This window comes from Mesocricetus auratus, unplaced genomic scaffold (genome assembly GCF_017639785.1).
Source record: "Mesocricetus auratus isolate SY011 unplaced genomic scaffold, BCM_Maur_2.0 Super-Scaffold_100004, whole genome shotgun sequence".
NCBI classification, from domain to species: Eukaryota; Metazoa; Chordata; class Mammalia; order Rodentia; family Cricetidae; genus Mesocricetus; species Mesocricetus auratus.
In genome coordinates this window covers 100,462,948-100,607,126 of record NW_024429189.1, presented here as the reverse complement: position 1 = coordinate 100,607,126, position 144,179 = coordinate 100,462,948, and positions in this window count along the sequence as shown.

Here is a 144,179-nt window from a genome sequence, read left to right as displayed (position 1 = left end):
ACCTCTTATTTTTTTCATGCAACCTAAGGTGTCTTGACTCATGTCACTGCACTTAAGTACTATTTACTTTTATCATAGTATTTAGGGTCTGTAATATCAAAAGTAAACACTGGTAAGAGTGAATATTCTGTCAAAGACTTCATCTCTTTTTCTGAGGAAGGTGTCAGCTCATTCTCAGTTGTGTGTAGTAGAGTTGTTTCATCTTTGGTGTGATTTAGAAGATGTATATGGACACAGAAGGTGAGGAGAAGTGAATATGTGATAGTTAACTATGTACAGCAACTTCTCTGGGTCATAGGATTCCCAGGTATTAGGGTGGGTGCATTATTATGCATGGTATGTCTATTTTGCCAGATTTCAAACCTACATGAAAACAATAACTTTTAAGCTACTGATTCCAGCAACCATCGCCTCGGTCACTACACAAGTGTTACAAATCTCTTTATGCACATGCAACTCCACCTGCTGCTTGATGTATTGATATAGTTAATTGATCATACCTGAACACTGGTTATTGCATATGTTTTAGAGATCAGCTGCTTATCACATTTCAAACATCACTGAATTGAAGTTGGATAGAGGTGAATTCTTTCCTTGGGATTTTGTAGAAAAAGTAATAATGTACTTGTATTTGAGAAGTGATTTGGAATTTCCTTCTGAAATTTAAATTTTCAGTCTACACACACACACACACACATACACAAACACAAGTGTACTTGTACACATAAATGCCAGTTTTCTGCACATGGGTAAGTCCAGTCACACACACACACACACACACACACAGAGAGAGAGAGAGAGAGAGAGAGAGAGAGAGAGAGAGAGAGAGAGAGAGAGAGAGAGAGAGGAAAGAAATTCTTTTTTTTTTTTGGTTTTTTTAAAAAGGGTTTCTCTGTGGCTTTGGAGGCTGTCCTGAAACTAGCTCTTATAGACCAGGCTGGTCTCAAACTCGCAGAGATCTGCCTGCATATGCCTCCTGAGTACTGAGATTAAAGTTGTATACTGCTGCCACCACCACCCAGCTCTATAAGAAAGAAATTCTACCCCAAGAATGGTATCCCTGCATTTGTTAATCATTACAAAAGCTCAATTCCCCCTTTAGGCTAAAACTTCTATTCACCAAAGCAGGTTAGTCTGGACCCTGCTCCAGAGAGTATATGGGCTATACAAATTGGACTTGTGTTTTGGGGTTCTTTGTCTTTCTTTGTTTCTTTGTTTGTTTGTTTCTTTTATTGTTTATTTATTTATTTGGGGGGGCGCACAACTTGGGGGCAGACCTAGGAGGACTGGAAAGCGATTGTGATAGAGATGCATTATGTGAAATTCCTACGTAATCACTAAAAATATTACGTTGGGAAAATTTTCTCATATGGAAATACCTGGAATAGTTTCTGTTGCCTGATAGATTGATATTGTCAGTATATATAGTGCATAACATTTCTATCTGAGTAGCTCTATTACAGTGTAGCATGTGCACATGTATATGTATACAGCAAGTAAGAAGCAAAATCCAGATGTGATCCCAGCAGTTCATCCCCTGACTATTAAAATACCTTGTCTACTATCTAGTGGTCAAATTTATAGCTGACTGACTAAAAAGGAAATTTGACCATCAAATTGGTCTCCTGCACTGTGTTATGCTTCATACATAGTAGGTTTGGGATTATCACACACACACATATTACATGAAAAATATAGGGGTGTGATTTACTTGCATCTCAATTTTATTTTTTTATCGTAGGAAAATCAGGACTAAATAAAGCCATTTGATTAAAGCCAATTGTTTTAAAATAACTATTTAAACTTTGCTTACTAAAGTTTTTGCTGTATACCAGAAGTCGTTTTAGATATTGATCAGTTGTGTGAAAAGGAAACCCAAAGATCTTGACTCTTAATAGACACACAACAGATATATAAATGAATATATGAGACTAGATAGAAATAATGCATGTAAAGAATAAAATGCCAAGTAGCATGAGGGTGATTATAGCATGTAAAGTACATTTAGACTACTATTTTTTGCAAAAGGAAGAAAACAATTCTCACTAAATAATGGCTGACATCTAATTTTGACAATAACCATTTCATAAATTAGTATTTTCATTATGTATACTTCTTAATGTGAATGTTAGCACACAAGTGTGTGTGCATAACAACATATATAAGTTAATCAAATGGTTAAGTTCAATATATGTACACATCCTTTACAATTTTGAACTGCTTTAGCAATTCAAGTACTTGTGAACTATAAGTGGGGGGGGGCAGGGGGGACTTCTATGTATTTTTCCTGGCAATACCTGAATACACCACCAGATGGTGATGTTTCTCCTAAAAGCATTACACTTTCTGTCTTTAAAAAAATTAATTCACACTCTATGACTGAGGGAAGATCACAGAAGAGGGAGTACAAAGAATGTGAGAGCCAGAGGACAGGGAGGAGTGCTGTGAGCCACTGTCTTTGGATATGACATGGCAGCTGCACTCATGAATAGCTGCACTCACAGCATCTGTGATTACCTGCACAAGACCTGCACGAGATTGGGCCTGTCAGCACTCCCTCATGCACAGGGAAGGGCCTCACGAGGCCTCACCCCTCCTTGAGGGATTAGGGGCAATTCATGGTCGCTGAGAAGGAAGGGCCATGTCTTCTGTGATATAGCCACTGAGTTTGATCACACTTCAGGAAATAATCCTGTAACCATGCTCATGTGGACAACCATAATTACACTCAGTGGGTCACTAACAATAATATCAATAGCAATAAGTAAACTAGGGAAAAGAAGACTAAGAAGAAGACATTTAAGTATGAGGAGGGATTTCTGTGATAAAGTTTTTAGTGGGAGAGAGAGGATGAGCTAGAGCAATGGGGTGTGAAAATAGCCAAATTTCATTATATACATAGATGATATTCTCAAATAAAAAACAACTTTATAATTCACTCATTCAAAATTCAATGTTGCAGTGGTCTGCAACTTGTAATATTTATGACAATTCATGCTGCTTTAGAATGCCAGGTCTGTTTCCTTCTGATAAGCTGAATTGTTAACCTTGCACGCTTATGCTTGTCCTCACTGAGTATCAGACCTGTGGGCTGCTTCTTTGGGGTGTTTTCTAAACTTCGGTGTCTGTGTATTGTTGGAAGTTTTCTTAAAGTTATCCAAATGGAAACATCTCATTCTCCCTAAAGGCTAATTCTATGATTTGTTAGACAGGGTTTAAACATGTTCAGCCTGAGCAAATTATCCTGCTGCAGAACCAAGATCTCTCCAGGTAGCCTATACAATGCTCCATGCATAATGAAGTTCTACTGTCTGACTGGTAGGAACAGGTCTACTTTCCAGAGTCTTATGACACCAGTAAGATAGAACAGTGCCCAGTTCTTCCAGGTTGTTCTTTCTTCAAACTCAAGTGGTTTCCTAACACACACAGTTGATCAGGCCCAAATAGGAACTCTCCACTGATCTCTGTGGTATTTTTCTTTCTTTCTTTCCACTGGTCTTTACCTCTAACTACATTGTTTTCCACAAACTCTCAGGTCTGTCTCCACAAAGAAGCAGGTAGCCTCTTTCCAGGAACCCATCTACACACTGTGCTGTGCTGTGATCTAGAAATTAAGTCAATATATTCATCTGGGGTACTTAAAAGGCTATACTCATTTATTTTCCGTCACATTAGGATCACTGCCCTCTGGTGCCTCAAGTCTAAGATGTTTCAAACTGTTGCTTCATATATTTTATGTTTCAGTGGTTTCATCCATAGAACAGAGAGATAGTTCTTTAACTTCAACCAAATAGTTTTTATATATTCTTGTCTTGAATTTTTCCTGATGCTCACTCATTTAGAATTTATTTATCAATTGTCAGTAAATATAATAAAAGTATTTAGACCAGGCCTTTAATCCCAGAAATCAGGAGGTAGGGGAAGGCAGATTTCTATGAGTTCAGGCCAGCCTGGTTTACCAAGCAAGTTCTAGGACAGCCTCCAAAACAATACAGAGAAGCCCTGTCTCGAAAACAAAAACAAAAAAAAGTATTTAGGTATACAAATGTGAAGGTAGATTTCCTCCTTGTCTGTATTTGTTTTATTTTATTGATTAGTCCACATGACTATAAAAAATAAATGTGTTGATAGAAGTAATGGTCAGACTGAGATGAAGGCTTCTCTAGAAGGACCATGCTATATGAGTGGGATAGAATAACATGCAAACCATGCTTGAAGAAGCCTAATTAAAGGCCAGAGATGCTACATTTGTGTAAGCCCACAGGGATGCAGACGCTAAGTGTTATATACAGTTTAGTGAGTAGGAGTTGTCTGTGGACCCTGATGCAATGGCGAGATGTTATGTAAGTCTCAAAGGCTGCAATAATGGAGGATTGCTCCCCAAGATGGAGATGTTAATAAGTGGTGGAATCTTTAAGATGTGACACCTACAGGTGGAAAGTGGTTCAGTCATGGTGGATATTGCCCTTTGAAGGAATTAATACAGATCTTGTGAGACAGACCGTAGTTTACTCCCACAAGAGTTGTTCATAAGTATGGCCTCTGGTCTTGCAGTCTTGCTTTGTGACCTCTTCCACGTGCAGCAGTGGTCCTTTTCAGTCCTCTGGTTTATCATGGTACAGTCGAAGTAGCTCTCACCAGACATCAAACTGAAGTGGCCATGCAACGATAGATGTTCAGACTCTGTAAATGAGTTAAAATAGCCCATTTTCTATAAAAACTCACCTACACGCTTTGTTATAACAATGTAAAACAACTAACAATCCTAAATTAAAAAGTCAGAAAATTTTTGGAAAGAAATCAATTATAATGGACACTAAGCATGTTGCTACAGTTGGGAACTATGAGTCTATAGAACAGTGAGCTGTTAAATGGGGTTCATATATTACATGCCATAAGCTCTATCTATGCACTTCAGGAGCCTGGCATACAGAAAATGTTGAATAATTTCTGTTGTGATCAAATGAATAGAACATTAGCATATCAAAATCTCCCTGGAGAACTTTAAATATCTCCTGATTACTTACTTTTTGGCTAGTCTTATAAAAATCATAAAAGCATGTTCTCATTAGCACCAAATTTTTATCCAAATAAATGTATACATGACTATATGAAGAGCTTTTACGGACCATTTAGGATTTTCAAACTTTTTGGTTCTTGGTTTTTATACACTGGCACAATTAACAGAAATCTCAAGTTCTTTCACTAAATCACAGTAAGTTTGCAGTTGTTGTCTACTGAGTCAATGATTTCTTCATCTTCTACTATTCAACACTTTTTTTTACATAAAGGCTGAACTACAACTACAATAAATGAACTGACTATCGGAAGTTGTGGCACATACATGAGTACACATGTGCACCTGTGTGTGCACACACACAATTCCTCAGAGAAATTATAGGAGCAAGACTTAGGAAAAAATATACCCACCCCACATTCCCTCCTCCTCATTTCTTTGCTCTTCTCTTCCCCTCTTCTCTGCTACACAGAGATGCTTCAATTGGTCTCTTTAACATCTTTTGAAAGGTGAAGTCAACAGAGAGCCACGAAGGCTTATTTGCCTTGGAATCTATGATGTAAGTCTGTGTAACTCCCTTTGGGGATGGCTGATGTGCAACTCAGAACATCTGTTTCTAAATGCCTGTTTGAGCAGTGGATAGCACCACAAAAGGTGTCAAAGTTAACGTGACTCTTCCTTGTCATACTACAGTGGAGGGCTTACAATTTAATCCAGGTGACTTTAACACAGCGTTTCATGTTCATCAAAGAACTGGTGATTCATAGTCTCTCAAAATGAGACCTAGGAACAGAAAAGCAGTCTCTCTCCCCTCTCTTTCTCCCTCTCTCCCTCTTCCTTTTCTTCCCTGTCTCCCTTTCCCAATATCCCCTCATTCTTCCCTTATATGACTAATGATTGACTACAGGCTGTAAAAATAGAGGTGCTGACCCATAGTATTTTCAATAATGAGCTTGGAAAACACTATAACAGTGGATCTCAACCTTCCTAATATTGCAACCCTTTAACACAGTTCCTCATGTTGTGGTGAACCCCAACCATAAAATTATTTTTGGTTGCTACTTCATAATTGTAATTTTGCTACTGTTATGCAACCCCCAAAGGGGTCACAACCTCTAGGTTGATAAGCACTGCATTAGTCTATGCCACAGATGTGCTTGTGGAGATTCAGTACATTTTAATGAGTACCACCGAAGACAGATGAGTACTGAGAATAAATAGCTTGTGGTTTCTAACACTGAGGGAAACTCAGGAAAACATCTCTGTGTAGAGAAGAGAAGAATGGCTCCATAACTTTTTTCACCACACCAAAGTTTCAAAAACTATTTCTGCTACCCTCTGATGAGATTGTAAAAGACAAATGCATGCACATGAGTATACCCAATGCACCAGAGTAAGCACCCACACAAATTTTCAGAACAAATATGGAGGAAGAGACCTAGAAAAAGAAAGTTTCTCTCGCTCCTTTCTTTGTTCCTCTCTTCCCTTCTCTGCTACACAGAGACTCTTGTATTGATAATCTCTTTAACATCTTCTGAAAGGTGAGGTCTATCCTAGAACCATAAAGTCTCTCCTTGAACCACTCGTTCATCTCCCCACTTTTTTTTATTAAAATATCATTATGATTCCAGTTTGCTTACTTGAGAGATTCTCAGTTTGCCATATTGATTCACTTTTTCTTGCTAGCCATGAATCAGGTCATCAACTATCTCTTAGTATTTAACTAGAGCCATTAAAAATTAATAGGCAAGTGAGGCTAGTGTAGCTGGTTGTGACGTATTCTAAAATGGAGAGGCCACAGGCACAGCTAGTGCTCTGGGCATGTCACCATGCAGACCTGTTTTACTCAGAAATTCTTCAAGGCCACTAAGAAACAGACTTCCTAAGGTTTCAGGAGACTTTGACTAAAGAAAACCAAAAGGCATATGGCAGCATACAATTGTGTGCTCCCTGTTCAAAAGCAGAGAACAACGTGTCCTGGGGCAGCTTACCAGCTCTGCATATGTTTTCAGGGACTAAACTGAGTCTTAACAGCATGAGTCCTATCTATTTCAGTCAGAGTTGTGGAGTTTAAACTTGTCTCCAAACTCAGCTTTTTGCTGTTGAGAAGTCAAATCATGCTTGGTATTACCAGTCTCTGGAATTAGGTTATTGCCCAATTTTCATTGTGTTCTTGGTCATTCTGATCCTCTGGATTTTCTTACTCATGTAACTCAAGTAGGAAGATATCTTTTTATCTCCTGGTAAACTAGAGGTTCTTTGAAGACAATGTATTACTCATCTCCATCCTACTAAGAGCAATGATCTTCAAATCCTATCATGCAGAAGAGCAATATAAGCTTACATGAAGGGCTTGTTAGATCACAGATCACAGGAATGTCATCTCAGAGCCTGTCATTCCATTGGCCTGGGTGAAGTATGAAAATCTGTATATATCTATGCAGATCTTGGCTGAAAATTCAGAAACTATAAGGAGGTAACCATGCCCTAGGCCACTGGCCCATTGTTCTATATGATCCAAAGGCTCCCATTTAACTTGTTATTTTTACAATACAGCCTATATGATGGTATGAATAATATAAACTATCCATAGGCCTACTTTAAGTCACTTTACTGTTCTAATAAAACTGTGAAAAAGCACTGTAAAATAAATTTAAAGCAATGACTAGCAGAACAGTATTAAAATGTGTAGATGATTGAGATAATGTTCCTGGGAAATAGAAATTTTTCATCTGTGTGGTGACCTTGACTGTCACAAATGTAGCTGTGTCATAAGGCCACTCAATTGTAAATTTGGTATTCTGTTTATGCAATAATGACTGGTTCTTGACAAAGTGCCAAATAAAGCAAAAGACACATTTCCTCAAAGTGTGTAAAAGCTGCCACTAGTATAAACAGTCATTGGTGTTTTTGATTTTAGTCATTCTCATCAATGTAAGATGGAATCTCAGAGTGGTTTTGATTTGCATTTCCCTGATGACTAAGGATGCTGAGCACTTTCTTAAGTGTCTTTCAGCCATTCTAGATTCCTCTATTGAGAATTCTCTATTTAGTTCTATTTCCCACTTTTTAATTGGGTTATTTGGTGTTTTGGTGACAAGCTTCTTGAGTTCTTTGTATATTTTGGAAATCAGCCCTCTGTCAGATGTGGGGTTGGTAAAGATCTTTTCCCATTCTGTTGGCCGCCATTTTGTCTTGTTGACTGTGTCCTTTGCCTTATTAATTGTCGATCCCAGTGTCTGTGCTACTGGTTTTACGTTCAGGAAGTAGTCCCCTGTATCAATTCATTCAAAGGTACCTCCCACTTTCTCTTCTAAGAGGTTCAGTGTGGCTAGATTTATGTTGAGGTCTTTGATCCATTTGTATTTAGGTTTTGTGCATGGCAATAGATATGGATCTATGCTACAGAGGATGTGGAGGAAAAGGAATACTCCATTGCTGGTGGGAGTGCAAACTTACAGTCACTTTGAAAATCAGTATGGTGGTTTCTCATGAAAATGGAAATCAGTCTACTTCAAGATCCAGCAATTCTACTCTTAGGCATATACCCAAAGGATACACATTCATACAACAAGGACATCTGTTCAGCTATGTTCAAAGCAGCATTATTTGTAATAGCCAGAACCTGGAAGCAACCTAGATGCCCCTCAAAGGAAGAATGGATAAAGAAAATGTGATATATTTACACAATGGAGTACTAATCAGTGGAAAAAACAATGAAATTTTGAAGTAGAATGAGAAGGGGAAAGTTCTCAAGGAGGAGAACTTGAGGGATCAGGAAGATTGAATTGGAGAAGAATAGAGCAGGCAAATGGTTGGAACTCAAAGAAACCATCCTGAGTGAGGTAACCCAGTCACAGAAAGACAATAATGGTATGTACTAACTCATATATGGAATTGGACATAGAGCAAAGATTACCTGCCTACTATTCACACCTCCAGAAACTAGGAAACAAGGAGGACACTAAGAGAGACATACATGGTACCCCAGAGAAGGGGAAAGGGACAAGATCATCTGAGTAAATTGGGAGCATGGAGGGATGGGGTATGGAGGTAGGAGAAAGAGAAGGGGAGAAGAGGAGGAGGAAGGAGAAATTGAGGGATCAGGAAGATTGAGTTAGGGAAGAATAGAGGAGAGCAAGAAAAGATATACCTTTATAGAGGGAGACATCATAGGTTTAAAGAGAAATCTGGCACTAGGGAAAAGTCCAGAGATCCACAAGAAAGACCCCAACTAAGAATCTAAGCAATAGTGGAGAGGCTACTTTAAATGTCCTTCCCTTATAATGAGATTGATGACTACCTTAAATGCCTTCCTAGAGCCTTTACCCAGTAGCTGATGGCAGCAGAAGCAGAGATCCTCAGCTAAGCACTGAGCTTAACTCCTGGAATCCAGTTGTAGAGAAGGAGGAATGATGAGCAAACGAGTCAAGACCATGCTGGGGAAACCCACAGAAACAGCTGATATGAGCAAGTGAAAGCTCATGGACTCCAGTCTGATTGCTGGGGAGCCAGCATAAGAACAAACCAGGGCCCCTGAACGTGGGTGCATGTTAGGTGGCCTGGGCAGTCTATGGGGCCTCTGACAGTAGTAGAACCAGTATTTATCTCTAGTATAAGAATGGACTTTGGGAGCCCATTCCCCATGGTGGGATAGGATAAGGATACTCTTTCTGCCTAGATACATGGGGGAGGGCCTAGGTCCTGCCCCAAATGAGGTGACAGACTTTGATGTTCCCCATGGAAGGTATTCCCCTCCCTGGGGAGTAAATGGGGAAGGGAATGGTGATTGGTGGGGCGCATGGGAGGATGGGAGGGAGAGTGAACTGAGATTGATATGTAAGATTGTTTCTAATTTAAATAAAAATTATATAAAAAGCTCCCACTAGTTAGTATAAGAAATTATTTTGTGCTTGTTTGTAAAATAGAGTTAACTTTTAGGCTTAGACAGCTGGAAGGTTATTTCTTACTGTCTATTGGTTTTATGGGTAACATCTACCTTACTATGTAGCCTAAATTGGCCTTGCCTAAACTGCTGTTAATTTGAGAAGTCCCTGCCTTACCTACCCCAGTGTTAGGATTTCAACTTACATCATAATACACAACTAAGCCTTGGCATGTATAAAGAGATTTTTTTCACATATATAAATGCCCAGTGAGACCTGAGACATTTCCTCATATGAGACCAGTAAGTGCACAAGTCTAGATCCTTGCCCACTGTGTACCTAGATTAGACCCATTGCACCAATCAAAATGGTCTCCAACTTCTTCTAATCTTTTTCTATTTTTTAATTTTATAGGCATTTTTCAGAATATATGTCTGCACATCACATGTATTCCTAGTGTCCACTGAGCCAGAAGGTGTGAGGCCCCTGGAACTGGTGTTACAGATGGCTGTGAGCCACCATTCTGGTTCCGGGGACTGAACCACAGCCCTGTGAAAGAGCAACTAGTGCGTTTAATCACAGAGCCACCTAGCCAGCCCTACTTTGGCTTCTAAGGGAACTCTAGATAGAGAGTCCAACACAATGCCTTGAAGAGAATCAGGAAATTGTTTTTGTTTTGCTTTTAATTGAGGAGAAACATTCTAAGTCGACATTGGTTGACGGAGGTGTTCTTCTATATAGAAGTTTCTCTTATTGGTTGATGACTAAATACTGATTGGCCAGTAGCCAGGCAGGAAGTATAGGCGAGGTTACCAGACAAGGGGAATTCTGGGGTGAGGAAAGAGAGAAGCCACCATGCAGTAACTGAGGGAATAACATGCTGCAGCCTTCTCCGGTAAGATAAGGCCATGTAGAAATGCATAAATTAGTAGTTATAGGTTAATAATTAAGAGGAGCCTAAGCTATCAGTCAAGCAGTTTATGTTAATATGTGTCAGTGTGTTTAATTGGGGCTAGATGACTGTGGGACCAGGCCTGAGAGAAACTTGCCATTTTTTTCTTTAAGATATAGAATCGAGTTATTGTTTCTTAAAGAAGAGTGATGGGCAAAGCAATGAAAACCAGGCTGGCGAAACCCACAGAGGCAGTTGACCTAAACAAGGGAACCCCAGACTGATACCTGAGAGGCCAGCATGGGGCTGATCCATACCACCCCCCATTACACCCCCCCAAACCTGGGTGTCAAAGAAGAGACCTCAGCAATCTATGGGACCTTGGAGAGTAGATCAGTATTTATTCCTGCCTTACAAATGGACAGTGGGAGCCCATTCCACATGGAGGGATGCTATCTCAGCCTGGACACATGGGGGAGGACCTAGTCCCTGCCTGGGATGATATGACAGACTCTGAAAATCCCTCATTGAAGCCCTTACCCTCCTTGAGGAGCAGAGGGGGATGGGGTGGGGTGGGAGTTGGGAGGTTTGGGGGAGTCGGGGGAGTCGGGGAGGGAGAGGGAACTGAGAGTAACATGTAGAATGTTATTTAAAAAAATAAAAAACTCATGCATGATTATCTACCCCCTTTTCTCTGTGTTGCTTAATTTTACTTAAAATGCATTTGGCCATTTTCCTTTTTCAATTACATCATGATTTTAACTAGTCTGTAAATCACTCGAGAGTGAGGAGTGGCCTTGAGCTCATACTCAGCTGGGATAGGGAGATGGCATAAGTCCAAATGCATCCAGCTGTGGTGTACCTGGGTGACACGGTACCCTGGCTTGCCTTGAACTGCTCTGGTTTACACCTGTGGTTCTGATGTAATTATAAATGATTACATTCATTCTCAAAAGTGTCTCTATTTGGACGATAAATTATATTGTTACCATAGCTATGCCTCACTAATAAAACCAGATGCTGAACAGCCTTCTGCGTTTGTTCTTTGGATAACATATGAAACATTCCCAACTACAAACACTGTGGCAGGATTTTGTACAATAAAACAGGCCTAAGCCATCCTTGATTATCTGAGTTATTAATAAACTATATGAGACTAATCTGTGCTAAAACTGAGACTTTTCTTTGATAACTATCTTGGAGTATGAAACAAGCCCCTCTATTCTTCTTGCAGTCTTGTTACTTCTTACTCTTACTACTTTTTTCTTTCTAATTTTTATGGGAATTCTTTCTTTAATTTATTGTTTTCAGAATGTCATACATGAGTTCTATATTGACAACATTCCTATGCCTCCTTCTCCCTGCCCTAACTCCTCCCTTGTCTCATCCAACTCCTTCTCAAGTTCATGACCTCACCTTCTTTTATTATTATTTTCCCACATACACACAACCTACTGATTCCATTTAGTGTTGCTCATATGTACATGTGTTTAGGGCTTACCACTTGGTAGTAGATAACCCATCAGAGACCATATCCCATGTTCTGGAATGTCATGGCTAAGCTGAGAGTCACTGAGAGACATGGAGAGCTGTAGATTTCTTTTTGTTCGAAGCTATGAGAAGGTAGTCCAGAGACAATGCTAGATTACCAGAGTTGCATCTAATATATTGTCTCCAATGTGACTTTTGAAGGAAATTAGAATCTTTTCCTGAGCATTAGGCAATTTCAGTATCAAGCTTGCTGACTAAAACTTGTTTTTAGGCTAAGCCTGTAAACCATCGGTCTTTTCTGCATCTTACTCTATGGCTCGCAACTGAATTTGTGCTTTGTCTTCTAAACATCTTCCACTTGTCCCTGTATGTTGATATCTCAAGTACCCTTCACTTTCTTTTCTCCTTTTCTCTGAAACTTGGTCTTTACCCTTGTGTGTACATTAACTAACTGCTAGCAGAGAGACCTGTACTTTCATGCTGCATTATAATCTCAGTAATGACGGATAGTGGAAAAAATGAGCAACAGATAAAATGAAAAACAGGGAAAGCAACTACTTTATTCGAATATAGTCACTTAATGGTGATCTTGGGTCACCTGTTGCCTTCTATTAACTTCATTTATCTCAAAGTAGCCTACAATAGCTCTTACCCTCTTAGTGAAGATTAAAGTACTGCAACACGGATAAGAACCTAGCACAGAGTATATGTTCATTAGAAGTACCATCTTCTAGAATCAGTGAAGTTTTCTAGGTCCAAATATTTTGACATTCCACTTTCAGGGCTGGACCTGAAAGTTTCAGAACACAATTTTAAAAGAAATGTTTTCCCCACATAGTCACCCAGTATACTTTGCTCAGTGTTGCTTCAATAGCACAAAAAAACTAAGTTCCTGTACAACTGAACATTCTCCAGTGATTGGAATATTCCAAGTCTTTATAGTATGGTTGCCACTAACAACATGCATTTACTAATCTCTTGAAATGTGGAAAGAACCTGAATTTCTAGTTGTAAATACCTTAAATTTAATAGTCGTCTTTGACTGTGCCTCTAGTAGTGAACAATACAGCTCTGGAGAGATTATCTGGGAAAACTTAAGAACAGCATCCATGGTTTACTCCAATTTACTTAATCATCTTGCATATTGACTGTTAAAAACTGCAACCATCTCCTTGTTTTAGCACTTCAAAATGGCTGGATCATTTAAAAACAGATGTCTCTGATATAAATTTCTTGGAGTAAGTAGAGGCAGAAAATGAAACCTACTCCTGACACTTCACTGAGGCCTGAAACTGATCCTCTCTGGAGAAACAGCCCCAATAGATGACCAATTTGTTTCCATGAAGATGTTAGCAAAGAAGGATGGAAATTCTTTGTCCAGTGGCCTGCCACATGGTATTTGTGGCTTCCTTGATCCTGCAAACATACAAATGTCATGAGACGTTACCAGGACCCTTATTAAAGTAATAAGATTAAGAAATTGTCAGATGTTTTCGTAATGGAAAAATCTATGGCTCAGATATATATTTATGTTTCTTGAACCATCCAAATGACAAAGGACTAACTCAGCTTCATGAAGACACTCTTGCTAAACACTGAAAGTAAAACATTCTGTTGGAAAATATAGTGAGTAATGGATTCTAGCATCAACATTCTGAAAAATCTATCTTCTTAAAGGCCTCATGAGTGATAAGAAATACTTTTATAGACTGATAGGGAAATAAGCATTTAATGTATTTGATAAAATTGGAGAACGGTTTACTGTTTAAAAAACCACGATAGTAGTGCTGTGTTCTTGTGCCAGAAGGTATTCATTTGCTCACTAATTTAAACTAACTTCTAACAAATCTATCTAGTTATTTTCCTAGTTGTTTGTACATTGTCAAGTCTTTTACATGACTGCTGATATCACATGAATGTATGCATAATACCTATATTGGAAGAAGCTGCTGGCTCTTGAGGCTTAATTAATTTAATGGAAGATTTAGAGGAAAGAATAAAGACAGAAATTAGGTATTCTAAACAACAATAAAATTGTTTTTTATTCCTCACTAAAAATGTACAGTATGGGTAAATGCTGAATTTTTCATTGTTTCCTTCAAAGCAATCAAGAAGAATAAAATATCAAGACAATTCTTTGAAAAAGTTAGGTAACTGGGTAGGGTTTTATTACAGCATTTTACAACTATTTCAGCTCTTACATGAGTGTTAAGACAATCTGCGAATTGGTGTGCTTTATAACCTCTAGCTATTAACCCTCAGACAGCAGGTCTGGTGTTCTCAGTAAGACTGTTGCAATAGATTTCAGCCCTCATCAGCAAACTTGTGCTTCCCTCTTTAGTCAATCTCACTGGAAAGGCATACTGTCCCAATGCTAATGATTTCAAGTTCAACTAACTGTAAGCAATACAGAAAGCGAACAAACATGATGCTGTGTCTCTCTAGAGGTGAAGTGGCTACAAGCCTCAGCTGCCAGAATCAAGCTTGGCAAAGAGAACTGTACCCAGGTCACAAAATGAAACATACCAAGCTCTTGAGTGTAGGCCAGCTGTCCACATCCTACCTCCTATCCTCTGAGCAGGAGAATGTGTTCACTGCTGGATGTCATAGAAACCCTGGGGTCTTGTTCATTGTGGTAATGCACTGGGAGTGACTCACTTTCAAGTGCCTTTCTGTACTGTTTTCGTTGCTCCTAGGTCGGGACTGTTCACTTTCAGTGGACTCTTCAGAAATTGGAAAGTGGTGATTGGTGCTCTTACTGATCAGCTGAAACGACAGGCCAGAGTCTGCGGTTTCATTGTAGTGGGAGATATGTAGGAAAACAAATCCTCAGACTCACTGCAAACCACTGGGAACATGGCCTCTGCAGAGGATGCTCAGGATGGTCATGCTACCAAGGTCTATGGCTTCTTCTGTACCATAGTTCAGTGGGCACTATTTTCTAGGACTGGTGTGGTGCTGGAATGGGGGCCATTCTCTCTGGGAATGGCCTCTGAGAGTGGATCTCTCCCTGAGAAACAAGATAGCCTAGAACGTCAAGATTTCTGCCATACTAGAAGGTCAAGATTTCTGCCATACTAGAAGGTCAAGATTTCTGCCATACTGGAAGGTACTGCTCCCCCAAAGCTTGTCTCTGAAAATGTAAATTGACACTTTATGCCTTTGTTTAGGACTGGAGATGCCCCTGGCTAATTTGCAAGTCTATGCAAGGAAGATAGTAAGTTGAGCCTTCCCAGATGAAGAAAGGACCATCATGCTCACACAAAAGAAACCCAGATGTCTTAGTTTCCAATGGATTCTCTATGTCTAGAATATAAATGAAATGTGATTTGAGGTCCTCCTCTGTAGTCTTTGCCTGGGCATTGGAATGTAGAGAAGATAGGAATAAGAAAGAGTGTAAGGGAAGGGAAAGCCTTAGATGTATGTTCCTCAGACTTCATAAGTTTTCTTTTCCAGGCCTTTTCCAAAATAACTTTCCCTTTCTGTGGAAACAGAATGTGGCCCTGTGTGCCAGCTTCCTTAGGGACACAGAACACTCCCTTCTGCTCAATTCACATAGAGGTTGTAATTTCCCACATATGTTAAACTGTAGCACCTTGTGATTTCAGGGAGTTTTCTTATCAAACCCTTTAGCTTCAGTGGGTCCCATCAGATCAGACCGTAGGGTTTGTAACACCCCAAGCTATTTTGGGTAGAATCCATCTAAGAGTTTGCCCAGTGCTGTGATGCTCCGCACATGTGCAGGACCCACAGGAAGCCCAGGATCAAAGGGAAGCCTCACCAGAAGGCAGGAACATGGTGTAATTTACCCAAAGCATCTGCAAGTGACATAAATACCAGCAGCTCAGAACACCTGCAGCAGATGACTCAGCAGCTAGTGGGGAAGCCAGCATGGGGTTGAAATAAAGGAAAACAAAAACTTCAGTGACTGGAGCAAAACAAATCACATTTTGGCACCAGCTGCACTGGAAAAAAAAGTGGGGGGAGAGGGGGAAGAAAATGAGTTGGCAATTTTTAGCAAACTTCCAGTCAGAGGGATCTGGCAGCTGGGAGTATGAGTTTGTGTTGGGGAGGGCCAATCTAGAGGGATAAAACCAATCCAGACAAAACAAGAAAAACAGGTGAGAAATGAAAAGGCCAGAAACCTCTAACAATGCTCCCAGTGTCTCCAATTTATGAGATATGCAGTATCTGCTACTGAGTGTAAGGTAAAATGCGTTGATGATGACTTCCAAGGGACAGAAATGAGAGGCTCTCTTGAGAGAGAAGAGAATATGAACAAGAGTGGAGGCTGCCTCCACCACAGCAGAGTCCTGCTGGGCCACTTCCTCTCAGCTGTGAAGGTGCCTTGCCTGTGAGTGTGGATGGAACCCTTCACAATGTGACAGGAAGACAACCTGCAACCCCTGCTGCCAGCAAGATAGGGGGCCACTTACAAACTTGAACCTTACCCTCCAGCAGAGAAGGAAGCCTTGGTAGCCTGTGAGGTGTCCTGAAGCTGAAGCTAGCTTCTGGAATTCGGATTACTCTGGGATGCCTTCTGTTTATAGCAGTGGCCTTTAGCTTTTCTGAATGACAGGCAGGCATACCCCTTTCTGCATCGCCTACCAAAGGAACAGCTACAAATATTCTCTGTATGTTGATGTGGCCCAGATGGTCTCTCTGGTTGGATTCCTTGTCAAGTTTTCCTTTCTCATCTGAGAGATTTTCTATCCTGATCCCAACTAATTATATCACATTCCCTTCCCTTCCTTGAGAGTATTTACTCAGCAAAGGGTGACAAGATCTCAAACTTTTGAGATAGAAATTCTCAATTAACCTCTAACCTAGGTGTCCCTGGATTGGGTTATCCCTTACACCTAATCATGGGGCCATTAATAAGTTGTCAAAAAAGAAAACAAAATAGGAAAATTGTTTTGACCAGGCTGTAACTGCTGCTAAGTGGTGGTAACAATGGTTTTCTGATGCTGCAGTTAACTGGATCGTGTGGGCCACTCAGGTGGGTTACTAAATCCTGGTCAATAAGGTTTCTCTGTGACAATGGCCTCAGCATATCTCTTTAAGTGCCTTGCCCAGCATCTCCCTTGATCGGCTAGTAGTCACTTTTGAATTGCCTGAGCTGACAAAGTGGCACAAAGCCTGAAGGACAAGTCCCACAGAGGACTACCAACAGCCTCTCTTCCCTCCCGCTGGAGGCATAATTAGTTTATGTTGGCTGGCAAAGGTCAGAGGTTGCAGAAGGGTCGCCCAGGCTTTGTTTTTAGGCAAGATAGCGGAATAATTACTTGATGCTTAGACACACAGGTGCTGTAAGGGGCTCATTTGGGCTTGGCAGCCTGCAGGGAAAGCTATTTCCTCTGCAAAAGCACAGAACTGCTCCTGACAGGGTCTATTTGCTGTGACAGGGTGATGATCCATTCATGGCCTTTGTAAAATGCTGGCCACACTCAGTCTCAGGTTCCACCATCTTCACACTCTCCAGGTACACACATTGAGCCTCCTTCTCATTCCTTATGAGAACTAGGGAAGGGAGACATGTTCAGACAGGCCATCCCGGCTGATTTCACACAATAATGTCCAGAATGTAATGTGAAATGGAAGGAGTGAGAAAGAAGTGCATGCAATCTTTCATTCAATATGAAGGAGATACAAAACAACAGACAAAAGATACATGTTAGGTAAAAGGGTTAAATTCCTTCCTAAGCTTCAAGTGGACGAGAGAAGAATAAAAAGGGAGTCAGGTTCAAATTGAACTCCACCATTTTCTGTGCCTGTCACCTCCCTCTTATGTTTATCTATCTCAGGAGATAGTGACAGGCTACACTGAGATGCCTAATCCAACTGTCTTTCCAACACAAGGTCAATTCTCTGTTAATACTACAATGGACTCATTTTGACTGAGATAATATCCTTTTGCAGCTTGTGTGCAGGTGTTTCACATGTAGGACAAGTGATATTTACAGCTGTCTATTGAGGAAGCTAAGGAAGTGATTCTGAGGTGGATAGGTTAGACTTTTGCACTTGATAGTAGTAGAAACTTGGGAAAGACATTCTCCACTCATTTTTCCTTTGCTCTCTTTCCAATTGTACAATGAGGATACGAGTGTCTTATTGTGTTTGTTATCCAGTTGAGCTCAGGTTTAAATAGTGAGTGTTTTTCAGAGCTAGCCTTTTCAATCTGTGACCCACCCTATCTGAGATGAATCTAATGCTTTCAATAATTTTTCAAATAGCTGCTGATGGTGCTTAAGTCAAGGTTACTTTCATCGTTGAAAATCCAATTCCTTCAGGATCTTGCCAAACCCTTCACAGCAGAATGGATGGACTATATGTGATAATCAGCTTGACTTAGCCTTAAACACTTCATATAACAAAACCATTTTGCTTTCTATGCCTCTATGTTATTCCCCGGAACGTCTACACCATCCCCCAAAGTATTTTCTAGCCTGGCATGTGTTTGACCTTCTGCATAAATTACTGAGATCATGAGATCTGAATTAAGACATGCATATAAAAGCAATGAGATCAATACTGAAAGTAATACCTACCTGTCTCTTGAATAGTGTTGCAGTGCACTTGGCTGAGGTGGAACTCAGCAAAACAAGGAACACTGCTGTCTTTGATGTTTCAGGAAGCTGTGCCTTTAATATGCTTTGACACCTGATGCTAGGGGAATGCACAAGTAATGCCTGAAGAAATAATGGCTGGGGGGTAAGTCAGAAATCTAATTAACTGTGATGAAAAGGGTTTAGCCCATTTGCTCCCAACAAGTCAAATTCTTTATTTATAGAGAAAAGTTTAATGAAAGGATGAACCAAGATGGAGGTGGTGTGGGTTTATGACAAAGCACGTGCTCACCATGAGCAAAACCCTGATTTTAATATCTGTTACACAAGAAAAGAGAGGAAAGAATGGGGAGAGGGACTGTCCAAGGAAAGAAAGAAAGCAAAGCAGGAAGGAAAGGTGAATGCAGACAGAAGAACAGAAGAGGAAGACAAAGAGTCCTGATGGTGATTACGTAGCAATAACAAGAATAAGAGTGGTATACTAGACTCAATAAACTAACCATGTGAAATTTGAGTGAATGAATTGTTTTATACTGGTGAGTCAATGAACAGGGATTTAAACTGTATGTGTGAGTTCAACTTCTGCTTACTTCTGTTAGACTCTTGAGGGTCACAAAAGATGTCTCATTCCTTATCCCTCCTTGTCTGACCAAAAACTTGTGAAGCAACACAGAACAACGTAGAATTAAAAAAAAAGGAAATAATGTAACAGTCATAGGAAGGTAGAATGTAGAATCGGTGTAACAGAAAATCGTAGGGAAAGGGTGGGAAAGACCATGAGAGAGGAATGAAAGCGTGCAGTCATTGGTCATTGAGGCCCCGTTCTCCCTAATCTAGGACATGCAACAAGCATGTCCTTTGTGTACCTCCCCACTCTGGTCAGTGTTCTTGAATTATGGCTTTGGCATGATGTTCATGGGGTGAGACAATCACACCAGAAGTCAGTGAAAGTTCTCGAATGTGCTTTCTTTCTGATTTACTTTTGCTGACTTGTCATAAGACTATACATAAAGGATAAGACACAGATGACAGAGTGAGACCAGCACAGGTGAAAACATTCAAGAAGGGAAAGACAGAGACGGCAGAATGATGTCACTCAGGTTTTAGCACAGTTGCGAATATTTATAGAAGGTAGACACAGACAGCAGACTGCTTTAGTATTTGAGCACAGGTCCTCCTAGTCAAGCTGGCCACTGGCTATCCTAGCTTATACACAGCAGATCAAGGATACAGGACTGAATTTTCTCAAGGGGCAAAGAATCTCCCAGCCAACTGAAAACTAAACTGATCTTAAAGTTCTAACTTTAAAAGTAAGTAAATATGTCAATAACCTATTTTACAACGTGATTGTTAGATCGGGGTTTATCCTGGCAACATGAAAATGAGGAAGAGTGAAACTGACCTCAGCAGAAACAGCAGTTTTATTGCTATGATGGGCAAGCTTTCTACGGGAATAAAGATTTTGCCTCCTGGTTATGGGGAAACTAGGGTTTTCTAGGAGACAAGAGTTGTGATCTAGGTAAGGCACTGCTGTTTTCTTCCTGAGGATGAGTGGTAGGGTGGACACCTGGGGCTTTTCCAGAATAGAGGCTTGAGCTTGGGTGGGGCTTCTTTATCAGGATGGAGAGATGTTCTCAGATGACAGGAGATTCCATAGTCTAGAGACACACACATTCCTTCAATGATGATGCCCCAAGGTAGAACATTCGTGTGTCAAACACTGATGTGTATTTTACTTTGGACAACTCCTTCCCTGTTTATGTTGTTGATGCTTGAAAGCCTCTTTTTCAGGAATGAAGAAAATGACAATGCACAATATGCTACTTGTTAACAGTGAACAACAGTGAGAAAAATGTGCCATTAGTTCATCACAATCAGAACAGATGTGTTTGAAATGACTAGAAATTGCAACCAGATGTGGATCTCACAAATTTTCCTAAGAAAGTGCATCAAGTGTTGAATTTTATGACATTGGCAATAGTATTTCAAGGCTCTTCACTTAGTCTCAGCAGGCAGGGCTGCATGTCTTCAAGCTGAGGACTTGGTCTATCCTCACAATCCACACAGCAGAGGGAAAGAAAGAACTGACTCCTTATCATGGCATGTGTGTGCCTCCTAAAACAAATGTATAGTAGTACATAAATGAATATGTGTAAAACAATAGCATTTCAAATATTGAAACCCATTTTGTTTTCTTTTTTGTTGTGTTTTTGTTTTTGTTTTGTTTTTCGAGGCAGGGTTTCTCTATGGCTTTGGAGGCTGTCCTAGAACTAGCTCTTGTAGACCAGGTTGGTCTCGAACTCACAGAGATCTGCCTGCCTCAGCCTACCGAGTGCTGAGATTAAAGGCGTGTGCCACCAACGCCCGGTTTGAAACCTAATTTGAACCCTATATAATTTAACTTAAAAAGGATAATCTATATTTTTCTTTTAAAAATATTTTATTTGAAATATGTATCATTCACATCAACGTACATAGAAATGTATCACCCAATTATGGGAGGAAACAGGTTGTCAGTAACTTTAAAGACCACTCTCATTACCATCCTTAAAACATGATTTTGTCTTCCTATGCCTCTCCTCAGAGGTGACTACACACTGGAATTTCAATTTTTAACTTAACCTTCACTTTTTACTTATAAATGTGTGTATGTGGGCACATGGGGGCCATGGCCCACATGTGGAAGTCAGAGGACAAATCATGGGAGTTAGGGAAGTTTCACTCAGGTTATCAGGCTTAGAGACAAACACCTTCAGCCACAGAGTCTTCTGGCCACCCACTCCAAGTTGTTTTCTAAAGAACAAATCCTGAAATTAAAACTTTATCCTATTTGTGTAAGTCTGAATGCCATGACTCAAATACTTGGGACCAGCGATGATCCATTGATCACATCTACAATGCCCTGTTTCTAATCATACAGAACTTTATACATGCAAGCTTGACACTTAGTTTGCTGCTATCACCTTAGTAGTATCATTTCTAAAAACAGACAACACTGCCCATAATAGGCAGCTTCTTTTCCAGGATGTTCTAGGTCTTCCAGCATCCTGTCCTAACAGCCCAAGTGCTCATAAGGTTGGACAAGAGGAGAAACAGAGACAGTTGACATAAATCCTCCATCATTACAGAAGTACTTTGATTCAGTTATGGCCAATGGGTCAACAGCACCATGGAAGTGTAAAACTGATGTGTAAACACAAGAATTATAACTAACATCTATATTTTCATCCATTTCACTGAATAAGTTTTAAGTTTTTGCTTATTTACCTAACATTTTATAGTTTCTCTGAATGTCTGTATTCTTTACTTCAGAAGCATTATGTGGTGTGCTTACTAGTTTAGTGTCAACTTGACATAAGCTGAAGTCATTGTAGAGGAGCGAACCTCAATTGAGAAAATATCTCCAGAAAACAGGACAATAGGCAAGCCCAAAGGGTATTTTCTTAACTAGTAATGGATGTTGGAAGGTCTAGCCCATGTTGGTAGGGTCACTTCTTGGCTAGTAAATCTGGGTTCTATAAGAAAGCAGCCTGAACAAGATATAAGGAGCAAACCAGTAAACACCAATCAGCCATGGCCTCTTCATCTGCTTCTGCTTCCAGGTTCCTGCTTGGTCTGAGTTCCTGCCTTGGCTTTCCTGAATATTGTAACTCAGGACATGTAAGTCAAATAAACTTTCTACTCCCCAGATTGCTTTATCATGTGTTCCCTCACAACAATTAGTAACCTTAGCTAAGACATGTGATTTCTATGCATTTAAAACATAATAAAATTAGAAGTTATAATGTTTGCTTTATGGTAGAAAGTTCACATTTCAAAACTGTATTTAAAGGTCAGTGAGAAGTCTTGGCATATAAGGACTCTTGATGCATAAGTCTGACAACTTTAGTTCAATCCCTAGAGCTCACATAAATGTTGTAGGAAAGAACCAATTCCTCAAAGCTCCAGCCCCTATTATAATTCTCTCTCTCTCTCTCTCTCTCTCTCTCTCTCTCTCTCTCTCTCTCTCTCTCTCTCTCTCTCTCTCTCTCTCTCTCTCTCTCTCTCTCTCTCTCTCTCTCTCAGATTCTGGAGTTTAAAATGCTCCTAAGGAATGTTGACTTTTAACTATGAATCATCTCACTGTTTAGTTAACAGACAGCTGTATCTTTAATGCTTATGCAAGGCACTATGATTCAGAATTACAACTATCACCACAAGAGCCCTATAAGGGAGAGGAAAAGCTGGTGTATACAAAGTGGTGAAATATACTGAGAACAGAGTTTAGCCTGAGTGGATGACAATGAATTAAGACAGTCAGGGATACCATTTGGAAAAGTCTCATATATGTTTAATGGAAAACCTGCATCAACTTGTGGAGAGTATCAACAGTTCTTAGGGAGTGAAAGAGGATTCGATCTAAAAGTTTGCTTAGAATCACATTAGTAGTAGTATGTAGGTAATAATGCTGCCAATAGGGCACATCACAACTAAGTGATGTTCAGTGCACTTTCAACTCCTACATTCATGTGACTACTCATGTCTTCCTATTTGCTTGTCTTTTAAATATCTCAACTTTGACTGATACAAAAATTACTATAGTACTGTGCAAGTTATCACTGAACCTTTTAAATTCTCTTTTCCAGTTCTCTGTGATAAATTTAAAAGACAAAGAAATGAGACAGGGTCTTTCTACACAGTCATGGCTGTCTTGCAATGCTCTAAGTATCCCAGGCTTGCCTCTAGCTCACAGAGATCCAACTGCTGGGATTAACATGCTTGGATTAAAGCCATGTGCCACCTCATCTCTCCTCACATTTAGTATTTTAAAGTACATCATCCACTGTACTATTCTAGGTATTTAGATTCAGGCTTGTATGTGTCATAGAGTAGAGAAATTTTCATTCATGAGACTGAAAAATAAGTGATGTGACCGAGGATCTTAGCGGGCAGAGCTTATCCAGGTGCAACTTCTTCAGCGTTCACTCTCTTTTGTATCAGCTTAACTTGTGGAGGATTTTTTTTTACACAATAGTTTAAAACTTCTTCCATGATTTGACAGTTGTATGGTATAATAGTTTCAGGAGTGTCCCAGATTAGATTCAAATTATTCTACCATACCAACTAAGAAAGATCACATCTACTGAGATTTTTATGCTAATGAAAAGTAAAAAAATCATCATATTGGTATCAAATATTTAACTGTCATTTCTTTATTTGTAGTGTATTTTATGGCACTTTAAAGACAATAGCCTGAATAGAGAAGGATTATAATATAATCAATAATATAAAAATTGAAGACATTGGCTCCAAGTTTTAAGTGGGAGAAATGATATGCAAGAGAGTAACTGGAAAGTAAATTTAGGGAACATAGGTATTTTCCCAAGAGAGGGAAGAATCAGATTTCCAAATAAGTGTTTGGGCATAAACATAAGATAATACATTCAATAGTCTTCAAATTTAATTTTTGGTAAGCCTTCACAAAAATCATCATGACCCTTTGAATTTTGATCAGTGCTACAGACATAAAAAGGGATATTAATGTTTCTGTTGACGGCAAACACTAATCACAACATATGTTTAATCATCATAGATATTCCCACATTTCTAATATCTGAGAGAAGCCCAGCTGGTTAGTCACTGTTCTTGCTTCTAATATGGGCCACAACTTAATCAAGTCTTGATGAAAAGAAAAGAGTTGGATGAAACCATCAATAACTTTAAGTCTGCCTTCCCTCAATAGGTATAATAGCCTCTAGAATAAAAATGTTAGCAGTTTTGTATTGAAAATGAAATAGTCTTGGCTATGCTTGGTTTTTTGTTTTTCCATGTAAAATTGAGAATTGTTCTTTTCCTTTAAATTTTCAAATTTTGTGGAGTAAAGCTTTTCAAGATATGACCTGATGATTCTCTGGATTTCCTCACTGTCCTTTGTTATGTCACCCTTTTCATTTCTGATTTTGTTAATTTGCATGTTCATACTCTGCCATTTGGTAAGTTTTGGATAAAGGCTTGTCTATCTTGTTGATTTTCTCAAAGAACCAACTCCTTGTTACTTTGATTCTTTGTATCATTTTCCTAGTTTCTACTTTATAGATTTCAGCCCTCAAGTTAATCATTTTCAGACATCTGCTCCTCTGGGGTGAGTTTGCTTCCTGTTGTTCTAGAGCTTTCAGTTGTGTTGTTATTTCTCTAGTGTGACTATTCTCTAGTTTCTTCATGTGGGCACTTAGTGCTATGAACTTCCCCCGTAGCACTGCTTTCAAAGTGTCCCATACGTTTGGGTATGTTGTGTCTTCATTCTCATTGAATTCTAGGAAGTCTTTAATTTCTTTTTTTTTTTTATTTCTTCTTTGGCACAGGAGTGGTACAATAGTGAATTATTCAATTTCCATGAGCTTGCAGGGTTTCTGCGATGTGTGTTATTGTTGAATTCTAACTTTAAGGCATCATGGTCTGATAAGATACATGGAGTTATTCCAATTTTTTGTACCGGTTGAGGTTTGCTATATTGCCAAGTATATGGTCGATTTTTGAGAAGGTTCTGTGTGGAGCTGAGAAGAAGGTATATTCTTTTGTGTTTGGATGGATTGTTCTATAGTAGTCTGTTAAACCCAATTGGGTCATAACTTCTACTAGGTCCTTCATATCCTTGGTAAGTTTCTGTGTTGTGGTCCTGTCTAGTGGTGAGAGTGGGGTGTTGAAGTCTTCCACTACAAGTGTGTGAGATTTTATATGTGCTTTGAGTTTTAGTAATGTTTCTTTTAAGAACATTGATGGCTTTGTATTTGGGGCATAGATGTTCAGAATTGAGACTTCATCTTGATTGATTTCTCCTGTGATGAGTATGAAGTGACATCCTTCATCTCTTTTAATTGATTTTAGTTTAAAGTCTAATTTGTTAGATATTAGGATTGTTACCCACGCTTGTTTCTTTGGTCCATTTGATTGGAAAATCTTTTCCCAAACCTTACCTCTGAAATAATGTCCCCTGGCATGCACAAGACTTAAGTCTAAATGGATCAAAGACCTCAATATAAATCCAGCCATGCTGAACCTGATAGAAGAGAAAGTGAAAGGTACCCTTGAACGAATTGGTGCAGGAGACAGCTTCTTGAACATAACACCAGTAGCACAAACACTGAGATCGACAATTAATAAATGGGACCTCCTGAAACTGAGAAGCTTCTGTAAGGCAAAGGACACAGTCAACAAAACAAAAAGGCACCCCACAGATTGGGAAAAGATATTCACTAACCCACATCTGGCAGAGGGCTCAATCCCAAAATTTACAAAGAACTCAAGAAGCAAGTCTCCAAAACACCGAAGGATCCAATTAAAAAGTGGGTGACTTAACTAAACAGAGAATTCTCAATAGAGGAGTATAAAATGACTGACAGACACTTAAGAAAGTACTCAACATCCTTAGCCATTAGGGAAATGCAAATCAAAGCAACTCTGAGATACCATCTTACTCCTGATAATTCTATCTAAATTCAAAATACCAATGACAGTTCATGCTAGAGAGGATGTGAAGAAAGTTGCTGGTGGGACCGCAAACTTTTACAGAAACTTTGGAAATGAGTATGGAGATTCCGCAGGAAAATGGGACTCAATCTACCACAAGACCCAGCAATTCTACTCTTAGGCATATACCCAAAAGATGCCCATTCACACAATAAGGATATCTGTTACACTATGTTCATAGCAGCATTATATGTAATAGCTTGATCCTGGAAGCAACCTAGATGCCCCTCAACTGAAGAGTGGATAGAGAAAATGTGGTATATTTACATAATGGAGTACTACTCAGTGGTAAAAACAATGGAATCTTGAAATTTGCAGGCAAATGGATAGCACTAGAAGAAAGCATCCTGAGTGAGGTAACCCAGCCACAAAAAGACAAACATGGTATGTACTCTATCATATATGGATTTTAGATTTGGATCAGGGGAGTGTCAGCCTACAATCCCAGTGACAGTGAGTTTGGGAAACAAGGAGGTTTCCAAGAGACATGCATGATACCCCAGAGAAGTGGAATGAGGCAAGATCTCCTGATCAGATTCAGGACATCGTGGAAGGGGAGAGGGAACAAAGAAAAAGAGAGGGGGATAAGAGGAAGGGAGAAGAAGGCATGGGGGAGTAAGAAGTTTGAGTCCAGGCAAGGATAGAGGAATGGAGGATGAGAGATACCATTATAGGCCTGAGAAGAGAGCTGACACTAGTGAGATCTCCAGAGATCTACAAGGATAACACCAACTGGTAAACTAAGCAATAGTGGAGAGACTATTTTAATAGCCCCTCCTTGATGATAAGGTTAATGACTACCTTATATGCTATCCTATAACATTCATCCAGTGACTGATAGAAGTAGGGACATATACCCAGAGCTAAACACTGAACTGAACTCCTGGAACCCAGTGACAGAGATGGAGGAGTGATGAGCAAAGGGCTCAAGACCATGTTGGTGAAACCCACAAAGACAGCTGACTGGACAAGGGGGAGCTCGTGAACCCCAGACTGATGGCTGAGATGCCAACAGGGGACTGATCCAGACTCCATGAATATAGTGTCAAGGAGGAGGCCTCAGAAATCTCTGGGCCTTGGGTAGTAGATCAGTGTTTACCATGGCATACAAATGAATGTTGGGAGCCCATTCCAAATAGAGGGATGCTCTCTCAGCCTGGACACATGAGGAAGGGCCTAGGTCCTGCCCTGGATGAAATGACAGACTCTGGAGATCCCCCCAAGGAGGGCCTCACCCTCCCTGGGGAATGATATGGGGATCAAGTTGAGGGCTGGAGGGGAGGTGTTGGTGGAGGGACAAGGGAAGGAGGGTGGGAGTGGGAGCTGGGATTGACATGTGAAGCAAGCTTGTTTCTAATTTAAATAAAAACATATATTGAGGAAAAAGAATATACAATGAAATAGCATTGATGGGGAAATCCTGTGTATATGTCAATAAAACACTGTTGGCCAATAGGGAAGCAAGATAGGTGGGACTAGGAGTCCTGGAGGACTCTGGGTAGGAGAAACCCAGTGAGTCACAATGTAGCCCACCAGAGAAGTAAGATGTCCTTCCAGTAAGAGAGTCTGTCTAGTAAGAGAAATACTTAAGATTAACAATTATGGAGTAAATACTTAAGTCAGAGCTAGCCAGTAAGAAACAAGCAAGGCCAACAGCTTCATATGTAATACAGCTTCTTGTGTGTTATTTCGGGACTACAATACGGCAGAGCCCAGGTGACTGGTGGGGAAAAAAACCAAAGCAGATGGCAAGGAAAAGGCTTCACTCTACATAGTATGGACTTAAGCTTGGTTTGTCACATAGGAAAAGAAGCATCTGTCTAACATTCCCAATCCATTCCCACAGTGGGAACATGGGAATGCTGTCATTATTTTTGCCTCACAGGTGACCTGATGGGAGATGTCATTCTGAAATCTGTCTCTTATTGGCTATTGAATAAAGCACTGTTGGCCAATAGGGAAGCAAGATAGGTGGGACTAGGAGTCGAGGAGGAATCTGGGAAGGAGAAACACAGGGAGCCATGATTTAGGTGCCATAGGTGTAAGAAGTTCAGACCCTTTCTCCGGTAAGAGAAATACTTAGATTAACAATTATGTGGTAAATACTTAAGTCAGAAATAGCCAGTAAGAAACCAAGCAAACTGCCAACAGCTTCATAATTAATATAGCCTCAGTGTGTTCATTTGGGACTGATGCAGCTCTGGAACCAGGCTGGTGGGAAGACTTTAGTCTACATAATGGTATCAGCATGTGGGATTGAATTTCCACGTAGAATGACAAGAGCTTAAAAGGAATTGTAGAAACAAAAGAATGGAGAGAAGCATGGGTTCTTAGTAGCAGCATTTTTCTAAGGTGGGCTCTGTTTTGCTAGCAACAAGCAGAGACTCATGCTGCTCACTTAAGGGAGTCTTCCTGACTCAGCATAAAAAAACAAAAACAAAAAACAGCAAGGTTTTTTTTAAGAGGCTCTGATAATAATTGAAAGGTGTGTACGTACAACTGGAAGGGCAGTGACCATATCTCCAAGGCGGCAGCTTTTGCTGGATATCAGCATATGCTGAGACGATGAGCTGGAGTCAAACTTATGCCTGCCATCTTGGAAAAACTGCAGTTTAAACAACTAAGGTTTTAACAGATAAGACAAATAAAGATTTAAATTAAAGTCAGACTTGAATGAAGAAAAACCTCTAAAGGTTTACAGTGTGTTTAAAAAATTATGTAGGATTGAGAGAGAAAAAGAAACGACATAGTGGTAAATAAATAGAGAAGCCGGCTGTGTAGTGGCACACGCCGGTAGGATTTGCTCCAATGGCAGAGGTAGGCAGATTTCCAGAGAAACCCTGTCTTATTTAAATAAATAAATAAATAAATAAATAAATAAATAAATAAATAAATAATGCAAAAGAAATAGAGTAGTAATAATAGATAAATAAATAAGCCACATAAAGATGGAGAATACACAGAGAGTCTGGATACCGTATGCTATTGTGTTTTTCAATTTTTTGATTGCTAAGGAAGAAAAAACTGCTAAAGTACACTTGATTATAAATGCTGCTGAATTAATTCAACTTATATATTTTGAAAATGCCTTGACTTCAAAATTTAAGTAAAAGGATATGTTATTTTGGAAAAGATATTTTATTTGTGTTTCCACAGAAAATGGGAAGCTGTGGATTCCTTCCAGGCTTCTGTGGTTTGATGAACCAAGACCCCCAGAAGCAGTGGCCCAAGTGATTCAACATGAAAAACAGCTAAGATGATGCAGCCTTACAGACCCTGAAAATAAGGACTTATACAGGTTTCTGAGTTTTGTCATGATCACCATGGTATAAACAGTGCCCCCATTCAGCATGAAGCAGTTTGGAATGAGCGACATCCAAATTCCCATATTATTTATAAATATTTGTTTTCATTTGAATGGAGTTGTTTATAATTGGTTAATGATCACAACCAATCTCTTTTTAAAGGTAAAAGGGGAATTATGGTATGGAAATGAATACTTTGTATTGGTATGGTTTTTCATTTATTGATGCAAATTCAAGGTCAATTTTGTGATGTGTATATTTCTCCTCTTGTTTAAGTATTGTGATTATACTGATCTTTTAAAACGTAATGCATAATTGAATACAGACTATAGATAGTTACTTATAATAGTCAGAACTTATAGTTAGGTAAGTTAGATTTTCTAGATATACAGAAATATATTTGAGATAGATAGCCAGTCTTCAAACCTATCAAAGACCTTCAGAAAATGGCATTTAAAATGGTTTAGCATTTTTCTTGAAAATGAGAAATATCTGCTCCTGGCAGCATCAATTACGTCTGAGAGGAAGATGGGCATCAAAGAAACTCATTATGGAGTTTTCTTTCAACATGGCAAGATTAGACATTTGGGCAAGAAACTGCTCTTGCCTAGACTGCTTGACAATTGCTATATAAAATGGACATACAGGACCCACAGGAAAGTGACTGCTGAACTCAAACCGTCCTTCAGGGTTCCTGATTCATGGAAGAGTCTACGAGACTTTCTGCAGGACACAGAAAAATGACTGACAGACTGCCAGTGCAGATGGACAGTTTGAAATTTTCTGCTTTGCTGAGAAGTTTTCCAGACACACTGTGGCCTATGGGCTGAAGATGAATGCCCCAACGTTACAGAGGAACTTCAGGTAACTGTCTCTGTCAATTCCAGTATTTATATATTATCTTTCTGTGGTCATTGATGGAGTTGAAGACAGATAGATATAATCATAGTTTTCCTTAGTTATGATAAAAGATAAGTTACATATAAGACTTTAGACTCATAAAGATAGGATAGATTATACTTTCTTTAAATCTTGCTAAATGTTAATGGACAAATATTTTCACTATGTTCTTGGTAACTGTTCTGTTATATATAATTTCACTATGTTAAAGTTAAAACCTTTCTCTTATTTTATTCAGAAAAGAGGAGATGATGGGAGATGTCATTCTGAAATTTGTCTCTTATTGGTTATTGAATAAAGCACTGTTGGGCAGTAGGGAAGCAAGATAGGTGGGACTAGGAGTCGAGGAGAACTCTGGGAAGGAGAAACACCGGGAGCCATGATTTAGCCGCCATAGGGGTAAGAAATCTGGACTCTTTCTCTGGTAAGAGCAATACTTAGATTAACAATTATGGGGTAAATACTTAAGTCACAGATAGCCAGTAAGAAACCAAGCAAACTGCCAACAGCTTCATAATTAATATAGCCTCCTGTGTGTTCATTTGGGACTGATGTGGCTCTGGAACCAGGCTGGCAAGAAGGCTTTATTCTACAGTTACTAACTAAATCAATACAATATCTAAAGATTTTATTAGCAGAAGCTAAGCTACAACTAGAATTCCAGTACACTGACCTATATTTTTATATAGTTTCACAAATAAGATACATAATGAAATTGTACAAAAAAACAAAAACAAAGTATATAATGGCAAGGAAAAGTTTTGAATAACAATGAGTTAAGAAACCAGTGAGGTTCTGGCTATTACAAAAAAATGCGGCAAATGAACATAGTTGAACATGTGTTCTTGTAGTATGAATGTGCACTTTTTGGGTATATGCATTAGAGTGGAATTACTAGATCTTGAGGTAGACTGATTCCCATTTTCCTGAGGAACAGCCATAGTGATTTCCAAATTGCCTGTACAAGTTTGCATTCCCACCAGCAGTGGAGGAGTGTTCCCCTTTCTCCACATCCTCTCCAGCATAAACTGTAATTGGTGTTTTTGATTTTATCCATTCTGACAGGTGCAAGATAGTATCTCAGAGTTGTTTTGATTTTCATTTCCTGATGGTTAAGGATGCTGAGTACTTTCTTAAGTGTCTCTCAGTCATTTTATACTCCTCTATTGAGAATTCTGTTTAGTTCTGTACTTCACTTTTCATTTGGATTACTGGGTGTTTTAGTTACAAGCTTCTTGAGTTCTTTGTATATTTTGGAAATCATTGCTCTGTCAGATGTGGGGTTGGTGAAGATCTTTTCCCATTCTGTGGGCTGCTGTTTTGTCTCGTTGACTGTGTCCTTTGCCTTACAGAAGCTTCTCAGTTTCAGGAGGTCCCATTTATTAATTTTTATTAATTGTCAATCTCAGTGTCTGTGCTACTGGTGTTATGTTCAGGAAGCAGTCTCCTGTACCAATTCATTCCAGATTACTTCCCACTTTCTCTTCTATGCAGTTCAGTGTGGCTGGATTTATGTTGAGATCCATTTGGACTTAAGTTTTGTGCACGGTGATAGATATGGATCAATCTGCAGTACTCTACATGCCAGCCTCCAGTTATTAGAGCACAATTTGTTGAAGATGCTTTCTTTATTCCATTGTATAATTTTAGCTTCTTTGTCAAAATCAGGTGTTCGTAGGTGTGTGAATTAATGTCAGGATTTTCAATGTGATTCCGTTGGTCTATCTGTCTATTTTTGTGCCAGTACCAAGCTTTTTTCAGGTCTATGGCTCTATAATGCAGCTTGAAGTCAGGGATGGTGATGCCTCCAGAAGTTCCTTAATTGTACAGGGTTGTTGTTCCTCAACTGAAGAATGGATAAAGAAACTGTGGTACATTTACACAATGGAGTATCATCTAGCAAAAAAAAAAAAAAGCACACACAATGTAATCTTGAAATTTGCAGGCAAATGGTTGGGACTAGAAGAAACCATCCTGACTGAGGTAACCCAGTCACAAAAAGACAAACATGGTATGTACTCACTCATATATGGATATTAGACATAGAGCAAAGGATTATCAGCCTACAATCCACACCTCCAGAGAAGCTAGGAAACAAGGAGGACTATAAGAGAGATATACGTTGTCCCCTGGAGAAGGAGAAAGTGACAAGATCTCCTGAGTAAATTGGGAGCATGGTGTGTGGTGGGGATTAGGAGAAAGAGAAGGGGAGAAGAGGAGGGGAGAGGAAGACATAAGGGACCAGGAAGATTAAGTAGGAAGAGCTCATGGACCCCAGACTGACAGCTCGGAAAATAGCATAGGATGGAACCAGGAACTCTGAACGTGGGTGTCATTTAAGAGACCTGTGCAGTCTATGGGGTGTCTGGTATTGAAACAGTATTCATCCCTAATGTATGAATGAACATTTGAAGCCCATTCCTCATAGAGGGATACTGTCTGAGGCTAAATACATGGTAGAGGGCCTAGGCCTTTTCCCAAATGATGTGACAGACTTTGATGATCCCCCATAGAAGGCCTCACCCTTTCTATGAAGCTGAAGAGGGATGGGATGGCGTCAGTGGTGGGCATGGGAGAATGGGAGGGAGAGGGAACTGGGATTGATATATAAAATAAACTTGTTTCTAATTTAAAGAAAAAAGAAAAAATATAAAGGTACCAGTAAACATTGATAAGGACTAAAATGCCTAGTCTATGAAAAAAAAAATAAAGAAAGAAACCAGCAAGGGTTAATTTTAGGTTTCTTAACCTGTATGTAACTGACAGTGTAAGGAGGTAAATGAATAAATGGGATATTAGGGTCAGTGACATTGGACTTTTGGTTAAGCATACAACAGTTCGAAGTGAATGTTTATGTCAGTACAATAGCTTCCCCATCTGCTAAAAGAGATAATAGTAATATAATCTTCAGAGGGGTGTTATGGGGAGCTGGAGAGTTGATGTAAGTCAGGCATCGATGAGAAAATAGCCTGAAACAAAGGAAGAATTCTAAAGCCATGTAGTCACAAAGGTCAGTGTACAATTTCCATTCACTGATTGAGAATGAAAATTCTTCAAGAGTGTTGTTTTGGTATTCACTAAATGCAATGTGGATGCCAAAGAAGCTGTCCAACAGGTACATATCCTTCCCTGGAGCTACAGTTCTAAGACATCTAAGTCTTCCACTGACCACAATTGAGGCAGTGCCTTCAGGTACTTCATTGGAGTCAGTTAAAAATTTCAAAGTTCTTCAAAAAATTACCTGAATGACTATTTAATCTAGGGTATACAACAAAAGGAATAAAATCAGTGTCATAGGACCTCTGCCCCCATTAGTGATTTTTTCAGCATTACTCACAATAGCCATGGCATGGAGTCACCTTACATGCCCACCAACAGATGATGGATGTGGTAAAGACAGTACGTAAACACCATGAAACAATTCAGCTGAAAAAGAGACAAAATCATGTTATTTGTGGCTACATGAGCACATTATCTTGAATGAAATAAGGTAAGTATGGAGCTAAAAAATATACAATTTCACTCACTTGTGAAATTTTATATAGTGACTCTTATCACTGTGCATAGTAGAAAGCAGCCACCATAGTCTGTAGAAGAGAGTGGATGCTGGCTTTCGTTGACACAGAGTGTAGGAGTAAGTTTCGGTGTCTAACTGTACTGTAAAAGTGATTTTGGCTAACAACATTATGTTTGACAACAACTAGAAAGGAGGAACTATACTTCCCAACGTGTTTTAAAATGTGTTGAGGTGGTAGATACACTTCCTGACTAGATCAGTTCACATTACAGTGTAGTAGTACTGAGACATCACACTGTGCTGCATAAAGATGTATAATTATCCTACATCAAAGACAAAATAAACTATTTGATTTGATGAATGAGAAAATAAATATGGAAGTAGTCAAAAGATGAGAACCCCGATTGCTATAAGTGGTCTCAAGCACACATACCTACAAAGAAGTACTTCTCTTCTCAGTAATGAATTTCATTCTTTCTGTCTCATTTAAGAACTTAGCCACCATTTTCAAAGATTTTGTGTATTACTTATTATTTTGAAAGAAATGTCAGGCACATGTGGGAGACCTCTCTTATAATAAAAATTGGGTTTGGAAAAAGCAAAACTACGAATGTTTAGCAAAAACAAACTTTGAAAGGAAGCTCAACTCCTAAAAAAAAAGTTTCCTTAGGCATTTTTCTAAAATCAGCCTTGTTTCTGCATAATATTTTTCTTGGTTGGGCAGAGGCTGGTTAAAATATTCATTATTTTTTTAATGTACCATGCTGCTATTTGCAGCTTCAGGTAGTTAATATTTGTGTTTAAGCTTTGCAGTTCAAATGGGAAAATCCACCCTAAGGAGTATTGCTGAACAGCATGAAGGAATCCTTCGAAACAGGAGGTCCCTTTCCTGAATACCAATCAGTGTGGCTTTCCTCTGTGGTTGTGAAAGGAAGCGCTAACCAATGTTTGCACTCCACCATGCCCTGCATGTCAGAAGCTTAATTCCAAACACTGGCTGCCTTGTCGGCAGGCTTTCCGGATGGCAGAATAAATTGAACCTCTGAAGGCTGATGGCGCTACTGTGTCTCCAGATGACGTCAACGTCTTCTGGGACAACAGTGTGAAAAAGTGTAATATAATCAGAAAGTGCTTGGCTAAAGATTACCTCAGAGAGTGTATATATATGTAAATACGATAGGCCAGCTCTGTGAGCAAAGGCATGGGTGTTTATTCATACATAAAAGCCTGGATTAAAATGCAAGGAGGAGTGGAACACAAGAGACCTTTGAGAAAAGTCTACACTCTGCATGAACATATTAACCCTCCAGTTACATACAGGCAAATTAGACCCTAGGGAACACTTCCCCGCAACCACTGTCCACCGAATTTGTAGATTCTACTACAGTTGATACCTACAACAGTTTAAATACAGATCATTTAGATAGAAATGTGCAATTACTTGTCTGAAGAACCTAAGAATATTCACAGGAGGCTCAATGCTTTATGTATGTTTTTTTAATGCATTAACAGAGTATTTCCTATGTAAGAGAGTCGATAGCCTTGCTAGAATGGGAACATGTACAAGAGACAGGTATAGGACTTGATATCAAGTTGTGTAGTGCTTAATCCTTTGCATTGTTGCTTCCTTCTGTGATCTCAGATAAACCAGTGTATTAGTATAGAGTCCCTACCACTCAACATTTAAAAAAGTCATACACGTGGTATACTTATTTGTTTTTTCTTCCTTTTTTCTATTTTCTTTCTCAAAGCAGAAGTAGTATATAACAATGCTGTCCTCCACAACTTTATATTAATGCCATCATCTCCACAGTGTTCTTTGGGACCACTAGCTGTCTGAGTAGACTGTTCTTCCTAGGACAGAAGAGATTTTTCCAGATGTGCTGTTTTCCTGTCAAGGCTGAACTCACATGTATGTTAGAGGAGGTGAGCTCTGCTGTTTCTTACTTTGTGCTTAAGGTGTTGCCCTTCCCTTCTTCATTGCTTTCTCTCCTGTCCTGAAGTATCCACACCCATCTTGATTGGTACTCAACCATACAGTTATATCTAATATGAAATGACAGTTAATTCTGAAACTGTATGTGTCTTATATAAAGAAGGTATGCAGGTCTTGATTGTGTCTGGTGTACAACATAGGTTATGTCAGTGGTTGATTTTTTAAAATCACCTTCCACATTTCAAAGTTGAGAGAAAATCTTTTCCTGCAAATAATGTTTTCTAAAAAGCCAGCTACCTAATACCTGACCACCAACCTGAACATAGTCTGCCATCTGGCTATAGTTTTCCCTTTCCTCACACACTCTTCTCCTGACATCCTTGGCGTGCCACACATGCATTCTGCATGATGACACCAGATTGTATTTTTGTTATATTTTCACTGTGTATAACAATAGCCCCATATACCTCTATATTATTTTTTATTGAAAATGGATTTTTTCTCACATAATATATCCTAATTATGGTTCCCCTCCCTCTTCTCCTCTTAGTTCCTTCCTACCTCTCTCCCATCTAAATCTACCCTGTTTCTGTTACCCATTAGAAAACAAACAGGCTTCTAAGGAATAATAATAAAATAAAATAAAAACAAACACATCAGAATAGAACAAAGCAAATAGAAGGAAAAGAGCCCACTAAAAGGCACAAGAAACAGATTTAGACACAGAGACCAACTCATTCACACGCTCAGAGATCTCATACTAAACTGAAAGCAATAATATATATATGTAAAGGAGATGTAGGGTAAAAGGAGGAAAGAGAAAATGCATATTAATAAAAATAAACTAAAAAAAGATAAAATTAAAAGAAGAGGAGCCCTGACATGGCATTATGAGTCAAGGAACCTCTAAAGATGACATTGCATTCATTTCTGTTGGCCATTGACTTCTGGGATGCAGCCCATCCTCAAGAGCAGTTTGTTTCCCCAGGGAAAGTCTCTTGGAAAAACCAAATCTTCATTTGCAAGTGGTTATCAATTGTAGATAGATTCTTGGTTAGGGAGGAGGATGTGTGTCCACTTCTTTCAGCTCTAGGAACCCATCTAGTACAGATCCATGCAGGCCCTGAATGTGATGCCTCAGTCTCTGTGAGTTCATATGCGCAGCATCCTGTTGATTTAGAGCACCTTGTTTTTCTGGTTTCCTCCAACCACTCTGGTTCTTACACTCCTTCTGTCTTCTCTTACATGAAGTTCCCCAAGATCTGAGGCGAGGGATTTGATGGATACATTCCATTTAGACATCGGTGTTCTGAGGCCTCTCACACTCTGCATAATGTCTGGCTGTGGGTCTCTGTATTTGTTCCTATCTGATTCAGGAGAAAGATTCTCTGATGATGGCAGAACAAAGAACCAATATAAGATTATGTAGAATGTCATTAGGAGTCATTTTATTGCTATTGTTTTTAAAAGAACAGTAGTGTTTGTTTTTTTGATAGGTCCCTGGGCTATGTAGGCTCTAGTTCTTGGTCACCCAAATAGTGTCATGTACAGGTTCTATCTCATGATTTAGTCATCTTATTAAGTCAAAATCAGATATTAGTTGGATATTCCCACCATTGCATTAGCATTTCTTGCAGGCAGGACACCATTATAGATCAAAGGGTTTGTAGCTGGGTTGGAGTTTATGTTACTGCTTTGGTAGCATGTAAAATACCTTCCTGTATCAAAGACACTAGCAAATAAGGGTGGTGATTAACTTTTTCTCTTTAGCCTTTCCCTCAGCTCCTCATACATATTACCGTTCCTTGGACCTTGTTATCTCATTCAATTGCTCTATATCAAAAAAATTAAGCAATTCTACTGACTTTAACAATCTCCTTTTCAAAATTAGAGTTTTAATGGTTTTTAGTTTAATTCTGTTGACTTGACACCACTTACTATTATACCAGTCCTCATTACCCAGGTAATACTTTAATATATTAATAGTTACATCAATTATTATGGTTCATTATGGTTCAGATGCAAAATGTCCCTACCAGCTCTTTTGCTTGAACTCTTGATCCTCAGCTAGTGGCTCTGGCTTTGAAATTTATAGAAATTTCAGAACAGGTGGCCATGTTGGCAAATGTAGGCTACCAGGGGCAGGGTTTGAAGATGTCATTCACTATTTGTTCCAAGTCTGAACTATCTTTCTGCTTCCTACCGAGCTAAGCTATAAACAAATGATACCACACACACACTCTGCCAGTGGTCAAAGTACTCCAGTCAACATGCTGTCCTGACCATAATGGACTGTACCCTCTGACCCGTGAACCACAATAAACCTTTCCAGTCTTAAGTTGTTTCATTTGCGCATTTTCACAGTGACCACAAAAGCAATTAGCACTCTGCCCAACTTACCTCTTAAGCTGCCTTGGTTCCCCATCTTTCATGTAGTTTCACCTTATTCTGTAGCAATTTGTTTCTTGCTTTCTCTTTTCTACATAAACAACCAGCTGGCACTGCAGAAATTGACTCAAACCAGGATGCAGGATTATAAGATGGAATGATGGTAATTATTAATGGATCCTCAACACAGTTGACACGCAGACTGACTGCACTAGGAACCCAATGCTTTATAGTTTCTGTGTTCACATCCTCTTACTATGCAAATTTTATACTTTTTCCCCACTAAAGTATAATAACTGGTTTTCTAAACGTTGGTCCTAAATTCAGGCCTATGGCTTGATTTGACTGGTGGAAAACTAGCAGAGGGAATTCATGCAGAGATGCCTTTGTTTCTCAGATATTCTATAGAGCTGACCCCTTGCATCCCAGGAGCCTGAAATTTGACTTCCACTCCTTTCCAAGCCTCTCTCTGGAATCTCACGTGTGTTTTTGTATCGAACATTATATATTCATTATATGGTTTGTTTTGCTTTGGTCTTTAACCTGATCTTCCCATGTAAAAATGAAATGTTGACCCTAGACCAAACACTTTTCAGTTTTCACTTTAGCTGTATTTTCAGAATTACTTGGCATGTATACTACTTATTAACTTTAATAATATTCCTTTCTTATTTTTGTGGCAATAAAACTCTCTTGGTTGCTTATTGCATCCTTCTTTAACTTTCCTCCACTTACAACTCAGATTTGCCTCCTTTACCTGGCCAAAAAAAATGCCATTTTCAATATTTGTTTCTAGGCTCTCATACCCTACATTAAAAGAGAACTTATCTCACCTAGTGGCTTCAATTATTGACTCATTCTAAGTAACTAAAAAATCAGTGTCTCTGTCATGAACCTTGTTTCTGAGTCTCAAAGTTATTCATCTATCTGCATTTCTGATACCTTATTTTGGATATTAACAAGGCATTGCAAAGGCAGGAGTTCTAAAATAAATCCCAAGATCCTGTTGTTCAACAAGTTTACTTTCCATTCAATATTACACTAGCATAGGAAATGACACAGTTATCCACATGATTCAGCAAACTGGAAGCCTGAGAACTATCCTTGAAGTGTCATATCAAATACAGCCAGCATCACATCCTGAGACTCTTACTTTTCTTCGCCTCATGCAATGATGTCAATTCTGAACTGATTCCATGGTACTTCCCTCCTTTGTTTGCTGTTGCACTGTAATATTATTTCTGCCAAAATCCCTTTGGAATCTCTCTGTCTCTCTCTCTCTCTCTCTCTCTCTCTCTCTCTCTCTCTCTCTCTCTCTCTCTCTCTCTCTGTCTCTCTCTCTCTCTCACACACACACACACACACACATATACAAACACACACAGGTACATGCTCATGCATTGGGATGTTTGAAATGATTCAGCTTACATTTAGTTTGGAATAAAGGGCAAAAATCTTATACTGACCTGCAAGGCCATGATTTGGTCTCCCTCTGTTTTTTCAGCATCATTTCCCATCATTACCCATGTGCCCCATGCTCTGCCTACCAGTCACCCTAACCTTGTCATAGGTGATTTGAGCTATCCATTGGGCCTTTCAACTATATGCTAAACCTCCTTCTTGGTACAATAGATTTTCCTGGCATGTCCTCTGTCTAAATGTAGCATTGTCTCTCATGTGTCCAGCACCTTGCAGAAACAAAATCTTCCTATCTCAGCCATTGCATAATTCTTGAAATTTCTTCCCACCACATGCTTTGCCAATTTGGTCACCTTAGTTTCTATGAGACATCTAGTTTCAGTTTTCCAGTAATGTGGCTTTATTTTTGGAATACATTATTGCTTAGAATATTTCTTAACTTCTCTGTTTATAAACCCTGGATCATTCCTATATGCATAAACTACAGAATAATCATAGAAGTCCTTCACACAATCTTTCTTTCACTGCAGATACATTCTTCAGTGTCAGAAGCTCTGTCAGTCTTTTCACTGATTTCTGTGCAGCTCTTGGAAGATCTGCAGCAGCATATGCAATAAAAGTGAAGGAAGGAGGAAAAGTGGGGATGATAAGTAAACTCTATGGAATAAATGTATTGCCATTTGGGGTTCCAGAAACTTTTGACAAAATAAAAGAATTAATAATACTGCATCCTGGCTTTTAAACTACAAAAGTGTTCTTTTTGACCCCATTTTTAAAGGGTGTAAAATCAATCCAGTTCTTAATATTCTTTATATAATATTATCTGTTCTTTTGTTTAAGAAAGCTAGAGATTCATGTTTTAGATGCATCCCTCGTAAAACAGAATGAGAAACGGCCTCCTAAATCCTTAGAACCTAAGAGTGGGTACCCCCTTCAAAGGCTCTTCCAGGCTATGTGACCTGTTTCCACAAGCTCTGTATGCAGCCACAACCCCTTTGGAATGCAGTTGATCTCCTGGAACAGCAGAGCACCTCCATGCTGAGAGTCTCACCTTTAACCTACATTTTCCCTGTCTTTTGATCACTTATGTCACCCTTATATTCTGACACATGTTACAGATTCCTCGCTGTCTCTCTGCCTGACTCAGCACATATCTAATCTGTTGCCATGGTCCTGTTTTGATTGTTGCTCATAGTTCTATGATGAGAGATGAGGTCTGAAATCCAAACACGTTCTTATAGTTTATCTTTGTTGAGGGATATTTTTTCTCATTCCCTACATAGTGAGGATATCTAATGAATGCTTCTAGAATATTCTCAGTTCCAAAATTTCAAATAAGATGTATGGCAATGGGAAAAGGAAGCACAGAAGAACCCCGCAGGCTACTACAGGCAGTACAGGAAGAGGGAAGATGCAGGCAGAGAGAGAAACAAAAAAACAGCAAAGAGGTTTAGAACTGCATATTCTGAGTGGAGAGAGGCAGACCATGCTATCTGTTCTAGGCTTGGATAACCCAGTACACAGACCAAAAGGAAGCCAGTTTTCCTTTTACACCTTTCAACACTTTATTCCCCATTTTACTACATGAATATATGCTGTAGATCTGTCTACTTATATAAATGCAGAGATATTTGATGAATTTGATTCTGTCATCTGGCTTCTGAAGACAGGGCTTCTACGTCTGCATCCATAAACTGGCTCTGGGTTCCTGACTCAGAAAAGGTTGTCTGAATGAAGAGGCAACTTTGGTACCCTCCATTCTACCGACTAGAGGCTGTTGGCTCCAGTGAAATGGGCTTTGTTTTTTAACTTGCAGCTTTGTTGGTGAATAGCTCTAGGATCCTGGGCAGGGCAGGTTCTATAATATCCCTAAGTCTCTGTTTTCTCATCACTTATAATGAGAGCTAATACCAACCTCTCAGTGCTAATACCAACCTCTCAGAGCCTTTGTGAAAACTAAGGCTACAAGAACCCAGACAATAGCAGGTTCTTACCTATGCCAACTTCCTTTCCACCTTTCAGGTGTAAGGTAAAGTCTCATCGCATCATAGGAAGTGCCATGACTCTTATTTAATTTACAGAGATATACCCTTCTAAATAGAGAATTTTGGCCTTCCAGAATAGTCATGAACTAAATCTTCCAAAAAGACATTCTTTTTGAATTGAAAAGGCGTTTATTTCATTTGTGAAAATACAGTCTTAAGAAAATACACTGAGCCGGGCGTTGGTGGCGCACACCTTTAATCCCAGCACTCGGGAGGCAGAGGCAGGCGGATCTCTGTGAGTTCGAGGCCAGCCTGGTCTACAAGAGTTAGTTCTAGGACAGCCTCCAAAGCCACAGAGAAACCCTGTCTCGAAAAACCAAAAAAAAAAAAAAAAGAAAATACACTGAAATCTACATAAAATTACTGTCTTTCAACTTATAAGATTTGTCCTTAACATTTACACACCAAAGGCACTGGGGTAGGTTTTGTCTACATGTCAGTGAACAAAACACAACAAAGCTCTTGCTTTTATGACCCAATAGACTACAGAAACAAATATATTAATTAAAAATTACATCAATAAATCACTATTAAGAAGCTGTATACTGCCCTGGGTTCAATCCTTAGAATTGTCCATGGTACAAAATGCATCAAATTTTTGCTGAACTAATGGATGCATGGATGAATGGATGCATGGATGAAGAAATAAATGAATAAAATGAATGTTGCCTGAGGTGAAGAGATCTGTTCCAGTAGATGGGAGGGAATACTTACACTGATGCCCATGGACTCATGTGTTGGACAATTACCTTGTAAAACTGAGGCAAGAAAACTTAAGAAAGGTTAAGCTTACAAATAAAGGGGTTTTGCTTCTTTGCTGTGTGTGTGTGTGTGTGTGTGTGTGTGTGTGTGTGTGTGTGTGTGTAAAAGGCATATAGGTTGCAGACATAGACAGAACCTGGAGGTTTTCCCTACATCACCTTCGTCAGCACATCAGTGTGTTCACCAACAAAGACACTTTTCAATCTCATTGTTTAAAAGTTATCACTGACATTATATCACTTAACTATGCATGATCAAGCCATTAGCTATTGGTGAGTAAACTGTGCTTTCACCCCTTCCTTACCTGACACAGAAGCTGGAGGGTAATCTTTCTGGTTTTTAGCCTATCTTATGAATATATCAGGGGTTCTTTAGCACAAAATCAGGCATGGTGGAAAGTGACAGCTAACATCATGCCTAACAAGGAACACTGCTGTCAGGAGTTCTAAAACTTTCAGGAATTCTATGTCAGAAACCATAAGTGAAGACTACAGGTAGACAGATAAAAAAGACCAGACAGATAGACACACTTATCTGGTACTAAGTCATGAAGATTTGTTCTCTCTGACATTGCTCAAAATCATCCTGGCTGCACATTCCTCCACTGTCAATTTTTCCCATCACACTTTTTGTCCATCTAAGGATTGTTTCAACAAGATATGGATACCAGGGTTAGGATTTTTCTCTGACACTGTACTCATCCTTCAGTTTCATCAGAGAGTAAAAGACAAATCCAGATGGGATTCTGAGAGAATACTAATCTATTAGCCATGGGGAATGAGTGGTGAGGTACTTACCCACCCTGAACAGTAGAAATCCAAAACTGCACCAGGACTTAAGAGCAGCAGAGACTGAAAACTAGTCAGAGTTGGGAGAGGGTCATAGTCGAAAGCTTCTGCTCATGGGGAATGCCAGCACCATCAGGGAACCAGGAAAGGGGACGAATGGAGAAAGAGAGAACTCAGGTTATCCTCTTCAACCAATTCTTTCCCAAGAGTTAAGTGAGTGAGACATGTATGATCATTAACCAGATCACAACATTACACATAGTAAGGAAGAGAATTGTGAAACATTTATGTATGAGAATAACTTAAGGAAGACAATTATGTTTTCTAATACTTCTGATACCACAGCTTACAGGCTTAGTTTAACATTAACAGTCAGTTACCAGCTATAACCCTGGAATACCCCTAAGTGTTATTTTTAATTAATGAGACTATCTATGGGTTATATAGGTCTCAGTTGTGCATGTATAATTGCAAATTAATATGTTTACTTATTGTGCTTTGAATGGGAATGCTTGAAAAATCTATTTTACAACAGATGCCTGATATATATTTTCACTTTGTGTCTTCCCAATATTAATTTTGTTTACATTTGGTGCTGGATTTCTACTTTTTAAAAAGAGATATCCTATGCCTTGTAGCATATTTAATACCAAATCTAGTATCTACCCAATAGACGCCAATAGAGACTCCTATGTGTGTAACTATCAAAGCTCTTTGCAAATATTGCTAAATATCCCTTGGAAAACATAACCACTGGTTGGCAACCTTTATTCTCTGAGTGTGATTCTATGGATTGGAAACTATAGGTATTGCATAGTTAATAAGTTGTTCTGCTGTTTTGATAAAAAATTATGTTAGACAGCCTTCACTCTGTCTTCAAGTGATTCTTGTTTCTTAACATTCATAACATCTTTTATCAGGGTTATGGTGAATAATCAAAGGGACATAGAAGAAATGGCACATACCATCAAAATTTGACTATTGAATATTGCAGCCTAGGCTTATAATTAATTCATTTTGTATAGCTTGCTTTGGGCAATGCCAAGAGCTGTGTCATAAGGACATTCCAGATGAAAAATAAATCAAGAAATGCGGTCTGTAGCCAAAACCTAGAGAGAAAGAAACACTTCAATGACCACATCAATAAAAGAAGAAGCAGTTTGTCCAATTCCAGCTGAACTCAAATGGCTTCAATCACAGTAAATAGCATGCCTGTGATTGCACGATAAGCAAGAACATCCCAGTAATAAAGCTATCTTTAAATTACGAATAATCAGAAACAGCAAGATGGTAAAATTCTAAAATCATAATAGAAAGATATCATAAATATAAAGATAAATTATATGTTGGGGAAATGGCTATGACTCCTTAATTTATAATTACCAACTTAAAGGCAAAATGGTGCTTAAAGTTAATAACTGAAAAGTGGTTTATGTCATAAGCAGGCAGTTCACAGTAGAGAAAACAATATTGGTGGTGAATAAAGGATGAACTCCAGTAATCAGAGAAATAACAAATCAATGGTTTCTTCTCAGAATTCTGACCAAGCTTACAAAGACCAACAAAGATATGACAAATATTTAAATTGACTGCATTCTAGAACTATCTTGTAAAAGATTTCATGCCTCGTGATGTAAAAAAATACTTTGGTTTAAGGCATATATCATGTTTGTAAAAATATGATCTTGCTGTATGTGCATGGGGAGATATGTACAAGGATTATTAAGAGCTGTTACTTAGTTGAGCAAATGTTGAGTGAATTCCTACTATAAAACAGACACAATTCTAGGCCCTGATTTATCAACAATAGCTAGATGCAACAGTTTCTTTGTGGAATTGATATGTTTTTTTCTTCGTTTGGTTGTTTTTTGTTTTTTGTTTTTGTTTTTCAAGACAGGGTTTCTCTGTGGCTTAAGAGGCTGTCCTGGAACTAGTTCTTATAGACTAGGCTATTTTCGAACTCACAGAGCTCCGCCTGTCTCTGCCTCCTGAGTGCTGGCATTAAAGACATGTGCCACCACTGCCTGGCTCGAAATTGATATGTTTTATGTATTGCAACATGCTATAAAAATAATGGTCAAGCTGGTGTTATTGTAGAAAAAAGGCATGAAATATTACATATGTTATGGACATTGTTGACTATGAACTTTCAGGAAATGGAAGAAAGAGATACTTGTGAGAACAAGTTAAGGCTTGGAAGTATTTCTCTATAAGTATATGAGGGGATAGTAAGGAATGGTTAGAGAGGATGTGATGGTATCACAGTAGAAATGCTAGTGGTAAAGTGGAATGAGGGCTAACAGATGTCCAAGGGGGTAAAGTGTTTGCTGCACAAGCATGGAAACTTGAGTTGGAAATCTCCAGAACACATATAAAAGCCAGACACCTCAGAAGGTGTCTGTAATGCCAATGCATGCCTGGGGGTAGGGGAAAGGTAGATCTCTTCATGCTTGTTTGTCTACTTGAAATGGTAAAGGCTAGGTTCAGTGAGAGACTCTGTCTCAAAAATAAAAGAGTGATAGAGGAAGACACTCTACCTCAGTATTGTAACACTGACCTCTGGCCTCCACACGTGTACACAAATGCAGGTATATCTGCTGATTATGTGTGCGCACGCGCACACACACACACACACACACACACACACACCAAACAAAATCTCACAGAGTAGTATGATGTATACCCTGTGTCTTCTGCTTCAGATCTGAGTTCTTTACCTATCCCATTTGCTAGCTGATGGTTATATAGCAGATGGTTATATCTGCCATGGTTCTTGATACTCTTTGGGGATGATGAGTGTGTTTTACATGTGAGAGGAATATAAATAACTATGATAACATAAGACTGTGATACAATGTGAAACGGTCATCAGTTATTTTTACTCCTAAGTTGACACATGGAATCTATTTTCTTGTTCTTTCAACTAATAACTTGTTTGTAGAAAAGAATATGATAGGAAGTTTTTCAGCTCCTGCCATAACAAAAGTTTTTAAATATTAACTTGTGATTGTGTTTGTGTCTGAGCACACACAGACATCCATGTGCCATGGCATGTGTATGGAAGTCAGGGGACAAGTTGTTGGAGTCTGTTCTCTTTTTCCTCCATGGGATCTGGGGACAAAACTCAGGTCATCAAGCTCTTACAAATGTTTTTCCCTGCTAATCCATTTTTTTTCTGGATGTCATGGAAGCAAGCTCAAATTTGCCAACTGGAAACTGAGACAGTGAGTGAGGATCAGGGTACCCATCCAGCTTAGGCCCCTTAGAAAGATTTCCTACCAGTAATTGCCCAGCCGATCCTAGCTATATGAATGATGCCAGACGGGGTCATATGGAAAAACAATCAGTCAGTCCCAGACAACAACAACACGGACACAGTATTTTACAAAGCTTCATTATGAATTATGACAGGTTTCTAAAAAAGATACATCATTAGCATTTTACATAAACCAAAGTATAGCCCTGACTTTTACATCTGTAGTACTGAAATCTCAAATTTACAAACATATTCTGTCTATATTCAATAAAACAATGTTAACTCTGGATTCCTATTAGTCACCTGGAGAAATTGATTTCCTGACTGATATCTGTTCATCATCAATAGACAACACTAAGTTATAGTTACCCATGGATTTCTAACCAATAAAGTGACTGACCAGGTTTTTGTAAGTAGTCGTTTAGAGTACCTCATTTTTTCTTCTTTTATATTTAAACATGAATAATACATAGAACCATATAACAGCATTTTTAAACGTAGTTTTTGTAATTAGTTTGCCTTCCTTGTTGCTTCAGAAAGCTTTCAGTGAATAACTTTGAAGCTGTGCAACTGGAAAATGATTTGAAGACTGTGCTGTCATGATTCATTCATTCATTCATTCATTCATGTGCTCAATCCTTATAATAGCTGGAGGAAAAAAAACCAGACACATCTTAAAACCTAACTTGGCTGCCTTGACAGAGCCTGACAAAGTAATGCTAAGAGGCTTGCTTAAGTCTACAACATCTAAGGCTTAGAGGTCTTCCCAGAGGTGAGGTCAGACCTGCTACTTCTGTTCAGCAGAAGAGAGAGCCAAGAAAATAATGTGAGTTTTGAGCCTTACAATTAACCCTTTGCACTGAAGTGAAGTGATTTAAATATCTGGCTCTGAATGTAAAACTCACCTGAAAGCAGACTTTACCTATTTTACAGAATTAAATAGAAAGTGCCCATGTCCAGTATGAGTGTGAATGTCTATTTTTCAGAGCACCCTCTTCAATGCCAATCAGTATTTCTGAATGAGCCATTTTTAGCTATTTTATTTTTCATTGCTTTGTTGTTCTAATTTAAAGTTATGTTGATGTCAGACTTAAGGAAAACGAAAATTTCCTTGTTTCTAGCCTCTTACCATAGCATACTCTCTTTTTCTCTTCTCTGAGATTTATTAGAAACAGGTGACATATAGAGAGAAATACAAATTAAATTTGATTTTGTTGGTTTTATTGAGCTGTTGTTTTGTTATTTCACAGTAGCAGTCGCTGTACAGAAGTGATGCAGAATATTCATGTGCCAGCATTCACATAATTTGCACACACACACACAGACACACACACAATGTATATATATATATATGTGTGTGTATATATATATATTGCTTAATATATATGTATATATATATGTATATTGCTTAAATGTCAATTTTATAGATTATGAACTTTGGCATATGTGTGTAACCATATAGTCATCTTTAAAAGAAAATGGTGAGCATTGTTATAATTCTTGAAAAGTGCCTTGCATAGCATCCCAATCAGTATGTCAGAACAAACTCTAATTCAACTTCCTCCACCACAATGTGATTTTATTCTTTTGTAGATTTTGTGAGCATGATACTATATGTATTTAGGTATTGTGCATGTACTTATTTCTTTGATCCTGGATGATTTTTTTCAATCCATTTTTTATGAGAGTCTTATACATCCCAAGCTTCCCTCAGACTTATTATTTAGCTGAGGATGGCTTTGGGTTTCTGATCCTCCTGACTCCACTTCCCGGGTGCTGGGATCACAAGCTGAGTCACCACACCCAGTTTATATGGTTCTAGGGAGCAAATCCAGGATCCTGCATGTGTTGGGTAAGCACACTATCAATAGAACTCATTACTAGTTCTCAATATAACTTTTGGATATTCAGTTATGTTTATCAGTAATTGTTTTGATTTTGTGGTTTCACTGCAATAGGTTACAATAGTGCCCTCTTATTTGAGAGATGCATTCTAAGACCATCAAAAGATTCTGGAACTAAGGGTAGTACCAAGTCTAACATCTACTTTATTTTCCAATGTATATAGCTAATTTGAATTCATTAATTAAGCACAATAAGAAAACACCAAGAACAAGTAATCAAATAGAACAGCTCTAGTAATATACTACAATAAGAATTATAGGTATATGATCTGTGTCTCAAATATTTTATCCTGTACTCATGCTTTTGTTATGTGATGATACAAGATGACACTGTACATAAACTAAACCCTTGACAGCTCCCGTTTCCATCTCTGAAATGCAAGCATCACTACTTTTGCACTTAGGCAATTAATGGTTAACAAAAGAGTTACTAGAATACAAACACTGTGGTACTGTGACATCAGTCTGATGGCTGAGACAGGTAACTATCAGGAGGGTAGCAGCTGCTATGTAAAAGGACAACTCATCGCCAAAGAATGAGAGTCTGAGATTCTATCCTGATATTAAGAATGCTAAATAATTTTAAACTACATAATTGTTTATCTCCAGAACTTTCTATTTAAATCTTAAAGACACTGTTGATTTCCAATAATTAAAACAGCAAAAACCAAAAATGCAGGTAAAGCAGGAATTACTGTGGATTTCAGTGTCAGTTATAGCTGCTCCCCAACCAGAGAAGAAAGATTGGAACCCTGTAAAGAAACAGAACCTGAAGAGGAGGCATATATTCTGTCTCAATATAAATACACACTGATAAATCACTGCTCCCCTCTTGTTCCTCTAAGACCCTCTTATGCAAGGAGCATCTTATCTGTCAGGCCATGTAATTTAATACCCATGTCTACAGGTTTCTGTTCTCCTTGGTTTTCCCTGTTAAACACTTAGCCTGTTCTCTGTTGCATGCTTCAGATTTTTGTATGGAGTAATATAATCGATGTATTATTGATCTCTGCCACTAAGCTTAACTAATAAGCCATGATAACTGTAAGATTGACACATCCTTCGATCTAAACCACAATTTGAAAGAAAAAAATTATTGTTTTAAAAATAGCATCCTTGGGAAGATAGTTCAGTTCAAAGAGTGCTTACACACAAAGCGTGAAAATGTGAGTCCATTTCTCATTATTTGCATTTAAAAAAACCTGCTGGGCATGGTGATGCATTCCTATTATTCCAGTGGTGGGAAGGTAGAAGCAACAGACAACAGACTGTCTTGGGTATGTTGTCCAGACAGTCTAGTCAAATAGGTGAGCTCCAGGTGCAACAAGAGACCCTGTCAACAAAATAAGGTCAAGTGAAATCAAGGAAGGCATCTGTCACTGACTTCTGGTCTTCATACACACATGTACACAGGTGTGCCTGCATACACATGGTCACATATAGGAACATGCTTACAAAAACACATAAAATAAAACAGTAGCCTTAGCAGAGAGTATCTAATTAGTAGTTTCCAAGAAGCAGCAAAGAGCAATGACACTCACAATCTCTGTCCTCTTAAAGAGGTAGAGATAGTACAGTAGCAATAAGTCCACAAATACAGAGCTCACAGAAGATATGAATAAACAATGGATACACTCTTGCTTATAAACAAGTAATGCACGATCACAAACCCAATATGCATATGACTTATGACTTAGAAATATTTCACTCATATGACCAGTTTATACCATTTAAATTATAACCTTCAGGGTCACTGTAATACAGCCTTAGTCACTGAAGTTAATAACATGTAAGCATAAGGCCTCTTCTCTCCCAACACCTGTCTATAGACACTTTTTATAAATGTACTATTTGAAGACACGGAGAAATACAAAAGTTTTTGAGTAAAAATAAAAATGAACTTATTCTTAAAGTTTTGTTTACACTTTCAGTATTTTTAAATATCCCTCCATCCATCCTTCTGTCCCTTGGTATTTCCCTCCCTTACTGCTTCCTTTCGTCCTTCCCTCCCTCTTTCCTTTCCTCCCTCTTCTTTTTTCATTTCACAGTCTGATTATGGGCGCCCTGACAGCCTAAGGGTGTGTTTGCTGCTTGGAACTTTGCCCCTGGGATGCCCCCGCCCCAGGAGCAAGGCTGCACAAAGTCCTCATTCTCATACTCAGCACATCTGAACTACCAACACCAAACCTGGTGGACCATGGCCCACCAACTTTTCTCTCTTCCCTTTCTTTTTCCTAGTCTGGCCTCTTTTCTTCACATAGGAGGTTTCAGGACTGTGATTTTAATCTGTTCTTGGTCCCCATCTCCATTTCTGTGTCTTTCTTATTACTGGAAAAGCTCAAAGAAACTCGCTCTCCTGCTATGAGAGAAGGATTTTTAATTCATTAGTTTAGATCAAAATTCTGGGTTCCAAACACATACATTCAAAGTCTATTCTATATGTTTTACTTATATGATCTTACTCACTGAGTCTCATTCAGTGGTGGCACTACTCCAGTATACAGATGAAGCTCTTTGCTCTTGCAAGGGTTACATTGTGTGTGTGGGGGGGGGGGTCAGTTCTTGTATAAGACATAGGAAATGTAGATATTTTGCTGGAAGATATGCAAACACTTGTCTTTGGTTATGGTGTGCACAAAGTCAGCTGAGAAACAGGAGAGACTGCATGGGGGAGGAGGGAAGATCCTGGAGCTTGTGACTTAGAAAGCAAATAGTCATTAGAGGAGTGGTGCACATCACACCCTGAAGGTCCATATGGACTGGTGTGGTGAAGGCTGGCTTTCACCTTAAGGAGCAGAAGAATGATCTCAGATTTCTGTGTAAAGAAAGGGCAAATTTGCTACTGTGCCTTTTACCATTAACCTCCCCCAAAACTTAATAGTTTCAATTGGTAAGTGATTTATAAGCAATAAAAACATGCTTTTTATAGGTGTGGAGATCAGAAAGTCCAAGATCAAGGCACTGATAGATTTGGTGTTTATTGAGGTAAGCTCTTTGGTTCAAAGATATCTATGAAGAAGAAGCTATGACAGGTGTCTCTTGGGCCTGTGTAATCAGAGCACCAGTAATGAAGCATAAGGCCTCTTCTCTCCCAACACCTGTCTGATGGTGCCTGGACTGCATCTGTGAAGGAACTGCTTCCAGAAACTACTATCTACACACATAACCTTTGGTAGATACAAACCATCTGATTAATATTAGATTTCTGGGGGGTAAAGAATTCAGATGTTATTTAAACAGCATGACCCCTGAAGGTCAAAAGAGAATGTCTCTTCTCGTTTTACCCTCTCATCCATCTGAAAAATATTTGAAATTCTGCAGGTGTGTAACACATGAACGCTCATGGTGGAATTTCCTCTACTTAGTTCAGCCTGCCAACAGCATTTTGCAATTAATTTAATATCAGAAGGACATGAAGAAATACTTCTTATCTCTGTAGGAGATGAGATAATTGGGGACAGATTGTCTTTCTATTCTGAGAGGGTGATAGTTTTCATGTCTTACATCAGGATTTTTCTTGTAATGTACTATAAGGGAGACAAATGTGTGTACATGTGTGTTCATTATCTGACCTTGACAAAAACCCAGAAATGCTCCAAAGTCTGTCTATCAGTGTCCCAACTCAGTAAGTGCTGACTTGACTCAAAGTGATAAAATTTGTTTTAAGTCACTAGTAAACTTTATAAATTAAATAGATTTACAATGCAACCATATCTTATGATAGGATTCAACAACATCACAAGCCAGCACCTATGTTTACTTAGTATAAACTGATTAACTGTCCTCATTTTGCTTTTCTGAGTTTAATTTCAATCGAATATATTCGTTAAAACAAGAAAAACTATTAACAAAGCAGTAAGAGAGAGAGAGAGGAGAAAGCAGGGCTGACCATCTGGTCATGGATACCCAGTTGGGTGCTCATTCCTGGAAAAAGTTAATGCTCCCTTTCTTGGCAGTCATTAATTATCTATAGTTGGAAAGGAAGAAAAATAACTTGGGAATCATGCTTGCAACTCTGATATAGATTTTAAAATCCAAGGAATTTGTCCTTAAATAATTCTGGTTTCTAAAGACAGTATAAGTAAATAAGTGCAACTAACTTTGATACTCAAAGACACTTCATAAAATAGATTTTTGTACACTAAAATAGTAATGAAAATTTAGCTACAGTTTAAGTCAAACTATTAATTTTTAAATGTGGATTTATGTACTGTAAAAGCTAAGATGAACTTCAGTTTTGAATCTTAATGGATCTTCAAGATGTCCCTCTACAAAGCTTGTTCATTTCTCAAGAAGCTGCTAATAGTTCAGAAAGTGATAAATATTTGCTGCTATCTTTTAGCTTCTACATACAGGAAAGAATATATGCTTCTCCTTTACATGTGGCTTATTTAACTTAACATAATACCCCCCTTCCATCATTTTGCTGTCAATCGCAGGACTCTCTTCTTTATGATAAATAATGTGTTGACATGTGTCTTTGATGTACTGAATCCATTCATCCTACAGTGACCACCTAGGCAGATTCACTATCTGAACTATTTTAAATAATACCACAGATATGTATGTATCTTTTTAGAATGCTAATTTCATTTTATGTGGCTGCCTACCCAAAGTGAGATACATGGTCATGTAGAAGATTCGTTTTCAAGTAAAAAATTAGAATTCATTAGTTATATTTTTTTTAGCCCAAGTTGACCTGAAACTCAAAATCTCCCTCCCTCAGGCTCCTAGTTACTGTGGTTGTAGTCAAGAGTTACTTTATCCAGAACATAGAACTTTGATCTAAAACATCCATGCGGTTCAAGCTAGTGGATGTACCAGTTAAATTTCTACTAAGCCTGTGTAAGAATTCACTTCTCACATATCTTTGGCAACTTTCATTGTTTTGCCTTTGTTGTATGTTTTCTTTTTTGTTTTATAAACAGCTAGAATGAGACCATATCTCCCTGCGGTTTTATATTGAAGTCTCCCACTTCTAGGAGTACACCAAGCTAAGCTCACAAGAGGAAAGATTTAAGGGTGCGATCCACATATGAAAGAGAACATGCAGTATTTATACTTTGGGGTCTTTGTGACCTTGCTTAGTATAATTTTTCAAGCTCCATCCATTTACATTCAAATTTCAAAATCTTATTTTCTTTATGACTGAATAAAACTCTATCATTAATTTGTACCATATTTTAATTATTTACTCTTCAGTAGATGGATATCCCCTAGCTATTGTGAGTAGAGATTCAGTGAACTTTGGTAAACAGGTGTCTCAGCAATAGGATATTGACTCCTTAAGGTGTTTGCCCAAGTGTGTTACAGATGGGTCAAATGGGAGTTTTATTTCTGGCTTGTGGGGAAACCTCTACACTGATCTCCACAGAGGCTGCAACAGTTCGCACTCTCACTGAAAATGTGTATTGGTTTCTTTTCACCACATCCTCACCAGTATCGGCTGATATTTAATTTCCTAATGATAGACCTTTTTACTTTTTACTGAAGTGAGATAGAATCTCAAAGTAATTGTAAATTACATTTCTTTGTGGCTAATGCGGTTATACACTTTACAAATTATTTACTTGCCGTGTGTGTGTGTGTATGTGCGTGTGTGTGTGTTCATGCATGCATGTGTGTTATTTTGAGGGATTTCTGTTTGATCCATGCTTTTAATTTTGTTTTCTTGATGTTTAGAGGATTTTCCTCTTTTTCTTTTCTGGTAAAACCTTTTTTTCATTTTGTGGTTTGCTTCTTCACTCAATGCAGCACTCACTTTATGCTGCACAGAGGTGTTAAGCTTTGTGAGGTCCCATTTGTCAATTGTTGGTCTGACTTACTGATCAACCAGAGTCTATTTAGAAATTCCTTATCTGTGCCTAGAAGCTGAAATGTACTCTCTACTTTTAGCTTTTGCAGTTTCAGGGTATGGGTTGCTATGTTGAAGTTCTTCATTCATTTGTATCTTTCTCTTCAGTCCAAACCTTTTAGTATCTCTTTAAGATTAGCTTTGTGCCCGAAAATCTTTAGCCAGCTTTTATTGTGTTAAGTTTTCTTTCTCTTTCAATAATGACAGTTTTCCTGAGTATGTGTTCTAGGACATCCTCTTAGATCGTTCAGAAGTCAGAGTACACTGTTCTTAGCCATTTTACATGGACTTTAAAGTTTTGTTTAACAATGGGCTGTTATTCAGTTGTATGTGACTTTGTCTTCCTGGTAGCTTTCTTCATTCGGCACATGATCTGTTTTGACTACTTTAAGATGTGGACAGTTTCTAGTTATTTGTGCATGGTGTTTTGTAATCCTCTTGCACCTTCTCATAAAACCTTCACTTTTATTTGAGTTGAACATCTCACTTAATTTTTATACTTGTGTAAAGTGGACAACATAAGCTGTGCAGTTATTTTACTCTCAAGTCTCTTTCACTAACAGTTCTCTGAGTATGACACAAGGACCATGTCATGCTCCAATAGATCCCTTTGTCATGGCTTCCTCTACTCTCTCTTTGAACTTTAGCTAGACTTATATTTATTTATTACTGCATGAGACTTCAGCTTGTCCCCTGGCTTGCCCTATTTGGTTTTTTTAAATTAAAAATTGGCACCTGACATTCCAACCATTCTTTATTTTAGAATATCACCCATGTGTCTATCTAAAGATATCCTTTTACCTTCACATTTACAAAGAACATCCAAAATATGGAAAGAAGCAGGTTCAGGAACCAAATAAAATTACAAGGAGACAAGATTTCTTAACAATCATAAAAACTTGGAAACAAGTTAATTTTGAAACCACCTTACATTTTCTGCTAGGTAACTTCCTCATATCTCACACACACACACACACACACACACACACACACACACACACACTAACATGTTTGATATATATGTATGTGTATATGTATGTATAAAACTATCTGAGAAATATACTTGCATATATTTTCACAGATGAACAGAAAATGTGCAAATTGTCAAAAGTTAATCACTTGAAACAAAGTTTTAGAATACAAGCACAAAATAGCCTTAGCTAAATGCCAAAATTTTATCTGTGTTCTGACTCTAACATTTTCTCTTAACCATTTCAGGGGACAAATAAAAGCTGTGTGAAAAAAACATAACATGTTTGTTTGTATAGCATGGGTGTAACACATTGCACACACTAACTACATAGAGTATGTACTGATGATATACACATATTCTCTTTATTCCAACATGTCCTATATGTGCTGCATAACTCATGCCTGTCACTTTTCATTTTTGCCCCTTGAGGTTAAAAATAGAAATTTTCCTAATGAATATTCATGATATTCACAAAGTTAATAGATAAGTAAGATAAACAAATAACTGGGAAATCTTCCATAATACAATAAACCCAAATAATGAATTTCTGAGCAAATATAATCAACTTTAATAAACTTCTGATTATACCAGATCCATTAACAAAGGCAAGCTAAATATACATATTTTTAAAAACTTTACATTTGTTTTTCTCTTATTTTGACACTGTTCTCTGTGACACAACTGAAGAAAAAAATTCCAGAGCTTCACGACAGCATAATGAGGAGGAGACAGCTAACATCATATTCTCTTTGCTATATAGTATGGACTTCTTTCTCTCTATTAAAGAACTAATCTGGAATAAGGCTGATATAGACTGATTCCAATGAAGAGGTTCTGCAGATGTTACTGTTGTATCCATAGGTAGAAGTGCAAACTGATTTTTAGAAAGTTTATATCTCATTACAATAATTTGGGTCAAATCTTTGAAAGAGAGATATTTCTCATCTGATCCCACCAACATAACTTAGTGCTATAGGTATTGTATAATGAAAGTCCCGAGACCAGTCCATGACACAGGTGAAACAGTGGTGAGCCATGATTTCTCTATGGCCATCTAGATTGCTCAACAATCTTTTTTCATGTCAAGCAATAGAATACGAAAGAAGTAGTGGACAACAGCAGGTGTGCTTGTAAGAATTGTGAGCAGATATCTGTACTAAGTATCAAGACAACCAATGAGCTAATCATTTTGAAATATTTACAGTTGTGATGGAATCTGTTATTTCTATTTCAAGACCTCCCACTTCTAACACTGATATAATTCAAAATACAGTGATAATTACATATACATTTAAATTTTTGTTTTAGTGCTTCTGTGTACTTAGGAACCTTCATTAGTTTCCTTGATATTTATTGTGATATCTTATGTTCCCACAAAACTCTAAAGAGATAATCCTTCCTATCACCCGTGATGAGGTAATCACTATGACTGGTGTCACCTTTGGTGTAAACACACCTATGCCATTGTCATTGCTACAGTACAGCATATGTGGTGAGTGGTACACAGTATGAGAGTACATGTTCATTGCTGGCTATGTATCCCCTATAAATACACATTTACCATAATTTTAGAGTATACCACTTATTTTTTAGAGTTTACTATGTGGATACAGAGATGGCTCAGCCTACAGTAAAGTGCTTATGGTACAAACATGAAGTCCTGAGTTTTGATTCCCAAAACCCATATAAATAGCTGGATGCAGCAGCATACACCAGCAACCTTTGCATTGGGAGAGAAACGGAGGAGATAGATGGGTCTCAGGGATTCACTAGGCAGCTAGTGTTGCCAGTTAGTGAGCTCCAGATTCAATGAGAAAGCCTGTCTCAAAAAGCAAAATGGAGAGCAATTGTGGAAAACACTTGACTGTGACCTCTGATCTTCACATGTGTGTGAATGTACACCCACCCATATACATACACACACATGAACATCCACAAATACAAGCACGAAGTTTACTATACAACAGTATGCTATGTTACACAGGAACAGCCTCGTAGGTCTTGTGCTCTCTCTGATGTTCTTAAGAAAGTCAAATCAGAGGAGAGAGGGGGAACTGGGATTGGAATGTGAAAAGTAAATTAATAAAAAAATAACAAGAAATAAATGTAAGGATGTAAAGAAAAAATAAATTCTAATAAATAAGAAAAGTTAAATCACCTTAGGAGGTCTTTCTGAGAATGGCTCCCTGATCTTAACAATCTAAGAATCCATGGACCTGTTTAGAAATGTACACAGAAAGAACTAGCTAGGAAAGCATTGTTAATGTGTTAACGACTAAACTAGAACATATTCTGAATTACGCTATTTTCGAGGACACATTCCCCATGTATACAGAATCAGAAGGCTTCTTTTGACTCCAGCAGTTGTAAATTATACACTTCACTCCACTCTGCCTTCTCTTATTTGCCTATGGCACGAGACACATCTTACAATTGATTAATACCTGTAGTATCAAAAACTGCAGCAAACTGCTCTTATTGCCACCTCTCCATTTCAAGTTATCTTTCTAAAAACATGTCTGGAAGTCATAGATTCTGGCATCATTAGAAGATGAGGCATAGAAAGGATGTGTAATTCATGGCCGGAGGTTCTGTCCACTGCAGAGACAGTACATGTTTGTTAATAATTCCCCAAAACCCAGACATTTTCCTGTTTCGTCCTGTTTTGAATTTTTCAAAAGTGATTTTCCAGACTGTGCCCATCCATTACCTTTAATAATGACTTTATTGGGATACCAATTATTTTCTTTGGGCTAGTGGAGACGTGTTAAGCCATATTTCTCCCATAATTTCCTACGTCCTTTTATGGATTTTAAGTATGTTATTCTGTGTGGAGAATGGAATCCAAAAGCCTGGAGAGCTGCAAGACTAAATTCTGTGACCAGCCAAGAGATTCTTCACCATTCATTTCCTATAAAGCAGTCAAATAGTCAGAGAGTTGTAATGTTAATTTGATGTTGAGAGATTTCTGCCTTATGGTGTTACATTAATATGGTAAGAAATGCTTTGGAGAAGACGTGACAGGGGCCTAAGATATGATGTGTGCTGACAAGCTGTGCTCAAACTTCAGATTTTAGCTTGATTATATCCCAGTAGCTCACAAATCAATATTACTTCTATAGTGGCATGGTCATAGCCTTCTACCTCACTGACTCAACTATTTTAAACATACCAAAACTACTCCAGCAGTTATGAAGACTTTTAACCTTAGCTAGCTGCAGCAGGACCTTTGAATAGAGGCACTTCATATTTGCCTAGTAAAATGAATTTGAAGATGTAGAAGGTCTCCAGGCAACCCCAAAACTCTATCTATCTTAGTGAGTCTGTCTGGGAGTGATTTATCAAACCAATATGTCATTTAACTGTGTGTTGAATTCAAGAAAACACACCATGGAGTATTTTATATTGGAGAATGTTTGTTCTAGTGTAAAAAGAAGCAGGAAAAATGGGGCTTTGGGGAGGGGGCAGGCAGAGGACTTTTAAGAAATTGTTTGGAGAAGAGTTTTTTCAAGAAGAGAGAGAATATAGGAAAAAAAATAAGACCCAGGAGAGGAAGGGGAAGAAAATATTGAATGGGGAGAGGATATGAGAAAGATTGGAAAAGGAGGGAGGAGGAAGAGATAGGCAACTACATAAAGAACTAAGTGCTCACACATGCAGCCTACAGGAAGATAAAGAGTTACCTGCTCCACACATGCAGCCTGCAGGTAAATAGCTAGTGCTCACACATGCAGCCTGCAGCTAGGTAAAGAGCTGAGTGCCCCACACATGCAGCCTGCAGATGTTATTGCTAAAGAAATTCTTCAGATCAGAAACTGGATGTGGTAATTCAGGCCTGTCATCTCAGCACTCGGGAGGCACAGGCAGGGGGCCCTCCCCAAGGATAAAACAGCCTGAGCTACATGGCACATTCTAGGCAATCCAGAGCTCCACTGCAGAGACTTACTCAAAAACACACAAGACCAAGGGGCAGTGGGGATAGTTCTGTGCAGAATGAAGGCCATTGTCATCATAGACATTTTGAACAAGGAGCAAGACAGAGTTAGAACTGGAGGCCCTCTGTAGGAATTAGAACGTCCACAGATGTACCCAAGGTTTCCCTTTTATTACTTCTTCCACACAGATATACCCAAGGTTTCCCTTTTATTACTTCTTCCACGCAGTTGGTCTAAAGAGACTAGGAGGGGGCTTGGGGAGTAGGAAGGTTATAGTAGCTTCCTGGAAACCAGACCAAAACACAGACTTCACATAAATGTATTTATTTCCTCACGTGTCTGGAGGCAGGGGTTCTAGGAGCAAGGTGCTAGCTGGGCTGGCTTTCTCTGAGGACATTTCAAGGGCTTTCTTCTCTGCCTGCAGATCCTGCCCTGTTGCTGCTTCTTTATCTCGGTGGTCCTTCCATATATGCCTATGACCCAGCAGTCTATTACTAATCTCATCAAGATGCCAGTCTTGGGGAATTAGAACTTCATAGTAACAGCCCCCTGCTAACTTACTCCTTCCTTTAAGGGGCTGATAAGCACTGTTACCATCTGAGGGCTACAGGTGTCACCTTTAACACCATCTTCAGACAACCCAGTTTAGCTCCTAACTGAGGTATTGGGAGGGTCAAAGGCACAGAAACCCATCTGGGTATACTTACTCAGCCCACAGAGACCAGAAGAGACTCTTGGATTCCCTGGAACAGGGCTTACAGATGGTGGTGAGCTGCCTAAGGTGGGTACTTGGAGCCCAATCCAGGTTCTCAATAATAGCAGCAAATCTCTGAACTGCAGAGCCCTGTCTCCAACTTTTACTGTAATACTCCTTGTTGCACTGAGGAAATATAACGACCCTCTATTATGCAGCAACACATGTTTACTCAAATTATAATTGCAATGAAATTGTTGATGATAAGCTTACTTATGCTTATGATGCTTAATAGACTGAGGTATTAGCATTGATAGCAGTGACTGTGGAGTAGTAACAATTAGCAATGCTTAAAATATTACATATATGATATTAATGCCATATACAAATTTTATATGAACATGTTACGTATTGGTATTTCAAATTTGAACAATCTATATTTTAACAATACTGTGACTGATACCTGTGACATTTTTATATATCTTATATTTGCCTTGAATTTAGATATTTAGAACTTTTTAAATGGCTTTTTGAATATCACTATGAATACAAGGAATATATTTTAAGAGTTTGGTAATCATATACTATAGATTAAATAGCTTGATGGTATTTGATATTAAATAGCTACATGCTATATATTGTTAAAATATGTATTTAGTAACATATTTTGTTTAAATATTGAAGTAGTGAAAATAACTCATGCCTTACAATATAGCTCCTTTGCTTTGAAAATTATGTGACTAATTATACCAATGTAATACAGTAAACACAGTCACCACAAATTAGTAATAAAGCAAACAGTCATCATAATGCAGTAATAAATATGAGAAACATTTTAGAATCAAAGGACCCTTTATTATACTCTAAATGATGCTGTTTATATAATATCCCCAAGATCCTGGGTACATTTTTTTTGCTAATTTTGCTTGCACCACTAACTTGTGGCTTTCAACTTAAGCAAGGAGAGGTCAGGTGCTTGCCCGGGGCCACATACATAAGCATGGACAAGGCTAGCATTTCATTTGCAGCAGTTTTATTCCAGATTACAGCTCTAATATGTTAATAAAGTGTATTTTGGGGGGAGACAACCTCTTTTTTGTACCAATTTGGGCAGACTAGAGTCACTTGACTTTGAAGTGACCAGCCCTCCGTTTTAGCAGCCATGACAGGCTAACATGTGCTTGCGTGACCTTGTGGCTCCTGTCATGGTCACTAGGAGATCAGATGCCCTCCTCCTGGCAAGGAACCAATCAGAAGTTAGCTGGCAGGGCTGCACTTTGGCTCTGGGCGTGCTTTACAGACACTGCACAATAGCGATGTGCAAAGCATAGCAACCACCCTGGGAGGGCCTATGGGCCATAACAACCAGTTGACCAATCAGCACAGGGCACTGAGACTGTTGTTTCATACCCCTAGACACTCCCCTTACGCTGCCCTTTACGATCCTTGCCACCAGGTTTCTCCGGGTCTTTCTCCGGCTATCTGCCATGGTGAATGGATGAAAGGCCCACGATAATAAAAGACTCTTTGCTTTTGCTCCGAAATGGGCTTCTTGGTGATTTTGGGGTTCAGAATTTGGGCACCACAACTTCTTTTTGTTTGTCCCTTAATATGACAAATTCTGGGACTGAGTGAGGAGTGGCAGTCTGATTGATCATGGGCACTCAGAGGAGGAGCAGATGGAAATGAGCTCTAAATGTAGAGAGGCCTAGAGCAATCTGCATGGGAACGTTCGGTTTCTGCACAGCAGAGAGATGGCTAACAAGTGCAGTCCCTAAGCCTGCAGCGTCTATCACCTGGAAACTTGCAGTAAGTTATAAAGGGTCAAAGACCCCAAAATCAGATCCAGCAATCTAGAGAAGGCTGTTAGGTAGTCCTCATTCACTCTGGAGTTTGGGAATCATTGAATTCTAGAAACTACAGTGTCACAGGATGGGGACTTTTTTTGAATTGTTCTGGTGAGTATGACATGCTTGTTTCCATGTGCTACCCACTGAGTCAGGACTAACCGGACAGGTGTGTTGATGTCACCCAGTTGACTGGTGGCCCTGAGACATTCCTGTTTCTGTAAAATCTCAAGCACAGTCCACTTCCCGCCGTCTACTGCCTTGAAAAGTATTGTGTCCACAGAGGGGAAACATAATATTTTCAGGAATTAAGGCGAAGCTGAAGATTATCTCAGTAAAGTCATTGTGTTCTGCCTGCTTCCTGCTGACTGACTTTCTCTTGAGAATAGGAACCAGGAAATCTTTGTGGCAGGTGTACTTCTACCAGATGTTGCGAAGCCGGGGGACAGCTCACTGCTTCCCTTATTTGTTGTGAATTCAATAGCTTTTGAATTCATGCAGATATCACTTGGGTTGCTCACAGAGAAAATTTTCTGCTTTCTTAGTAAAAGGGTTTGACCCCCCAACCCCCAGGATTTATCAGTTGTTCAAAGGATTACATTGCTAACTTGTCAAAAATTATTGGAATACTGATAAGTATTAAACACATTACAACTCGGTATTATATTGATATTATTATTATAAATCTAATACACCGAGAAATTCTATCAAAAGAATGATCCAATGACATTCACCATTTTATGTCTACTGGGAGGAGAAATAATCTGGTGTAGAAAGTAGAAAGCAAACGTTTTACAGCTGTCCTTTGGAGCTAGGAAATACCTTCCCTTGCTGCCTCATAAACTCTCCTGCTGATTAACTTTTCACTACATTTGCCTTAACTCCACACCTGAATTCACTGAGCCTTGGGAGCAGGTGCTCTGCCCTGGTCCTAGCTGTGTAAAACAGAGCAGTGCACAAGCAACTTTCATATTACAGCAGATTTAACTTTCAGAAAGACGTGTTCCAGTGAACCAGAAAGCATAATTATGTCTAAATCCTCATTCATCCTGGCACATCGAGGCTTTACCTTTGTTTGGCTGTTTCTCAGGGCACACCCATGGTGCTGCATAACACACTCGCTGTCCACAATGCTTAGGTCTTGCTGGTGATCTTTAAAGCAACTTTCAGATCAAACGACTAGGTGACTTCAGACATGGGGGCCACATCTTGATTAAGGAAGCAGTGCAGGAAATTCTAAATACCACCCCCAACTTTCCGGACTACCAGACTCAAACATGAAAAGGCTTCTTGGAAGGGTAAAGTATCTAGGCGGCAGGAAAGGAGCATTGCAGATGTCTTGAGAAAGGGAACTCAGAGCAGGTGGACATTGCAAAGAGAAATTACATGAAAAAACTCAGGGTACTGAGTTGGATATTACACATCAAGTAAACTCCAGATGTCTCCTGCTTGAGGAACAAGGTTGCATCATGTGGCACCTTTTAGCCTTGGAATGGTGATAATGGTCACCTTCTGTGGCAATGACTCAGAGAAATGTACCCTGCAATACTAACTAGTTCTTAATTAAATGAGGAGAAGTAATAACTAATACTTCTTTGACTCCCCTAAAGAGGAAAACCGCAAAGAAAAAGTGGTCTATTAAGACAAGTGTAGTTAAGTCCCCATGAAAAATTCCAGAAGGATGAGGAGTTCCAACTCCAAGTATGCAGTACAAGAGCATCACTTGAACTCCTTGAAAAATTCAGTGCCATGGTGAACAAGTGTGTGAGCAGATGCTGAGAAGACAGATCTTGGAAACACTACACATTCCAGCACAAATCCCTACATCCAGGTACCATGGGAACAACTGATCATCTACAAACACAAGTCGATATGTGATGCCGAGATAGGCCCTGACATGCCGTCGGGATATTATGAGCAACGTGAAGGGTAACCAAGGGGATCAGGCCAACAGCAGGAGCTGCCGAAATTCCAGCTGTGAATTCAACAGAGATCCCTAGGGTTGAATATTCCATCTGCCCTCATCTAATATGTGTACTGACCTCTGCCTAAAGGGCTTAGAAATGTTTTTAAGTAATTTGGTTCCCATAAATAGTGTCTTTTTGGGTGTGATATGAGGAAGAGAACCAAAAATAATGACTGAAAATGATACTCGGGATGCTAACACCTGAAAGTGAAGGGGTGGGGAGTGGTGTTAATAAAATACAGAGCGTTATACAGTTTTATCATTGATGCTTATTTAAAGAAAAATGTTAAGTATTAGTAATTAGAAGAAGCTGGTTAAATCATACATAGAACTATTTCTGATAAATTGGATTATTCATAAGCATTTTTCTTTTCAAATTTAAATTAGAAAGAAGCATGTTTTACATGTCAATCCCAGTTTCTTCTCCCTCCCTTCTTCCCCTGGCCCCCATCAACCCCTATCCTATCCCCTTTATGCTCTCCAGAGAGGGTGAGGCCTTCCATGGGGGATCTTTGAAGTCTGTCATATCATTTGGAGCAGGGCCTAGGCCTTCCTTATGTGTCTAGGCTAAGAGAGTATCTCTCTATGTGGAATGGGCTCCCAAAGTCCATTTGTATACTAGGGATAAATACTGATCTGCTACCAGAGGTCCCATAGATTGCCCAGGCCTCCTAACTGACACCCACGTACAGGGTGTCTGGGGCAGCTCTATGCTGATTTCCCAGATATCAGTCTGGGGCCCATGAGCTCCCCCTTGTTCAGGTCTCCTGTTTCTGTGGGTTTCTCCAGCCTGGTTTTGACCCCTTTGCTCATCACTCCTCCCTCTCTTCAACTGGATTCCAGGAGTTCAGTTAAGTGTTTACCTGTGGGTGTCTGCTTCTGTTTCCCTCAGTTACTGGATAAAAGCTCTAGGATGGTATATAAGGTAGTCATCAATCTCTTATTGTTCATTAAAATGGGAAGTATAATAAGCAGGCTTCCTTGGTGTGATGTCTAAGTGGTTGCAGAGGGATTATGTTACAATTTTGTTTGTATGCCTGACTTTCGATATTATATTGAAAATAAAATACATCCTGTAACATTTAAAACACATTTCTTGATCCTTTTGGCTGTCTGGAGTCTTATGATGTTCAATTTTATTTAAAGTGGGCAAAACTAGCTTTAGGTAAGGTAAAAGTTACACTTCTTCAAGTTTACACAAATAACAGAACCAGATTTTCTGGAATGAGCTATGAAATATAATTGGAAATATTATGGGTAGTCAGTAGGAAATTTACTGAAGTCCTTTTTATTTCAAAACTCACTAAAAATCTGTAGCAATCAAATGATGTGAGTATAGATATGTCCTTTGCCACGGATATGAGTAATTGGAACAATTCTGCATTTTGGAGACTCTAATTTGGTATAGATATTGTAGAAAATAGTAAGAATTAATAAAAATCATAGAGTTTGACTCAGCAGCTCTACTTATGTGTATATACCGAAAAAGTTACAATTACAGACCTAAGAAAATGTGTTAATCACGTTTCTGTAACTGCGATAAGCCAATCAAGCTAATTGACTTAAAGGAGAGAACTGTTCATCTCGGTGCACAGTTTCAGAGCTTCCTCTCAATGCTTGCTTGACACTGTCACTCAGGGTATGCTGTGAGGCAGGGAATTGCTGTGGAGATCACCCAGTGTAACAAATCTGCTGATTATCACAAAAGACAGGGAGCTGAGTAATGGTAAAGATGAGAATACCAATGTTCTCTTCCAGAACATATTGCCAGTGACCTACTTTCCTTCTACTGTGCTCTACCTTATGAAGATTCTTTCATCTCCAAATAGTGCTAGCAACTGGGCACTAACCTTCTACACACAAGGCTTGTGTGACATTTAACATCCAAACTATAATATACAGCGATGCTCATAGGAATATTATTCTAATAGCCCTACAGCAGAAAATAATTATACCTCACTAGATGAATATATGAACAGTTTTTGTATGCACAATCACAGAGTATTATTCAATCTGAAAAGTAAAATAAATTGTAATGTGTGCTACAACATGAATTAACATTAAGGAATTATGCTAAGTGAAATGTCAAATATTATATCATTTGATACATAATGAGAAACCTTGAGTAGTCAAATTCATAGCTTGAAAGCAGTCAATGTTATTAGTGCCTGAGGTAAGTGAGATGATGGGAGTTAATGTTTGATTAATAGCTGCAAATATTTGGTAAGATAACGAAAAGACATTATAAACAGATGATAGAAAACATTTGGAGCAAACTCAGTCTCACTAAACTGCATGCCAAAAATTGAATAAGATGTAAAGTTTATGCCATGAATGCTTGTCTACAATTTAAAACAAAACCCAACAAAGTAAGTGAGTGGATAAATCATCACCATATAAAGAGCGAGCAGGGACTGGCGAGATGGTTCAGTGGTTAAGAATACTTGCTACTTGTCCAGAGGACCCAGCCTTCAATAATTCCCGGAACCCACCTGGTGGGTCACAAACCTCTAGCTCCAGGTCCAGGGGAATTCAACGTCCTCTTCTGGCCTTTTCAGGCACCAGGCACTCACATGGTGCACAGACATATATGTAAAATAAATACCGTACACATTCTTTTAAAAATGGGAATCAGGGAAACAAAAGAGTGGGCTGGTTAGAAGAGGTCTTCTGATAGAGAATCCTGGAAGAATACACAAGTATATAGCTAAATGTAGATGCAGAACAACAAAGAGCACTATAAAAAACGACTGAAAAATGTTAGGGTGGAGATGAAACTGGAAAGTTGGGGGCCAGCTTTTGAAGAGCCTGGAATGCCAATCTAAGGCTTTGGACTTTATCCTTTAAGCAGGAAGTATGTCTATTAATAGAATTTCCTGAGCACACAACTATCAGGAGAAAACTCTTATGGAAATATAAAACATGGAGGTAAATTGTATTTAGGAAGCCAATTATGGAGTGAGGGAAAGGGAAGTATAAGTTTATAATTTTGCAATGAAAAAGTATTTATGGAAACTGGTTTTCTCAAAATAACTACAGTGAGTTAAGTCTTTCCTTTTTAGTTTGTTTTAAACATAAAGAAGAATGTACCCATAGGTCTGAGGTTTATGCTTTAAGCATAAACTCCATTTTTCTAGCTGTTCACTGGGGTGTGGCTCTTCTAAATACTAAGATATTATTTAAAAAGCTATGATTTTACTCAATAGAAACCACTCCAATGTAAACAAAGATTTTCAAAGGCTAAAACACAACTCTTACATAAAATTAAAGGTACAATTTTATGACTGACTTTGACTTTATATGACCAAATTTCAAGAGGAAGGAAAACGTGTAAACAACTCTACCTACTTGACATGTAAAATACACTCCTAACTACTTCTGCACAAGCAGCATTCCATGTATGGTAATTGGACTCATTGATAAGCAATGCTGAGAAAAAAATTGATCTTTAGGTTTCAAGACATGACCACATGTGTGCCTTGGATAGCTGAGTGGTTTCTTAGTACATAATTTCTTTTATTCAAACTGGAAGTACTTTTGTGGATATGACAGGTCACAAAATAATAGGAGGCTTGGTGTTAGAACAGCATGAGGACATTATTGATTTATGATACTAGAAGTACTGTCTTAAATCAAATAATACTATGGATCATGTTCTATCCTAAAAGTCCTTCCCTGACACAAGTCAATTTTAGGAGTCAGAAGTGGCTCCTTGCCTTATCTCAATATGCAGCCTCAGGGGCTGGAACCACGCACATCACCTACACACAGACTTAAGCAGAACCAAGTGACTTCATGTCTGGCTTTGAGAGGATGTGTGCTGCTGTTGCTGCTGGGGTCATGAGGAAACCCCAAAGCTTCAAGCTTTGGTGACAAAGCACCTACTCACAGTTTAGCACCTATGCTCTTTATTTTGCATTGATTTTCCCATTTCATCTGTATATGTGATAAACAGGAGGAGAACCTAGTGCGAATGATTCAGTGATCCAGAATGAAGACCAGCTATAGTGGCTTCTCTCCCTTAGCTTGCATAGCACCTTGCAGCACTAGGAAAGCTAGTCCTCAGGGGGGAAGCTTTCAGGTCAGAAACAGCTAGACACCTTCAAGTGCTCTGTCTGAAGTATGTGGTGTCTTCAGTAAAGAGGATTTATCTTCAGCTTCTAGGAGACAGCCAACGGCAGCATCAATAGCCTTTACTGTCTTGGGAGTCTTTTGGACTACCCTAACCAACAGTTAGAAAGTTTCCTAGGCTGGGCACCGAGGTTTTTGTTAGCCTATGGTTCTTTGGGGGACCACTGTCAACCCAAGAATCATATCATTTTATATTATATACATTTATATTGTATACACACATGTATATTGTATACATACACTTACCTGTTTTATGTGTAATTTAAGGTAATATGAAATAAAAGGATTCCTTGTGGGTGTTCAAACATTCTTAGTGTTTTTTCTCCCTCTCCCACTTCTTCAGTATTGACCCTCACTCACACCTACCCAGTTAAAGTGCTTCTCGTTTCCCCCATGTTTCTCATCATGTCACCTCTATCCAGGCTCTCCTGCCTCTTATCCCCACACACTTTGTCCTATTTTACTTTCATTATTTCTGTGGTTACCCTAGGTTATATATTCATATGTGAATATTTAGTGCAAGGAACAACAGGTGAAAAAGCTGTGATGCCTATGAACTACAACGAAGACCAGCAGGGCAAGATATCCCTAAAGATGGAATAGTGGCACCTGCACCTTGGCACTTAAGGTCTGCTTAATAAGGAAAACATTCCTGACATTGGAAACATAGCCAACTACGCATGGATAGTGAGGTCATGGACCTTACTAGCACAGCCACTTTCCTAAACCATTATAATTCCTAACTGCATCCTAAATGCTTATGTATACATGCACATGTAATTGTAGCTCTGACCCTTCATCATAGAAGCTTCCTTTTACAGCAGATAGAGACCATGACAGAGAGCCACGACTGGTTACAATGCAGAGAACAACTAATTGTGGGGTACCTAGCCACAATTCATGTCACCATGCACTCCCATATATAATACTCAAAGGACATTTTCAAAGGGGGCAAACATTTTAAGAGCCAGAGGACCAGAAAGTCTGCTGCAGATTGTGTCTCCTTGAAATGAAACATAAATTACATCCATAAAATTTCAATAATATTTATGCCTATACTAGTGACACCTACACAAACACATATATGCGAATGTGGAAGGGAAAATGCTCAAAGGGTTCTACCCCAGATCAAAAGTTACAAATGATTAAAGGATGCTAAGAGAGGGAGTATTAGTCTCCCCCTGGAATAAGCCCTCTATTTGGTCATTCAATACGAAGAGGTCTAAAAACATATGCATACAAGCAAAAATAAACGTATTATCACGTTGAATTTTTATATTTTTGCATTTATATATTAAAATAATATTTTAAAAATGGAGGCCATGACTGTGAGAAGAAGCAAGTGGTAAGACATGGGGTGGGGAGGGATGAAATAACATTGTATTTTAATTTAAAAATTGCAAATTTAAAAACATTTAAAAACTAATTCACACTAGTGGGTGTGCCTAGTGATACTGTAAAGACATGTAGGATTTTCCAGCAAGAGGTGCCTGGATGTTTAGAATTGAAAAAAATCAAACTTTATTGGCAAACAAAATAATAAAATAAATTGTAGAACAACCAGAAAGCTAAGAACAAGGAGAATTTAGGGGAAATTCTTCTATCTCATTTGGGACTATAGAATACCAAGAAAGAACAAAATTTTGTGCCAACTTTAGGATGGCTTTATTCGATGCTGCCTGAATCCCCAAAACTATAAATTGAGTGATAAAGTTCCAATTACACACAACATGTCAAGGAAAATAATAACACTGATGCGCGTTAGGGTTAGCTCCTCAGAATGGTGATACTGTTGTCTATCTTGTGTACCTATTTAGATTAAGTAGAATACTCAATTCAAGTACATACAAACATGTCATGAAAGATGCTCTGAAGTGAAGGAAGTGCTATGCTTGTTAAAGTATGGAGGGGAAAGCATTCTGATGCCAACAACTTACTTTGAAACACACAAAATTAATATGGCTTAAATTTGAAGACAGGCACATGGGTTGATTTGTGAGAATATAACATGTGCATATAGGAAGAGTGTATCCTGGATGATTAGCGTACTGGAAAATTCAATCATTTTGTCTGTGTCTTAAATTGAAATCTGTGGTGCTATATTGTTTATGATCTAATGATTGCCTGGAGATAAGAATGCAAAGCTACCCACAGCCATAGAAATTGGGCAGTGGGCCGGGTGGTGGTGGTGCACGCCTTTAATCCCAGCACTTGGGAGGCAGAGGCAGGCGGATCTCTGTGAGTTCGAGGCCGGGCTGTACCGATAGCCTCTGAAACAATACAGAGAAACCCTGTCTCGTAAAAAAAAAAAAAAAAAAAAAAAAGAAATTGGGCAGTGGTAGCACACACATTTAATTCCAGGACTCAGGAAACAGAGGCAGATCTATCTTTGTGAGTTCAAGACCACCCAGAGCTACATGAGAGTGAATCTGTCTAACACAGAAACAAAGCTCATGGCTTTAATCCCAGCACTAGAAAAGTATATAAGATAGGAGCAGGGTCTCAGATTCTGTCATTCATTCTCCAGCCCTGTTGAGGATGGGAAGACGATTAGTTTCCAGCCATGTTGAGGGCAGGATTTCCCCAGCCCTGGTAGAGGTAAAATATCTCTGGTAGCTTGGCTGCTTTCCTTCTCTGATCTTCAGCTTGAACCCTGATATTTGTCTCTAGGTTTTCATTCTTCATGCTACAAGGAACTACAAAGGTGTCAGATAATATGTAATGCTATTTTTCATATATTCAAACAATGAGACCCATTTACATTCTTCCATATATTAGAGAGTATAAGCTTCTGGGGAAGTTAAGGCCGTCAAAGCCACTGGGAGATATTTTAGTCTGTTCAGGGTGCTGTATTAATGTGTGTTCTTTTATTTCTGGAAGCTGACAAGTCCAAGATCAAGGAACCAACAGCTTCAGTGTTGTGGTAATTTGAATGTAATTGGCCTCCATAGGTTCATAGGGTGTGGCACTATTAGAAGGTGTGGCCTCATTGGAGTAGGTGTGGCATTGTTGGAGGAAGTGTGTCTCAGTTCATTTCCTGCTGCCTGTGGATCCAGATGCAGAACTCTCAGCTAATTCTCCAACACCATGTCTACCTGCACACTGCCATGTTTCCCACATGACAATAATGGAATAAACTTCTGAAACTCTAAGCCAGAACCAATTAAATGTTTTCCTTTATAACGGTTGCCGTGGTTATGGTGTCTCTTCACAGCAATAGAAATTATAACTAAGACAAATGTCTAGAGAGAAAAGTCAGTTTATGGATTCCTAGATGACAGTTCCTCTCTGTATCCTCAGATAGATACAATAGAAGAGGCAAGGGAACTCCATGCATTTACTTTTGTAAGTGAATTCTATTCACAAAGATTCCAGACCCACAGTCTAATCACTGCCAGAACTCCCCACTCCTATACCATCCACTGGTGATGTTTCCACCTATTAATTTGAGGGGAAACACATACAGTCACATCGGAGTCATTCTCCTCTTTTATTTTTGTTTACAATTTGTCTCCTAATATCAAGTCAGGTTGAGAAAAATATAAACAGACTAAGAGATTTTAATTGTTTTTCAAAAAAGTGGTTTTGGGGAAAATGGTGGCAGCACTATTCATGGTGATCTTGAAAATGTATTTAGATTTTAGGGGAATGTCAAAAAAGAGTAAATTAGGTTTAGTGATATAGTTCAGAGTAGAGGCTTCTTAGAAAGCAGAAGACACAGACTTGTTCCAATTATTTTTAAGTATAAATCAACACTAGAAAGCAGAACATGGAGGCCCTAGATTGTGATTGCAAAGTGTTTCAATTCAGTTTTGCCCATTTTGAATTTGCATTAATTTAGTATAACCATGGAAAACATGAGATCCAGGAAGAATGGGAAACAGAGAGAAACAAAGGCAGACACATTGAAAATGAGACAAAGGCAGGAAAGAATAGTAAATGGAAGACTTGTTTTATTTGCTACAAATTTAAGAGTAATTTGGTAGTAACTCCTTAAACATTGATTGTTGAAGACTCAGTAGATGATTAACAAATGTAATGTGTACTCTTTCCTGCCAACTTTCTAGGTCTGCCACTGTTTCTGCCCCCCAAATAACACGTGAGACACTATATTAATTATGGAACTGTTTTAGTTTGTTATGGTTTCTTAATGGCTAGCTCTGACTTAATTATAAGCCCATGATTATTAATATATATTTTTATAAGGTCTTATCTTACCAAGAATGCCAGACTTGCATCCTCTCTTCTTGGGATCACATGGTAAGCCTCCATTCCTGACTACACTTCCCAGAATCCTCCTAGACTCCTAGACCCACTTATCTTGCTTCCCTATTGGCCAACAGTCTTTGTTTATTAACCAATAGGACAAACATATATACAGAAGGTATTCCCCCATCATCTCTTTTCTGTCTAAATAAAAAGAAAGGTTTTAACTTTAACATAGTTAAATTATATATAATAGAACAGTTATCAAGTATGAACTATAGTTACAATATTTAGACCATTAACATTTAGTAAGATTTAAAGAAAGTATTTAATCATCTATCCTATCTGTGTGAGTCTAAAGTCCTGTATGTAGCTTATTTTTTATCATAACTACGGAAAACTGTAACTATAACTATCTGTCTTCAACTCCCTCAAAGACCACAGAAGGATAATATATAAACACTAGAAGTGACATAGACATCTCGCTACCTGAAATGTCACCTGGAGTTCCTCTGTAACATTGTGGCATCCATCTTTAGTCCATAGGCCACAGTGTGTCTGGCAGACTTCTCAGCAAAGCATGTAATTTTAAATTGTCCATCTGCATTGGCAGTTTGTCAGTCGCTTTTGTGTGTCCTGTAGGCTGTCTAGCAGATTCTTCCATGAAGCAGAACCCTTCAGGACTGTCCATCTTGTTTTGCAAGTTAGGTAGTCACTTTCCTGTGGGTCCTGCATGTCCAGTTTATCAAACAGTCCAGGCAAGAGCAGTTTCTTGCCCAAATGGCTAATCTTGCCATCTTGAAAGCAAACTCCATAATGAGTTTCTTCAATGACCATCTTCCTCTCAGACATAATTGGTATGCCACTATCATGAAAAACCAAAACCATTTAAATGCCATATATTCTTTAGGTCTTTGAAAGGTTTAGAGAATATCTATCCATCTCAAATAAATATCTGTATATCTAAAAAATCTAACTAACCTAACTATAAGTTTTGACTATTATAGGTATCTATGGTCTGTATTTAATTATACATTACATTTTTAAGGAGTTATGCAAACCCAATACCTAAACAAGAGGAGAAATATATGTATCACTAAATTGATCTTAAATTTGTTTCAATAAATGAAAATTCATACCAGTACAAAAGTATTAATTTCTATATCATATTTCCTTTTTCCCTTTAGAAAGAGATTGACTGTGATCATTAACATTTACAAGCAAGCCCATTTAAATGAAAACAAAAATTTATAAACAATATTTGGGAATTTAGGCTCTGTTCATTACAAACTGTTTCCTGTTGATTGGGGTACTGTCCATAACATGGGATTCATGACAAAAACACAGAAACTTGGCTAAGTTCTTGTTTGGTGTAGTCTGCATTGTCCCAGCTGTTTCAGATGTTGGACTGCGTGGGACACTGCTTCAGGGGGTCTTGCTTTATCAATCCATAGAAGCCTGGAAGGAATCTCTTTTACACAAGTAAAAACTCTTTTTTTCGAGTAACCTATCCTTATGTTTAAATTTAGAAGTCAAAACATTTTTTAATATATAAGTTGGATTAATTAAGCAGCATTGATAATCAAATGTCTTTTAGCAGTTGTTGCTCCTTCCATAGCAATTAAAAAATTCAAAGACAACACAATAGCATATAGTATCCATACTCTCTGTGTGTTTTTTTATCTTTATTTTCTTTGTATTTTTCTTCATTATGTGACTTTTTATTACTCTATTCTTTAACATTTATTTATTTTTTTATTTTTTCTCTGAGACAGGGTTTCTCTGTGGAAATCTGCCTGCCTCTGCATCAGGACTGCTGGGATTAAAGGCTTGTGCACCACACCCAACCATTAACTTGTTTCTTTTTCTCTCCCAAGCCTACATATATTTTTAAATATACTATAAACTTTTTAGAGGTTTTACTTCATCTGAATCTGACTTTACTGTAAATCTTTATGGTTTTTGTTTGTTTGTTTGTTTGTTTTGACCACATGTCTTTTATCTGCTAAAAGCTGTGGCTGTTTTAACTGCCCTTTCCATGATGGCAGGCATGAGTTTACCACAAGCATTGACCATGGAAGTCTCTACCTGTCTTTAGCAAAACTGAGCCCACCTGACAAAATGCTGCTACCAAGAAGCCGTGCTTCTCTCTGTTCTTCTGTTTTTAAAAAATCCTTTTACAAACTTTTTGTTAAGTAGAAATTTGTGCCTCATATTGACGGTGCCATATGTAGTGCGCATTGTTCCCGCTGGCCTGATCACTGAACTATGTCTGTCCCAAATGAACATACAGGATACTATATTAATTATAAAGCTGTTGGCCATTTGTTATAGTTTCTTAAAGGATAGCTCTGACTTTATTATCACATAATTACTAATATATATTTTTATAAGGTCTTATCTTACCGAGAATACCAGACTTGTGTCCTTTTGTCTCCAGATCACACGGTAGACTCTACTCTTGATTACATTTCCCAGAATCCTCCTCAACTCCTAGTCCCACCTATCTTGCTTCCCTATTGGCCTACGGTTTATTTATAAGCCAACAAACATAGACACAGAAGGACTTCCCCATCAAACAAACAGATCAATGGACATAGGAATAATCAAATGGGAGTATCAAGCCTACACACACTTATAACCAATCATCTACTCTAGTGGAAAAGAAGGGAAGTCTGATTCCTCAAAGCCCAGGCACATCATCTGGGAAGAGCAAGGAAGTGTCAGGACTGCCCTGCTGCCCAAAGTGGCCCCAATGAGTTACACTTCATTTGTAGGCACAGAATAAATGATCAATCCTAATAGTTTCAAAGTTTCTGGGGAGCATCCTGGGTCCTTCCTCTGACATCAGCAAGTTCTCATTCTCCATGTGTTGACCATTTCCATGAACTGTATCTTTATGGGAGTCATCTTAAAATGAGAATGAGAATTTCTATTTCAGCAGCTCCTGGCTCCCAATGGCTGAACAAAAAGGAACACTTGTTCTATGTCCTTCTGTCCTTAGCATTCCTACTCTCACTCACTCTGAGGAACTGCCTTCTAGCCCCTTGTTCTCTAATGCCTTCTCATCCCTGTCTAAATCTGTACCATCCAGTTCATAACCACAAACCACAGGGACTATTGAGTACTTACATTGTTGCTCCTGACAACTGGGATGGGTCATAAATATAAAATGCGCACTTAAATTTCAAAGACCCAATACCAAAACCACACTGAAAAACAACTTATTTTTTAATTTAATTATTAAAAAGAAAATTACCATATGATACTATAATATGATATGATATGGTAAGACAAGGCTGAATTGGACAAAACAAACAGGAGAAAAGAACCAAAAGAAGGTGCAAGAAACAGAGACCCACTTATTTGCATACTCAAGAATCCCATAAAATCCAGTCAGTCACTGACACTACAAGAAGGCTTGGATATGTAAGTTTAAGAAGTGGAGAAAATACTGATAAGAATATCTAAATTTCACTGTCTTCCCCACCCTACTTCAGAGCTCATGGGGACCATCTGCTAAGTGGAATACTGTACTTCTAATGTCATCAAATTGCTCCTACCTACACAAGCCTTTGGCTTGTCTACTAAACACAATGCAGACGAATCTGCTCCTGTTCTTAGCCATTACTGGGAATACTCTCTAGTCCTATGCAAAGCAAAGCTATTCATGTGTATGCCACAAAGTTCAGGAAACTGAAAGTTCTAAGAGGATAGGAAGATGACTCTTGGGGCCTCTGGGAGATGAGTAAGCAAGATCGTGGCTTAAAAAGGCCAGATGCAGACAGGGAAAGAGCCTAAAAGAGTCACACTTACAGTCTATTCTCCCTTACCATATGGATTCCTTATCCTTGATATGAAATCTTTATCCTTGTCTTTTCTCAAACCGTGTGTGTGTGTGTGTGTGTGTGTGTGTGTGTGTAAATTTATAAATCTAGTGATACCAACAGACGGAAGATAGACCCATAGGCACAATTATCTCAAGACCAAAGGCACGGTGAAGCAAGCACTCACACTTTTTGCAAGCATAAAAATAAACCTAGTTCAAACATAAGGCATTTTATTTTTCAAATGGTAAAATCAAATTGGAAAATCCTAATTAGTCCCATCTGCACATATCCCTGTTATAACTTGTAATGCATGCTATAGAGTTTTCTTCAGCTATGATCAAATATTTCAAGACCTCACAAGAGCCTAAGTACTGAAATTTAATTGAAAGTCTGGTATTTCTTCATGAGTGTGGGAAGAATTGGGCAGAGAAATGAGCATTAGGCTATATAAGAGGGCAGTGGGGTCTACTAACTTTATTTTCACTATTAAAATATATATAAAATAACATTATTATGACACAGTGAAATCTCCTACAATATTTCAAAATGGCTTAGAAAAGAAAATAAAAGTCGGAAAATGTTAAGTGGGCCTGATTTTGAAAGCCAAATATTTTTAGAAAAATGTAATGAAACCTGCTTATAACTTTCTTACTTTCAACATTTCCCTACATCAAATGTTTGTCTTTCAAAGGCCTGGCTTAGAACACACACATTCGCATGCATGCACGCACACGTGCACGTGCATATGCACGGGTACACACACACACACACACACACACACACACACACACACAGCGTTACTTCACTTTCCAAATGTCATACTCTTTCCATTTTTCTTTCCTGATTCTGGAGAGAATTTTATATCCAATAGATCCTAACACTAAACAAACGCTCAAGTAACTGTCAATGGGGAAAAACGGCACTATTTAACCTAATAAAAATTGAGTTTCCCTGGGGTCTGATTTACTGTGGGAACCCATCCCTGAAGGAAAGGACCGTACTGTGTGGATTGATGGTGCTGGGAGCTAGAGGAAATCTGTTGGGATATGAAATTCCTGTACCTCCGTTGTCAGCAGACTACTGTCCACAAACAAAGCTATGTGCTTTTGTCCAGTCACTCTGTTTCGGGTCTCTAAGGGCCGAGTTTGCCCATATTGTCTGAGCTGTCTACCTGAGAAATTAAGCTGAGCCATTCAAGGAAATGTGTATGCCCTTAAGTAACACAGCTCCCATTAATTCTTGCTTGCCACATCCAGTGAGCTGATACAATTGCCTGGTGCCTGGAAATACGGTGTCCTGGTAAGAAAACCTAGGAGTATACACTGAACCCCTACCAGTTGCCTTAAGACTCAACTCTGTTCTCTAGTAAATTATGTCCTGAGAACTCAGCAGGTGGCGCTGTTTCCCGAGACGCAGAGCTTGTCAGACCAGCCTGTGTGACTCAATGCTGTTGTACTTCACAAGACAGAATAATTCAGGTAAGATTGTAGGAAGCCAAAAACACCTTCTCCTGACTCCTCAAAACAGATGCATTTGCCATGAAGAATCCAGGAGACGGTTTGTTAACAGAAAGTGGGCTATCCCGGAAATTCTGTGCTGTGAAAAGTTGATTCGTGTTGAAACTGGTTTTCTCTTTTGACCTAGGTTTTTAATATTGTTACCATTTATAGTTTCTGCTTTTAGTCATCTCAAGTTTTCTTACATTCTGGGTAGTCTACCAATGAGATGGCAAGGCCAGTTCTCTGGGGAAAGCTTGAGACAGTACAAAGGTTTGGGGAGGGTGACATCTGATTCAGCACTGACTTCTGGCTAGTAGGAGGAGGGGACTCTCAGATGTTGTAACCACCTCCAGAGTATGAAACAGAATGCAGCCCACCTTCCCCCGAAACCCTTGGGAAAGTGGTTTGAAACCACCAATGTCGAAGTGTACCTCAATCTTCCTGCATCCAAAACGTGAGGGTTGAATATGGGATGTGTGTGTGTGTGTGTGTGTGTGTGTGTGTGTGTTGTAGCTTCTTCAGATCAGCTGTGATATAGTCAAGCCATTAGTCAACCTCCAAGATGAGAACCTCCAAACAGATAACCATTTCCAATGATGAACTGAAAACCATTCCAATGGAGATATGAACACATAGCAAGAGCATGAGTCCTTTCGCTTTCAAAAACTCAAAGTACGGAGTATGGTACCACTTCTTGAGAATCTGCCAGAACCGCTTCTTGAGAACACTTTTTGTGAGTGTGACAATCGTGTCATAAAGCCAAATAAAGTCACGGAAAGCCTTTGCTTTCACAGGAGAAATATCTAAATATGAACTATGATGATGAGTTATTCTTCCTAATGTTATGTTTAGGCTATTCCGTATTGGCTGATCACATATTATATGTTAGATGATCAGTCATGAGACAAGTCTGTGCTCTAAGGGCTCACTACAGCAGACTCAGCAAGGCACAATAGATGACACTGGGAGGTAGCAGCTTGGATTAGCACAACTCCGTGTAATGAAAGCCAGTGAAGGAGTTGGGAGAAGAAAGAGTTCTGATGTAAGGAAAATGTTTGCTTTCTTCCTAATAGAAGGGAAACTCTTAGCGAGTTATTAATAGGATGCCTGTTGTTTAAAGAAAAAGAATTGACTTAAATAAATGTGATTTCCCTTGGAAGATGCATGAAAAATACTGGGTCTTTGGGAGCTTTCAGATCACTGCTCTCAAGGCAGTGGCCACTGATTTACAGCCTTTCACGTATTAACCAATCTGAAAACCTTTGTGGAGATAGAATGGGCCAGAGGTCACTCCTGTACCTCTTAGATGCATCTACTCTTGTGAGATCTACTTTGTGAATCATAAGAACAGTGGTAAGTCAGAAGGTGATTCTCATTTTCTTGAGTTTGAGTTTATTTACCTATTTGTGTTTGAGTTCGATAGGCCATTTTAAATCCATGAATGATTTAACAGACTGGGATCAACACCTGTATTATCAGTAGCGGGGAGGCACTGCCCTGGGTTAGGAAGCACTCCATTTTTGCCAGGGTCTGACCTATTTCTGAACCTATTTATATCCTCCACCCTTTGGTTAATTGATTTCTTCCTCTATGTAAAAACAAGCCAGTACATTAACTATTAGCTTTGTGAAGCATGTATTCTTCCAGGTTATCAAAAGTTTGAGGTTGAGTTTTGGTGTGGATCACTGCTTCAGGACACCCAATAGAAAAAAATATGCAAAAATGCCAAATCCAACTGGTAAACTCATACATTAGGGAACACGGGTTCATCATTTAAAAACCACTATATGTATGTACTGTAACTGAAAAATTAAATAAATGCATGGAAATGCCAAAAACCCATTCGAAGAATGGACGTTACAAGTAAGTCAGGTAAAAAGGAGACTGGAATAAGCCCTGGAGTAGTGCTGGAAGCTGGAGATATTAACATGGACTCACATTAGCTAAGATGGATACATATCATCCCCAAACACATTAGCAAGTATGTGTGTGAATCAATGCTTTGTCACACCCCCCTTAAAATCCGTGATATCCAAGAAGATAAAAGCACCAGTAGACTCAGGATCTTATTTTCTAATGTAGCAATAACAACAAAAAAGCAGACATTCCTTAGAGAAATGGATGATTGTATCATGCTAGAGCATCTTACAGTACAGGAAGGAAGGTAAGAACAAAGCGAGCAAACCCACAAAGCAGCAGCAGCAAAATCCCACAATGATGAAATGCAGAGGCCCAGGTACTGACTGAAAAAGCTAATGGTGGGATAACTTAACAGAAGAAACTAACATGACATTGAATACAACCTTAGATACAAATAAAAATAGCCATGTGTCCATATTGACCTATATACATTAATCTACAGAGAGAGTAGAAAAGTCATGTCAGAGAAATTGCAAATAACTAATTCAGATAAGAAGACATGCCAACTCCTGGTGTGTAGCCTGTGCACAGTGTCCCCCTGCCAAAGAACACAGTGCAGAAAGCATGGAGGAAGCAGAGAATCCTATCAAGCTCAGCCTCAGCCTGATGACGAAGGTCCTCACAAGCAGTGAGAAGTGCTGTGGGATGCGATGGAAACTAATCTCGATAGTGTGGTCTTCCTCCCAAAGCTGCCACTTCCTTTCTAACATGGGAAGCACAGGAAGCAACTCTCCTTCACTCTTCCTTAAGGCTTCCACCCATGTCTACTTTACAGAAACATAGAAAATATCACAATTTAGAAAACCCAAAGAATATAGAAGAACTAAATGTAGTAAGACTCTGGACAGGCAGCTAGCATATGAAACAGACATAAGTTAAAGACTGTCTGAATGACTTCTCTAACAGACTCAGATTAAGAGAGGAGGGCATCTATTCCCACATTTGCTTCATCGTGAGGAAGGAAAGGTAGAATTCAGCTGGGATCCTCACATTTCAGTGGACAGGGGGCAGATAGGTCAAGGGAGAGTCAGCTGGCTGTGGGATATTCCTGAAGGCTGCCCCCTGGAGACCTGTGCACCCAGGTGGACCCCATATACCGAAGATGCCACAGCCCCTCAACATAATACCACCAGTGGGGGATGGAAAATTCAAGCACTTGAATCTATGGGGAATGTTTGATGCTCAAAGCATAACAAGGAAGTATAAATAAATAGGGAATATACTTAGTATTGAATTGTGAATTATACCCTAGTAGCACAAGATAAGGTCAGCTTGGAAAACACACCTACAGGCAACACTACACAGACTGAGAGGTTAGATGTAGGAATATATATATATATATTGTGTATGTGTGTGCCTATATATGTATATATACATAAATGATAATTAACAAAAAGAGGCTACAAATTTAAAGGAGATCAGAAAGTATATGTGAGGGTTTGGAGAGAGCAAAGAGAAAGGAGAAATCTTTTAATTTTGTTATAATCTCAAAAATTAAAAATAAAAATTCAGGTAGCTACTAGGTGTGCATGAACTCTGTATTTATCTTTGTAATATTTTTATTCATTTAAAAGTATCCTAGAATATCTGTTTCTTAAAAATAGTACTATAATTTAGGTTAAAAGTCTATGGCCTATGACATCATTTTGCTAAATGGTTGTGCTGTCAGATTGCCCTCTAAACATTTATATTTGTACATCTAGATCTGGGCTACCTCCAACCTTTGCCAGAGAAGTTTCTTCTAGGACTAGAAAGCAGCCAATGTAGAGGTGCAGACCTAGTCAACATACTAAGGGGAAGAGACTGAGTGATCTGCCATAAAAGGAACATGTGTATTAAACCCACCACGACCAAGGCCCAGCTAGGAGTGCTGTGAAATGCTGTGTTCTGTATTCTAGACATGACAACACTATTGCACTCATGAACTCACAGTAGCTACGGGTACCTAAAGGAACCTGCATAAGATCATGCCTAACAAAATCCTGGCCCTGATAGAATAAATGACCTCCAGTCCCCACCTCTTACCCAGTAGCTGTTGACAGATGGCAGCTGCTGGGAAAAGGAGAATCATGCAGTAGTGAGGATGTGCCTATCACCACAAGATTTCCCATGGTTAAATTCAGATGGTCCCATACCCAGGCATATGTGGGTTAGTAATTATATTTAGTGTGATATCAAAAACATAACAAATAAACAAATCCCTCATGATATTGGAAAGGGACATGTTTGGGGGTCATAGGAGATGTTGTGGAGGGGAGATAGATTGGGGGATTGATATAGTTATATTTTATTGTATACATGTATGAAATTCTTAAAAAACAATCTTTAAAGGAAAGAAAAATAACAGCAAGGAATAAAGGATTTTAAGTTCACTATCTGGAACTTTATATAATAGCAAAAGCCATGTCCTCATTAAGATGACTTTCTTATTTCTGTATTAGAAAACTTACTGTGTATATTCCAAGAGAAATGTTATTCTTTGTACAAACAAAGAATGTCATATCAGTTGTGAAAAATAGATACGAAATTGTTGGCTTAAATGCTGTGACATTATAAATGTAATGAATTTTAAGGTTGTCAATAAATGCATTTCTAGTTATTATAGCTCTTATAGTTTTCTTATCACTAAAACAATCTATTTCTATTGAGTGATACTTATTGCCCACAGTAAATATGAAGCTATTTAAGAAAAGGGAAATAAGAATATCTGCTTGCAAGCATCCATCTATAATTTAGCAAGAATTCTAACAGGTTGAAGAAGGTAAATTTAAGACATATACTTGAAAGAAATACAATACGTGGTAGAAAGGAAAAGTATATTGGGGAGAGAAGGGCTGAACAAATTAGTATAACTTGACATTTCCGTGCTATGACATGTTTATTTGCAATAAAAAAGGAATAAAGTGGTTCTACATACTATATCATGGATGAGTCTCAAAACTGTGCTAAGCAAAAGAGGGAGAATCAAATATTCAGTGATACCATTTATATGATAGGAAAATGGATAGAGACAAGATAAAAATTACTTAAGAGTTATATATGTATTTAAGTGGGGAAAATTGGACTTAGTGACTCATAAAGGCTATGGACCTCCTTTTGAAAGTGACAACAACATTCTAAATTGATTTTTGTAAATGCTTGTATAATTCCCTGTATATACTCAAACTGTTGTCTTATACATTCCAATAGAAAGAATTACATATTTGTTGTAATTAACATTAATATTTCATTAATTTAAAGTGGAAAAATACAAAAGACAAGTCATAGCTTTGTTTAAAGGATCATCAATATTTACCAAAGATTTTACCCTGTGAACAGAGCATTGCTTACTTCAGATAGAATGAGAACAATGGTAGAAGTGTATCATGGCATGTAGAGTCATGGTTACTGAACATTACGTTACAGTGAAACCAATTGAACCCAGACTCTGATGTTTGGGACGAATCATGGGCATGGTATAATGAGTACTGGGGTGTAAAACTATATGACAATAATTATATGTATATAGGGGGTAGGGAGAAACTGATTTTAATAGTCAAATTTAAGTATCTAAATAGACATTTATAGGCCAAATTACAATATAGGGTAAAGAGTGAAAAGGATAAAAATTGGAGTTAAGTTTTGATAACTTGTGGATAACAGGAATTTCACATAGGAATATAATCCTGTCAAGCTATTCATCCAAGTAGCTATTGAGACTGGCTCTTTGGAAGTAGAGGAAGGTTAAACCCCTTACACATATATAGAAGAACTGTAACATTGAAGACTTCTACGTTTGAAACTGTTATATGTAGAAAAAATAAAAAGCATTGACAAATATCTTTTAAAGGGGGAAGGCAACACGTATTTAGTAAGAAGTGTTATAAAGTGATAGTCAAGGCAGGACAGTGCTCTCATGGTCCAAGCAATGCCTTTAAAGGTGCTGATAAAACACTGTGAACAAATCCAGTAGCAGTCTGCAGATGAAGACACAGATTCAAAGAGCAGTGGAGAAGGGGCTGGACTTCCAGCTTATCCAGCTTACTGTTTGTTTGAAGAATATGGGTTTTTCATAGATATTCCCAGACCAAATCAAGGCAGTGTTAGTATGGGCACTGAGTGTCTCTCTCTCTCTCTCTCTCTCTCTCTCTCTCTCTCTCTCTCTCTCTCTCTCTCTCTCTCTCTCTCTCTCTCTCTCTCTCTCTCTCTCTCTCTCTCTCCCTTTCTCTCTCTCTTTCTCTGTCCTCTCTCTCACCCCACTTTGTCCTCCCTCACTCTCTCTGTCCTCCTTGTTTCTCTCCATCTTCTATTTGTTGAGAAAATATTTGGTGGTGGTTTAGATATATCTATAACTCTCAGCTCTGGCTCTTAAAAGCTAATTAACTATGACAATTTCTTCCATGTGTATAACACATTCTTGTCACATGACCCTTCCTCACTCTCACATCTTCCTCTTGCCCTCATTTACTTCCCTCCTCCTCTTACCAAGTCTCCATTTTTGTTCTGTTTTTGCTTTTCCCTTTTGATCCCGTGTTTAAAGAGGGACAATAGTGTAGACATGGTTAGGAAGCTATCCTCTGGAGTATGAGTAACTAACTTACCAGTCCCCACATCACTAAATAACTTCCTCTTGTCCTCCAGCATCCCTTTATTATCATTAGCTCCCCTGTGAGGGGTAGGGTACCATTATACCCACTTTTGTCTGTGACAGACAGGATTATGTTTCATTGTCTGCATGTATACAATGAAGAAAAATTATTAAAAAATGTAAAGAATGAAGAAAGATAATTTAAAATTCAATTAATTCAAAGCTTTTTAAAGATCATCTATTATATGATAAGTGAAATAATAGTTACTAGAACATCAAACTTCCCTGGAGTTTGCAGTTATGAGACTAGTAGTCTAATACTGACATAAGCATTATCCAAATGATCATAAAGTAGATGTAAAGTTGCTATGTTAAATAGTACTAGTCATATTCCAGATAATGACAAATGTTTCACTTGATTGTGTCTATACTCACTGTCTTAGCATTTATGTTTCATATTTATAACATTCAAGAAGTTGGAGTCCCCAAACACTGGGTGGTAATTCTAAAATCTGGTATGATTTATATAAAAAAGAAAATCACTCAACTAAATACTTTTAAAGCCAAACTTCAAGAAGGCAATAAGCCGTGTAGAATTGTGCTATTTTATTTTGTCTTTCATTGTTAATGATAATTCTATGTAAGCCATGTTAAGTCTGTTAGAACAATGTAGAAAAGGGGAGAAATGGACTAACAAACAGAAGGAATTTCTTAATTTGGCATGGGGGATGGGCTGAAAATTTTCCCAAAAAGTAGTTTGGAAATATATTTCACAAAGCATGCTGTTTACAGAACATATTAAAGTGATACCCCAAGTCCATTGAATACACTTTAGTTACAATTGTTAAATCAGAAATCTGGAGACTCGATCTGGTCCTCACCTGGAAGGAAGCTCTATTCCGACTGATTACCTTTTATAGTGTTAGAGGCGCGATGAACTCTGATAGATATGAAATAATCACTCTTACACAACTGCTAGCCCTGTAAACTACAACAACTGGGTTGGCAAGGCATGTCTGCTGGTGTAAGTGGCACAAATTTTATAGGAATAAACAATGTCTTGATTGGATTTAATGCCAACTCCACAAGATGAAACCCATACCTGCTACCACTGTTAGGACTGAGAGCCTGTATCTAGAGGTCATATGTCTTACAGAAGAATCTACTTGTCCTGCTAAGTGGAAACAGTATTAAGTCAACTTCTAATGACTTACCATTAAACACACAGATTAGTGCATCTCTCAGCCTTCATTCAGAGGCACTTATTTGTGCAGTAGATGGTGACACAGGGACCCAGAACTGGTCAAGGCACAGAAAACAAGAGACACCCAGATGCTTAGCCCAAAATGAACTCACACACACCCTCCTCCCAAGAGTCAGGGATCATTGCTGAAGTAGAAGGGGGAGATAAGGGCTTGTGGTGTGGATGACTATGAGGAAACTGTTCTACAAACACAGCAGGGCAATTGCGCATATGAACCACAGTCATAGTGACAGAAGGCACAAGATCTACAAAAACTCAACCCAGACAAAATTTCAGCATGAACATGGGAGGCAAGCAACAAGCCCCACCCCTAGTTAAGAAGATACTTTAGTGGTAATTGATAGATGCTGAGAGAAGGAAAGTTTGTTTTCTTTATGGGTATGGCCCTTGGTAGGTCAACTATACTAAAGAGGAAGGTCACACATCCAAGAGTAAGTGGACAGTACACATTGGACCTGTTGGGTGAAGAAAGAAAGAGGGGTAGGAAAGAAGGGAAAGAGCAGGAGAACCAGGAGGAATTGGAGGATGGTGACTATGATAAAAATATGCGGTATGAAATTCTGAAATTCAAAAATAAATAAAGAAAATGAAATCTAGAGAACCAGATAGTTCCTGTTATTCCTGTTCATTATGGAGATTGTTTTCCATGAATTTTCCCAATTCTAATGCACATGTGAGGCACAGGTCACAAGCATAGATCATGAAAAAGAATAGGAAGGGCAGACAGACACAGGCTCAATCAGACCTCATGCACTCATGACAATCTCCATTAACACTGTACTGGCAAGTAAGCAGGTGTCATGGACCTCGAATTCTTAAGCATTTTAGCCTCTTTTCCTGTGTGTTCCCTAGATCTTAGGTGTATGGGTTGTGTTGTAGACAATTTGAGTATAATTGATAGAAGTCCAGGTGCCACAAGCTGTGCTCACACATGGAAAGCCATCAATAGAGTTCAAGAAAAAAAATCCCGTGTAAACTGGCAGCAGACACTGGAAAAGATTTTTCAGTTTTTAGTAGAGTATCCACGATACTCTAATTTCTGTGTAAATTATTCCTCACCATTGTCTCAGCCATCACATAGGTGGTCATCCCAAAGCTCATGTTCCCCTTTTATTAGATTGCCTTTTTAACTTTAAACTCAACTGGACCCACCATCTTCTCTCTCAAGACTACCTTATTGCTAGTTCCTCTAGTGAATCATGCCATCTCTTATGTCAAGCAGATTGAAGTCTTAGAATCTTCTTGGCTCTATTGCCTCCCGTGTTGCAAATCTTCCTGATCCTGCTTGATCTTATCTTTTAAGCATCCAAAGTGTATTGGTTAGGGCCATATTCCCTTTCACATTATAGCTTTCCTTTTTAATGTAATTTATTATTTGTAGATTTAATCTTAATGAGAGTTTGCAAATATTCCCTTTGCATGTAAAGTAAATCCCAAGCCAGCAACTAAGCACCCAATAGGACAGACCCTTTGCCATCTGTGTTTTTCTTCATCCTCTGTCTTTCCTCAGTTCAGACACCAATCATTCTAATGTGCCCCTTCCTGTGGGTCATCATTTCATCAGCATAGCAATTCTTTATCATTTTATTTCTATAGTGCTCTCTCTGGTGAACTCTTCTTTAGCAAATTGCCACCCATCTCTAATTCTGCTTTCAAAAAGCTCTTTTAACAGTGAGGTCAAGGTATGTTACCCCTCTTATCTCTAAATTCCCACAGTCTGCATGTGTTATTATGATCACTCTTGAATTTTATTAACCTAAAGGGTATTCTTAATTCTTACGAAAGTTAAGAAAATGCAGCTTACCAATGTCAGTGTGCCATACAACAGTAGCCATTGGTTAGTCTGAATTAGTGAACGTTTCATGGATCCACATACCATATTTGTAGGAGTCACAGAGCAAGCCCAAGGTCACACAGCTGTGAGGGGAGAAGTTTCAATTCCAAGTCATCGAATTATCCTTCATGTCTTGTGCCATACATACATTAGGTGTCTCAGGTTGACCCCACAGGTCTCAACATATACCATGAGTCTCTTTTAGTTTTTAACCCATGAAAACACAAATATATGTGGGTCTTCTTTGTCTGTTTAGCATAAGGATGTTTTTTGCGCTCTAGGATCTGAGTTCTACTGAAAACAACACAACTATGTTTTCCTTGGACGCTAACAGGAAACTTAGCTGAACTCCTCCTGACCCATTGGATCTGGGACCTTGGGCCTGAAAGTCACTTGCACCTCCCACTTGCCTCACAAGCATTTTCTGGTTTCAACTCAGTTGGAAATATTGAGACAAGCGTCTCTCTCACAGTGTAGTGTTTGATCACTTTTACTTTTTTGAGTTGGAGGGAAGCAAAGCCTCTAAAAACAAATAAACAACAGTTAATCAGGCGTTTGATCCTTCTCAAAAGTTTGAATTCAGTTCCAATTTGAGGCAAAATTCAGGTCAGCTCTCATTTTATTTATTTGTTTCAATTTTTTTGAAGGGAGTCCTTCACCTATAACACCCTAGGGCATAAATATAGTAACGTACAGGTACAAGTTCACATACACATACAATTATCATGGTATTTTCAACCATGCCTTCAACTTATCCGCATCTTCATGAAAGCACCACAATTCCCAAATAGCTAAAAATAGCAATAACAATAACAAAGCAAGTCCAAAACCAACAGCATTTTATTGGCTCATCTTTCAGTGGGACTTGCCCCAGTTGTTTTTGGAGTATGATTTAAATGATGAAACCAAAAGTTATCTCCATCTCCAAATATGACCTCTTGTTAAAGGGCCCCACCATTAGATATTTATTCCTTTGGTAGGAGAGACTCACCTCAAACCTTCTTTCATGTTCTAGGAAGGGTATTATTAAGTCATTGAATTCGTTTAATCAAGGAGATCCTTGAACGAATCACTGTTGAGACCTGAAGTAACTCTCCACAAATTTGGAAGCTTGTTCAGTGACCCTCAAACTCATCCTCCTGCAATACTGACTGTTCCACATTTTTTACTTTTGGGGAATGCCCACTTTTACAACTACCTTGAATGTTTTTTGCCATTTTAAGACTTAGTCCAAAGTCAGCTTCTTTTGTAAATACTGTATTGAATGTCTGTGCTGTACCTAGCATTTAAACTGTATTGCTTATTTGCTACGATATGGGGCAAGTATAGACATTACCATAATCCTTTCTACCTGCATATTGGAGAGTTCTGTGAAATACTGAGAAGCAAAAACTATTTCCTACACATCATTAAAAACAGTCCATACAGCTCATAATGTGAATGGGTAAGAGGTGCCTGCTGGAGTATCTTCACTTGTTAGCTTACTCTAGTTTGGACAAAGCTTAGGCAGAGCAGAGTACCATTTTTGAATTGAATTTTTTTTCTTTATGCAAGGTGTCGGCTGGGCATTGGTGGCACACGCCTTTAATCCCAGCACTCAGGAGGCAGAGGCAGGCGGATCTCTGTGAGTTCGAGGCCAGCCTGGTCTATAGAGAGAGTTCCAGGACAGCCTCCAAGACAAAACAGAGAAACCCTGTCTCGAAAAACCAAACAAAAAATAAGTAAATAAACAAGGTGCCATTCTGTAGCCCGGCCTGCCATGGAACTCACAAAGATACGTCTGCCACTGCCCCGCAAGCATTAGTATTAAAGGTATATGCCCCCCACATAGACTTTCTAAATGTTTTTTTGATACGCCAATGACAATCAAGTAGAAGAACCTCCGAAGAGCCTATGGGTCAATGCCTAGATCCATTCTGTGTCACATTCCCACATAAAGTTATAAAGGAAATCTAAGTTCTTGAAGAAGTAGGTGGGTATATGATCAAAAATGTAGGAAGGATAATAAAATAACAAATAGTGTGTAGCATGGAAAACAGATGTTTGCCAAAACGAAATGTGAAAGTGAGAATGTTTTTTAAAAGCAGTGAACTAACTATTGATACAGGAATCTTATAAACAAATGTCTGTAATTCGATGTACTTCGAATGCCACTTAAAAAATAATGAGGGACCTGGAAGAGGAATGTGAAGTTGTGGAGTCCCTTCCACAGACATGGGAAGTAAACTGTCACTGGATAAACAAATCACTGGCATACAGTATTGGGAGATCAGCCTACTTGATACTTATTTGTGGCTATAACTCATAGCTGTAATAAAGGGAAACAAGAAAATTATTACCATGATAATTAATCATCCGTGGTTCAACCATATTTTGAAGGTGTAAGAGTTGAAAGAGTGCTAAAGGATTTGGCTTCTTTTCATTAAAATGGCTACTCTCCTAAACAGCATTTTATTTCTCCATGTATAACACAACTATAACTCTCTATTGAAGTGTCCTGAAAATATTGTGAGAGAACATAGGAAGTGGCACAATGCAACTTGACATTTAAAGTTAGACGATTTACCATAGGGGTCCTGTAAATAAAGATCCAGTTAGTAAGTGGTGATACACATGGAGTCTGTGCCACAGAAATGTGGAGCCAAGGAATTCAAGACCCACTAGTAGACCTCAGACTTCATCTAGCCAAACAGACTCACCCAGTAGAACATCACAAAACTTTAAGATGAAAATTCTGAGTTAGAGTCCCATCCACAGGGGTTGGGATTTATTCCATCTGTTTTGATATCTGTGAAAAAACACCTTTAAAGAGGGTCTGGGGTGAACCTAATGAGTTAGAAAACTACCCCAATTAGTAAGAAAAATTAAGTCCAACAATATCAGTGTCTTGGTCTTAGAATTATAGCTAGGAGCAGAGTAAGAAAAGAAAGGCCTCTTCTGGTAGACCTCCCTGGAAAGGCCATAGGGTAAGACATACATTTTCTGAAATGCAAGGTTCTCTACCTTGCAAGTTCATGTTCAACTCATATGGAAAATGACAGAAACTACCTCTGGACACCTGTGAGAATGGCAATCTTAGAATAATAAGCACTAAACAATGACAAGGAGATAGAGTAACAGTGGTTGGCTCTGTTGCTGGGGACAACAATAATGTATAGCCACTTTAGCACAGTTGCAAATTTCTTACAAAAAGTAAACATTTTCTTGTACCATAATCAAGCAATCAGATTCCTACATGCATATCTGAAGAATTAAAGCCTGATGTCCACACAGTAATCTGTGACAGCTTTACTGTACTTGTCCAAACTTAAAATCAACGGAGATGCTCTTCAGTAAATCAGTGGATAAACTGAAGTATATCCTAACAAAGAAGATTATTGAGCAATAAAAGCAAATTAGCTATCAAGCCACAAAAAGGCAGGGAGAAACAGTCCATATATCCCATCCATTAAAAAAGAAACAATGCAAAAATGTTCATTTCTGTATGAGTGTTATTCATGACATTGTGTGAAAGGCAAAAAGATGGAAATAAGAAAAGAGCAGTAGTTGCCAGAGGTCAGTGTGGAGGAAAGGGTAGAAGAGTAAGGGACTTTTAAGGCAGTGACATCACTCTCCGCCATAATAAAATGGCAGACATGTGGCAGGGCACATGTGTTGGAGTCCAAGAATGAAGAAAATGTTTTGCTGCAAGTTATGGACTTTGGATGATGATGTGTCAACACAGGTTCATTATTGTCAGGAGTGTACCAGCCTCTATGGGAAATTGCTAGAAGGGGAGGTGAACAAGTTTAAAACAGGAACTATGTGGAAAAATCCCCATATTGTTTTAGTAATCTTGTTGTGAGCCATAAATTACTCTGAAAAGTAAATCCTGTTAAAAATATGCAAGAAGAAAAGACTTTGGTTTCAGAATGAGATGTGTTTCTGTAGATGTGTAGGGTCTGCCTTTCCCATCACCTCATGCTTCCCTGCTGTCTGAAGTTCCTCATGGCTCCTCTTATGGCAACGCCTCTTTCCATAGACTGGAAGTGAGAAACATTAAAATTGGATCCATCATGAACTTCTCCTTGGCCATAAAGAAGAGAGGCTGTGGAGTGGTAAGAACTGAATTAAGTGGTGAGTTTTGAGCATTGCTGTCTATGAAAATGTAAGCGCTAGGACTGATAGTTGTGGTTTCTGTTCTGAGGCAGAGAAACTCAGTAAGAGGTGAAGAAAGGGAAGGAGAGGGGAAGCGAGAAGGGAGAGGTGAACAGTCCATTTACAGAGTAAAACAACTGAGTGCCAACCCTTCAAGGCTTTCCTCACCAACCTGTGGCTTAGATACATTTTGGCCATTTATCAACACCGTACTTCATACATACAAGCTATGGATGACCATGTGTATTTCTGTCATGTATAACTCATTCATCCCTCTCCAAGCACACTGGCTCCAATTTTAGGAAACAACAGATGGTTACATGGAGTAGGCTATGGTCCTACCTCAGTGGGACACAGAGTTGTGTGTATGTGTGTGTGTGTGTGTGTGTGTGTTTTAAAGTCCCATTATTTAAAGTAATGATCTTTAAAACTACCCCCTGGAATTTGAAGATGCATTAGTGAGACACCCAAGAGATAATGGTAACTAGCCCAACTTCAAACTGCAGATGGATATTTTTAGACAGCTGAGAGATCAACTTCTAGCCCTCCTCTACTGTAGCCTTCTAATTGTCCCTGGGAAGGGGCTTAGAAAGGAACACAGATAAGCAAAAGTTAATCCCATTCTTTATCTTGATATTTTCCATTTTGCAGGAGGTTTTCTTAATTTCACTATCATGTAACATTTAAGCAGTAAAAAGTATGAACATTATAAAACAAAATAATGAAGACTTTCTTGTTTATTTTAATTTAATGATATACATCTTATGACTTTGGTATGCAGAATCAAGGCACTTGACTTTTGGAATTTTATCCATCTGTTTAATTTCTTTATACCTTTTGATGATCTCAATTAATATGAATTCAAGCCTTTTCCTCAATAGCATCCTCTGTCTACCCTACCTCATGGGAGATGTGTATTTGATCAAGAGAGGTAAAATGTGAAAGAATGCTGCAAATATTTTGGATTAGATAGAGTTTTATATTAACACACACAACACTCCCTTTGACCCAGTTGGAGGAAATCTTTCTGCAAGGGACATTCTGTGCTAAGAGCAATCATTAGCAAGAGATTATAATGGCATCAATGACCCTGTGCAATGAAGAAAGGAAGGAACATCATGAGACTGTGGCATGGCCACACAGTGCTCCACCAGATGGAGCCAGAGATTGAGGAGATGCCTCCGTGGGGAGGAGTAGGAAAGTGGAAGCAAAGAGTAATAAAGACCACTACCCACACAAAACGAGTTCAGCTTAAACTCTAAAGCAAATGGGGAGTTTCATGTGAACTCATGTTTACCAAATAAACTACTTTCTTTCTGTTTCTGGATAATCTTTGTACATCCTTGCAGACATTACAGAGCAGAAAATGAAATGATGTTCTGTAAAGACAGCAGACAGGAAGACCTTCTGGTTAACTGGAAACTAATCTACAAGTATAAGCTATGGTTAAATGATAGAAAAATATTGAGGGAATTTTACTCATATCATTGCACCTGAAAAATGATAAACTTAAAAACTGGCCCACCATATTTATTGGGTATAAATGAAAATGTTATAAAGACTCAGAGAATAAATACATGACTTCTCTTTCTATGTAACTCAAAAGTTCATTTCCATTTATAAAACATGTATCCCAAATAATTCAGGGCATGATCACTGCCCAAAATCTTTCAGTCTCTTTTGTAGGAGCACAGGTTACAAGACAAATGTGACTTAAAAGCAGATATTCCCTTACAAGGGTAGACACTTGGTATTGACAAGAGTGATGGAAAAGTCCAGCCAAGTCCTTTCAGCAATCCTCTCACCCATCAGAAGTTTTTGATGTCTTTTTTATCAGTATTTCTGAGTTATCAGTTAGAAAGTTCATTCTCCATATTCTTGACCCAGCGTGAATCTGTGAGCTGTTCTTACTGGACTACTTTAGCTGTAGGCTTAGCAGCGGTAGTAATCTATCATGCAATGCCTTTAGGAAGACTCCTAAATTTGCTGGAGAAGTCTGCTTCTTTCCTCTCTGTGACTAGTTCTTCCATCACAACTTTCCTAAAAGACGTGTCAGAGTGTCTTTTGAGAGCAAACTGATCATCTGATAATCAATTTCTAGAAAGTCTGGGCTCATGCAATGGCCTTATCTGTTCCTTTGCTGTAATTCATCTCGTTGTGCTATACTTATTGTAGTATCTGAAGTAGAAATATTCACAGCTGTTTCTCCTTGAGATTCTCACTGCAGGGAGAGCCAGGGAAGTATGATGCTATGGAAAATGTGCCCTCAGAAGTATTGTTGCAGCAGGCAGGAGGCTATCAATGAACATGCCACATTTGGAAAAAGACTTCCATGAGATAGCCTTAGATAACCTTAGAAGATTTTAGAGTGATTTGGTAGTGTGATCACATCAACAATTAATTGGAGGACAAAGCCACAATATAAGTCAATGAATTGATCTTGCAGACAGCTCTATGTTTTCATTCAGTGCTTCTTTTCTGTCTTGTTCAGGAGACATATCCTTCAAACAGCTCAGAGGTTGATAAATTAAAATGAATGGATGGCACCTAATCCAAATCTACCCAAATCTACCCAAGTTGATTTGACTTTCCCCAAATCAACTTTTCCATCATGGCCTATGGTTTTGCCTCAACTCCTTTTCCTTTGGCTATCTGTGTTTTGAATATCCCCTAGCTTTCCCTGTGAACAACTGGCCAATACACTTCCCCACACTCCACTTTTCTCAGTATCTTCTCCCCGTCCCAACAAGAGAAGATCGATATCTTCAAAAGAACTATTGCCAAATTACAATCATCCTCAGGCTTCCTATTGTTTAGGGATGTTGAATAAGGATCAAACAATAAAAAAGCAATATTCTATAACGGTTATGCTGAACCTGCATGGCAGAATATATAAATCAGAGTCTGAGGATCGTCGCTAAAAACGTGAGTTATTTCAGTGGAATTTCTAAGCAAGATCTTTTTGTCAGCAACAAAAATCTTTAGTCTTGTGACATCATGGCTTTGGTGTTACAAGTACTTTTTTCAAGCCTTTTCCTTAGGGGAAACTCCCCTGATTTATTTACTCATCTTCCCTGGATGTCCTTAAACTTTCTCATATGTATATATACGTACATATATGTATATATATGTGTATATATATATATATATAGTGTGTGTGTGTGTGTGTGTGTGTGTATTGGCGTAGCCTAAAATTTAGGGGAAAAGCTAGAGTTTACTCTAGAATTGTAGAGTAAAAATAAATGAGATGACTATATATTCCTGGTATCACGAAAAGCACATTATATTTTTCTGAAGGGGAAGAAATAACTTCATCCTTCCAGACAGTGTCAGTGTCTCTTTCCTCATGAGCCCACACTGAGGGAGAATTGACCCTCTTTGTCCAGGAGCAGGGACAGGTCAAACCTCCTCATTCCCTTTTGCATGGTGTTGCAATGACGGGACAAGGGGGTGCCTTAAAACTATTGTCACAGGTTGGTGTCACAAGAACACATGTTTTAAGACTTGGAGACTTGGAAGAATTACAAATTATTATATTCATTAGAATCCCATAGGAACTCATCTGGCACAAATGAAAGCCAAGTCAAAAATTTCTTATGATGTAAAGTTATTTTGCCCTCCTATTTAAATATCTCTATATCTAAATATCTCTCTGTTTATCTGGGACTAAAATCTGTGTCCTCTGTGGATTTATATACATATGTACACATGTGCATCGGTCTGGTTTTTAAAAGTCTAACACAAAACAGTTTTCTTCTCTTTATAAGTTTTCTTAGGGTTTGCTCATGATTTTCCGATCAAAAATTACATAAATAAATTATATCATACTAGGCAATACATTCAGAGTTACTACATTAAGTAGGCAAACGTCATACAAAACTCACATAAACATAGTTCTTCATTCCAGTTCCTTTGAAACATGTTTATTTGTGGGAACTCGCTCCTTCTTTAAACTTTCTTACCTTTAAACTGTTTCCAAGCTCAAAGGGCCCCGGAAGGAATTCCTGTGCCTGAAGCTATACCACCCTGAAAGGATCTCCTTAAGTTTTACAGTTGTCAGGTGGTGGGCAAAGGGTGGGGGGAAGAGGGGAAATGAGAGTGCATGAGCACACGAGTGTGGAGGGTACCTGAGGCACACCTGCTCTAGAGACACTTCCAGAGTGACTCAGCCTGGATCAGGCCTTTAAAGTCAGGACCTGAGGGTTGTTGCACATTTGCAAGAGAGCAAAACAAAACAAAGAGCTCTCACAAATCACAGTTGTTGGAAGCGTTTTCAATTTTCCTGTCTGATTTGAACTGATTTGAGAATCATATCATAATCTGCTTAACTCGATTCACTCTTGGGTGAGTTGAATGAAAAAATCCCTGTAGTTGCTCGTCTCAGGCTGTGGACCTTTGCAGGCCTGTGGCCAGAAGCTTGGTTCCAATCCTGAAGCAAGTGTTCCTCAGAAGGATGAATGGGAATCATGGTAGGTCCACAGGGTGTCAGTTCTCAATATCTTGTATCAGGTTATTTTTCTTATTTAGGCAGACATATGAAAAGGAATTATCTAGTTATGCAAAACCCGGACAGGGCTTGACTTTTCATGACAAATATTATCACTAAGTAGTACATGATATAATCTACATTATACAGGGAACCCATAATGCATTTCATTGAGCATAAATATTATAAATAAGAGTTTACACCAAAATCATTTGAAATTCTGGTTTTCTAATTTGTTGTCTATTCTTAGGTCAGGACAAATGGCCTTTTGTCACCACTGAGAAAAGTAACTAGTAGGAATATGAACCCGACGCCCTACTTCACATGTCTTAGGAACTGTGTCTGGGAGGGGCCACTACTAAGATCATTTTGACTGCCTATCTTCCATCAAACCTGCTTCCTCTCTTGTTGCATTTTTCCTTAACATCAAGTAAATCTTCCCGTAAGCCCTCATCTGGCTCACCTAACAGAAAGTCTTAGTACAGGAATGTATTCCCCTTGTTTAGTGCATCCTGCAGTCCCTGAAAAATAGAAACAGGATGTCTCTCTGTCCATTCTAAGTAACAGTGACATCCACATTCTCAGCTCTTCGGGGTCAGATTGTACCTGTGGTTATGATTTGGAAGACAGTACCCCCTCAAAATCCATGCTTCAAACTCAACCCCTAGTCCAACAATGCTGAAAGGTGTGCCCATATGGAGGTGAGTAAACCACGAATCTTCTGCCTTTGTGAGTGAATTTGCACCCTTACAAGAACATTTGTGGTTGAAATTCTCTGGACAGTTTGTCCCCCTTTCACGTAAAGCCACACTATTGCTATCTCTCCTGAAGACACATTCACAAAGTATAGTCTCAAAGAAAACGCATCTCAGTGTTGGTGTGCCTTAGTTATGAAGAGCTCATCAGTTTGAAATTGGGAAATCCGAGTTAGGTCTGAATTGGTATAACTCTGGCCACATGATCTGTTTGTCTAAAGCTAAAGCTACATAATATTATATACATGGTTTAATATAACACTGGGATTCATAGTGAGTAGAAAAACCATGGATCCCTGAAGGAAAAACCATGACTGTTCATCACCAGTGTGACAATCAATACTCTGCCACCGAAAGTCTTCCAAATACTCATATCTTAAAAAGCACTGACTCATTCAAAGGTTGCTTGGAAGATATTTTGGTTCTTGAAGAAGAAAGCAGGAAGAAAGTAGGTCTGACTGTTTATTTTTTTTAGTTCCTGCCAAAACACTTTGCCTAAAAACTCTGATGTGCAGCTGTTCCAAAAGTATGATTTTGTTCCTACTTTCGTCTGATGAGTGGGAAAAGTACATGGAAGGGCCAGGAAAGGGCCAGGTGTGAGGAGCGGTTTTCCTAGCAACTTGCAAGACAGAAAGGGTACATTAAGCAAATGCTGTCCCCTTGCCTCTTTGCTTTAATATTATTTTTGAAAACAAATCTTTACTTTTCATCGATGAAACAGGACATCCGAGGACCAGTGGAAATACATATAAGACTCATATAGGCATTTTAAGATGTTGGAGTTTAGGCCAACCATGTTTTTTAATTAGAAGTGATTCAAACGCTTTGACAAGTCTTGAAAGAATAACACATGAGGCATTTCAGGTTTACCCTGCAGTCAGGCTCAGGGTTCCCAGCCTTTGAAGTTGCTGATTTACACACATCTGTGATGGGCTCAGCTGGACCCACCACCACTTGCAGACAACTTCAGAGTCACAGGCCCCAGATGCACTGAATGTAGGTTTGATAGAACCATACTGTTCACTCCAGCTGCACTGTGGAATCACTTGGGGGAGTTTTTCCAGAATGTTCTAATATGTAGGCTATACCCCAGAATATCAGGGCCATTTGGACAGCTGAACAATGTCCATGTGCCCATGCTGTATCTCAAAACATTAGGATCATCTGGAGAGCTTTTGAAAGTTTACATGCTCAGACTGTCCCCCTAGAAGATGAGCATCAGCTGGATCTGTGCAAAGTCCCTGTGCCCAGACTGTAGCCCCAGGGCAGTTCATTTGTAATATCTGGACAGAGCTTTAACTCTGGCACTTGCAAGTATTTCTTATGCAGAACTGCTTGATAAAATGAAAGACACCAATATCTTTGAACTTCAGACAAAAGACAAATTTTAATGTACTAGAATCCCAGCCTATATTTAGACATACATACTCATGCATGGGCACACTACATGCCCACACACACACATGTATAAATCAAAAGCTAGGATCCACATATGAGATCTAACATGTTATATTTTTCTTTCTGATTCTGGACTAACCCATTTACTATAATAATTCTATTTTCATCTGCTTTTTAGCACATCTTATTTTTCTTTATAGCTGAGAGAAATTCTATTGTGGATATTCATGTATTATATTTTCATTGCCCTTTTATCTGATGATAGACATCTGATTCTATTTCCTTCATGTTATGATTAGAATAAAAATAAACAGGAATGATGAGCAAGTGTATCTGTGGTGGATATAAAAGTCCTTTGGTGGTGGATATAAAAGCCCAGGATTGAAATACCTTCATCATCATGTAGTTTATTTAGGGTTTTGGAAACTTGATTTCATAATGCCTGCACCAGTTTATATCCTCCTAACAGTAAGGACTGCCCACATCCTTACCACCAATTGTCATCATTTGTTTTCTTGATGATGAACATTTTTATGCCCTGTATTATTATGCACTGGCTCTGGCAGCTCTTTAAAACAGCTAAAATATACAACCAGAAAGACTGTTCTTGCTACTCCGAATGTGATTATCAACAACAACTTTATCTGGGAGAAATGCAAATTAGTGGGACCCAATCAGAATCTTTATTGTAATGAGATATTCAAGTATTCAGGTGTATGGTAAGTTTGAAAAGAACTGGCCTTCATGATCCACCACAAACTTTCCATGAGTCTCACAGTAATTCACCCAAACCTGCAAATTAGAAGTTTCAGAAATGTGTTGAATTCCATTGTGCCAAGTGAATTGGTAGTTTCTATTCAACCCCCAGCTAAAAGACCCTCACTCTTTTGCTAAAATTTATGAGTTTGAGAACAGATTATATTACTGATGATGGCCTAGCCATCCCTTGCCTTTTTATCCTTCTCAACCTATTCAGAACCTGGATTTTAACTCAAGTCCGGTAGAATAGCAAACTGGGTTGGGAAGGCCAGCAATTCAAAATGCTAACTCAAATCTAAAGTGTCGTTGTAAATATGGTCCTGCCTGCATGAGGAATCCCTTATGCTAACTCACCATCTGGGCCTTTGCAGACATGGAACACCTCATGACTTTCAAAAGTATTCATATTTTTGTTTGTGCATGTGTATTTATGACATTATTGTTGCTAATAATGCATATTCCTCTTAACTCATAGAAATTAAAAAGTATAGCACTTCAGGACCGCCATAGAAAAGATCACATATTCTTTCCCACAACGTATCGAGTACCTTAATTCCATTTGGTACCAGTCTCTCATTGCATGATTAATTCAAGTATAGAAAACAACACTAAACAATTTGCAACACCCATGTTATACATTGCAATACACTTGTCTGAAAACATGTGACTCCAACATCAATTTTGTTTTTCTCAAAGATTCATCTCCTGATCCAATATCAAAAGTTTTGGCAAAAGCTCCAGTCAACATCCAAAAGCTCCCCTACCACTTTACACTGGATTAAAAAGGAAATTATATGTGTTTTTCCTATTTATTTATTTATTTATTTATTTATTTTGAAACCGGTTCTTGCTATGTAGGTAGGCTGCCCTGCAATACAATTCACTTAGTAATGCAGCCTGTCCTTGAACTCATGGTTCTCCTAATTCTACCTCACAAATGCTATGGTTCTAGGCATGTATTAGTGCAACAAACCTCAAATTTATTCATCTTTATGTGATGAAAGCAGTGTTTGCAACCAATATTTTTTGTATAAGAGAGTATACCTACCTTCAACCTACAAATTTGAGTTAGAATACCTAAGATGTTATCTTTTTGGTTGTTAGCCATATCTCCAGCAAGATATTTAAGATTTTAAACCAATAAAAGATAATATTCTGCATTCATAAGCACTCTAGATAAATTAAGACATCCATTATGATTCAGAACTGTGTATGTGGAAATGTGTTTAAAGATGTATATTGCCTTGATTTTCTTTTTAACTTTTAAAATTTATTTCTTGGTAATACCATATTTACATCATTTCCCCATTCTCTTCCTCTCTTCAATCCCTCCCATGTCCCTTCCTCTCCCTAAATTCATAGCCTCTTACTTTTTATGTAATATATTAATATTAAATAGATATATTATATATGTCCATATATTGTATATGGATATATGTTCCGGAGAGAGTTAATGTTGCTTATATGTATTTAGGAGTGACCTCTTTTCTTAGGGTTAACTAATATATCAAGAGGCCCATTCCTGATGTCGATTGATTTTCCTTCCCTATCAACCACTGATTGCCTATAGCCCTTCTTGTAGTGGTCAAGCTTTGTGAGGATTTTCCCATCCACTTTTGCATGTCAATAAGTGTTGTCATTTTTTAAGACACAGATTCTTGTTATCATGTAGAAGACACTCTGTTAGAAGCAGGCAACCTAGTTTGTCCTCTGGCTCTCACATCAGTTTACTTCCTCTTCTGTGATGATCTCTGAGCCTTATATATAGGTGTTGTTCTGTAGATATATCATTTGGGACTGGGCACTCCATGGTAAGTTCTTCCCTGCATTTTGACCAGTGCCACTCTTCAAAATAATCTTATTCTGCTGCAAAAGGAAGCTTCTTTGATGATAAATGAGAGCAATACTTATCCGTGGGTATTAGTATTTAGGATGCAGTTAGAAATTATATGGGTTTAATAAAGTGGCAGTGGCAGGTTCTCTTTACTAGGGTCCATGGCTTCACTGGCCATGAGTAGTGGACTGTCTATAATAACAGTCATGAATTCCCTCCGATTGAGTGGGCCTTAAGTTCTATACTGAGGTAGTCATTGGTTGTTGTTGCTTCGTAGACAGTACAGCTGCATGGGATGATTGATGGTGTTTGTCTTCCAGAAGCTTTCACGGTTCCAATAATATGACAGGACTTATCTATTCTTATTTTATACATACGAGTGTTTTGCCTTCATCTATATCTGTGTACCACATGTATGCCTGGCAATATCAGAGGCCGGAAGAGGATGTTGGAATTTCAGATGTTTGTGAGCTACCATACTGGTGCTGGAACCTAGTTCCTCCAAAAGAAAACAAGTGTTTTAAATCTCTCCAGACCCGGTCCTTAAATATAAAAAGAAAACAAAACAAATACCAAAAATAAAACAAAATAAAAACCAAAAAAGAAACCTACAAAGTACAAGTTAAGTGAGAATTTGACTTGGACTCTTAAGCTTCCAGCTATGGAAATCTGAATCAAATCTTCAATGACTAAATGAAATGTTTAACTAACTCATTATTCTAAACTAGAAGAGTATATAGTATCTTTGCTGTGGGAACCAACTAGTTTATAAATGCTAAAGCAACTTCACAATTGAAAAATAGGCAGTGTTATTTTACTTGTAGCAACATTCTCCTTATGACGGAGACTTAGACTTAACTTACTTTTCCTCTTCCATTTAATATAAATAGCAGCACTGAGCTCAGTTTTTTCCTCCAGGCCATGCCTGTGGCTATGACATTTCGACAGATGTTAGCTGGTTTCAACTTGTCTGTCTGGCTTGTGAAGTTACTAGTCCCTCCTTCCCTCATAGGATCTAAAGACATTCAAGTCAACACCCTAATAGCATGGGTCTGAGCCTCTTAAACATCAGTCTTCCAGGTTAGCAAGAACTTTTCCTTGGAGGGCAGAACAGTACATGCAAGCTGAGCTGTAGATTATTTCACAGGTAATGCTAATAAAATAACGACCTCAATTATTTTCCTGGGTTCAATACCACATCCCATAGGAACTGGTTAAAATTTTACCAAGACATCTCAAGGATGACACCAACTAAGACTGCACGGAAAAATGGAGAGGGTGTCTTAATGGTCCTTCCCTTTAATCAGGTTAGTGACTACCCTAAATGTCATCATAGAACCTACATTCAGTAACTGATGGAAGCAGATGCAGTGACCCACAGCCAAGCACTGGGCTGAGCTTCTGGAGTTCATTTGAAGAGAAGGAGGAGGGATCATATGAACAAGGGAGGGGGGTCTAGACTGTGATGGGGAAAACCACAGTGACAGCTGACCTGAGCTAGTGGGAGCTCATGGACTATAAACTGACAGCTGGGGAACCTGCATTGGATCGAACTAGGTCATCTGAATGTGGGTGACAGTTACGGAACTTTATCTGTTGAGGGGGCATCTGGCAGTGACACAAGGACCTATCCCAGATTCATGAACTGGCTTATTGGAGCCCATTCCCTATGGTAGGATACCTTGATCAGCCTTGATATAGGGGAAGGGGCTTGGTCCTGCCTCAATGCAGCATGCCAGACTTTGTTGACTACCAAAGGAAGGCCTTACCCTCTATGAGAAGTGGTTGGAGGTGGGAGAAGGGGAGTGAGGGGGAACTGGGATTAGTATGTAAAATGAAAAATAAAATAAAATAAAAATAACATTTAAAAAATCATTTATAAGAAGAAATACATGAAAGAACTGTGTGAAGTTACAAAAAGGGATTTGTCAAGAAGATGTATAAATATTATTCTAAACAGATCTTATAAAATAATTTGTACATTTGCAAAGTCATTTACTAAAACATATTTTATTATATGATATATGTCATATATATCATATTATATAATAATATAAAATCATATATACTACTAAAATATACTAGGTAATATAAAACGACCGAAGTTCTATTTGTTAGTTCCTTAAAATGAAAGTAGAGACATTTTTATTTGGTTTTGTTTTCTGTACTTTTTAAACTTCATTTTACATTCCAACGATAGTTCTCCTTTCCAACCCTCCTCTCATCCCCTTTTGCCTCCCCACCCAGCACACCCCCTATTCAGTCCTCCCAAAAGGTAGGTGCTTCCATGGGGAGTCATCAAAGCCTGGCACATTAAGTCGAGGCAAATCTAAGCCTCCTACCCCTGCATTAAGGCTGAGCATGGCATCCCACCATAGATAGGGAATGGACACCAAGAAGCTAGCTCATGTTACCATGGATAGATCCTGGTCTACTTCCAGGGGCCCCTCAGATAGACCAAGCTACTCAACCGTCTCCCACACACAGAGGGCCTAGTTTGGACCCATGGAGGCTCTGCAGTGTCTATCTAAAGTTCATGAGTTCCCACGAGCTTGGTTCAACTGTTAGAGACATTTTTAAATAGCACTCTAATTCATCATTTACTCTTGTACTTCAACCATCTGATAAGGAATCAATGCAATGGGAGACAAGGATATTTATTAAAAGGAGCAATCATTTAAATGGGAAGTGCTCTGCCTTCTGAAACACGGCCAGCATCCAGAGAGCAAGTGCCTATCTGTTCCTTCATTTTATCCCCTGAATCTTCCCATTCACATGTGACCATGCTCCCTCCCAGATGCAGGTACTTGGTCTCTCCTTACAATTCCCCTTTTAGTCTAACTAAAGATTTAGACTTGATACAAAACTCAAACATATACAGCATATATTCATAGAAGATGATGAGCAAATTATAATCTATTTATACCCTATCCTAGGTATATCTATCCCATCTAAACCCTAAACTTATCTGAAAGTTATACCCAAGTCTGTACACCTCCTTCCAATCCCAACCCTAAATAATTTATTAATAGCAAATAGCAAATCACAAGTACAAAGGGATAAGGATAGTATTCTCATTTCTGGTAATGGAAAAGGTCCAGGCAAGTATTGAACACTCCAGATTTTATTATAGTCATATTTTGAATATGTTTAATAGGCCCTAATAAGATTATCTAAATTAGATCTTCTGCATTCATAGATTATAGGGAGAGAGAGAAGTGACAAATGATAGATAAAGAGATGGATAGAAAGACAGATGATAAATTCTATAAGATATATGAATTCGAGTGTGTGAAAATCTGTCTAATGTTAGTCTTCTGAGTTGAACTCCTTGTTAAGATGGCTATACTCCCTGCTCTCCATTCAACAGGAAGAGTTACTATAAAGGGAGATTGTCTCAGTTCCCCTTAGCCATTTTTATTATGGCTCAGGAAAGGTTTAGGAAACAAGGAAAGGAGAAATGTGAATGTGAGTGGAAGTAGTAATGGGAGAAGAAAGGAAAAGAATTAAAAGGATGGCAGGAAGAGAAAATGCCTTGAAACTTCTTCCTATCAGTTTTTCACCCATGAGTTGTCCCCTAGTCTCATCTACACTTCTAAAGTACCATCAATACACAGCTTAATTGAGAAAAAACTCAAATCTGAACTCAATATGACCCATAACACCTTATTTATGTGAATATCTACACATAATCATTCCATAACTCAGCTTTGTTCCTTTGTTGCCTTCCCTCCCCTCTATACCTAGGTTTGTCTGCTGGAATTGAGGGAAACATAAAGAACTGAGAGTCAGTTGCTTAGTTTTCACAGTGTCACTGATGCCTTGTTTGATCCCCTTTTACCATTAAAAATTTACAAAAGCTCACTGTTATGTTGGTTCTCCAAATCATAAGTGAATACATACATACATAAGTGAATTTATAACACTAGATGCTCACCAATCCCCTCCAGCACTTGATACTAAGACCCTACTGCTGAAGGCACCATGTACTTTAGTCAATGGAGATGGAGATTTTAAGCCAATACTGATCTGTAAACTTATCTAATTGGCTGACTTTCATAGTTCTGGAAGGAAGGTGTATAATCAACAGTCTTAGTCAGCAATGAACCCTACTATCTAGAATAATGACCTACTGGTACAATATTGGCACAAATATTTTGGTAGTAGTCAGTCATTTTATGATTCAATCAACGACCTGTTCCTCAAGACAAAATTCATAACCGCTGGTATTAACTGAGACAAGAACCCAGGGCTAGAGAGATCAGAGGGGCCAGGGACGAACTTACCAATACTTTCTGTTAAATGGATATAGTATTATAATGTTAAACTGTACCCTAATACTTACCTTTATAACTACATATTAGTATAGTTTTCAACCTTTATCAGGTAAACTTCTTTGTTTAGTAAATTGCAATTAGTGCCGAGACTGACAACTGACAAAAGCACATAGAATAAGAGACGGTGCAGTGATTTGGCATAGATTGGAAAACAATAACACATCTTCCTCTCAAGACTCAGGAATCATATCACAATAGAAGGCTGAACTATTGTAAGAGTAAGAGGTGTTGAAATACTGCTGAAATACAAAGTGTTTTCTGGACATGACAGTGGCTGTAACTTTATGCGAAAGGTCTATCCAGCAAAAATTTCAGCATGTTTTGGAGAGTGGCAAATAAGATCCCACCCTTAGTTGAGCTTCTGGAAAATGATGGCTGCTACTGGTTGGCTACTCAGAGTTCTTCAGATATGGTCATTGACAGGCCTCCCACACCGCACTGGATAGTCCTACATCCATGCACATGCTGAAGTGCTAAATGAACTCATTGGGTTTAGAAAAAGATCACATGAACTAGGGAGGGAACTTAGTGAATGGATAGAGAAAGAGTTGAAAGAGAGGATATGAGGATATATTTAATCAAAACACATTATTTTTATTAGTCCATGTAATTCTCAAACAATTTCTTAAGCTAACTTATTTCTCAAAGTTTTGAGCAAGTGAGAAGACCACCATTTTTCCCTTACGATATAAAGGATGTCCCATACTTGTTCTTTTGCGATTTTCCAGGTTGCATCACTGATAAAGTGCCTATTCTCCTGATCACATATTCAGATAAGAACATTTTAGAAAGCATAAACAAACTTTTCCAAAAAGTTTAATAGGGTTCTAAAAACTTACAATGATATTTAAAATGGTGACTTTTTAAATGCAAGACAAATCTCTTGGGTTGCTAATACTCATCACAGAAATAAACCAAAACATGTATAATTATCAGATTCGAGACTTTTAACACACACAATTTTTACTTGAGTGTAATACCTAAAATAACACTCAACAACTGATTTGCCAATTCTATCTCAATTACTCTTTATCCTTCTTTTAGTTAGAGTAAGACATCATAATATTATGTTATGTTCACAAATCACTTTTTTATTTTGGCTCAGATTTCATTCTCCTTTTTCCCCACCATACTCTTGTGCCTTTCCACCTGCAGTATCCTTTACAGTTTCATATAACATGTGTCCTATTACCCTCTCCTATTCCTTGAAGCCTCTTTTCACCTAGTCGTAGTCTCCCTTTACATTATTATGATTCATACCCTCAGTCCACCTACATTCATTTAAAGCCATGATCCTTATGTGAAAACACATGCAGTATTTGCCTTTTGGTGTCTGGGTTGCCTTGTTTAATATACAGATTTCCACCTTCATCTATTTTCCAGAACATTTTGTAATTTGTTATACTCTATAAATGAATACAATATTGTTGTGTGTATTAACCATGCTTTCTGCATTCATCTGTTCATGAACATGGAGGCTGAATCAATGTGCTTGCCACTGATGCTAGAGCAGCAATGACCATAGATGAGCAAGTACCTCTGTGATAAGACCTAAAATCCTTTGATTATATGCTCAGCAGGGATATAGCTGGACTGAAAGGTAGTTTTACTTTTAGTTTCTAAGAAACCTCCTTATTATTTCCACAGTGGCTGCACCAACATTCTAGCCAGCATTTGCTTCTTTTTTTTTTCTTTGAACTTTTATTACTTTCTTTTTTCCTTTTTTTACTATTTGCTTCTTTTTAACTAATTTATTCAATGTAAAATTAGACTTGAACTTATATGTCCATTTTTTTTGTAGTGTGAGTACTAAGACAATGTGGCAGGCTGGTCCTGATGGATATGCAGATAACAGTTTGGCCACATGGAACCTGGGACTAACACTCCCCTTTGGTGCTGTTCAGCAAGCCAACTTCATTGCAAATATTTGGGGGAAATAAAGGAGATTGAGGGAAGTCACAACTGAAGACTTACAAGTCTGAGTGTCAGCCAGGGTCTATATTCTGCTTCTGGCTTTGATTATTGTCTGGAAGAGAGAAATCCAATCGACTACTGTCATGTTAATGTTAATTAATTGCTTGTGGCCTCTGTTCATCAAGTGCGAGCCTAGAAAAACTGGTGGTTCACTTATCATGGGGGCTGCACTAAGCAGATGGGAAAATATTATTTTGGCATGTTTTTGATGGCAGCATAATTTATTTCTATCACACTCTCTTTGGTGTGTATGAAAAGAGACTGCCACCTGTGCTTCATGGATGAGTGTCAATGAGTTAGACAGATTAACTTACAGCTCAGGAGTGAAGCACAAACAACTGCTAGGACAAACTCACCTTTTTACCCAATCTAAATACTGTATCTGTGTAATATTATGCAAAACAGAATGCAACCTGTATGTTCCCTTAAATTATAAAGATACAATAACTTCTCTCTCTCCCTCCCTCTGTCTCCCACCAGCCCTGTGTGTGTGTGTGTGTGTGTGTGTGTGTGTAGGTATGCTATGTAAATTTGACCTGTCTAAATCATGGCATTTGCAACTACTTTTCAAATGCTGGAAACAGAAGTCACATCTTGAAAAATGTAAGAGAAAATTCTCATTTTCAGCAATGATGTTTTTAGTATAAAGTCATAAAAAATTGAAAAACAGACCACTATTAACATTATGATTTATATGCTACTTACTGTTGAAGACGACATAGAATACCAATTATGAAAATGGAATAGTGCTAGATTTCTTCCTGAATTATTCTAAACACGTTATACTTTGCAGGGAGTGAGTTTAACTTAAATGTAAATTGCCAGGGCTTTTTGTTTGCTCTTTCAAAGGGCTGTTTGTTGTATTACTCAGTGCTGTTCTGTTCCCTCAGAGTTGAAATAATTAAGATCATTTGCAGAGCCTGGTTTGCTCATTTTGCTGAGTTACTTTGCTGCTATGGTCCATTATGTCTACAGGAGAGCCCCATTATTTAATCAGAACATCTGGAAGTCATCATGTGTGGTGAAAGACAAGATGTATCCTCAGTGTTAAGCCAAATTCATGATAAAACTGATGGATGGAACCAACGTGTAAAGGTGAAGAAGATTAATATTTGAGACTTGGACCTTGTGATTAGATGATTACAAAGGGAACTTTTGTTCTATTTCAATTTTTTTACTTTATTTTATAGTACTATATGCTATTTTATTGTTACCCGGGAAGTGTAATGTGATTGACAGCAAACGTATCCTATGTAGGCCATAGTCAGAGCATTTAAAGAAAGAACTCTCTCTGTAGTGGGAAATGTCTCTTTGCCATTACTCTTTGAAAAAGTTCATTCCTTTCCTAAGATGCCTGAAATGGAACTAGCTGAGATGAGAATACCCACTAATGGTAACTGGACACATTGCTTCTGTGCCCCTCCATCCTTCCTGTTGAAGAAAGGGATTTTTTTCTCTAGAATCAAAATTTCATATAAATTTACTCAAAAATTATACAAAATCCCAAACATATAGCTTCATTTTAAACAACTCCCACCCCTGGGAGTTTACACACATTCTCTGACCTTTAGCATTTCTCCTTCTCCTTTATAATTTTAAGAACATCTGTCCTTACTATAACTTCACTCTTATCAGGAAATACAATTACAAAGATAGAAAGAGTCTAGCAGGTGAAGTGTAGCAACTCTGCCTCTCAACGTCAATGCACAGATGACTCCCAGATGAACAGCTGGGCCCCTCTACAGCTGGACCACACCTTACCTGGTGATGAAGAGAAGGAAGCTGACAACTGATCAAAGGGACAGTGAAATAACTGGGATTGTGATTTGTACACAAACCACACTGGGGCACATAGAAACGGAGCTTGGCCAGGATCTAGTTCTCATTTATGCATTGATGAGAAGGCATAGGGAAAACTTGATCAAATTTTTAAAAAATCTCCTTTGGCCAGTTTGAAGTTAGTTTCTATGCTTTTTCTCTTAATCTGCTACCCAGATATGTACTTAAAATAGGAATGTGCATCTACTGGAGCGCGAAATAGTTGAGATCTGTTCAACAATGGGGAGAATGAGAGAAATTTCTTTAGAAGTATATTTTTGGAATGTAATCCAGTTGAACCTGAATAGTCACAGATAATTTAACATGATCCCTAAACCATTAGGGAGATTTTTTGTTGCAAGGACTAAGCTCTGAATTAGTGATGTCATCTCTTGGGAATTGGTAACTATAGAGGTTATTCTGTGTGAGGTAATAAAGACTGTTCATCATGTTACAGTTGATGCAGGTGGAAGAGAACCAGATGAGGAGCAGGAAGCCCACAATATCCCCCTTCCTCTCGGTCATCATGCCCACATTTCTTCTTATGTCCCCATGGGACAACATGCCCATGGTTACTGAAGAACAGGTGGAAACCAGGAAAGCATACAATGGGGGCTGAAATCACACCTCGGTGGTTAAAAACACTGACAGTCCTTCCAAAGGACCCAGGTTTGATTCTCAGCAGCTATGTGGACACTTACAACTCAAGTTCCAGGAGATTCCTGGCCTAGGTGGGCATCAGGTCCATAGTGGTACACAGACACACATTCAGGCAAAGCACTCACACATATAACAACAAAAGAAAAAAAATGGTCAGTACATTTGAAACAGTTATATGAAATATTGGGATCAGGAAATGTAAGCTTTTCTCTATCTTCCCTAGTATTCAATTAGTTAAAAATGTTTTCCAATTCATTCTGTAGATCCAGGGAAGTGTGGGACTTTTAGGTCTCTGTCACTGGTTCCCAAAGTTCACGAATTCTTTTCAGAGGAATGCACCTATTGTTATCATCATTGGTAGTGTGTGTTTACTCTGCACTCTCTCATCGCACATACTATTTATTAAGCATTAACTTGAACAAAAGCAATTTCTAGTTCAACTTCAGACATCCTGAGCTATAAACTGGTCATGCCTTGAATTAACAGATTAAACCACAAATGTTAATCACTGTATCAATGATCCACAACCATGGGTTCTCTGTGGGCATCTAATATCTTGGTAAAATGAAAATTTTACATTTTTATTTAGTATACTTTTAAAAAATCGATGGATGAATGCATTAGTGTCTTTTCTGCTGCTTTGATAATATATCATGACCAAAGCAACTTAGAAAAGGAAGGGTTTATTTAAACTTATGGTTCCAAAGGGTTAAGAGTCCATCACCAAATAGTAGGATACAGGCATGCATGGCAGCTAGATCAAGGTCCTATGAATTCGTAAAATAAAGTATAAGCACTACACAGAAGAAAAAAACTGGAAACAAGGTCAATCTTTAAATTTGTAAACCCTCTTGCTGTGTTAAACTTCCTCCAACAAGATCTCACCTCTATCTCTAAGGATTCCCCAAACAATGCCACCATCCAGAAACCAAGTGTTCAAATACATGAGGCTATGGGCAACATCCATACTCAAACCACCATATGGAATAAAAATCATTACATTTTGACATATAAGTCATAATGCCCTCTGTTTGAGACATAAAGTGAGACACTGGAAAAGGAAGATGAAAGATTGAAAGGTACTAAATTAAGAAATGATAGAGTAGAAAGTCAGGAAAAAGTGTGTCCTGAGGTGTCTATGAGTGTGCTTCAGATCTTTGACAAAGCAGACATCCAGTGTGTGTGTGTGAACTGTTTCTGTATTTTCTGAGTCTCTGTGTGGAATGTTTTTGCATTTCACCTTTTCTGGTAACTTCATTAAGTCTACAATTATATTTGGCCTCAACCTTATGCTACATAAACACTTTCTATATTCTTTAGTGCTTCTTAGTCACATAAATGTAACTAAATTGTTAAGATCAATCATAATAGGAAGTTCTGTGAAATGTCTTTCTCTTTTGATGAAGCAAGCAGAGATGTAGTACGAGTTGTATGTTCAGAACACTGTCAAAGTCAAGTTGTATATTTAAGGTGGGAGAATGGAGGTTAAAGTAGAAGGGTTAGTCACAGTGTTGGAAGACTCTCAAAGTCAATGTTGTTCTCTCTGATTGAAAAGAAGTTCTCCAGTTGATGATAAGACAGATACCACAAAGGGCTTGGAGTAAGGCATAAATTTTGAGACTTTCACTATTAGTTATCAATACTCAATTGATGCTATATAAATGGATAGAAACCAGTGGAATGCATAATCCCCTGTACAATATCTCAAAAAAATTTATTGATATCGTTCAATTATAATTCAGTTTAAAAATCCACTGATTCTGAGTCAGGCATTAGTGGCCCATGCCTTTAATCCCAGCACTTGGTTGGCAGAGGCAGGCAGATCTCTGTGAATTTCAGGCCAGCCTGGTCTACAGAGCAAATTCCAGGATAGAGAAATACAGAGAAACCCTGTCTCAAAAAGTCAAAAAAATCCATTGATTCTGTACATATATCCCCAGATAAATAAATTTCTTATAGGAAACATCTTTAGAATTTGCTTTCTCTTGGAGAGAAATCACCCATATTCCATTTATGCATACATACATGATAGTCCTAACCTCCATTATGAGCACATTCATTTACCAGATCCAAGACAGGTGATGCGTGTGAAAAGTTCTTAAAGGGGGTGAGGGCAGATTTCCATGATGGAGAGCTTGCCTTGCATCTACAAAAACCTATGTTTGGTCATTACTACCATCTGAAGAGAGTTCTGTTGAACCTCAAGATCAATAACTACCTCTTGATTAACTGCCTTTCCTTTGAAATTTGAAATAGAAGCAAATGTAAGTCAATGAAATATTTCCTTAAACAAATAACTGGAACGTTGACCATGACTCATAAAAATTGAGGTTTTTTTATTCTTTTTTTAAATTTAAATTAGAAACAAGCTTGTTTTATATGTCAATTCCAATTCTCTTTTCCTCTCATGCCCCTCACTGAACCCCTATCCCATCCCCCTTCTGCTACCCAGGGAGGGTGAGACCTTCCATGGGGGATCCTAGTGTTTTAAACAATGCAATTGAAACAATTTATGCCTCTCCCTGAGGGATGTTTCCTCTTGAAAATTTCTTGAAACTTATATTCATCAACTGTGCTCAGGGTTTTAAGATAATGCTTTCTACATTTCTTTGACCTTCAGGGATTTGTAGAATTTTGTAGAACAATGTAATCAAAATTTTCAATCTGGACAGATTTTATATATACATGATCTCAACAGCCAGCTCAGAGTCTGGCACATAGTAGGCATCGTTAAGTATTTTCTTAGAGAATAAGTTGCTGCATAGAGCCAATGAATGTGAAAGATCACAACCAAAAGTATTATCAAAATAAAAAAAACAATTCCTCTAGATTGTCATCACTGCATGATAATTGGGTCTTTTTTTCCTTGGCATTTTCTAAAGGGGGCCTTAAAATTGCAGCATAAAACATAAAGGCTAAAGGGGGAGCTGGTTCTTGAATTGCTATTGACCACCATCATCTAGGAATACCTTCACACTGCTGTTCAGCTCTGGGTGGTTTCACTTAATCTTTTACAGACCATTTGACCCTTCCCCCTTTCCTTATACAACCTTCAAATAAGTGTGTTTTCATTTTTATGAAGTCAATATGAACTGAGAGATTGGAAGATATAAATTACTTCGATTCTACTTGTATATTCAAATTTTAAAGGCTTATTAACAACTATTGTGGTAGATAAATCACTTTTGGCAAATATTTCATCCTTTTACATATATTCATACTTGACTTTGACTTGGTGCTGGGTAAGTGGGCTATGATGTAAGCCAAACTTTGACATGTGTTTGACTGGTGTTTGTTCTCCATGAGACGTAGTCACACCTCCCAACCTAACCTATGGCTTTGAGCCAAATGCAGTTATATCAGCCTGGATTTAACAGACTCCCTGATGACCTGATATGATGTGAACAGAAAAACACTATGGCTGTGTGTTTTGTTATATAACATTATTAAGAAATTGTGAATTAATAAGCCTGTTAGAGAGTAAATGTCTTTTTAATGTTTGGCACAGTTTTGTGTACATGCTTTAACAGAATGGCTTGCCTGCTTCTTCTTAAACTGAAGATTGAATGTTGATTGTAGTTACTACATAGTTAACACATTTCCACTACATCTGTGTAGTGGCAATCATTATACCAAATGTATATTTTAAATTGTACCATTAAAGAAGATAATACATCCTTAAAAGACACTTTACATTTACTGTGATGCTGTTTGGAATACCTTCTTTTCCTTCATGTGCTTGATAAATTATTATTGGGAGGGGATGAAACAGGGTTTCTCTATGTAGCTTTGGAGCCTCTCCTGCCACTCACTCTGTAGACCAGGCTGACTTTGAACTCACAGAGATCTGCCTGCCACTGCCTTCCAAGTGCTGCAATTAAAGGTGTGAGCCACCACTGCCCGGCAGGTAAATTATTTAATATTTAACTTAAATGCAATTCTTTTCCATTATCCCTAAGTAGGTATTTTTCCCTCTCCTTTAAGTTTTTTTTGTGAAAAATTGACATTGTGAGCTATTTATACTGTTTTATTCACTACCTGCACATTCATCTTCATCCCAGCACTTTGAAGACAGGAGTCCTGGCTTCTCTTTTCAGTCTAGTGTTTGGTTTGCAGGAGGAACTGCTAATTATTATGCAGATGGAATCAATGACTACAATTGCATGCTCAGACTCTGTCTTCAGGAAGACAAATAGGCTTGGTTGAAACAATTCTTAGTGCTGAGAGAGTATTTCTTGATTACTTATGAATTAGGGCAAGGGAACTAAAACTGAAACAGAGATTCACTGATGACTATGAGACAGAAATGCAATAGAGTGCATCTTCCTTTTTCTTTCAAATAAAAACTTATTTTCCTTCCAAATCCTCAAGGAACTCAGTTAATAGCATTGAAATATCCCACATTTTATACTCAGAAGCAAGTTACAGAATAACTACTGAATTAATGTCTGTGGTGGTTTGAATGAGAAAGCCCCCAACAGGCTAATAGATTTGAATGTTTGTTTCACAGTCGGTGAATTTTTAGGAAGAATCCAGATCTGAGGCCTTATTGGAGAAGGGATAGGCTTTGAGGTCTCAAAACTCCAAGATTGTCCGTCTCTCATATCTATCTATCTATCTATCTATCTATCTATCTATCTATCCATCCATCCATCCATCTATCTATCTATCTATCTGCAAGCTGTTTGCTTGCTGTGGATCAAGTTGGTGTCTCAGCTACTGCTCCATCATTATGCCTGCCTGCTGTCATGCTCCCAATTAATGTTTTCTTTAAAGTTCCCTTGGTCAAGGTTTCTCCTAACAGTAATAGAACAGTAAATAAGATCATGTCCTTACAGTATAAGGTCAAATCAAATCAAAACAACACACACACACAAACACACATACCCCTCAGGATGCTTTTCCTATCCCATTTACTTCAAAGCTGGTTAATTCCCCATTGCCCATTGACTACCTTCTATAAGAGACAGGCCAGAGAGGAGAATAATTTTGCAAACCTAGACCCCCACGAAAAACAAATTATAACTAGCTAACCAGTTCTGATGTTTAAATGAATTATAAGCAAATCTCATGTTATTTCACAAACACATAAAACTCAGCACAAGTAATTTGGGTCCCAGAATAACTGACTTTCTTTTATACAAGATGCTGATTCCACATGCACAGCTTATATTCAGAATCAGGCCCACAAAGACACTGTTTGTGCCCCAAAGCTTATCTAATCCTCTACATCCCTGTAATATAATTGAGAATGAGGGGCAGGGAGATGAACATTCATCTCCTCCTTCCTGAAGCTATGAATGGAGCTATTAAACATCTTCAACTGGGGATACTGCAAATTAGATATCAAAGGAGAAAGGTCAAGTACCAGAAAGATTGCAGTTCTTCAAGGATTAAAGAAAATGTTAGCATTGCCTATCTTCCACCAATTAATTATCTATGTAATTTATCCTTGTGAGACTGAAAATAGGAAACCACAATTCATTCTCAAGACGAAAATTTAGCATTTGTTGAACCTTCCATGAAGAAGCAGTAGTGTTTAAGTTGGATAATCTGGGTTTGCCCATGACCTGCTTAACATTGAGTAAAATTTATTTCACCCTATTACCTTAGTTTCTTTTGAAATGAGGATAATAAGAGTTCTCACTTCATGTAGTTATTGCAGAAGTTAAATCATCCAATAACCATTACAGTGATTAGAATAATTATTGACCTATAAAAGAATTGATAAACAATAGTTATCTCCACAGTCCTATGAAAGTTATTCAGTTCTGAGTTTCATTTTATGTCCTCTCTATATAACAAGTGAGGAAGGAAACAGCATTTGTGAATATAAACAAGGATAAATTAAAAAGAAATCTGATACAATGTACCTACAGTTCTGGAAACTTGCTGAATTATAGCCTGATATTTAAAATGAATTCCAAGTAGCCCTTCATTTAGTTAATGAATGTCAGACCTTGAGGTTTCAGATAGTCAGTATATTGGCTGTAGGATACTACTTTCTGAAGGCATACTCTGCCAGCCAGCAACTAAGCTGAGAGCACAAACTTGTTTTCCATTATTTTCATGTGACATTACTTGTCAGGGGCCTAGGCTGAATCTGAACTGGCATTCTTGAAAAGAAAGACTCTCTTTACAAATCCCGTAAGCTCCAATGCAGTCACTTTAATTCACAACAGACTTAAACCTTATATAATTGTTCTCAGCTCAATACAATCTTTAACAGCTTTTGATTTACATATTGGGCAGCTGTTTTGAATAGAAAGTTGCCTATCATGGATCCTTTTGTCATCTGTCCAAGGAATGTGTTTATAAATGGTTCCAATTAGAGTAATGAAGGATTCATGTGAGAATGATGATCAATAGCCAACCTTAGGAACAATCTAAGTCAAAGACAGATGGAAAGTGTGTCCAGACTTAACAGTGTCAAGGCAGCTATGGGGAAGGTGCACAGTTGCTCCAGGAAAACAAATGGAAATTTTAAGCCTTTGACCATTGGATAGAGTTTGACTCCATGATACAAAAAGCATTTAGATTCTGAATTAAATAAATCATCATTCCACATATATCTAGTCCTATTCAGATTAATATGAACTGTGGTTAGGAAAAACAGGCTTCAAAATAGCAACCAGATCAACTCTGTGCCATGATCATGGATGCAAACATTCCCCCACTGGCCTTAGGAACAGATGTCCCCTGATATAAGAGCAACCCGTGCAGATAGTGAAGGTTTTGTGCAAACACATTTTAGACTGTGTCAGACACATCTGGTCAAGGGTTTTGGAATAGCTTTATTTATTCCTTCCCTGAACTGGAACGCCAGAAGCATGCACTGCACATTAGGCCAAGAGTTGCCTTTGTTCCACACAGCTTCCACAGCTGGAACCTTTTGTTGGTTGATTCAGCCAGATCTTCTGTAGAGACTATTATATTCTTTGGCGGATTTCTATGAGTTTGCATCTTTTTGTCCACCTCAGCAAGCAGTAGGGAGTTTGTAAAGGCTACGCACAGCACCTTCTTTTAAAATGACACAGAAACAACCAGCTGGAAATGCAAAATCAATAGCGTTGAGGTGGCCTGCTACCAAGTTGGCCCTGGTGAGACATTCTCTTTGTCATATCCTTGTTTGCTTAGCTCATTTAGGGTAAACGCATCAAAACAGAAGTAACTTCTCATTCTTTTGTGTTGACGTTGCTCATAGGTTATTATCTCTAGCCAAAAAGAAGAAAAGCAAAAGATGTTTTGTCACAAAGTGTAAGACCTGTATATGATGCACATTTTCATGAGACTTATTAGACAAACATCTGGCTTACAAAAGCTGGAGAAGGGACTAGTTAAAACAAAGTTCTGCCTAGATTTTAATATAATTAAGGCTGGGGTTTTCTTTCTCTTTAACCACATCAATTGAAAGCCCAATTTCAATGTTCTATAGCCTTGAGGAGTCATAAGTTAAAGGGAGGTCGGGGCCCACAGACATAAGTAGATATTCACAAATGTGCACCTAGTATAGTTTTAAACACATGCTGAACTGATTGTATCTGTTCTGTTTCAGAGAAATTCAATGTCTGCTTCTAGTTTTCAGGAACAAACTGTCTCAAACATGAGAATAGCCTGACTCCAGCCCCGAAGCAGCCACCTAACGTTGCTTTGCTATGTCCTCCCCATTACTGACCCCATTCAGAAGGGAAGCCACCACAGTCTTTGAAGCTAGAAAGAGAGTGCACTCCCTCGGTTTCTCTTGCTGGTGACCCACATGAACAGGACTCCAGTTTCCTGGCAGAGTCTTTGCTGTGTTTTAATTAACATTGAACTGCAGCATCCTTTCCTGTAAGCATCTCTACCCAGTGTATGTTGGGAAGAAATTCTCCCCCAAGTTCCATTCCGTCCCTATGGGATTTCTTGGGTGATTAGAATGCAGGCAGGCAAGACCACTTTCTATGGAGAGGGCTTAAGCCTTCTGCCTTGATGCAGATGTAGAAAGACTGCATGCAAGATGGTCTGTGGACGCATGTTTGCTGCTATCGTTATAGGACTGTCATGCAGCACACAGTCTAAAATCAAGTTGTACTGCACCTGTCTGAATAGAAGTTTTATTTTGTTGTATCTAATGCTGTTTTCTCTTTCCTGTTAAGGAGGAAGAAGGATCCATGTCACAATGAGTATGAGAAGATGAAGCATCAAGAATGAGTCAAGTGACATTTTCCCTATTTTCATGTGGATTATCTGTTTAGATGATGTATTGTTTCCTGATATCTGAGGTATATAACCATTTCATAAGTTTGAAAACACAGAAGAGCATAAGCCAGGTAAATTTTAGCTGTAAGCCTTACATGAAGGCAGACTATTAGCCATGTTTTGCATTTTCTTCTCATGTTCTACATGTGCATGTAACTTAGGACAAAAAGATCATACTGCACATGCTATTCATAACATGTTCTTACAATTAAAAATAAATCAGAAACTTAGGGAAATACATACTGTTATAACATATGTACAAATTACATGTAAGTGAAAGCTTCACATAGTAATAAGATATAATGTACTATGTGTAAATAGTTATAGCACACATATGTTTTATGTATATGTCAGAACATCATTCTACAAAAAATACTTTTCTAGCACATTGTTAGCTACACAACAGTATACATATGTGAATATCTAATATGCATTTATCATGAATAATTCACAATTTCTCCTTTTGAAATTTCATTATTCACAAATACATACAGTGAATTTCAGAGGTATTAGTGACGTGATACTCCTAAGATATTAGTACTTGGGTTGAAATATTAAAAACTGAAATTCTGATTTTCATTTTTATGACAGTTTTAAAGCTTCTGATGGCTATTGTCCAAAGTTGTTCAAATGCCTAATATACTTAAGAAATCTGAAACAAATACCAAGCAGTTCAAGATAAATTTGGGGGTGGTGTATGATTCTATGGGTAGAGTACATGTTGCACAAGCATGAGGACCTGTATTTGCAACCCCTGTACCCACAAAAAAGCTGGTGTGGTAACATGCATCTTTGGCCCCAGTGCTGGAGGAGAGGCAGGAGGATCACAGGAGTTCAATGGTCTGTTAATTTAAGCAAAAACGATGAGCTTCAGGTTCAGTGGAAGACCCTAGCTCAAAATCGAAGGTGGACGGGGATAGAAGAAGGTCCCCAAAATGACTTCTAACCTTCATCCATGCATATACAAAAGTGAGCATTAACACACAGACACACACACACAGACACACACACACGTGCGCGTGTAGGCATACCATTATTGTATATTGCCCCATTAAGGTATTCTGTGAATTCACTTACTTCATTCCACCCTTAGAAAACAATGTCATGAATGGGAGCACCATTCCATGTCTTGGAGCATTCAGTAAAAATGCACCTTATACCTTACTAAATGTCTCCAAAATCCAAAAGGAGATGCTAACTGGGTATATTTAAGATGTTGACTGGTAAACAATAATAGGAAGGCTAGAAAACAAAAGAGCAGTACAAAAAGTGTGCTCAAACTGGAGATGACTTTACCCTTACCCTCCTCCAGCCTTCCTACTGTTTAACCATACAACAGCATGAAAGTAAAGAGAAAAGGAAAAATTTTTAAAAGAGCAAATAAGAAAATGGAAGAATACGTTCTAGAAAGAATGAGAAAGATGGTATTTATTACCAATATTGCAAGTAAAATAAGACAAAAACTGTAGGCACTTGTAAACTTGAAAAGAATATAAAAAGATAAAGCAGTACCCAAAAATAATGTGCACTCTGATATGGAAACACATAATATATCTATATCTCAAAAATCAAAAAATTCAGAAGTCACTTGAAATAAAATAGATTATCCAAATAGCACTATAAATATTGAAGATATTTATTCTTACTTTAGAATACCAGTACATTTTAAGGTCTAATAGTGTTACTGGGATTTTTTAAACAACAATAAACAACCAATCTACAAATTCTCTCTTAGAGAAAAGAAAAGAAAGGGGAACACTTTCCAGCATTATCACTTTTAACCTAACATCAAAGAGAGACAAAATATTCACCAAAACTAAACATCAGTATCACTCATGAGTGTAGTCTTGAAGACCTTTAACAAAATTGTAAGAAGTCCAATATACAATATGGTAGCTATCATTCCATCACTGTCACTTCATACCCAAGATAAACAGATTATAAAGAAGAAAAATTTGTTTTTGGTTCACAGTTTAGGTAGTCTTCTTCCATGATCATTTGCCCTTGCTGCCTTTGGGCCTGTAGTGAGGCAGTAAATCATGATGGAGCATAAGCATTTGATGGAAGAGGATACTACCTCATGGTGTCCAAGAAGCCAAGAGCGAGAAGAAAATGTTGGGGTCCAATATTTGATTCTAGTGATCTGACTTAAGGCCCCTCCTCTTTACAGTCCCATCAGCTTCCAATAATGCCATGCACTGGCTATCAATGCTTATACAGACCTTTGGAAGATATTTAAGATCTAAACTATAGCACACAACATAAAAGAGAAGATTAAGGTACAAAGCCACAGCACAAAACCAAGTGGTTTTTATTGTAGAAATGCAGTGAGGTTCAGTGCTCAAAATTCAGTCAATGCACTATGAAGTTTAATGTATCGTTAAAATGAGACGAAAACCCCCATTCCAAGGGTGCTCCTTCCCTTGCACTGTGCCAACTAGGTTCCAAATACTAGCTCCTTTACAGTCATTGACGAAGGCCCAGATAATGAAATCTCTGACCCATTCCTTTTGGTATTTCTATTGTCTATGTCCTTCCTTACAAAACATTTTGTTTTCTTTTTGGAGTGCTGAGAATCAGAGGAATAAATATCTATGGCATCAGTGTTTGTTAGACAGTTACTTTGTCAATGAGCTACATACATGCCCCAGTTGAAGAAAATGAAGACAGTAAGAATAAAGAAGTCCACCAAAGGTCATCTACAGGAAATGAGAATTTATTATTTGCAAAATAGACTAGATGTTACCATTCCCAAGAAAGTATTATCTAGCTTCAGAAAAAAACAGCTTGTTTCTTTTCCTTAAAGACTTATTTATTAGCCAAGTTAATGAACACTGACCTGTGTATAAACATAACAAAGAAAGATCCAGGAGTCAGAGTGGATCCCATGCTTTACAAGCTCCTGGTCATAAAAATTGAACTGACCTCTGCTACATGAAGAGTATGTGGGTCAACCCTGGAGGTTGTCTTTTAGTTTCTTATCACAGTGAGCCTTTTTAATATATTGAGAATCATTTTTTCTTCTTTTGTCTAAAAGTACTTGGAACTGAAAATACTGACAATATTGAGCAAACCTACATAGCAGTTTTTCAGGTAAGCATGTCTGGAAAAGAGATTTGATTTTTTAAAAACTAGTGTACTTAGTCAAGAAATATTTTTCAAGTAAACAAATTATTTTCTCCAGTTTAGCCAAGAGAAAAATATGTGCTTAAGGGAAACAAACAGCTACTTACAAGAAAAACTTGACAAGGAGCACTCTTTTTTTCTTTGTTACATTTTATTTTTTAATCTATTCATTTAACTTAAGAAACAATCTTATTTTAGATATCAATTTGAGTTCCCTCCTCCCCTCAACCTCTCATGCCCCCCACCAGGCCGCTATCCCATCCCCATCCACTCCCCAGAGAGGATGAGGCCTTCCACCGGGATCATCAAAGTCTGTCACATCATTTTGGAAGGGCTTAGGCCCTCCTCCATGTATCTGGGCTGAGAGAATACCCCTCCATGGGTAATGGACTCCCAAAGTCCATTTGTGCACTAGGGCTAAATACTAGTTCCACTCTCAGAGGTCCCATAGACTGCCCAGGCCTCCTAGCTAGCACCCACATTCAGAGGGTTTGGTTAGGTCCAATGCTGGTTCCCCAGTTTTACATACTAGATTCTGTGTGCTCTCACTTGGTCAGGTCAGCTGTGGAGCACTCTTAACAGCATCCTAAGAGAGGCAGAGGATATAATTTTTCTTGTGACAGATGCTTAATTAGGAGTAAACTTAATGGTTTTGATGATTTCCATTATGTCTGGGTTTCTAATTGAAGAAGGAAATTAAAATGTTTCCATTTCTACATCTGAGAATGTTCACTGTTCTTCATTACTCTGTATTCTTTTAGTAAGTCAGTAACATGTTACAGCTTCTAGCAGGACTTCAGTCTTCCACACATCCTATTCTTTTTCTCCCATTGAAGATTGATGCTTTAAGTGTTCCAATTTCCTCAGCATTTCCTATAAACTGCTAGGGAGTCATGTGACTTCTTAATTTCCTTACAGAGGTAGAGTCTGAATTTCTTAGTCTAGCCAAGCAATGTTTTAGCCAATGAAATATTAACAAGCATGATGTTTGCCTAATATCAAAAAGAGATATATATTCTGTCTCCTCTGTGGATCTTAAGTAAGTGTCTGGGGAATGTGCCTGAGCCAGCCTCTTGGAGAATAGGAGATATGCTGCAAATTACAAAGTCCATATAAAGGTAGGTACTTTCTAACCAACAGCCGGACAAATGTGCCATTATTACTTGTATAAGAGTGTGATTCTTTGAAATCAGTTCATCCCCTGCTTCTACCCATGACAAGGGAGTTATTGGCAGCTTGTACTGTGTCAGAGTGAAAACTTGTCTCAGTGTTTTCTGTGATGTAGTTTGTCATACCCAGCCTGTTGTTACCATCTTCTGTGCATGATACATTTTGCCAAGATATTGTCATTTCAAGAAATCATGTAGACCACAAATGGAACATCTATTCCCTTCTTTCCAAGGGGGTGAGCTCAGAGAAGAGGGGGTAGAAATATTTTAATAAGCAGAGGTTGGGGAAGACTGGGATATGACAGGATCTTTCACTCATAAACTCAAAGTGGCTATGGTTGTCCGTACAACCATGTATCAATGATACATGCTTAAAATGCCAATTAAATCTTATGGTTCAGTTGAACAATGAGATATACAAGACAATGGCAAATTACAATCCTATTTCAATATTATGGGTATGCTATCTAAAACTCGCTAGTATTTTGTGCTTCTTTGGCAACACTGAACAAGTAGAAAAAGAGCCAGGGGACACATGGTTCTATGATGGGAATACATTTTCACAGTTTTTATTCCACTTACATGCATTTCAATTTAGTAACTGCATCTTTACTCAAGTTTTTATCTCCTAGTTGTACACTACATATTGCATACATGTGTCCAAGGGGATCCAAGAGAGAAAATCCAATTTGGCCTAATTAAAAAATTAGCAAGAAATACTGAAAGTAAATATATACAAACCCTGTAGTCTGTGGGTGAGGCTCAGTGATAAAGTATGAGCTTTTCATGCAGGGAGACATGTGTTTAATACACAGAACCAGTAGGAAAAGGAGGAAGGAAAGAAAGAAGCTAAGGAGTAAAAGAGACAGGAAGAAGGGAGAAGTTCGGTAAAGAAAACCTTCTCCTATAAAAATCTTAACAAAGAGAGTAAAATATTTCATGTTCTGAAAACTTACCATATCTACCCATCTCCTAGATAGTCTGAAAATGGGTTTGAATTCTAGAAAGACAGTACCTAAATAAACATGATAAACCTCATAGGAAACCTATATAGAATTCTTGACATAACTGGAGAATGCCTGACCTGAACCATCATGTTAAATGAATTACAAAATAGGTGAAATGAATTGAATTAGGTTGTGAGTGTACTCAATTTTATGTAGCTACTCAGGACTCTGGCTATAGTTCTCCACCCAGAGACAACTGGATGACTGGGGATTTCAACCATCAACAACCAGTCTTTAAAGTCAGGTAAAGAGGAAGGGAGTTGGTCATGGGGAACAGGAAGTTGAGGGGGTGGGGATAGAATAGGGGGAAGAGGGAATCATAGGATCGAAGACAGATCAGGCACCAGAGTGACCTCGAGTGATCTAAAGGTATAACATCAATTGGCAAGCTAAGCAATAGTGGAGGGACCACCTCGAATGCCCATTCCTGATAATGAACTTGATGTCTATAACCATCCGGGAGCCTTCATCCTGTGACTGATGGAAGCAGAGGCAAACACACAACTAAGCACTGAACTGAACCCAAGGAACCCAGTGACAGAGAGAGAGGAGTGATGAGCAAATTGGCAAAGAATGGGCTGGCAAAACCAGCAGAGACAGCTGATCTGAACAGGGGAGTGCTCTTGGACCCAGACCGACAGTGGGGAGGCCAGCATGGGACTGATCTGGACCCCCCAAATGTGAGTGTCAGTGAGAAGGCCTGGGCAACCTATGGGGCCCTGAGCTGTGGATCAGTGTCTATCCCTGGTATACAAACAGTCTTCATGTGCCTATAGCACAAAGAGAGATGCTCTCTCAGCCTGGACTCTTAGGGGAGTGCCTTGACCCTACCAAGAGTAAAATGACAGACTCTATCTAGATATCCCCTATGTGGAAGGATTTGGCAATAGAGTGGGAGGGAGGGGGTGAAGGGGAGTGCGGGAAGAGGGGAGGGAGAGGGAACTGGGATTGACATGTAAAACAAGCTATTTAAAATTAAAATAAAAAATGTTAAAAAAAAACAAAAAAAAAGAGTCAGGACTCAGAGAACAATAGAATACCAAGTAAAGTATGCAGATAGCAGAGATTCAGGAATACTTTATTTGAGAAAAACTAAGAACCAAGTAGAGATTCTATAATTGATCAGTCAGATCAGGACAAAAAGAGACTGTTCCAGCCTCCACCTCTTAACTGAGCTTCTGTGAGACTTTGGTTGCTGATTCAAGCCATTTATATGTCCATTCTGTTTTGCTTATCCTATGATAGTACTTTGGCTAGGTGGGGCATTTTATGAGTGTGGTGACTCTACTATTCACTCCTGTGGAATCAGAATTTCTAGGTGGCAGCTGGGCAGTGGTGGCACACATCTTTAATCCCAGCACTCGGGAGGCAAAGGCAGGCAGTATCTCAGTGGGTTAGAGACAAGCCTGGTCTACAAGAACTAGCTCCAGGTCAGCCTCCAAAGCCACAGAGAAACCCTGCCGTGAAAAAACAAAAAACAAAAATCAAACAAACAACAACAAAAAAATGAATTTAAAGGTGGCTGCAGTTTTCTATTGCCTAGATCTATTTGTTAAAGTAAGTGTTAAAAGATGCTACCAGTAAATCTTCTTTTTTTCTAATTATAGTCCTGATTGCCCACATTGTGCAATACCAGCCTTAATTACCTCATGATAAGGTGCAGCCACTCTATCAAGAAGAGTTCTTGCCTTTTATTCCTATTGGTTCAGCGACATAAGTCTGAAATGGTAGGCAAATTAAGATAGTACATGGAGCATGGAGCAAGCACTCTCATTGTAGACACATGGATATTTAAACTTCTCTCAGTATAGTTGACAGAAAAGTGACATTATTCTTGTGGGTTTTATTTAGATTTGTCAAATACTTGATTTTTTATCTCTATGTTATATCTATAAAAAGAAGACATTTTATCATTCTTGTCAGTATTTTTGAAGACCAGGTCTGAATAGAGGTTAAAAAAAGAGCTATCTCCACTATGTTAATGGCAGCATACCCTCCATAAACATGCACAAGTCAAAACTGAACTTTTCCCCCATCTGACTGGTCATTAGATACTTGCCTTGAGTTAACAACTATGGAGTGAAGGAGAAATATACTAGAGCAAGATGAAAAGTACAGAGGGTCATCTCCTACACATTGCATTGTATTTAGGCTTTCCAAATCTATTTGTTATGATTGCATGAATATAACTCCTCTTTTATAATGAAATGTAGCTGTTCATGTCTAATTTTATGGTCCAGTGAATCAAATAATTCTCATTTCATCCTAGGCAATTCAAACCACATAATCACAATGTATTTCACAGTTAGTTATGCAGTCTATACAGGTCCATTGGGCAGTCAATTGTCTGAAGATAACACAGCCTTCCTCTACAAGCAAATAATCTATAGCATGATCCTGCTGTTAACACTTGCCAGAAATTTCAAGAGATAACTCTTATATATATTACCTGAGCAGTATAGATTTTGTAGCAAGTCAACTTAGATAGGCACCAGAACCTGGTGAGCAATAGGATTTTCCATTCCTCTCCAAGGAGTATTTTCCAGATAAAGTAAAGTTAGAGGACAGAAAACAGCATGATTAAACATCCAGATTTCTCTGAACTGTACTGATGTTAACACTTTCAATCTCCTGTCCCATGAAATATCTCAATTAGGGCTTGCTGGTCCAAAAGAGAAGAGGTGGCTATAGATAAGAGCTGCCTGCTTGTGCCTCCCTCAAGTTGAGGGCTCAGCTTTCTTCAGTATACCAACTATGTTCCAGCATTGCAAACTCATTTTTTCACACTTCTGATGTTGATCTTTCAGAGTGGGGCTATTTGCAAATGCTCAATCCAGTGAAGGAAAGGCAACATTCTTAGGCTAGGAACATAGGGCGTAATTATTGATCATGCTCAAGTCCTCAAATTTTATCCCCAATGCCTAAACCAACAAAAATATCCAAATTAAAAGTTATTGCATACATTCTGATAATGTGTCTTATTCAAAGTTTTTGTTTTCTTTGTTAAACATCCTTAGATGTCATTGTATTTGGCACTCATGCCAGAAGAGCTTTGTAACATCCTGCATCTTCTCTACTATGTGCAATTCTTCTATTTCCAGATGTCAGGTAGTATGTATCATGTGTCTTGGTTATTTTGGCAACTCAGTCTCTGGTGACACTGTGGAAAATAAGGAAAAGTGGAGGTAGATCCTGAAAAGAACTGATAACTGCTTACAAGACCACAGCCCCTTGTGTTTAAAGTTTGCTGTCAGTGCAGTCTTTTTTTTCAAAGATGGACGGTTAGACTCCTCAGGAGAAAGGATGGACTCCTCAGTCAGGAAGAGAGGTCCCCCAAGGAGGGCTTCACACTCCCAGGGGAAGAGAGGGGTGAATGGGGTGGAGGGTTGGGGCAGATAGTGAGGGCAGGAGGGGAGGGGAGGGAGAGGGAACTGGGATTGACATGTGAAGCAATAAAAAAGAAATAAAAAAAGGAAGAAGAAGATAGACAGAAGGAAGAGACTGGAAGGAGAAGGGAGGAGCAAGCACTCAACTCTGAATGGCACTCCACCCTGAATTATTGCAATGAATTTCTCCTTGAAAACTTACAGGAGTGAAGAGAAGGTGTGTGGAACTGGAGAAAATGGTGGAGGAAGGGTATGGCACAAAGAAAACACAGAGAATGAGAAAGAAGGGAAGAGATGAGTAATTGCAAAGAATTCAAAAGTGGAGATGAGACAATAAAGAAGCCTGTGTCTTGGGCTCTTGCCTCTACCCTTATCTTTGATTTCCCATTGTCCTCAGTGATCTTTGCCAGGTCTTCCTCTATATTTTCTTCATCCCATTTCTCCCTAGGTCCTTCTGGTTGCGTCCTTTTTTCCCTCAATAAAATCCAATGGGAAAACCAAGAAAGAGATATATAAAATGTAGATTGCTGGTATACTTAAAAAACCAAAGTTATTATAATTTCAATTTAAAAGACAGAATACTCTGTTTCAATGGGTAATCCAGAAGAGGAGTGATACATAATGTCTGATTCTATGACATATTCAGGATATTTCTAATATTAAGCCTATGGAAATAATCTTTGTCAGATAAACAGAAGACAAAGTGCTGTGCAAATAGGAAAAGATGGACTGACTGCAGATTGATCTGAGGCACCAGTATGGTTTGGAGACAGAAAAAGCACTACTAGAGATCTGAGCCACATATGGATACCTTTTGAGGACCTGACGCCTCTCAAAGATGCTCAGAATCATGGGAGAGCACAAGCATTGCATCTCACCCATTCTCTCTCTCTTCGAACTCCTCATCTTCCACCTCTGAAAGTTCTAGAAAAAAATCCAGACAACTAAGATATGAGTGAATAGCAAAGTAGCGAGCAATGATTCCATTAGAAATGAACTTACTGGGCCAAGGCCATGAGAATTTCCATTGTAGAGAGGAATGCACATGTCCTACTCTTTAAAAAGAGATTTATAATGCACATGAGAATTACAAATCCAGGCAACAGATCAGTAGTCAATTTTAAAATGTTATTATCCATAAGTACTATCTCATTTTTTAGTTAATAAATCAAGAAATAATGTTTTTTACAGATTGTTACAATTATAAAATGAAACACATGAAAAGTTTTCCCTGCCTGTGTACATATGGAAAGAGAGTGTGGGGTAGTGGAAAGAAGGCAGCCCACATAGTAAATGAGAAAACAGAAAAGGATATCATATAAAATCAAATAAAGAAATTGAACTAGAATTTTGCCATGGCATTATGTTGGACAATACAAATGACCCAAAAATTTTAATCAAGATAATAAATCCATCACTGGCACAAATGACCCCATTCAAAAAACAGGACCTGATGCCTAATTATACGGCTTAGTAAGCAGAGACACTTGCCCCAGCAAGCTAAATGACCTGAGTTCTATACCTGGATTCCCACATATGTGGTAGAAGGATAGAACTGACCCCTAATATTTGACCTCTGCATGCTGTGGCAAGCACACAACACGTACAAAAGATAAGTAAATGTAATTATAAAAATTTAAATACAACACCTGAACAAGCTACTAGGAAAAGCATATAAGTTAAAATAAAAGGGAAAATATATAAATAAATATAAACGTGAATATTATAGAAAAATAAAACTATAGCAATATATCACAAAGATTCTAGTCATTCATTACATGAGTAAAATTTAGACTAACACTTTAAAGTAAGTTCCCAATAGACACACTGCAACATAAATGATGAAATCCATTATGGTAGACTCTATGCTACAAGCCATAATGCGTTATTACATAAGGCAAGGCCCAGAAATAAAGATAAACTAGACAAAAATTGCTGATCTTTCTGCTAAAGAAAAACTAAGCAGATGAAATCAGCAAATTGCAAATGTTTATGTTCATGTGAAGACTTCAAACTACTGCCTGTAATTGCTCTATGAGAACAAATTAGTCCTAATAGTGATATGATTTTCCAACTGGAAGCTCACTATTGCCATGTGAGAAATCAGTCTCAATCTTAGCAACTTCACATAGCAAGTGTATTACCTCTCATGAACTTTCTTGCTAAGAAATCTGGATACAGATTTTGTGTTTGAGATGTGGCTGTGGCTAAGTGGCTGTCAGAGATTGAATATCCCAAAGTGAGGCTAAGGGAAGTTGTGAGGGGCCTATATATCAGTTCTTTCCATAATTGCCCTCCCTGTGTTTTTTTTCTGAGATAGTTTGGGATTCCTACACTATGGTGCCTTCAGAGATAGTATGGCTTTTATGGTATACTCTCCGATGTATTCCAGAATGAATATAAGGCAGAAACAGCTGCAGTTTTTAGAATCCAAATCCAACTAAACAGTATCCTATTTATTGCATTTTTATTGATTGCTAGTGAGTCACAAAAACCACCCACTTTTACATGGAAAGAATAAAATCCTATTTCAGATGAAGAAGCAGAAAGGTTCTAAAAGAAGGTGTCTCAGATAATCTTCCAGTCATTTCTTGAAATTAAAATCTGACTCTTAGTTAAAAAACCTCTTTCATAAATTTCTTATTATCTAGGAATCTCAAGAACTGATAAATCCAACGCACCATTCAACACAAGACTAATAAAAGTCTTTGGTCATCCATAAAAGCAATAGTCCATGAAATCTGAAAGCTTGTTTGCAGTTAGTTGAGACCATAACAGCATGACCTTCAGTTTCACCTTGACTTGGGCATAATTGGTTTTAGGGTTTCTGATGAGTTAATTATTTGCTACTGAGATGAGGTAAATTTGCCAAACCCGTTTCACTTTTGACTCATCATTAAGTATATTTTACCCCATTGCTCTCTTGGCTTTGCTTAATATGAGTCCGCAAGTTGAAACATACCTTCCAAGTCAATTGCTCAATTTAAAAGGTAGAAAATTATTTCAGAAAGACGGGAGGGTGATGTTGAAATGTTTGTGCCTCATTCTGTTTTATAGACACAAAAGTTCTGACATGGTTCATTCCCCACTTGGCACTGAAACACTGCCATCTTCATTAACCTTGTCAGGTCTATCTGCCCAAGAACAATTTGCTATATGTTTCCTGTCTACAAATTGCCTGTGGAGTCAGGCGTTTGTAGCTGAGATGCAGATTCAATGTGTAGGTTGAATCAGGCTTCAGATGATACAGCTACTACCATTTCTAGAAGGCTATCAAGCCTTTGAAAATATTGGCAGTTTTGTAAGCATCCGTCCTTTCAGCTTTTGCTGTCACATTCTGAAATGTGAAGAAACACTTCCAAAGGACACAGATGTGCATTCATATCACGCTAAGCAACTGTAAAGCAAGAGCACATTCAAACACATTGAAACACAAGAAATTAAACCTTGACAGCAGTCTTGAACCCTGGCTACATGTTTCCTCCTTTTTGACACAGCTTCTCCTTAGTCCCTTCAGCTGTCTTCTATTGCTCTTATGAGAACCACTTTTATAAATGTAAAATAAGTATTTTAACTAGTTTGGTATGCAAATGTATTGCTGTTTTTTCCCCTAACTGTAAGATTGCTGTATGTCGTAATTTACAGCTGGAGTTTTTTTCAGTCCTCATTATGTTAAAAAAATACCCAGGTTATTTATTGATTTTAATTTTAAGATAGTAGGTAATAAGCAGGGCATTGGTGGGAGGCCAGCCTGTTCTACAGAGTGAGTTCCAGGACAGGCTCCAAAGCCACAGAGAAATCCTGTCTTGAAAAACAAAAGGAAAAACAAAAAAATAGTAGGTAGTACGCAATAGGTATGTTATAGCTAGTAATTTTCTCATTTTCTTATTTTCAGGTTTTGTAGTCCTTAAGCAAAACATGACCTGTTTATGTTTGGACCCAAGGGACTCAATCTAGCATCATTTTCACAACCCTCAAATTTAAATCAGGATTAATTTAGTTTGTGTGATAAGCTTTATAAGTCCAGTCTACAATCCTTCAAGTTTACCTTTGCGAAAGTGTGATCCTAAAACTATGTGCACATGGCTATAGAGAGTAAGAAGTAGGAGGATATAACCGAGATACATGTACACATGCATGAAATTTTCAAAGAATAAGAAAACAGTGCTTACTGCCCAACATTTGTGTCTTCATTCTTCCTAATGGCTTTCTGAATCCACGGTAAGACTTATCTTGTAGGATCACATAGGCATCACTTACTACGTACCTGGCCCTAGTATGGGATTTGTATGGGTTGTCTCATATATTGTGCATCTCAGCCCTCTTATTACTTATTCCTATTCTATATACCAGTTTTTAAAATGAAGAATCTCATTGCTTTCTATTGCAGTGGTAAGCTGTGTGGACAAAAAGCAACTTAGAAAGGAGAGAGTTAATTTCACCTATGTTATCATCAAGGGGGAAAGGTCTTAGCATATTTAACTGCTTAGGCAACTGGCTGTAGTGTTTCAGTATTAATAATTAGTAAGTAAACACTGACACCCAAGTAACACAATTCAATTAGTTGTTTTCTAAACATGAATTGAGAGATTTTTTTTGTTCAGTTTTGCGTGTGGGTGTGTGTGTGTGATTCCTGTTGAAAATCTGTAGCTTTACTGTTGTAAATTTGTTCCTATGTGAAAAACTCATGGCTAAAGCCTTAGTGATATATGTTTTCTGGAAGGAAAAGTATTAGTTACCAAATGCTGGCCCTCAACTCTGAGCTGGCTTACTGTGAGACTACCAGTGACTTACTCTGTTGATCTGTGCAAAGATAACAAGACATGTTAATGGAGTATAAAATTAAAATATGAGTAAAAAACTTTACCTGAAACTTCTTGATGAAAGGACAGCTAAAAAATGTATACACACAATGAACATTTTATGAGAGAGGAAAATGTAAATGCAAAACAAGTGGATGTGTTTAATAAACATGATGCAGATTTTGAGAAAGGGGATTAAGATTCCCCAGTCCCACAAGTCCTTAAATCTGGAACTACTACAGTTCTGTGGCACAATGCTTTAAAATTACCCTGAAATGCTAGTTTATATGAAAGAATATTTTTCCTTTGCCCTGACTGCCATAGACATTAATCACAAGTTGGCATGTGTTGTCTCAAATATACATTTAGTCCCTCAATTTCCGGTTTCTTCTTAAGTCCAGAAGCCCAGGGTGGGGCCAGATGCTTTCTTCAGCTCCAACTGCCTCCAGGGTCTCTAATAGATGTGGCTATTTTACAAGTTAAAAGACATTTTTTGCTCCCTATTATTTGATGCAAAAATGTAAGAGGATCAATTAAAAGGTTCTGTTTTGAGAACCCAGGGATCAGCCAAACAGGGCATCTTTTCCATGCACTGCTAAGGGTAGACAGGCTTTTAGGAAGAGCAATTTAAAATTAATGGGAACAAGTCTTTGATGCAGTTAAGACTTCAAAGACATGCCAGGTTTTTATTTGTAATGAAAAAAAATGTTACAGTAAATAGACAGCACACATTAAAGCTTACAAAATCTCCCTAAAGGGTTGGGTTTGACACACTAGTGTGGTCAGGATTCCCTGCTCCTCTTTTTCTTTCTTTTTCTATTCTTTTCCTTCCTCTCTTTTCCCTCATCCCTCCTTTTCTCCATTCCTTCCTTCCCTCCCTTACCCCTGACTTTCCTCCTCCCACCCTCCCTCCTTCCCTCCCATCTTCCCTCCCTCTGTCTCTCCTACCTTCCAACCTCCCTCCTCCTCCCTCCCTCTCTCCCTTTTCTTTGATTTTGATGCTATATTTGAGATAATCCTGCCTTACAAATCAGTCACCGGATAAGTATAAAAACTGAAAATGGAGACAAGTACTGTAGTTCAGTTGTTAGTGTATGTTGCTAGCATGCAGGAAGACCAGGATTCACTACGTATACCTGAGTGAACCAGGTCTATGGCTCAAACCTGCCACCTTAACACCAAGTGGATACAGAGAGATCAGAAGTTCAAGGTTACCTCTGGCTATGTAGTGAGTTATCATGAGGATTGTCTCAAAAACCAAACTATCATAATATTATAAATTTCTCTCTCTCTCTCTCTCTCTCTCTCTCTCTCTCTCTCTCTCTCTCTCTCTCTCTCATACACATATTCATGCACACACCAAATCATACAGTCACAAACTAAAAATGTCCTATTTGGGAAAGATGAAAAAGATTAAAGATGAAGAACTATTTTGAAATTATTTAATTTTTCATAAAGAGAAATTTCATTCATGAATACCTTTTATTTATCAAAACATGTATACCACCCATTATATTTGAAATAATTAAGGACAAGAATGAATTCCAAACAGAAGAAAGGAAGAGACCAAACACATAAACACCAGGACCTTCAGCCAATGAGACTCACTGCTCATTTATTTAAGGAAAGCATGTTCTTTGTATACAAATTTTGACAAAATCAAAGACTCATTCCTACTAATTTAATGATTCTCCTAAAAACATATTGGCCATTAGCTTCATATTGCCAAAAGTATTATTCATAACATTTTTTGTTTATAAGAACAATATTTTATATTCTTTATTTTTAAATGTGAGTGTTTATTTTTCAAGGAAACCCATTGTTACTTCAGAACACTTAGTGTCTTGAGAAAGATCAAATTTTCCTGCTTCTTTGTTTTAGAGTAAATTTTGTAGGAAGACATTTCAAATCAAGTATTTGCTTCCATTTATACATTCCTCTATGGTGACTAATACCCTTTCTAACTTATTTTAGTTGTCATTATATTTGTTAAAATTCTGTTAAACCTGTATCACAAGAACTTTGAATCTTTAAAGAAAGAAATTAAAGAAGCCCTCAGAAAATGGAAAGATCTCCCATGCTCTTGGATAGGTAGGATCAATGTAGTAAAAATGGCAATCCTGCCAAAAGCAATCTACAGATTCAATACAATCCCCATTAAAATGCCAGCACAATTCTTCACAGAACTTGAAAGAACAATAATCAATTTTGTATGGAAAAACAAAGGACCCACGATAGCCAAAACAACGCTGTTCAACAAGGCAACGTCCGGAGGCATCACCATCCCTGACCTCAAGCTCTATTATAGAGCTATAGTCCTGAAAACAGCTTGGTATTGGCACAAAAATAGACAGGTAGACCAATGGAATCGAATTGAAAACCCGGATATTAACCCGCACACATACGAACATCTGATCTTTGACAAAGAAGCTAAAAATATACAATGGAATAAAGAAAGCATCTTCAACAAATGGTGCTGGCATAACTGGAGGCTGGCATGTAGAAGAATGCGGATCGATCCATGTCTATCACCATGCACAAAACTTAAGTCCAAATGGATCAATGACCTCAATATAAATCCAGCCACACTGAACCTCTTAGGAGAGAAAGTGGGTGGTACCCTTGAACGAATTGGTACAGGAGACAGTTTCCTGAACATAACACCACTAGCAAAGACAGTGAGATCAACAATTAATAAATGGGACCTCCTGAAACTGAGAAGCTACGGCAAAGGACACAGTCAGCAAGACAAAAAGGCAGCCCACAGAATGGGAAAAATATTCACTAATCCCACATCTGACAGAGGGTTGATCTCCAAAATTTAAAAAAAACTCAAGAAGCAAGTCTACAAAACACCAAAGGAGGGGTGGGGGGGAGTGGGACCTGGGAAGAATAGAGGGGGTAAAGAGGAAGGGAGTTGGTCATGGGGGAACAGGAAGTTGAGGGGGTGGGGGTAGAATAGGGGGAAGAGGGAATCATAGGATCGAAGACAGATCAGGCACCAGAGTGACCTCGAGTGATCTAAAGGTATAACATCAATTGGCAAGCTAAGCAATAGTGGAGGGACCACCTCGAATGCCCATTCCTGATAATGAACTTGATGTCTATAACCATCCGGGAGCCTTCATCCTGTGACTGATGGAAGCAGAGGCAAACACACAACTAAGCACTGAACTGAACCCAAGGAACCCAGTGACAGAGAGAGAGGAGTGATGAGCAAATTGGCAAAGAATGGGCTGGCAAAACCAGCAGAGACAGCTGATCTGAACAGGGGAGTGCTCTTGGACCCCAGACCGACAGTGGGGAGGCCAGCATGGGACTGATCTGGACCCCCCAAATGTGAGTGTCAGTGAGAAGGCCTGAGCAACCTATGGGGCCCTGAGCTGTGGATCAGTGTCTATCCCTGGTATACAAACTGTCTTCATGTGCCTATAGCACAAAGAGAGATGCTCTCTCAGCCTGGACTCTTAGGGGAGTGCCTTGACCCTACCAAGAGTAAAATGACAGACTCTAGATATCCCCTATGTGGAAGGATTTGGCAATAGGGTGGGAGGGAGGGGGGGAAGGGGAGTGCGGGAGGAGGGGAGGGAGAGGGAACTGGGATTGACATGTAAAACAAGCTATTTAAAATTAAAATAAAAAATGATAAAAAAAAAACACCAAAGGATCCAATTAAAAAGTGGGCTGCAGAACTAAATAGAGAATTTTCAATAGAGGAGTCTAAAATGGCTGAGAGGCACTTGAGAAAGTGCTCAACATCCTTACCCATATGGGATATGCAAGTCAAAACAACGCTGAGATACCATCTCACTCCTGTCAGAATGGCTAAAATCAAAAACACCAATGACAATTTATGCTTGAGAGGATGTGGTGAAAGGGGAACACTCCTCCATTGCTGGTGGGAGTGCCAACTGGTTCAGCCACTTTGGAAATAAGTATGGAGATTCCTCAGAAAAATGGGAATAAACCTACCACAAGACCCAGCAACTCCACTCTTAGGCATATATCCAAAAGATGCCCATTCATACAACAAGGATGTCTGTTCCACTATGTTCATAGCAGCATTATTTGTAATAGCCAGAACTTGTAAGCAACATAGATACTCCTCAACCGAAGAGTGGATAGAGAAAATGTGGTACATTTACACAATGGAGTACTATTCAGCAGAAAAAAACAATGGAATCCTGAGATTTGCAGGCAAATGGATGGCACTAGAAGAAACCATCCTGAGTGAGGTAACACAGTCACAAAAAGAGAAACATGGCATGTACTCTTTCATATATGGATTTTAGACATAGATCTGGGGAGTGCCAGCCTACAATCCCATGGCCAGAGAGTCTGGGAAAGAGAACCTTCATTCAGTGGCTGATGGAAGAAGAGGCAGACTCCCACGGTTAAGTACTGAGTCGAACTCAAGAAAGCCAGTAACAGAGAGGGAGGACTGATGACCAAAGGGATTAAGACTGGGCTGGTTTAACCCCCAGAAACAGCTGATCTGACAAAGGTTAACTCTTGAATCCCAGGCATCAGCCTGGGAATCCAGCATGGGACTGATCAAGACCCCCTGAATGTGGGTGTCAGTGAAGAGGCCTAGGGAATCTATTGAGCCTTGGGCAGTAGATCAGTACTCATCCTGAGTATACACATGGACTTTGGACTCCCATCCAACAATGTGAGATGCACTCTCACCCTGAACTATTGGGGGAGGGTCTAGGCCCTGCCCTGTATGAAATGACAGACTATGGACACCTCCATGGAGGGCCTCACCCTCCCTGGTGAAATGAGGGGATAATGGGGGGGCTGAGGGCATGGCACGGGAGGAGGGGAGGGAAAGGGAGAGGGACCTGGAACTGACTTGTGAAGCAACCTTGTTTCTAATCTAAATTTAAATTGAAAAATAAATAATATATATATATATATATGTAAGAATCAAAAAAATTCTGTTATAGAAGTTACAGGTGTGACTTCACCATCCAGTTCCATAGCTTTACTGCAGGCCTCTGATAGAATTTAGAGTCAGCTCTGGATGCTCAGTCAGGTGTTTTTTCAGCTCTGTTTACTGTTTCATTACCAGGAACAAAAGAATGTGTGGTATACAGGGTAAACTCACTACCAATCTGTCATCTAGAGATGATCAGAAACTCCATGATATTTTTATTTGAGCACAGATTAACTAGACATCACAAAGTGTTGATAACTAGGATTTTGTGAAGCATTCTTTGTCAAGCATACGGGATGAAAGTATATTCATCAAGTTCATTCACAGACCACATACAGTTTAGTCTCCAAAAAGGAAGATCTGAGGCCAAATGTTACATCTATAAAAGTATGATTGCCAGCTGAAGTTACAGTCTACAGGATAAGATATAAAGAAGGAAGGGAAGGGTGGAGACTTTAGTGGAAGCCATACAGAGTTTATTAGTGGAGGTCAAAAATCCCTTTTCAGATGTATCCACAGTTGGAACTTTGGTTATATGGTTAGAATATGACAGGAAAGTTTTGTTTGACCTTCTTTCCTATGCTGACATGAATATTGTGCACAGGATGAAAGGGAGGAAATAAGAGAAAGGAAGTGAAGGGAGGAAAGAAGGGAGGAGATGAGGAATGAAAATGGACCTCATTTCAATAATAACTTACACTCAGAAAACTAAGCTCATGATGAGATCTGAAACAAAGATCAGAAGAAACGCTGTGGAAAGAGATGGAGAAAGAAATTCCAAGAAGGAACTGTAAACAATGTCCAGGTGCAGATCTACCAAGCAACTTCCAAGAAGAAGAGGAAAGCTCATGTGTCTGAAGTAGAGAGTAACACTAGGTGATGGTCCCCAAATCGTGGAAAACAATGTATGATGCTATTAGTGCTGTGAGGAAAATCAAAGATATACTCCATGGGGGTTCTGGCACATTATATATGTTCCTTGTTTACAAATGGCATGAGGTTATTCCCATAATCACCAGTTGGTATTTGATTCATAGGAAAGCTCAAGGACCTAGAAGATAACAATCCCTGCCAATGGAGCTCTGCCCAGTGAGAGAAGTGAGAACTTTTGAGAATTCTGGTTCTTAGCCTGCAGAGCACATCATAATCACCTAAATAATTTACTGTAGAATACTGTGAGGCCTCGTATGTGGAAGTTCCCATCTTTGTATGTTTTAGATGGAGCAGACATGGCTAGCTCATAGGCAACTCTGGGAACTAACAGTCTAGAAAAAGTAAACTATACCTAGAGTGTTCTCAACAAAAGAATACAAGTCATCAAGAACATAAGTCATGAGGAAATGTACCTATTGATATGAGAATTTCCCTTCCCCTTGCAATGTGCTTTATTACAAAGGTTTCACTGTTCCCTTTATCCTCATTCTTCATGGATGGAATGTGAGCTTTAATTACCAGAATCCGTTCCTGACTTACAGTGCATGAGTCATTTTTAATAGAGCAGATATTCTTTCTTTGGATTTTGAGTCTTGGTTTTTGTTGCTGTTTGTTTTGTTTGGGTTATTTGTTTGTGGGTTGTTTTGGTTTGGTTTGCCAGTTTTCCTTAGTTATAGTAACAACGTGTTCAAGAAAAGTAAGCGAAGTTATATTTTCTTAAAATGTAGTTATGAGCCACGCAGTGGTGGCGCATGCCTTTAATCCCAGCACTCGGGAGGCAGAGGCAGGCGGATCTCTGTGAGTTCAAGGCTGGGCTGGACCGACAGCCTCCAAAACAATACAGAGAAACCCTGTCTCGTAAAACCAAAAAAAAAAATGTAGTTATGGAGGGTGACAAAAAGATCTTTCAACTGTCTGATAAACATTATGTAGGTTATATGGGCCACATAAGCCTCTAGAAAGCATGCCAAAGGCACATATTAGTAAATCAAACATTATTCAAGAATATCTGCTAAAACTTGGTAAGTGAGCGAGAGGCTATTGTACCTGAACTCAATCCTCCAATTCAGAACAATGGAAACAGTACTCCAGCTTGATGCAGTCTAGAAAAGAGATGCCCTCCTTCCCTACCTCAGCTTCCTTGTGAGAGGATGATATTCTTCAAGAGGGCAGAATCTTAGATTTTCTCATCCTGAAATCTACTACTGATTATTTATGTTACATTCAGAAAAAGAGCAACTGAAATGTAGTCCTACCTCCTCCCCAACTGTTCCTGGGATGAAGTCCCAAATTTGCATAAATTCTACCAAAACCAATAAGACCCCTGTTATTCTTTACAAAGATTGTAAGGTAGTTTCTGCTGGAAAATTCAAGGACATTATGAGACTACTGTTCCACGTTCATCAAGGGCTTAGCTCTTCCATGATATACCAACTTCATGAGCTAAGCCCTTGATGAACGTGTTACATTCAGAAAAAGAGCAACTGAAATGTAGTCTTTAAAGAATATTACAAATTTATTTAAACAGCAGAATATCAAATAAGAAAAGCTTATCTCCTGTTACATAAATTACAGAGAAAACAAGAAAATGAACATATCCTGTAAGAAGTGTGTGCCACATTTAAGCATATCAACACACTGAGAGAGGAAAAAGAGAAGTAGGGAAGAAATGCAAAGAAGCAATGGCTGAAAGTTCAAAACTATGGTGGAATCATTACACATTCAGGGGCCTCAGCAAAATCCAAGCAGTTGGACATCAAAAATATTCATTAAAAAAGACATATCAAGGGGAAGTGCTGAAAACTAAGACAGAAAAAAATGTTTCAAAGTGACAAGAGAGAAAAGGCTTGTCTCTTCCAAGGGGAGCCAATTAAAGAAACAAAAGAAAAGAAGAAAATGTAAACAGAAGTAAGGAGACAAGAGTACATTATAAAAATGCTCAATGGAAACAAGATAGTTGGTGAAGAATCTCATACGCAGGGAAGCTATTTAACAAATTGGTAGTGACATATAGATAATTGCAGATTTACAACAAATGAAAAAGTGAAGAAATGTATTATTAGCAGACTCAACCTAGAAATGTCCTAAAGTGAGCTAGAGAGATGGTTTAGGGTTAAGAAAACATAGAGGACCTGGGTTCAATTCCCAGAAGCACTTATGTGGTACCTGTTACTCCAAAGTATCCAATACTCTTTTCCAGCCCTAGCTGGTACCCACACTCACATGTGGACACACACACACACACACACAAAACACACAATTTAAAATGAAATAAATATTTTAAAACAAAAAAAATGTACTAGAGAGTTATGATGTTATATCTTCCCCAAAACACTAAATAAGATGCTATTCATGTAGACATCTTGAAAGCTATATAATCCATCATATTAAAAAAAACTACAGCTTGTTTCATAGTTTGTAGTGAATGCTAATAATGTTATTATCTTACCATGTTATTGAATGTTTTGACAAGAAGATATTTTTCTGAAGTCTAAGCCCCTTCTTAAAAGTGGTATTTAGTGACTGTACTAGGGTTTGTTTGAAAACAAATCCTCACTCTGAGTATCATACTCATTCTGTCCTATGAAACTGCATCATTGCTGTCGGGGATTTGGGACTACATAGGAAAGAAGAGATAGGAAACATGGGTTAGCTCTTTTTCCTTTTTTTGTGTGTTTTTCCACACAGTTTCTCTGTGTAACTGTCCTGGCTGTTCTGGAACTCACTCTGTAGACTAGGCTGGACTGGAACTCTCAGAGTTCCACCTGCCTCTGCCTTCCAAGACATGACTTCTTTTTTCTTTACTGGCTTTTTCTAAATTATGCAAACAAAAAGTGAAAATTGGATTTAAAGAGGAAATTTCAGTATCTCATATCAGAAACTAAAGAATTATCTTTCTGAAGTGCAAATGGTCTTGATGGGTAGGATTGTAAGATTTTTTAAATTTATTCTTTAAATTTAATTTAAATTAGAAACAAGTTTGCTTCACATGTCAATTCTAGCTCCTTCTCCCTCCCCTCCTCTCCCGCTCCACTTCAGCCCTCCCCCAATCTCTCCTCTCACCTATGAGTATGAGGTCTATGAGCTCCCCCTTGTTCAGGTCAGCTGATTCTGTGAGTTTCACCTGCCAAATCATAACCCCTTTTCTCATCACTCCTACCTCTCTGCAACTGGGTTCCAGGAGTTCAGTTCAGTGTTTAAATGTGGTGTCTGCCACTATTAAACAGCAAGTGGAAAGCTCTTCCCAATACAGTGGAAAGCACCCACCAACACCTGAGTGTTGTAAGTGCTTAGATTCAGTCATTTGTGTGTTTCTGTTGTTTGTGTTGAGTATGTTGTTCTGATGAATTGGAATGCTGCAGCAAATAACACTGGAAATATTTGCTCCTATGGCTCTAGTATCTTAGACAGTGACAAGAAGTATGTAATGAAATATCTACCATTGAAAAACATGAGAAGAATGATAAAGGGAACAAAGACAAGAACAATAGAAAGGAAGAGGTTGAGGGTAATTTGTTGATAAAGCACATTTGAGAAAACACTTGAAAACAGGTAAGTTGGGCCAGGAGGTGTCTGGAGAGTTTTCCAGTGACAGGAAAAACAAAGGTAAGTCTATGAAACTCAAAGGGTATGACATGTTTCTACAAAGCAAGGTTGTGAGTTCAGGAAATCATTGGGCCAGACGTCAAAAGATCTTACAGAGTCATGTAGGAAGGAGGCCTTAATTCTAAGATATGAGAAATGACTGTAGGGTTTTGAGCAAGCAAAGGAGACACGATGCAACTTACATGTGTACAAAATCGCTTTGATTGATGTGCTCAAAAGAGAGGTCTGGCTCCAAAGGCAAATGTTTGGAGGACCAGTTTGAGGTACTGATTAAGCATCAGATGTTAGGCTCTTCCCTAGGTACTGGGCTTAAAATATGAAGGAAAATAAGTTTCTAAAAAATAGAACAGTTATGGTGCAAGGGCTGAGACCAGGAATTGCTTGCTTCTAAGAGCAGTTGTAAGACCTCACTGGAAATCTGTGAAGTATTTCCAGCCTGTAAATTAGCAGCTCAGCAGTTAAGAGTGAATGAAATTCATGCAATAGCTGATTATTAACTTCTGAAAAATATGGGAGAGCTATTTTACCAAGGAAGGGAAAGGAATGAAAATGTTGTTTTAATTAGCTGACAGAAATCATCGCCTACAGTTAAGAGGCTCAATTTTGCCTTATTTCCTTTTATATTTCCCAGGCTGGCCATATTGCAAAATTGTAGTGTCATCTTATCTTCAATCACTTTTAAAAAACTTCTTGACAAAACTACTCTTAGTAATAAATGGTATTTGAGCTCAGATGTGTACCACAAATCATTCTGATGAAGGAGAACTACAGTCTGAGTACCAGCTTGACTGGCTGAAAAGGGATACAGAGTACAGAGGAAATGAAACGTAAAACCAAATAGAAACTTTTAGTACACTACAAGTTCCTTTTACCCCTCAGCCAAAAAAGAAGAAAATATATTTCTTTAGACAGAAGATGATAGGTAGGCAGGCAGGTAGGTAGGTAGACATATAGATGATAGATGAGAGAGGGGGGGGGAGAGAGAGAATGTAAAAGCTATTTCCAAGAAATTCAAAGATCTGATTAATTCATAGAAAAATAAAAAACAAGGAAGCAGTGGCAAAATCAGAAAACTTTTGTTGTGGTGAGTTAGAAAGAAAAATGTTAGTTATAAAAGTGTGGCAGAAAGAATGGTCAGCAACAGTGTAAGCATTTGGAAGAGTTGGTAGTGATGCATATACTAGCTACCAGATGTGTCTATTGAGGCTGTCAAAGCATTCTGTGCTCAACTTTGAGCAGAAACCCTCAGTACTTGGAATTATAGATGAATTAACCAAGGGCAAAGTAGAGTGACAAAGAAACAATCACTTGAGAGATGTATGGTAAAGAACGGATTAAGAGGGTACATAGATTTGTCCAGCTATAACCACACACTAAATTGTTCCACCTTTAGACCGAGTACTAACTCCTTCCATTTGCTCTCTTCCTCTGCATTTCCCTATCAGTGTTATATATAAAACTAAGAATCATTCATCTGTAGTGGCATAGCTATACTAAGGGGGATAATTCTTCTCGTTCTTAGGTATCTATAAATGTCAGGTATACTGTGACATTTTCTGGGTGGTATACTTCTAGTAACTGTGGATGGAGAAAACGACAGATCAAAGAAAAGATTCCATCCAAGTCTAGATTGGTGAACTAATGAGACTATTGGAGTTAGTTAACTGGAGCTTATGCATCCCTGAAACCCCTTATCCAGCATGGGTAATGGCTCACGACAGCTGCGCCTCTGTCTCTTGTTCAACTTACAGGAAACTATCCCACTGAAATCTGTCCTTCTCCAGCAACATTTTTACTGCCTATGTAGCCTCAGGAATGGGCCTGGTGAATCTTGTCATTTTTCCTTCTCTCCATGAGGAAATGACAATTACCCTGACTTTGAAAAAGTCTACTTTGCACGTGATCATAGCTGATCTCATTCAATGTGGTGACAGTCCTCTTCAGCATGAAGGAAATAGTCACACAGCATAGGGAAAGCAAAGAAGTAAAGTATTTGTGTTTTATAGTCATGTTCTTTGGAAGTCATTCTGGATTGTACTATTCTTTTCTAGAATCTCCGTATGTATCTTAGAAAAATATATTGAATGTGTAAATTTTAGATAGGCTCATTGTTATAATGACCTGGGAATTTCCTCTAACTAATCAAGCATATATTCTGTATAAAACAAGACAAATAAAATATCAATCCATAAAGAGCCAATGAAACAAATTCCTATGGAGCAGAGAAAAGTAACCTGGAACTAAAACGCACCACAGGAAGCAGGCAAAAGAATGCTTTGCTGGGAAGAAGGGTAGGGTAAGTATTGTGGAGGTAGTAAAGTCTTTGAAGCATAGGGATTTAATGAAAACTTTGGAATAAGAATGAGCTCCTGCATTTATAAAACTGGAAAATTAAAAATGATGCAAGCTAAATGAGAGAATGGATTATAAAACAAACCCATTTACTTGTTAGACACAAAAAAAGAAGAAGAAAAAAAAGCTCCTCCTTTGGTCTGGAATTTGGGTAGAAAATGAAAAAATGAAACACCCTTGAGAATTCTCAATTCAATTGTGCAATTACAGAAAGACAGAGTTAAATTAACTCACATTGAAGACACAAAATAGATCTAAAAATGCCAACCTGCCCACTAAAAATGTGTCTACCTCAAGCCAAAAAATTCTCTCCATGGCAGTCAGAGACACCTTGGGGTTCCTGATGAAAGGCCCTGCTAAGCTCCCTGGAGGGACAGTTCTTCAAACAGACTACAGTGAGGCTCCATACTACTTCCTGCTGAAAAAGAACTGGAAATGCAACGTAATTGCAAAACTACACAAAGAGCCAATCTACATGAGTCTCCCATGAAACAATTACCCAAAAGAAAATTTAAAATATGTGTGGTGAAATGATTAAAGCTATAAATGATGAATGACTGGAGAAAGCACATGTAGCTACATTAGAAAATAAATAAACAGATGTAAAAAATGTAAAACATCCCCCAGTAGAGCTTCTATAAATAGACTAGAAACACTGCATCCATTGAACAACTGACTAGAGCAAAATTAACAAACTAGAAGTTGGAAGAAAAGAAATTTTAAAGGCATAGCAAAATCAGCAAATTATGGATATTTAAGAGATATGGAAAATTTCAGAACTTCTATAGAACAGGATTCATCTTAAATTTCTGAAAGAAAAATAAAGACAATTGTTGACAGGAAAGAGATAAAACTATAATACCTAATAATACACCTGCTTAGTTAGACTCTCAAGAAAAATGAAAGACTGAGACAAATTCAAATTGATAGGATCAAAAAGCTTCAGGCAATCAAAGCAGTGTTCAGTGAAAGTATATACCAAATAGCAGAAGTGCTATGAAGGCTGTCACACTTCCTCATGATGGGTGTTTTCCTTACAAATAAACTGTCCCCTGTCGTGTGTGTGTGTGTGTGTGTGTGTGTGTGTGTGTATGAACGTGTACACACATATGTGTTCATACAAGTGTGCAGATGTGCCTCTGTGAATGCAAGGGATAGACCGGGTAATTTGACTGGCCCTGGCCTCCTCCAGTCGGTTGCCACCTCCTGTAGTTCTGGGATATAGACACCTGCTGCCACACCCAGATTTTTTCATGAGTATTGGGGATTTGAATTAAGTCCTACAGCTTTTCTTTGTTTTTTTTGTTTTGTTTGTTTGTTTGTGTTTTTTCAACAGTCCCAGCATCTCTACAGCTCCAAGAACAT